Consider the following 142,842-nt stretch of genomic DNA (forward strand, 5'->3'; position numbering starts at 1 on the left):
GGCGCATCCCGGAGCCCACAGTACCCTGCCAGCTCCCTTCCCCCTGTCCTCACGGTTCACGAGCACGTTCCGTCTGCAGGAAGTTATCTGTACCTGTGTGTGCCGTGCATCCGTTCAGCCCCTGCTCGCTGAGTGTTTGCTAGGTTCCAGGGAGCACGCAAGGGGCAGGAGCCTCAGCCATGGGTCACACTTGCCCCTGGAGTCACCGCATCCAGAGGAAGGAGGGGCCAAATAGATCAGCGCCCCCCATCCCTTCATCGTGCTCCTGGAGGGTCGGGGGGGCGGGGCGGCAGGTGCCCTGGGCTGGAGGCAGAGCTGGACTGGGCTCTTTCCTGGCACGTCCCTGATGCCCAGTGGGGAGGACACTCGCTGCTCATGGCTGTCAGAGGCTCCGACACCACGGCTCTGGGAGGGTGGGCGCTAACGCCAGAGAGCAGAGCTTCCAGAAGAATTTTAATTACTGTAAAAATAATGTGTGTGGAGAAGACTCTTGAGAGTCCCTTGGACAGCAAGGTGATTCAACCAGTCCCTCCTAAAGGAAATCAGTCCTGAATATTCACTGGAAGGACTGATACTGAAGCTGAAGCTCCAACACTTTGGCCACCTGATGCGAAGAATGGACTCCTTGGAAAAGACCCTGATGCTGGGAAAGACTGAAGGCAGGAGGAGAAGGGAACGACAGAGGATGAGATGGTTGGATGGCATCACCGACTCAATGGACATGAGTTTGAATAAACTCCGGGAGTTGGTGATGGACAGGGAGGCCTGGCGTGCTGCAATTCATGGGGTCGCAAAGAGTCGGACATGACTGAACTGAACTGAACTGAATCTGTGTGGATTACAGAATATTTTGAAAACGTAAAATGTTTAAAAAAATAGAAAAAGAAATAAAATCAAAGGCACAATAACAACCACTCTGGTCATTGTTTTCTCCTCAGACATATTTTTTCAGTGACTGTGTGTATGGTCCATTAAAACAGTATTCTTTTTTTACTTCAGGCATTATCCCATTACTTTCCTATACTCTTTGAGATTTAAAAAAAATTATTGGAGTGTAGTTGATTTACATGTTCTTTATGTTTTAGGTGTGATGTGACTCAGTTATACATATATCCCACTCTTTTTAGATTCTTTTCCATATAGGTCATTAAGAGATTGTTGTAAACAGGATTTTGTAATGACTGAATAGTATCCTGTGGCTTAGATTTGCTTTTCGGTTTAAAATTTCTTCTATTTACAAACAACGTTTAATGCCTGTCTTTGTCCGCAGAATATGTTTTTGTTTGTTGGTGGTGTTCAGTCACTAAGTCGTGTCTGACTCTTTTTGACCCCATGGACTGCAGCACAACAGGCTCCTCTGTCCTCCACTATCTCCCAGAGTTTGCTCAAATTCATGTTCATTGAGTCAGTGGTGCCATCTAACTATCTCACCCTCTGCCACCCCCTTCTTCTTTTGCCTTGAATCTTTCCCAGCATCAGGATCTTTTGCAATGAACTGACTCTTCAAATCAGGTGGCCAAAGTATTGGAGTTTGATCTCCTTGCAGTCCAAGGGACTCTCAAGAGTCTTCTCCAGCACCACAATTTGAAATCATCATTTCTTCAGCCCTCAGCCTTCTTTATGGTCTGACTCTCACATCCATACATGACTACTGGAAAAACCATAGCTTTGACTCTACTGACCTTTGTTGACTAAGTGGTGTCTCTGCTTTTAAATACACTGTCTAGTATTCCATTCAAGAAAAAATCGTCTTTTAATTTCATGGCTGCAGTCAGTGTATGAAGTGGTTTGGGAATGTTTTTATTGGCATTTTTTAAAAGTTGTTTCCTTGGGATAGATTTCTAAAAGTGGACCTGTTGGGCCAAAGTATATCTGTTTAGTTCAGTTCAGTTGCTCAGTCATGCCCGACTCTTTGCGACCCCATGGACTGCAGCGTGATAGCAGGATTCCCTGTCCATCACCAACTCCCAGAGCTTGCTCAGACTCATGTCTATCGAGTGGGTGATGCCATCCAACCATCTCATCCTCTGTCATCCCCTTCTCCTCCCGCCTTCAATCTTTCCCAGCATCAGGCTCTTTTCTAATGAGTCAGCTCTTCGCATCAGGTGGCCAAAGTATTGGAGTTTCAGATTCACCATCAGTCCTTCCCATGAAAATTCGGGACTAACTCCCTTTAGGATGGACTGGTTGGACCTCCTTGCAGTCCAAGGGACTCTCAAGAGTCTTCTCCAACACCACAGTTCAAAAACATTGATTCTTCGGTGTACATAAACATTTTTAAAGGTCTTTGGGCCAATATCATCAAATTATTTGCAGATAATAATTAAATTATTATGGGAACTTTGTTCCTGGAAGCCCTTAGTGCTGTGGGCGCAGGCCCTGACTAAGTCAAGCAAATGCTGCCCTGTTGTCTTATCTGTGTTTCTTTTAAACTAACTAAGCTAATTTTTATTACTCATGTTTATTTCCCTTTTTTGGGTCAATTCTGTTTCTTGTTCTAATTTTCTGTCTTCATCTTAGCAGCTATTTCCATAGCTTTTTTTTTTGTTTAGTGAATATTCGCCTTCCTTTATTATATGAGTTGGAAACATTTACTCAAGACTCATTTAATTTTTGAATGTTTTATTTTACAGATGTATTTATATGTTGAATCTATTCTTTTTTTCCTTTATTTCTAGGAAGAAATTGAACTTTTGATGTAAGATGACACTACTGCAATATTTTAGATTTTAAGTGCTAATGCGTGCTAGGTTGCTTCATTCGTGTCTGACTCTGTGTGATCCCGTGGACTGTAGCTTGTCAGGCTCCTCTGTCCATGGGATTCTCCAGGCAAGAATACTGGAGTGGGCTGCCATTTCCTTCTCCAGGGGATCTTCCTGACCCAGGGATCAATACAAGTCATCATGGTATTTAATGTATGGAACCAAGTTCTGCCCCATTTGAGTTTAAAATGATGGGCTCAAAAAAAGGCATCTCAGAATAAAACGGAAGACCTATTACATGAACATTTCGTTCTTTTTTTGGTTTGATCTCCACACAGTTAGAAAGACTTTCTGTTCATCTGGTCCCACAAGCAGACAAGAGCAGTTCTTCAGGATTCTTTCTTTTGGGTTTTCCCCCAAATATGTTCATTCAAATGTCATTTCTGTTGGAGGTTGGTGGCAGCCTGACTTCGGAAGGATCAGGAAGAGCTTGAACGCTCCTGGTTGTAAGGAAAGACAATAATAATAAAGCCTTTGTTGTGGGGAGGCGGGGGAGCGTGGGTTTGCTCAGGGTTTGCTCAGGGTTAAGGACGGGGCGTTTGCTGCGGAGGTGTCCACCCTGACTCAGGGGCCTGGGGATCTGACCGGGCCTTGCGGGGGAAGCTGAAAAACCGTTCTGTGGTCCTGCCAGGGCTCAGAGCTGGAACTCGCTCTGTGAGGGGCCCGGGGCATCCAGAACTGGCAGTGAGTTGCCTCTGAGTCTGACAAACTGAACGTGGCAGGGTTCTGCTTATCCGAGGCCCCCAGTTGCCCAGCCCAGGAAGCCGAGATTTGGCTGCGTCCCTACCGCAAAACAAAGGCTCTGAGAGGGCCAAGTTGGGGCTGGAGGCGGCTCAGAGGAAGGCGCTTTTTGGTGGCTTTGCGACTCTTTCCCTAAATAACACGGCCGTGAATCACGACCTCTCGGAGGGTGCTGGTGGTGACTCAAACCAAGTGAACCAGTGAGCCCTGACTCTGCTCCGCGGGCAGGACCGGACTCGACCTGGAATCCAGGGCATAGCTGACAGCAGCAGGCCAGGAATTTCGCTTGTTTTCTGTGCTGGGGCAAGAGCTGAACCCTGCCATACGCTGCAGGCGCTGCCCGCTGCGGGCCCTGCGTGCTCAGGGACACTTCCGGCCCCCGTGTCGGAAAAGTACTGCCTGAGTCAGCCCTCGCCGGGTGTCACGGGGCCTCCCCCGCCAGGCCCGGAACCCCATGCCCTGGTCTCTCCTCTTCGCCTCCAATTGTTCTCTGGCTTCCCTGGGAGGCCCAGTGACGAGCCACCGGGGCTGGAGTGAGTCACAGGAAGGCAGAACATCGGGGTCAAAGGGGCCAACGCAAGCCTTGCCCTCCTCCCCATCCCCGCCCCTCCATGCCCGGCTCTGGACACGGAGTCGTGGACACAGGGAGGCCAGGGGGCCGGCACTGGTCATGGTCCGGCCGGCCCGGGGACCGAGTCTTCCGGTTACCACTTTAGCGTTGCTCTCACGCTAAGGGTGCTCGGATCTTGGATATAGCTTTCTGAGCTTAAGCCCGAACACACTTCTCTGTTCAGCTGGTGTCGCAGAGCGCCTCCCCCGGGGCAGGTTGTGGGTCCTCCTCGTGGTCCCTGGGCCTGCCCCTGCCGCCTCTCCCCTCGGGCCCTCGGTGACCGCCAGGCACTCTCTGGCTCCAGAGCCCCTGGGCGGTTACCAGATGTGGTCCTCCTTGACTTACAGCCCTCCCCCACTCCACTTTTCCAGTCTCTAAGGACTTCTCTTGTGGCCTTGCTGGGAGACTGCATGCTAACTGCCCATGAACCACACACATGTTAGAACTGAAATGACTGCATGCTAACTTCCTGTGAACTACACACATGTTAGAATGGAAGTGATGGGAGAAGGGAGCTCACGTGTGTCCCTCTGAGTTCGAGCTCTGTAGAAATGGGCAACTCGGCAGAAATAGTGCCTCAGCCCAGAATTGGCTTGTTCGTTCCTTGGTTTTTCTTTTTTCTCCTTGCATTTTGATGGACAGCCAGCGTGGGCCACGGTCAAAGGTGTACCCCGCCCTCGGAACGGAGCTCGCTCGTCTGTAGGGGACTTGCTGTATGAACAAACAAATCTTTAGCATCAGTAACCAAGTCTTCGTTGTACATTGTTCTGCAGTCCCCAAGCCTGTTCAGATTTCCTGTGAAATGACAGGTTTTGGTTATTCCCTGGTGTTCCATTACACCGTGTACCACTATCAACAAACAGATCTTTTGAAGACTTTTATCTAGTTAAAATACTAAGCCAGCCTTTAAAAAAATAAAGCAGTCAGAGCTGGGAGAAGAGCGCCAGCCAGAGGGTCCGCTGGGTGCCCACCGAGGCTCAAGGTTGAGTCCCGTCCCGCCCCCTCCTCCCACCCAGGGCTGCACTCAGCTTCCTGGCTCTTCGCTTGCATTTTCCCTCTGATCTTTCTCAGCAGTCAGCTGCTAGGGGAGCTGGAGCAGGTGTTGATCGCTGCATGAGGGGGGGTCCAGCTGGGAGGCCAGGGGAGGGGGCAGCCAGGGCTCTGCCTGCGGCCTGGGGTGGCCGGGTTGCGTGCGGCTGGGACCCAGGGTGGCATGTGACACGTGACTCCATTTATCTGCAGCGTGGCACGCCAATCTTATCTGTGGTGTAGCCTGACGACAAGCGTCCCTGGAATAAATATTTGTCTCCAGTGCGGTGTTCCAGCCTTCGGTCCCTGGCACGCATTTGCCTCCTCCCCGTCCATGCAGCCGAGTACCGAAGACTCCACGTGCATGGTCGGAGGCCTCTGGCTGGACGAGGGCCCGAGGCCTGACCCCTGTGCTCCTGCGGACCACAGACCCTGCACACCTGGGTGCCGGGGCTCTTTCACCATCACTGAGCTCCACGTTGCTGCAGAACCCCACCCCGGGGTGGCACAGGCCTGCTGGTGCAGAGCCAGGATGAACCTGGCCTTTCCTGGGCTCCTCCTCCTCTTAGGCACTCGCAGCCTATTTCCTCCTTTATCTTGTAAACGCCTAGATTTGTTTGCTCAAGAATCCCCTGTGCTTAATTGCTTGGTCCTGGCCAACTCTTTGTGGCCCCAGGGACTGTAGCCCACCAGGTTCCTCTGTCCATGGGATTCTCCAGGCAAGGATCCTGGAGTGGGTTGCCATTCCCTCCTCCAGAAGAATCCTCTGGGGGGCTTCATAAAATGCAGATTCTCAAGCCCCACCGGGAGCTGTGGCGTGTGCGCCTGGTGTGATGGTGCCGGGGGGAGTTGCAGTGTTTAACAAGGATCCCCAAGTGACACTGATGCAGGAGGGTCCTTGGGTCCCACCTTGGGCCCTTGTCTCCTAGGAGGTTGGAGCCCGGCTGTGTTTCTGTTAGTGGATGTGGGTGTGTGACATCCATAGCTCAGGGGACACCGCGTGGAGAGACTGCCCCCTGCCCATCCCCCACCACCCTGTCCCGGAGGCAGGGACCCTGGGTGCAGGCTCCGCAGCGGTCAGGGCCCCTGATGGACTCAGTGGCGGCTGCTCGGGCTGTCGGGGTGGTCCCTGGTTTGGGGAAGGTTCTGGATTCCTCTTTGGCCCTGGGCTGAGGTGCAGCAGCCTCCAGCCTGTTTCCTCGGGTGCGGCCAGGGTCTGCCGGCCAGGGCTCCGCATCTTGCTGGCTGTTCTGAAGGTGCCTGGTGCAGGATGGGAGCAGGGCGGGTCCACGTGTCGGTCCAAGCTGGGGCTTCCCTACACGGCCCGCTCTCTTCCAATACAAGTGATGGTTTCTACTCATGATGACTTTAAAGGGGAATCACGGTAACTTTCTGAACACAAGCAGCCTTCCCCGGACGCGAGTCAGGCAGTTAAGAGCCACTGAGTCATGGCCGCCCGCGGCGCGTCAACACTGGTATCGTGGGGTTGGAGCAGTTGGACTGGACCTTGAGATCAGCGCAGACACCCTCCTGCTGTTGGGGTGTGGGGCTCCGGGGCCCAGCGACGCTCCGGTGGCGCCCGTGACGCTGGCCGCGGGGGCAGGGGTGAGGGTCATGGCCCGGCTCCCACCACGGCCTCTGCGTCCCGGGCCCAGAGCTGGCCACCAGCCCTGGTGGCCTTGGGGAGGTCCCCCTGACGACGGGCTTGGGGGCCCCGTGATCTCAGGTGCGGCGAGACCGTCCCCGTGGGAGGACAGTTCTGATCGGGGGTTCCACTCTGTGTCAGCCGTGGTCCCTCTTTTCACCCCCCGGCAGCCCCACCCCACACACAGCACGTGTCTTCCTCTGATTTCAGCCTCCTCTGGGCATCGCCAGATGGATGGTGGTCCCTGAGATCACCCAGGGACGGTCTCATCCTTCCTGTCCCCCCAAGAAAGCCACACAAACCTTCATGGCTCCTCCATGCACGGCCGTTTCATGAAGAGAGGGCCTGCCTTGTTAAATAAATGAGATAATCAGCAGAGGTTCATTTATCTACTGTGTGGAATTTCATTTCCGGGGACTTATTTCCCTATAATTGGGGAGGGGGTAAAACGTTCAAAATGGTGTTTCCATGTCGGAGGAGAGTCACGAAGGGGAGGTGTGACGAGATTGTCCTTGAGTGCACACGTGTGTGTCCAGTATGCCTGTGTTAGAGTCCTTTTCCAAGCTGGCTTTGAGAACAACCCATTCCACTTTCTGTGGCTTCCCCCATTTTGACCACCTCTGTTTTCATTCCATGAATTCACATCTTCCATAGCATCTTTCTCTCCTTCTCATTTGAAGTTTCATGGCCTTGACCGATTTTGACCAACTTGGATACTATGTAGCATCCAGGTCTATCAGAATTCTGGTTAATCAGAAATAGTTCTAAGCAGTGCAATGAATTCTGATGAGCTTTATTACGAGAACAGAGGTGAGGGATGGTTTTAACAAGTGACGGCGGTGTTCTGCGGCTGGTCTCGCCGCATCTGACCATTCCATTTCAAGGAAGAGTCGCTTGTATCCATCTGTCTTTTTTAAACTGTATCTGTAGATTTTTGGCTACGCTGGGGCTCTGCTGCTGTGCTAAGGCTTTCTCTAGTAGCGGCGCGTGGACTTCCCATTGCCGTGGCTACTCTTGCCGTGGAGTGCAGGCTCTGGGCACGCGGGCTCAGTCGTCGTGGTACGTGGGCTTCATCGCCCCGAGGCACTTGGAATCTTCCCAGACCAGGGATCGAACCCACGTCCCCTGCATTGGCAGGTAGGTTCTTAACCACTGGACCACCAGGGAAGCCCTGCCTGTCTGTCTTTCTAGCATCACGTGGTGATGGAATGCCAGCTCACAGAGGGGCCGCCCAGTCTCCAAGGACAGGGCTGTCACCCCAGTCTCCGTGCAGTTCTCCAGACTCTGGACACTGGGCTCCCACGAGCACCGTGACTTGCGGGGAGGCCTCAGGGCAGGAGGCCTGTGAGGACGTGGCTGGGGTGGGCGGGAGCTAGAGCTTGGCTGGCCGGAGAGAAGATGGGGACAGGGATGGAGGGAAGGCACCAGGAGGAGCCTCGTGCTGGGAGCCCCGGGGCAAGGAAGGGACTAAGCCCAAATGGGGGTCCAGCGGACGGGACTGGACGCAAAGAAACAAGCACAGGGGCCCCGGCTGGCAGACAGGCTGGTTGCTTCCTGCCGCTCTCCTCTGGAGGGCCAGGGCGGGAGACTGTTGGTAGCAGCAGCTCCACCTGGCAGGTGGACCCGTCTCTCCGGGGAGGGCAGATCACCTGGGCGTTTGAGCTGCCCTTCCGTGCTCAGAGCCATTGAGCAGTCAGAGACAGTGCTCACGTCCGTTCACTGCCCTTCGTGACTTAGTCTGCATGAGCTGCCCATGTCCACCGGGTGCCCTGGGCCTGGAGGCCGGCCCAGCAGCAGCTGGGATCTTCCCATCACGTCTGGGCTTCTGCACGCAGACGGTCCGGTTTCTCAAGCTGCCCTGCTTCCCTGGCCCCTCTCGCAGAGCTAGGCATGGTCCCCCGGGTGAAGCTGCCTCTCTGGGCGGGGCCGTCCCTGCTCTCCCCTAGCGTGGGTGCGGGGTTTCCCCCTCCCCTCCCTGGACCAGTGGTTCTCAGGAAAAGATGACTATCAGTCATTCACACGCTAGTGTGAAGGAGCTGCCGCTAACATGCCCCCTGATTCATTCAGTCAATATTAACCAAGGGCTGCTGGGCCAGAGGTGGAGGGATGTGAAAGTCTTGGCCCTGACCTGCGACTTTCAGGACGAGAACAGCCGTGGAAGAGAAAAGTAAACAGAAGTCCAGGTGGTGAGTGCAGTGTTTCTTCCTGGGGCACTTTCAGGAGCCGGGTGCCTCTTAACGTGGACAAGGCTTGGTTGAGAAAGGCTTTCCGAGTCTCCAGGACGAGCGGGACGAGAGGCGGTGTGGACGTGCAGAAGGGCGGGCATGCAGCCCCACCTGACATCCCTGGCCTGGACGCGCTGGGAGTTTGCGTTGCCCGCAGGGTGGACCCCGGGCAGCTGGAGCCCGGCCCTCTGCCTGCCTGGTGGCCTGGAGCTGGGGGCTCTGGAGGGTTTGAGCAGGAAATCCATACAGTCCTCTCCGCTTTTCACAGGCTGAACCACAAGTCCACTGCTGGGGACTACACTAACGGCTGTTTTGCGTGGGCTGACCCCACGGGAAAAGGTCATGGGCGTCTCAGTCGGGAGGGGACAGCCTGGGCCCAGCCGGGGTGAAGGTCGCTGATCGGGATGGAGCGGGGGCAGGTGCGGGGACAGGGCCTCTGGCTGGACCGCAGAGCGGGTGGTGCGTCCAGCTCGGGTCAGGGGCTGGGCTCGGAGCGAGGCCAGGCGCCTGGCGGGGGCGGGGGGCAAGTTAGCAGGATGTTCAGGTGGGTCCAAAGGAGCGAGACAGCACTGGCGGGATTTTAAAGATGGAGAGTGATTTGAGGATGCAGGGTCCTGTGGCCACCAGTCCCTCTCAGATGGCAGCTTGGGGTGGCCTCCGGGGGTCGGCTGGGGTCCCAACATGGACTGGAAGGGACTGTCCTGCCGGCTGAGCTCGGAGGGACCAGCGAGGCCTCATTGTTTTCCAGGCGGCCGCCAGGCAGAGCTGTGATGGCCAGGCCTGCTCAGGGAGGCCGGGGCTCAGAGAAGTTGGGATGTCTGCTCAGGGCGGATCAGCACAGGAGAGGAGGACCCAGGATCCCAGAGGCACCGGCAGGCTCTCCCAGGTCACTCAGCACCTGCAGTGTGATTCAGGGACACACCCAGGGCCCTCACTGTGGCCCCAGAGGGTCACCCAGGGTCCTCACTGTGGCCCCAGAGGATCACCAGTGCCCACATTGTGACCCCGGGGGTCACCCAGGGTCCTCACTGTGGCCCAAGAGGATCACCCAGTGCCCACATTGTGACCCCAGGGATCACCCAGGGCCCTCACGGTGGCCCAAGAGGGTCACCCAGGGTCCTCAATGTGGCCCCAGGGGATCACCCAGTGTCCACATTGTGACCCCGGGGGTCACCCAGGCCCTCACTGTGGCCCAAGAGGATCACCCAGTGCCCACATTTGACCCCGGGGATCACCCAGGGTCTTCACTGTGGCCCCAGAGGGTCACCCAGTGCCCACATTTGACCCCAGGGGTCACTCAGGGTCTTCACGGTGGCCCCAGAGGGTCAGCCAGGGCCCTCACTGTGGCCGCAGAGGGTCACCCAGGGTCCTCACTGTGGCCTCAGGGGATCACCCAGTGCCCACATTGTGACCCCGGGGGTCACCCAGGCCCTCACTGTGGCCGCAGAGGGTCACCCAGGGTCCTCACTGTGGCCTCAGGGGATCACCCAGTGCCCACATTGTGACCCCGGGGGTCACCCAGGGCCCTCACTGTGGCCCCAGAGCGTCACCCAGGGTCCTCACTGTGGCCCCAGAGGGTCACCCAGTGTTCGCATTTGACCCTGGGGGTCACCCAGAGTCCTCACTGTGGCCCTGAGGGTCACCCAGGGCCCTCGCTGTGGCCCCAGAGGATCACCCAGTGCCCACAATTGACCCCGGGGATCACCCAGGGTCTTCACAGTGGCCCCAGAGGGTCACCCAGGGTCCTCACTGTGGCCCCAGAGGGTCACCCAGTGCCCACATTGTGACCCCGGGGGTCACCCAGGGCCCTCACTGTGGCCCCAGAGGGTCACCCAGTGTTCACATTTGACCCTGGGGGTCACCCAGAGTCCTCACTGTGGCCTTGAGGGTCACCCAGGGCCCTCGCTGTGGCCCCAGAGGATCACCCAGTGCCCACATTGTGACCCTGGGGGTCACTCAGCATCCTCACTGTGGCCCCAGAGGGTCTCACAGGGTCCTCCCTGTGGCCCTAGGGGTCACCCTGGGTCCTAACTGTGGCCCCAGAGGGTCACCCAGTGTCCACATTGTGATGGTGGGGGTTATCCAGGGTCCTCACTCAGAACCCAGGGGGTTACCCAGGGCCCTCACTCTGACCCCAGGACTCCCACCCTGGATGGTGTCTCCTTCCGGGGCTCATTGACCCTGCTCCTTGCTGCGGTCCCGCCCCCGAACACCTCAGCTTCCCACTGTCCCCCACCGCTCTCACCCCACGTTCTGACACCCCTCATCCACACAGCCCACCTGGCTTTGCCGTCCTCGTCGCAAGTGAGGCCTGAGGCTCCATTGTCACGGAAGCCCTCTCCTAGCTGTCATGGAGGCCCTCTCCTAGCTGTCACGGAGGCCCTCTCCTAGCTGTCACGAGGCCCTCTCTAGCTGTCACGGAGGCCCTCTCTAGTTGTCATGGAGGCCGTCTCCTAGCTGTCTCGAGGCCCTCTCCCAGCTGTCATGGAGTCCGTCTCCTAGCTGTCACGGAGGCCCTCTCTAGCTGTCACGAGGCCCTCTCCTAGCTGTCACGAGGCCCTCTCTAGCTGTCACGAGGCCCTCTCTAGCTGTCACGAGGCCCTCTCCTAGCTGTCACGAGGCCCTCTCTAGCTGTCACGAGGCCCTCTCTAGTTGTCATGGAGGCCCTCTCTAGCTGTCACGGAGGCCCTCTCTAGCTGTCACGGAGGCCCTCTCTAGTTGTCACGGAGGCCCTCTCTAGCTGGTTTGTGCACACTTGGGCGTGCGTCCTCAGGCCCACTTCCCAGGTGGGCGGGTCTCGTCCCTATCGCACACTTCACAGGTGAGAAGACTGAGGCTGAGTCAGGGCTGGAGCTGGGGACCAACGGGAGGCTGCAGGAGGCGGCCCCGCCCTCCCTGTCTGGGAAGCACAGCCTTCTGGGGATCCCTCTGGCTGCTCAGCCACGTGCCAGAGGATGAGGGGTGACCCTGGCGCGGCGAGAGCAAGGCCCTGGGGAGGGTGGGGAGGTGGCCACGGGCACCTGGGGGCTCCAGAGGCGCTCCTGGTGGGCACCCACCTCCTGGGACTCTCAGCCGCGGGCAGGCCCGTCCTGGGGTGGCCCCAGGCAGGCTGGCTCTGGACGGGTCGGGCCAGGATGGCTCTGGGGAGGTGCGGGATGGAGGCCGGAGGAGTGCCTGGGCTGCAGGCCAGGGCCCGTGCTGGTCCAGGGCAGGCTCCAGAGTGCAGATGACCCGGGAGCCTCCCACCGGCCAAGCAGAGCGGGCTTCCCGCCTCGGTTCACGTCTGGCTGCCCTGCTGGTGTCTGAGGTCCCCACACCCCAGAGGTGTCGGGGCCTGTGTCAGGCCATCATACAGCACAGCCAGGGGAGGAGGGCTCCCGGCAGGAGCTGGGCAGCTCTCTGAACACACACACGTGTACATAAACAGGTGTGCACACACTCGTATCTCACTGGGGTCTCACAAAGAAGGCTGGGCCTCCTGCTGGCTGGGGGTATGGGCCTGACTCTATCTGGACTCTGCTTCCCCAGAGGCTGGGGCTCCAGAGGACGTTGGGTTGGCCTCTCTCACTCCCCACCGTGGCCCGCCGCTCCTGGCAGAAGCCCCCGAGGAGTCGCCCCCTCCGCACAGACTGACTCAGAGCCCTGGGGCCCTCGGCCTGCCTGAGCCCCAGGTCTGGTTGGGACCCTCTTCATCCCATAGGACAGCTGGATGTGGTAGTGACCAAAGGCAGCCAAGCGACAGGGGGCTAGCTGACTGGGCGCAGTCAGCCGAGGTGTTCGTAAGTGTGCACGGGTCTGGGCACTCGGATCCACATCATGGCTCTGAAAATCACTGGAAATGCCTCTGGGCCCCGCTTCTCTCACATGGACGCTTCATCTGAGATACACATTTATAAATCACCTGGGTCTTGGGTGATTTAGAAGGGCAGCATCTCAGTTAGATTTAAGAGTTGCTGTTTCTGAAACCTCAGCTCCTGCAGTGAGCACCTGCAGGCGGGCCTGGGCTGCCTGAGCCTGCCGGCCATCTGCTTACAAGCCGCTCTTGCTCCCAGAGCCTGTCCTGGGGAACCCCCGTGGACCCAGGCCCCGGGTGCTTTCTCGGGGGCCCTTTCCCATCTCTCCAGGCGCCTGGCTGCTCCCCACCCCGTGATGCCCTCCCAGGTGGGCTGATGGGTCTCCTCTCTGCTGAGGGTCCCTCCAACCTGGGAGGGGCTGGGAGAGGTCACAGGTGGGTTTTTAACATGAGAACGGCTCCTTCACTGAAGCATCAGACAGGGAGGGAAGCTGGGCAGGCCTTCCCATCTGCGCTGCCTGAGACCTGGGGGAAGAGTTTCCCCTGGCCTGGCGGGTGGGTGGGTGTCTGTCGGGGGTGGCATGCTGCCCTGGGCGTCCTGTCTCGGGATGGCTTCCCGTCACTAACAGACAGGCTGAGGAGAGACAGCTGAAAGTCTCCTCCGGCTTCCCTGCCACTTGTCCACAGGCTGGGGTGTCGGGGGCGGGGCGGGCGGCTGTGATGGACCGGCTGGGCTCCAGGGACACCTGTCTGAAAGGTGAGCCCGTGGAATGGTGGGGCTTTCATCAAGGCCCCCGGCCCGCGGTGGGGCGCAGGGCTGGGGAGCAGGTTTCAAACCGTGCAGGCATGGATGGCAAGAAGCTGACCCTCCACCCCTGGGTCCGTCTGGGCCCTCACTTTCTTTGATATTCTGACCCAGGAGCCCTGCTTGGAAGCCAGTTACACAATGTCAAACAGTCAAGACAGTGACACAGGTATGAAGCATCTGAGATTTATCAGAAAAGGCTTTTATATCTTTGACTCCCTAAAGGGGCCTCCTGGACCCTCGGGCCACACTTTGAGAACCACTGTATTCATCAAAGCAAGTCCTGTGGCTGATTTCAAATTGCAGGGATAGGGAGAGAGACTGACCCCCTTCAGTGCTAGGAGCTCAAGGGGATGGGGCAGAAGGCAGGGACTCAGGGATGGGGGAAGCAGGGAGCCAGGAAGCCCACTCACCCACAGAATTCTTGCCCAAGGACCAGGTGTCATGTGAGAAATTGATCCTAAAAAGTATTACTCTGGGGACATCCCTGGTGGTCCAGCGGTTAAGACCCCGCCCTCCCAATGCAGGGGGCAGGGGTTCAGTCCCTGGTCGGGGCACTGAGACCCTGCATTTCGCACAGTGCAGCCTAAAAAACAAAGAAAATTGGCACTTTGACAATCACCTTTATTTTTTCATGAAAACTCTAAAGGACCTAATTTTAGTTTCTCTTTGTGTGTTTTAGTCCATTTCCCTCCCTTTTTGTACTAGTTTCTTAAGAAGAATTCTGCCTTCTGGTTTTCATCTTCCTCTTACCTTCCTTTTCAGAGGATGCTATCACTGGTTCTGGGGGACCTCACTCAAAGCAGGACTGATGTCACAGGTCCTCTGCTGTAACTTGGCCCTTGGCGGGTGACCCAGACTTGTCCCCAGGGACAGTCTGCCCAGGAAGGAGGCTCATCTCATCTTAAGGAAGCAGGGGACCAAACAGAGAAGGGGCTGTCTGACACGTCTGCCTGTGCAGCCTCACCTGGGAGCATCCAGCCCCTTGGACTCAAGGTATTGAGTCTATTTAGAAAAAACTGGAAGAAACATTTTTTTGATTACCTTCCCTGGGCTGGGTCTGGGATGAAAGTTACCCGAGTCTCAAATCTGGTTTTTCTCTGCATCCCTTATGAGTTCTGTGCAACCTTCATGCCTAAACAAACATCAAACATAGTGTTTAGTTTGTCTCATGGCCCCGATGTGAGTTCTGTGAAGAAGGGACAGGACCCCTTATTCCCAGTGCTGTCGAGGATGCTGGCCGACTGCTCTAGTCAGGAGCTGTGGCTCCCAGGCCTGGCTCTTCTGCTGGGATGTGCTGGCCTCCAGTGTTCCAGATGAGGGACAGTGTCCTTAGACCGCCTGGGCTAGTAGCATCGATTGCATGAGCTTTACTTGTAATGCACAATCTATATTTCTGCAAGTTATTGCTGAAAAGCACCCACGTTCCTGAGCTGAGTTTCCCTTCTTTTTTTTTTTTCTGTCTTCAGCCTGACTTGCGGACACTGGCGTCTTCCTCGGCCACCCAGGGCGTCCCCTCCAAGGCTGAGGTCAGAGGCACCATTCCCGCCAGGGTGCTGAGTGGAATGTCTCTCTTGGAGGAGAAAGTCAACGACTAGGAGTGAAATTCTGCAGAGCAGAATGAGGAAGAGGCTCGCGAAGTCCTGCAGTCGTGCAGGTGCCCCCAGGAGAGGACCCCCCCGTCCACGGCAGAGGGGCCATGTGCAGGCAACACAGCGGGTGAGGAAGGCACGGCCAAGTGTCCTGAGCCCTGGAGTCCTGCGTGAGCCTCTCGGGCTCGGGGAGCTCTGCTTTCCCTCTTCCTGCCCCCTTTCCTGTTTCTTTTCTTTCTTTCCTTCTCTCTTCCTCCCTCCCTCCTTCTTTCCTTTCTTTCCTTCGTTCATTCTTCCAAGAACAACTTTTTAGTTCTCTCTCTTTTCCCCCCATGAATGGTGTCCATCATATTTTAGAACCTGAATTCAGAAGCCCAGGCTCATGGCCCCGTGTTTGGTGTGACTCACAGTTCATCATGAAAATGGGCCCGCTGACCCCCGACAAGGGCATGGCTTTATAATCTCTGTACCGATACTTAGTAAAAGTCAAGCTCTTTTTGGACACGGGAGTTTCCCCTTGCACATAATATATATAGGTTAAACTTTGCATTAGTTATACCAATTTTGAACACAAGTACAAAAGTAATCATCTTGTTGGCTACTCAATCTACTTAATGATTTTTTAGAAAAGGGTTGTTTGATCAGGGTAAGGTTGTGGACGGGCTTCCGCAGTGGCTGAGTTGGTAAAGAATCTGCCTGCAGTACGGGAGACCCCAGTTCAATTCCTGGGTCGGGAAGATCCCCTGGAAGTACTGTATCTAGATTTTCTCAGAATCTTTTCCAAAACCACTTTGAGAACTCACGAGGCTGGGACGAAGGAATAAACCCCCAGAGTGGGCGCAGAAACGGGTGCAGGGGAGCCTCTGAAAAGCTGGGCTTTTGAGGCACCCCAAGCTCCAAGTCTACAGCTGCTGGAGCTGAACAGCCGGGGCGACGAAGCAGTGAGAGTTTTGGGGGACGGAGCTCAGTGGCCTGGCCGTGCGGCGCCTCCAGAAGGAGAATTCGCTCGTGGTGTGCTGGGTGGGGTGGGGCAGCCCGCTTCATCCTGGGGCGTCAGGCATGGGGACACCATGATCCGTCTTAGTTTAGGGGCGAGGACCCCGGTGCTCATTGGTGGAAGTGAGGCCAGGCTGGCGAGGCGTGTGAACGTCTACACGGAAGGAAGGAAAGCTGGACGGGGTACGGGGGAGGCCTCTCCAGGAGGAAGGGGCGAGCTTGTCTGTGCGGCCTCAAGGCTGGAGCTGCCCAGCAGGTGGGCTAGTAGCAAAGCGGGCTTGAGATCGGGGAGGACCTTCTCTCAGCAGGAGCTCTCCAAAATCAGCGGGGCGGCTTCTGATGGAGCCCGAGTCACACCCGTGGGGGTGCTCAGGGCCGGCGAGCCCACAACAAGGGCATCACGGACTGACAGAAGTCCAGGCAGGAGGTGGGGGCGGTGCAGCTGACCTCCGGGGTCCAAACCTGGGGTGGGGTACTGACCAGGCATTGGTCCAAGGCCACCAGTTGCTTATTTCTTGGGATTCCTTATGCTCTGGGGCCTCTGCGAATACAAAGAAAGATGCAACATGGCTTGATCTGCTGTTGTATCAGACATGACCACGTGGGACACAGTCCTGTGAGAAAACCGTGCTCCTGGAAGCTGAGGCAGGTGGGTGCTGAGCTGGACGCCAGGAAGGGGCAGCAGGGGTTTGGTCTGGGCTTCAGGAGGTTGGGCTTCATGTGAAGAGGGAGGAGGTGGAGACCTGCTCATAGGATGGGGACAGGAAGCCAGGCGAGGCCTTGGGTGAGCTGCAGGGCCCATCTACCTGGGCAGGGCTTTCTGTCACCTGCGCCCAGGGTGGGAAGGTGTCCTGGGGTGTAACGCTGGCCCCAGCAGCACTCAGTCGTGTCTGACTCTTTACAACCCCATGGACTGCAGCATGCCAGGCCTCCCTGTCCTCCACTATCTCCCGGAGTTTGCTCAAACTCATGTCTATTGAGTCAATAATGCCATCCAACCATCTCATCCTCTGACGCCCCCTTCTCCTCCTGCCTTCAATCTTTCCCAGCATCAGGGTCTTTTCCAATGAGTAGGCTCTTCGCATCAGGTGGCCAAAATGTTGGAGCTTCAGCATCAGTCCTTGCAATGAATATTCAGGACTGATTTCCTTTAGGATGAACTGGTTTGATCACCTTGTTGTCCAAGGGACCCTCAAGAGTCTTCTCCAACACCATAGTTCAAAAGCATCACTTTCTGTCCCCTCACCCCCCACAACCTCTATCCTGCTCTCTGCCTCTGGATCTGCCTATTCTGGGTGTGCAGTTAAATGGAATCATTAGGTCCATGCTCTTTTCTTTCACCCAGCATAATGCTTTTGAGGTTCATCTATGACTCAGCATCGGCTGTTTATTCTTCTTTATTCCTGAACGTGATCGGTTGTACAGAAGGGCCTCGTGGTACCCATCCATGCATCACGTGATGGGCACGTGGATTGTCTCCAACTTGGGGCATTGGTGGCACCAGATGCTGTGAGCATTCGTCTGCCAGTCTGTGTGGGTGTGTTTCCGTTTCCTTGGGCAGGTATGCAGGAACAATTCAGCTGGGCTCTGATGAGCATTAGAAGTGGGTGAAGAGGATGGGAGAGGATTGAAGGGGGCACAGAGCCTGCTGAGGGGGCCCCCCAGTGAGAGACACAGAGGAGCATGACGAAGCAAGGATGCTTCTTGACCAATGGGGTTTGGGTCCCAGGCTTGATTGAATACGGCCAAACCCCTGGTGACCTGGGGAGTGGAGCCAGGGAGCAAGTGCTTGGAGTCCGGGGACCAGAGACCTTGGAGCTTCCTGCAAAGGGTACAGAAGCATGAAGAAGTGGGCTGGGCTGGGGGCTGCTCAGGACGCTGTAACCACAAGCAAGGACTGAAGTTTGGACCGAAAAGGGGCAGAGAAGACCCCATGGGGCATGATGGCGGAGCTCAGAAAACATCACAATTGAATTAACGGTGACTCAGTGGTTCATCCCAACTAAAATTAGTTCTCATGCCTACAGCGGAAGCACTCTTTATTTCTTAAAAATTTTCTTTTACACATTCTGCTTGAAGACTGCTCAGAAATAACTATAAAATGGCAAAATATGAATAAACTGCTAAACTGAACAGAATCAAATTCACAAGGGGCCCCGATGCTGACAACACATAGACAGAAAATGACTGAAAGCCCTAAGTGAGCGCAGGCAACGTCTGTCGTGTCGCATGTGTGCGTTCCAACAGGCTAATAGACGCACTTAATCAAAATGGTGAAGCCATCTGTCCAGAGGCTTCTTGCTGAAGCTGTAATGAGTGGTCTCAGCTCTCCTGCAGCAAGAAGGGTCTTTGAGCTGAGTTCTTCTCAGCAGATTCGGAAACTGGATAGTGAGACCAAAGTATTTCTTTTGGTGACGTTTGAGAAGAGACGGGAATATCGCCGTGTTTTCTCCCGGTCTGCACTCAGACGCCTGCCGACAGGGCCACTGCCCCCCACGTGTTACTGTGCCTTCTTTCTGGCCGTGACTGCAGATAAATAACTGAGACTTTGCAAGGCCCATCTGAGCCTGTAGGCCTGTGGTTTGCATTAGAGGCCGTGTTATATTGAGGTCATTACATTTGGTGGTTATATTTAGGGAACATTCTTCTTTAAAAAATGTTTTTCAATTGTGGTAAGAACACTTAATACAAAAGTTGCTATCTTAACCATTTTATGTGTATGGTCCCGTAGGATTAAGAATGTTCAGAACACTGTGTGACAGATTCCAGAACCTGCTCATCTTGCAAACATTAAACAACTGTGCCCACCAAGACAGCACCTCCCCAGAACCCTCCCCCAGCCCTGGGCAGCCGTCCTTCTATTTGCTTTCTCTATGAATGTGACTGGAGGAGGGCATGGCAACCCACTGCAGTGTTCTAGCCTGGAGAATCCTTTGGACACAGGAGCCTGGTGGGTTACAGTCCGTGGGATCGCAAAGAGTCGGGCACGACTGGAGCGACACACACACACACACACACACGCACGAATGTGACTCTCCCAGTGGCTTCACGTACGCGGTCTCACGTGGCGTTCACCGCGTTGTCTGGCTTGCTGCCCTGAACACGGCGTCCTCAAGGTTCATCCGTGTTGGCGCAGGTGTCACAACTGCTTTCCTGTTTAAGGCTGAGTCATCCTCCAGCGTCTGGACCCATCACACTGCATTTATGCATTTATCCATCCATAGACACGTGGCTGGTTTCTACCTCCTGGTTATTATGAATAATGCTGCTATTGGAGGTGGAATTGCTAGACATACGGTAACTCTATGTTTAATTTTTGGAGGAAGAGAATATTATTTCTCTTAGAGTAGGTTTAAACTCATGTACTAACCTGTGTCATACCAGAGCCCCTCTGAGATCAAGCTTTCGTTCAGAAGTTTCTCTAAAGCTGGGGAAGAAGGGGACCAAACTCTCTACGACCCTTGCCTTCTAAAGGAGAATGAGACAAAGTGCTAAAGTGGAAAAAACACTGCTGTGAACTTTGGGAGATGTGCTTCCAGTCTTGACTTTCATCCTTTCTAGTTGCAGAACTCTGACTAAACGAATTTACCTTTTCACATCTCAGTGTCCTCATATGTAAAAAGGAAAGGATTGAAAGAAGGTATATTTAATACCCTGCTCAGCTCTAAATAAGTTATGAGGATAACTTCCAACTGAAATGAATGAATAAACCATATTAAACATTATTTAATATGTAATGCCTATTATTGCAAGATGTTCAGAACTATTAAAAAACCCCAAAACTACAAAATATGGAAGCAGCCTAAAAAGGTCCATTGACAGACGAATGGATAAAGAAGACGTAGTGCATATAAACAGTGGAATCTTATCTATAAAAAAGAATGAAATAATGCCATTTGCAATGACATGAATGAACGTAGAAATTATTTTCCAAACGAAGTAGGTCAGACAGAGAAAGACAAATATCATGGCTATCACATGTGCAGTCTTTAAAAGGTTATATGAATGAATTTATCCACAAAGATTCATTCCAGTAGAAAGGGCCTTTCCAGTAGGACCCATTCGATTACACGAATGCCTGCGACCTGATAGTAGGCATAGATATGCTTATTTGGGAGTTAAGGTTCCTTACTGTATTATTTCCAGATGATTTTCTTCTGATGTTTTTCACCTACTTCCTACTCTTTCCTTCTTCTAGGCATTTAGCCAGTGATCAATTTCTGCAAGCCTTGCTTTATATAAGCTACCCAACAAACTATGGAAAATTCTTAGAGATGAGAACACCAGACCACCTTACCTGCCTCCTGAGAAACCTGTATGCAGGTCAAGAAGCAGCAGTTACAACCAGACACGGAACAACGGACTGGTTCCAAACTGAAAAAGAGTACATCAAGGCTGTATATTGTCACCCTGCTTATTTAACTTATGTGCAGAATACATCACGCAAAATGCTGGGCTGGATGAAGCACAAGCTAGAATCAAGATTTCCAGGAGAAATATCAATAACCTCAGATAGGCAGATGACACCACCCTTATGGCAGAAAGCAAAGAGGAACTATAGAGCCTCTTGATGAAAGTGAAATAGGAGAGTGAAAAAGCTGACTTAAAACTCAACGTTCAAAAACTAAGACTATGGCATCTGGTCTTATCACATCATGGCAAATAGATGGAGAAACAATGGAAACAGTGAGAAACTTTATTTTCTTGGGCTCTGTGGATGGTGACTGCAGCCATGAAATGAAAAGACACTTGCTCCTTGGAAGAAAAGCTGTGACCAACCTCGACAGCATACAAAAAGCAGAGACACTACTTTGCCAACAAAGGTCTGTCTAGTCAAGGCTGTGGTTTTTCCAGTGGTCATGTATGGATGTGAGAGTTGGACCATAAAGGAGGCCAAGGGCTGAAGAATGGATGCTTTTGCGCTGTGGTGTTGGGGAAGACTATTGAGAGTCCCTTGGACTGCAAGGAGATCAAACCAGTCAATCCCAAAGGAAATCAGTCCTGAATGTTCATTGGAAAAACTGATGCTAAAGCTGAAGCTCCAATTCTTTGGTCATCTGATGCAAAGAATTGTCTCATTAGAAAAGACCCTGATGCTGGGAAAGATTGAGGGAAGGAGGAGAAGGGGGTGACAGAGGATGAGACGGTGGAATGGCATCACCGATTCTATGGATATGAGTTTCAGAAGACTCTGGGAGTTGGTGAAGGACGGAGAAACCTGGCGTGCTGCAGTACACGGGGCTGCAGAGAGTCGAAGACGACTGAGCGACTGAACAACAAAGGATGCGTGAACGGTTTGGCCACTCAGTCGTGTCGACTCTGCAACCCCGTGGACAGTAGCCCACCAGGCTCCTCTGTCATGGGATTCTCCAGGCAAGAATACTGGAGTGGTGTGCCGTGCCCTTCTCCAGGGAATCTTCTGACCCAGGGATGGAACCTGGGGCTCCTGCATTGCAGGCAGATTCCCCTTTACCATCTGAGCCACAGAGAAGGATGGATATTTCCTTTCAGGCTTTAGTTTTCGTATTATCTGCTCTGGGCGCAAGAGCACCTTCCTTAGCAGAAGAACGGCTCCGGGTCTGCTGGTGGGGGTCCAGGTGCTGTGGAGGAAGTGGTCCTCTTGCAGCCCCTCCAAGCATGCCTCTGTGGAGACCCCTGGATCTGCCAGCAAGCCAAGCCTCTGCCCAGGCTTGGAATCAGAAATGCCCCCCGCTGTTTTCCTAGGGGCAGGGACGAGTGTGCCCTGACTCAGCTCTTGTCTCGGTGGTCCAGCACGTGGTCGGTCATGGTCATCTGTGAGACCGAAAGTGTGCACCCGATTCCATCTCCCCCGAGGACCCCAGAGGTGCCCACATCCAGGAAAACTCCGGTGCTGCCTGTGTCTCCGAGAAGTGTAATTTTCCCACGGCTTCAACTTAATCACAGTGTAAATATCTTTGGCCAAAGAAGTCCGGCCACTTCGATGAATTCTGGCACTGCCACATTCTTTGTTAGGTAAACTGCCCCGTCACCAGCCTTGCCGGGCGCCCAGCACAAGATCAGCCCGACAGCAGAGAGCCCAGGAGCCTCCATTAAGAAAAAAGTTCAGATCTTTAGTTTTCCATTCATTAAACTTTATTGAGAAAAAATTCTTAAAACTTAGAAAAGTTGAAAACAGGCTCTTTACAATGAGAAACAGGCAAAGCAGAATAACAAACACAGGCGGGCTAACATCTTAGCTCTTGCTATGTTATACCTGCAGTGCCTCCCACTGAGTTCTGACACGACGTGGACCCGGGGCAGGAGAGGCCCCGATGTGATCTGGGGCCGAAAGCTGAGTCCCAGGAAACCGGTCACCAGCAAAGAGGGGGAACCTTTAGAAGCTACTCCTGTGGCATTCTCTGGGATTCTATTGTTCTAAGCCAAATCGGTACTTAAGGACTCTTTTCGGCCCCCAGCTTGGTGTTGGAAAATCCCATGAGCCATTTCCCTGTCCCGTTTGAGCAAATAACCTGCTTACCTTTTGTCAAAGGTGTTGATGCTCATTTTTTCTGGTCATTGTGGGAATATTAATCATCCTTCTGGTTTGGGGATGCTTGCAAGAACTCAGAGCTATTCTTTGTAACCGTTCTCTTATCTATGAACGTACCGTGGGTTTCCACCATCTCCAACCCAGGATGGCCTGGGAACATGTGATAAACGGGGGCTGGCTTGCATTGTGCGGGTCAAAGGTTGGAGAACTAGCCCATCAGGCCACACTTATGTCATATCTTGTTTCTGAAAAAGTCTGAACAAAAAAATCTGCACTAGACTAGCTATTTTGAACAGTTCTTGTATTTTTAATGGGTCTAAAATTATCTGTGTTTCTCCATTTTTCTAGAAATGGGTTTGCCTTTGACATGAATGCCCAACTAATGACTACAGAATTGAGCTCTGAGGGCGTTCTGTGGAATTAGACTAAAAAGATTAAGTTCCTGCATGATATCTGAATTCATATTATTTCTTATTAGAAATTAATTACAGTCGCTTTCTGTTTTTTGGGGAGGCTGGAGGCAGTAACTGAATATAAATAAGGAAAACAAAAATGAAATAAAGCAAAAACAAAGAGAAAAAAAGCAGATGATCATTTAATATGCAGACTGAATTTAAGCAAATTACTGTCTAGTCACAGATTTTCTGTATGGATAAATTTATGGGGAATATAATTAGCTGGCTGAACAGACACATAGCATCTTCATTTATTTCACAAACCCCAGACTGAATGTGAACCCACAATGTACTAACTTACTCTTAACATCCAAACAATTTGGAAGTAATTGACTCTTTGGATAATAAGGTCCTTTGGGGTTTCTCTGTTTCCCCAAAGATGTCTTAATAAACATCAATTAGCGATGCATAGGTCTACAGCTGTAGATGCAAATAGTCTTTATTAGTTCTTCTGTTTGTTGGAATTTTGGACAAATTGAGTTGACTGCACCCATGGAGTCAGCAAACACAGGTGTGCCCTCTCTTAACGGGACTTGCTGTATCTTTGTTATATAGGCCTTTCAAGTTGCAAAGTCTCAGCACAAATTTTACCCTCTCCAGCGAGGCTTTCTAGGTAACCCCAGCCCACCCTACTGACTTCCTTTCTGGATTTCTCACACGGTTTTGCCTCCACACTTTGGGGCGTTTTTGTTATTTTCATGTAGGTGCCTCATCCTGCCATCTGCCCCAAAGATTCTATGTACAAGTGATGCCGCAGCAAGATATAAGCCCCTTCTTGAGAGCTGTGCCCTTCCGGGCCTGGGGTCAGCACTGGGTTGTCTTAAAGCCTCAGGATGAGTTATTCTCATATATGTCGGCGTGCTCTTCCAAGACCAAAGCAGTCCTCTTTCCCGGTCAGTTAGGAACGGCGCCTGGGCGTCTCTGATCTGCTCTAGCGGCCCCGCCAGCCGGGGGTGTTTGCCGGCCGGGGGCCGTTGAGTCCTGGGCGGCAGGTTTGTAACGGCGTCACATTTGGAGTCCTGTCTTTCTACGCTCTCCTTCTCACACATGCCTCACGGCCACAAAATGGATGCCCCACCTCCTGCCTCACATCAACTTTCCTCAGAAGAAGGAGGAGAAAATGAGGGCGAGGAGGAGGAGGGAAGAAGAAGGGGAGGAAGACGCGGAAGAGGAGGAGAGAAGGGGCGAGGGGGAGAGAGGGGCAGGAAGGAGCCGTGAGGAAGAGAGGAGCCCACCCGGGTCAAGGGGCCGGAGCCTCTCAGAAGCCCCCGGCGCTCTCACCTCCCTCTCTGAGCGACAATGCCAGCCTCGTGGGAACTGGGAAATGCAGGTTTTAAAGGAAATTCTGCTGCCCTGAACAGAACTGGAGCTCTTTCAGCAAGGAAAGGGGCAGAATGAACGTGGCTAGCCTGTGAGTTCTCTCTTCACGAGGGGCTGGGAAGCACGCTGGAGACCGCCGTGCCGCGCTGTGGACCCAGAGACCCCTGGCCCCACTCAGGGAGCCGGGCGTCCCGCGGGCGTGCGCGCTGACGGCTGTCTGTGCCCCCGGCTCTTGGGCCGAGGCAGTCAGGAGACAGGGGTTCCAGCAGCGGTCCCGTGAGCTCGCGGGGCGGAGAACCGTGTTTGAAACGTGGAACAGCTCTGCAGTGGATGCGTCAGTGGGTCCCCCAGACAGGCCCCTCCCGGGACTGCTTACAGGGTTCACCCCAAGCCCCTCATTCTCCAGTGAGACCTGCTGCACCCCAGGTCCACCTTGCCACGCTCCTCAGTGGGGAGACCCCTCTCCTCTCAGTCGGATCAGATGGCAGCTTTCCGAGGTGCCAGCTGGAATGGGGGCAAGGACACGGCACTACTCCTGAGACAGTCACCCTGGTCAGCTGACCATTCCTTTCTTTAAACTGACGAGAAGGCCTTCTTCCCGACCGGGGCCCTGGCGGCTTCTGCATCCTGCCGGGAGCCTCAGGTTCAGAACATCCCCGCTGCCTTGGTTCAGGGTCCCTGACTGAGGACAGGACCCCGGACTGTCCCAGGCTGTCAGAGCCGCCTGCCGCAAGCCTCAGACAGCTCTTTGACCTTCTTGTTCTCAGTCACTTCCTGAGGGTTGAAGTCCTGTTTTCCTGGCTTGGAGAATTCCATGGATTGTATAGTTTACAGCATCTCAAAGAGTCGGACGCAACTGAGCGACTTTCACTTTCATTCCTCCAGACCTGAAGCCTTCTGGGTGATGGAAAATGATGTGTTTCCTTGGCAGCCTATTCCTCCAGACCCTGAAGCCTTTGGGTGGTTGAAGACGCGGGGTCCCTGGACGGCTGAGGAATAGGGCCTCAGCGAGGCTGGCTGTGAGGGGACCCCTGAGGGCCATTGTCCTGTTTACTCATGGTCCCCAGAGAGAAAAGCCATGATCCCAGGGCCCCCATGTCCACTCCCTGCTCCAAGCCTTCCCTGGTGTCCCCCTGGGGGCTGCCCCTCTCAGATCACCTGCAGAGCTGGCGGGGAGTCACCGGCTCTCCTCCTGCTTGCCGAGTGCGTGGCTCTTCACTCACTCATTTATTTTTAAAAAACTTGTATCAGGTTGTCAGTCACTTGCTGGACCTTGGCGAGCCTGGTCAGCTTGGGTTCTGGGGGGGAGATGGAGAAGCAGTTATGAAACATGCCGAGGTCTTGGAGGAGATGCTGCGCCAGGTGGTCATGGAAGGTGGACCCCGACCGAGCTGGGGGCCCAGACGCACTTCTCTGAGCAGGAGAGCTCGAGCTGACCCCGCAGACGTGGCGAAGGCGAATGGGGGTGTGACGGGCATCATCCATCCCTCTTCTCACGACTGTCCCGTTGGGGGAACCTCTCCTCTTCCCCGGGGGGCTGCTCAGCTAAAGCTGCCCCGTGTGACCTCCTCTCTGGTTTCTGAACGCCCGGCTCACAGAGCCTCTGGGGCGCGTTTCCAGGGGAGCTGGGCCCCCTCCCATCGGAGAGGGAGAAGCCTGAGCTCTAACCCGGTTCCTCCACCCGTCAGCCCACTGTTTCACCTATGCTGGGGGCTGTTTTATAAGAGAAATTTTCTCCTGGAAATTCACCTTGAAATGACCGGAATGACTTCCCCTGGTGTGGGGAGGGGATTCTGGGTGAGGATGAGGTCTTGGGACGGGGGTGGGGAGGTGGGTAGGACTTGGCCCTCAGCAGCGTGAGGTTTCCGTGAGCCACCTGCCAGCTCCTGGCGGAGGACAGCGACCGGGGAGAGACACCCAGACCTCTGGGGACAGAGAACACGGCTCTGGGGCCTGGGGACCAAGGGGGCACAGGCAGCTCAGGGATATGACCGTCCCTGGAGGGGACGCTGATCCTCCTAAGGCAGAGGCCCTGGGGCATCATCGCCCGGGGTCATCAGGGAGGAGCCTGCTGCTCAGGCAGGGGGAGGGGGCGGCCACAGTCTGCACTGTGCTCCCCGCACACAGCCCTGGAGGCAGAGCAGGGTGGCCGTGGGGCTGCTATTGCACGGTGAGGCACATGTGTGACCTCCGCTCACATCGGGGGAAGGCGGGCTGGACTCTGTGCAGTGAGGAGCCGGGCACAAGGCGATGACAGGGCTCCTTCTGTCACCGGTGACCTGTGCTGGGTCCTTTCTTAGGTCCACTCTCTCTCTGCTGTCTGCCCGACATCTATGTATCATCATCTGCATCTGTGTATCCATGCATCCATTTATCCACCCATCTATTCACCCACACATCCATCCACCCATCCATCCATCCCTCCATCCACCATCTATTTATCCACTCATTTATCCACCCACCCATCCATCCATCCTTCCATCCCTCCATTAATCTACTTACCCGTCCATCCACCCACCATTTTCCCGCCCAGTCCTGTCTCCTCTAGTCTCTAGCCTCACACCCTCTCCTCTGTACCCGACATAACAAATATTTACATTTACCTTGAAGGAACCTGGTCATTTCAGCCATCTCCTTTCCAGAAGGTGGATGTCTCATATTTGCTGAAAGCTTCTTGGAGAGATTTCTTGCTGTCGCGGTTGTGAGTTGGGTTTAACTTATCGAAGAGTGAGAGTGCTGACTTGACCCCCTGGGTGCATGCAGGAGGCTGGGGGTGAAGTGTCTTCTGAGCGCTCGAGCTGCTGAGCTGGGAAAGTCCGTATCGTGCGGTCTCCACTGAAACAGCGGGCTTGCTCTCCCTGTTTCAGGGAAAAGGCCAGCAGGACCATCTCCTTGGCTCTGAAACCGCTCTGTGACTTGCCCCCTTTCTTCCCTCTATGCCCGGCACCTTCCTTGCCTCCTGGATTTCTGTCCTGTGGGGCCCTTGCTGTGACCTCCGTGAAGAAGAAAAGAGACTAGGAGAGGGGCTGCGGAGTCCGAGGGGCTGTGAAGGACGAAGGCCCTTGTGGGCTTGGGCAGTGTCCCTAAATGTCCACCCTGACCAGCGCCAAGGTCACCTACCAAGGCTTGTGCCCCCGCCATGGGCCCTCCTGACTCAGAACGTGTGTGCAAGGATCTCCAGGCGGCTCCCGCGTGCCACCTGCCCAGAGACTGAGGCCTCGTGTGGAGCTTGGCTGAAATGCTGGTACACAGCATCCTAAGGGTGCCCTTGGGCAGTCGAGCCCTCCCCCAAGCACTCGTGTGTGTGTGTGTGTGTGTGTGTGTGTGTGCGCGTGTGCACGCGCGTGCATGCACGCACACGCACGCACGCACACATATATTTAATGCAGACAATCTTTAAAAACCAGAGCCAGATACGCAGGAAATCTGTCTCACTGCCCAGCCGTGTGCTCCATCCATCACACATCTTGTTCATCAAATCGTCTGAATCCTTCCTGGCGAGTCTGTAAACCGGAGCTCCCGGGGAGGCAGCCCCTCTGTCCTCCCTGGCCACAGCTGCTCCTGTTTGCTGAGCACTCACTGTGCTCGGACTCTGCATTCCTCGGATTCATCCCTGGACGCCGTGCTGTTGAGTCTTGTTTTACACAACGGCAAAGCAAGGCATGGAGACTCTTGGAGTCCTGGCAGAAGGCACTGCGTGTCTGGTACCAGAGCTGGGCCTCAAAGCAGGGGCGACCCTCCTGCTTTCCTGAGGGCTCTTGGAGGGTGGGGCCTGGGAGGTTTCCAGCCTGGACGTGGGATGGAGTGTGCAGCCTCTAGAAAGGACCAAGGAAGGGTCAGCGCTCATGCCTCTGTTCCCTGAGGCCTCATCTACATCACAGTTTATAACAAGTTGAACTGGTCACCATTTAAAGGATTTACTAGGGTAGAGGTGGCTCAGATGGCAAAGAATCCGCCTGCAGTGCACGAGACCCAGGTTCGATTCCTGGGTCAGGAAGATGCCCTGGAGAAGGGGATGGCACCCCACTCCAGTACTCTTGCCTGGAGAATCCCATGGATGGAGGAGCCTGGCGGGCTACAGTCCATGGGGTCAGGAAGAGTTGGTCATGCCAGCGACTGACACCCACACACACACACACACACACGGTTGATTTACAGCGTGTTAGTCTCCGGTGTGCAGCAAGGTGACTCACACACACATCTACATGTCTCTTCTTTTATAGATTCTTTTCCATTAAATGTTATTATGTGAAAGTGTTAGTCGCTCGTTGGGTCTGGCTGTTTGCGACCCCATGGGCTGTGGCCCACCAGGCTCCTCTGTCCATGGGAACCTCCAGGCAAGAATACTGAAGGGTTGCAGTCATTCCCTTCTCCAGGGAATCTTCCTGACCCAGGGTTCAAACCCAGGTCTCCTGCTCTGCAGGCAGGTTCCTTACCGTCTGAGCCCCCAGGGAAGCCCCTTGCGCACAGACCTACTGTGCTGTACACCATGCCTTGTTCATCCACTTTACATAAAGGGAGGCATGTCTGTTAATCCCAGACTCCTGATTTATGCCCCACTTTCCCCTTTGGTAACCACAAGCTTGTTTTCTATGTCTGTGAGCCTGTTTCTGTTTTATAAACAAGATAGATTTTTAGATGCCACATATAAGTTACACCATACGACATTTGTCTCTCTCTGACTTCCTTCACTTAGTAGGACACGCTCTCGGCCCACCCATGTTGCTGCAAATGGCATTGTTTACTCTCTTTATGGCTGAGTACTATTCCGTTTATAAACGCACCACCTCTTCTCTGTCCACTCCCCTGTTGTTGGACAGTTGGTTGCTCCCACATCTTGGCTACTGTAAACAGTGCTGCTGTGAACACTGGGGAGCATACGCCTTTTTGAATCAGTTTTCTCTGGATCTGTGCCCGGGAGTGGGATTGCTGGATCACGGGGCCACCGTCTTTTCTCCTTGATTTTACTGTTTAAGACACAGTTCCTAGGGGGCAGCACAAGTATCAGCCTTCCCTTTCACTCTCTGAAAGGGAGTCAAACAATATAAAGTGAGATCCTCCAATCAGAGCCGACTCTGTGGTCCAGGCAGCACTCACACACACACACGCACACACATACACGCACACACATACACGCACACACATACACACATACACACGCACACATACACACGCACACACACGCACACGCACACACACACATGCACATACGCACACACACACACACGCACACACACGCACACACACACACTATACGATATGCACACACTTTCCTTTTGACGTTTTGCTCGCCACCCTCCGAATGGCCCGACAGCCTCATCACCTGCACTCGATCAGGACCGTCTCAGGGGAGGAGGGAACGTGCCATCCTCCTCCCCTTGGGCCCCCAAGGACCACCTGTCCCTTCCCTGGGGCTTCATCCGTGTGGCCACGAAGAGGAGGCAGCCCAGCGGATGGAAGTGACCCCCAGGCCCCACTGCAGCTCCCGAGGCTGAGCTTGTTACAAGGGCGTGGCATGTTTGCTGGGGGCAGACGCTCAGTCCTGGTGCCACTTTGCTGCCGAGACGGCCCCCAGAGAAGAGGGGGCGCAGGGACGGGGACCCGGCTGCGGGCATGGAGCTGGGGCTTCCCGGCCTCAGGTGGAGTTCCAGAGAAAGGTCCATGAGGGCAGGGGACATGGGCTTGAGAGGGGCCTGCCTGGAAAGAGGCTGGGAATTTGGTGTCTTTATAGAAAGTGAAAATGAAGTCGCTCAGTCGTGTCTGGCTCTTTGCTCCCCCATGGACTGTAGTCCGCCAGGCTCCTCCATCCATGGGATTTTCCAGGCAAGAAGACTGGAGTGGGTTGTCATTTCCTTCTCTAGGGGATCTTCCTGACCCAGGGATCGAACCTGGGTCTCTTGCATTATAGGCAGACGCTTTCCGTCTGAGCCACCAGGGAGGTCTCTTTAGAGATGTAAACGTCAAGAAAACGTGTTCTAAACCCGCTTTGTCTCTTCAGCAGAGAGTTGATGACGAAGCACGGAGCACACAGCCTCTGTGCACCGGACTCAGCGCCCCGTTGAGTGTTTCTGTGTCCCCGCCCCTCCACCCCTCGCCCCTCTGCCCCCGGAGGGGGCCGCACCCCTCCTCCATGCAGCGACCTTGCGCAGGTGAGGCTGCGTCCTCATTGCCACCAGAGTCCTGGTGAGCCTGCTCCCCACACGGTTCGGGTTTTAGAAGTTTCTGTCTGGCCAGGCTGGGCTGGACCCAGAAGCCTCCTTCAAGGCCACGGGGCTGAGGGCTGGGGTGTGGGCAAGAAGTGGATTGATTTTCCTTGATTAATTCTGACTCATGATCTTTTCTCAGAAAGGCACCTTAATTTTAAACTTGGCATGGCCCGAAGCCCGAGGCTTTAAGAGCCTTTCTGGTGAGAAGCCTCAAGCCACGTCTTCCAAAAGCAAATGGCTAGAGGGGGGTTCCACCCTCCCTCCCACCCTGCTTTCTCCCTTCAGCTTCTCTTTGTAAATGCGGGAAATTCTGTCCTTCTGCTCATTTGTAAGGAGTTTCTCTCCCACAGAAGACAGCGATGCTAAGGACTGACCAGTCAGTGAAGCATCCCCGAGACCCTGGGCTTTGGGAACGTGGACCACGGCTCCTTGATCCCTGGGTCCCCGGGGCTGGCTCAGCACTGCCCACAGGGAGGTGGCTGAAGGTGAAAGTCGCTCGGTGGTGTCTGACTCTATGCACCCCCATGGACTGTAGCCCGCCAGGCTCCTCTGTCCATGGGATTCTCCAGGCAGGAATACCAGAGTGGGTTGCCAACCCCATCTCCAGGGGATCTTTCCTACCCAGGGATCGAACCCAGGTCTCCTGCATTGCAGGCAGAGTCTGTACAGCCTGAGCCATCGGGGACTCATCACAGGGAGTGGCGGTCAGACTAGGGGGAGCAGCAGGCAGGAGAGATGAAGCCTTGCAGGTGCTGAGGGAGGTCCCTTGTGAGTTATGACGCTCAGGTTGGCTGTGGTCAGGTTCGTGAGGCAGTCAGTCCCCACGGATGGACACAGTCCTTGCGGGAGGGCGTCAGGGCCCCCTCTACTCCCTGACCCCAGGGCAGTCAGCTCAGCCTGCAGACCTCTGAGCTGAGTTCAGCCCTGGGATCTGGGGTACCACCTCACCGCAGTGAAGGCTGCCTGATGCCAGGGCAGCCTCAGACCATGCCAGAGCCTTCCCCTTCTCCCTCCGGACGCAGGCTCACGGTTTCACTTCTGGACACCACAAATGTTTTTAAACACTAAAATCCAAGTGCCCAGATGGAGTGAAGCGTCCCTCCCTTATCAAAGGAGGCCCAGCGCCGACAGCCTCTTCATGGTCAGAGTTGTTTTCTGATGTTTGTGACCCATTAGTCCGCAGGCTCAGTCAGGCTGTGAGGCGTCTGTTTGAGAAGTCCGGTCAGGCTGAGGGAGTTGGGCTTCTGGAAAGAGCACTGGGCGGGGAGTATACAGTCGAGTCTTGGCTGCAGCTTTTCTTGTTTTGTTTGGGTTTGTTCTGAGCAGCGTGGCCTGGTTTGTAAAACCTGCCTCGTCCCAGCAGCAGCGGACAGCAGGCTGGAAAGATCAATGTTTGGATCTCTTGAAGGATCAGTTCTGATTGCTGCTGTTCAGTTGCTCAGTTGTGTCCGACTCTTTGTGACCCCATGGACTGCAGCATGCCAGGTTTCACTGTCCTTCACCATCTCCCAGAGTTTGTTCCAACTCATGTCCATTGAGTTGGTGATGCCATCCAGCCATCTCATCCTCTGTCGTCCCCTTCTCCTCCTGCCTTCAATCTTTCCCAGCATCAGGATCTTTTCCATTGAGTGGGCTCTTTGCTTCAGGTGGACAAAGTACTGGAGTTTCAGCTTTAGCATCATTCCTTCCAAAGAAATCCCAGGGCTGATCTCCTTCAGAATGGACTGGTTGGATCTCCTTGCAGTCCAAAGGACTCTCAAGAGTCTTCTCCAACACCACAGTTCAAAAGCATCAATTGTTCGGCTCTCAGCCTTCTTTATGGTCCAACTCTCACATCCATACGTGACCACAGGAAAAACCATAGTTTGACTATACGGACCTTTGTTAGCAAAGTGACACAGTTAACAAAATCCGGTTAAGATGGCTGAGAACCACAGGCCTGTCCAGGGCGTTTGGACTCTCAGGGGCATGGCCTGAACTGACGGTGACACCAGACACCCTCCCCCACCTCCCAGCACAGCCTGGGCTCCAGGAGAAGGAGGGCAGGAGCCAGGAGCAGAATCTGAGCACAGGGCGGGTGCAAAACGAGGCGCAGAGTGGGCGCTGACGACCCGCCGCCTGCCCGCTCCGCTGACGACCCGTCTGCCCGCTCCGCTGACGACCTGCCTGCCTGGCTCCGCTGATGACCCGCCTGCCCGCTCCGCTGACGACCCGCCTCCTGCTCCACTCCAGTCTCTTCCCCTTTCACCCTGTGGCTGGAAACCCTGCTTGACGAGGGCTTCCGCGGCCCGCGTCTGAGGCCCATCAGAACTCCGCTTCGTGTCACGGGGCTCACTCTCTGCTCCAGGCGCTTATGGCGTGCTGGAGCTTTGCTTGACCCCGGGAAGGTCATGGGCACCAGGAGGGCCCGGCTGTCCGGAAGTGGGTCTGGTGGCGACAGGTGGGTGAACAGAGGCCCACGGGACCACGGGGCTCCGAGGAGAGCCTCGGCCACATGCCCCCACCCCTGCACACTCGGGGCGCCGGCAGCCCAGGGGCCTGGGAGACCCCGAGGCCTGCTGTCTGTGGGGTCTTGAGCCTGAGGCCGGGTCTGTGTGCCTCCTGGTGTGGGGTGTAGAGCAGGGGTGGGACGGCCAGGAGAGCTGGTTCAGATGGTGAAGGCCTCACTGATGGGCCTGGTCTCTCCCGTCGAAGAGCCAGAGAGGAGGGCACCCTGGACTCGGCTCCCTGGACGTCTTTGCCCACAAGAGGACTTCAGTGTTCCCACAGCGCCAGGCTTCTGGTCCCAGGGGAGGAGGTGCTGGTCAAGGCTTGTGAGCAGATGGAGCCTGAGCAAGACCCAGCCAGTGGGCGAGGTCAGACTGGAAGGACGTGGGGAGCCCTCGAGCTGGAGAGGGGACGGGCCCACGGAGGTCAGCTTGCCACAATCTGACCTCTGAGAAGCCTCTGTACAGCAGCTTTTGTGAGGAAATATAAACGCCTTTTCCAAGTGTGGTCTTGGGTGTGAGTTCTTAGAGCTGAAAGAGGCCTTTGGGAGTGACCCCCAGGCAGGGTAGGAGCGGGGAGGCCCTTCTGTGTCACTGGCTCCATACCCACACCCCGCTGAGTTTTCACTAAACCCCCGAGGAGGGAGGCAGGGCTCCCACTGAAGCTCTGGGGGGCTCTGCACCCCCAGATCCCTCCCTTCAGGTCTGTGGGGTTTCTTCCTCCCTGGCTGCTAACAATTACCTGTTACATATTTAATCACAGGAACAACTTCCCTCACCGTGGACGTGTGGGCTTCTTCACTCTCGAGTTTGTATCGTTAAAAGACCTCTCTAGGTTTTCGATTGATTGGATAGGTCTAATAGTTCATGAGCCTCCCTGAACCAGGAGAGACATTATTTGTGACTATCAATAATTATTTTCTTATTAATGTAATTAAAGATCTCATTCTTTGCTATCTCGGAGCCTAGGAGAGATAAATCTTCCAATTATCTTCACTTTCGAGCTCTTTTTTTTTTCTCTTCAAAATATCTCTAATTATCACTCTTGCTACAAGTATAATCAGCTTGCATAAATTGGATCTATTCTTAGCTGTGGTTCAGCCAGGCCCGCATCCTGCTTCTAGCACTTTGCATGCTATGGTGATAAATTCTAAGCTCACACATCCATTCGACGCACAGCCCCAAATGAAAGGACCAAGCTAAAATCACATATTTACACAGAATTTGACTCAGAAGAGTCTAAACACACGGCAGAACAAAGATGGATTATTCTGCTGTACAACGGGGCCGCTGTCCCCTGTCCATCGACTCCAGGAGTCACGCTGATGACCGATGCGGCTGCAGCTCCTTCTACTGATGTCTGATCCGATGGCTCGTGCCAGCCAAGTCCACTCCTCACCTGGGCTCTGTTTGCAGGGTCTCGGGAGCTGCAGGGGAGCCGCACCCTCCCCATTTACTCACAGAGTCTCTCAGGAACACGTTGCCAACGTCCAGCCCACTGCTGAGTCAGGTTGACTCCGAGTCCAGCAGGACTCACGGAAGGACACAGGGGCTACAGGGCAGGGAGGCGGGAGGGGACTGAGGAGTCTGGGGCCTCTGGACAGGCCTGGAAGGAGGGGGAGGCTGCCCAGAGAGGAGGCCCACCTTTCGGGAAACCCGAAGAGTTCCTCTGCTCTTGCCCACCTCTACTCTTGCCCAACATGCCCAGACCCGTCCCAGCACTCCCGACTCTGGTCCACTGTCTGAGGCATCGCAAACAACCCCCCGAGCACTACTCAAGGCTGCTCCCAGGACTCCTGGTCTGTAGACACCAGAGCCCAGCGGAGATGCCCTGGACGCATCTCCAGTGTCCACAAGGCTGCTGTTGACGTCACTGCGGCCAGGGCTAGTCAGGACAGGGAGACCAGCCTCTCTAACAAAACCGCGACGTCTCAGCTGTACGGCACCCACTGTGCCCGGCCTCTGAGGCTGTTAACCCAGGTCCCCTCCTCCTCAGCATCTGGTCGGGACGTCGCCTGCCCACTTTACGCGCCAGGCCTGGCGGAGCGTGCTCCCTTGATGGTGGGGCTTGGCCCTGTGCCCTGGGACTTGGAGCCGCTCTCTGGACCCGCTGGCCCGAGAGGCCTCGGGGAGCGACGTCAGTGCCGGTCACGTCTCAGAGAGGCCTCTGGAGCCGGCAGGCCTGGGCCACCGTGGGTGACTGTTCTTAAACGAGGCCCCGCACAGGTTGGGGTGCTCGGTCGGCCACCTGCTAGGTCTGCCCGCCCTCAAGCCCGTTGTTTTGTAACGACTCAGCTGTCCCCACCCGGACACGCTCTTAAATTCGGGTCCTGCCCAATGTGTGACGGTGGGGTCTTTGCCTGGAAGCCCACCTGAGCTCTGTCTGGCCTTGGACCCCCGACTCATCCTGCATTGAGTCAGGAGCCGGGTTACCATGGCGACCATGTCTGCCCGCCTCCTGGGTGCTTGCTGCCGTCACCTCCCTCCCAGGGAAGGCGCAGCCGGTCTTCGGGGGGCCCTGCTGTGACCGGGGGGCTGCGGCTGGAGCCGGGCGGGGGCGCGCGGCACCCTGAGGGGGTCCCAGGGCTGTGTCTCGAGGCACAGGCCCCACAGCCGGTGTCGTGGCCTCCCAGTTCTCTGGGCTGCGAGCTTGAGATTCAGGCGCCCGCAGGCTCAGCCCCTCCTGTGGCCGGGAGGGAGGGTCGGGTCCAGCCTCTCCCTGCCGGGCTCAATCCTCCCATGGCCCCCTCCCTGCCCATCCGCTCTGGGTCCCACTTTGCCCTTTGTGCTGGGCCCACACGACGGCTCCCCTCAGCTGATGACACCTGCAACTGCTCTGTTTTGGGGGGGCGGGGTCACAGCCTGAGATGCTGGGTGTTAGGACTTACACAGACTTGGGGAGACACACTTCACCCCAGAGCAGACCCCAGCGCCGAGCACAGGGCCTGATGTTTCGAGGCACGTTGGCAGGGCGAGCCCGCATCGATCCGGGTCCTGGGGTCCGGCCTAGGAAACAGAGGCAGGTGCCCCCTCTCCTGCTGGGCTAGTGCCCTCTGCTCGGGGCCTCACTTGTCCCGTTTGCTGATAGTCGTCACTCCTCGGGAGGACCACCTCCCCAGGCAGCCATTCCTCGTGCCAGCCCTGCCCTGGCCGTGCTACCCGTCTCCCCGTCGGGTGCCGGACCCGCGTGGCTCACCCGCACCTTGGCCTGCTGGCACGGGCGCCCCTCTGCTCGGGCCCCCCTCTCCTGCCTCGCGCCCCGTCCTGGGCTCCCTGGCACAGCCGGCCTCTCCTCCCTGGGTTTACTTCTGCGACCATTCCCGGGACTTCTGTCTGTCATTCTGTCCCTGACTCGTGTCTCTCTGTCTCTCTTCCTCACTCTTGCCCAGACCCCAGGGAGTGCCCCTTCCAGAAGCTGCCATGCCCCTTGCAATGCCCCTCACTGCCTCCCGCCCAGGAGTCTGCAGTAACAGCTGCAAAGCCTCTGGTCAACACGGGGCTCACCCCCGACTGCCGCCCGGGTCCGCACACACCGAGCTGCGCCCTGTCCTGCTTGGGCTCTCCCTCCAGCCTTCTGCCTTCAGGTCACCCGCCTTCCCCGGCGCCCCACAGACCTCGGGGTCTGCCCACCGCACCCCCGCTGCCCACCTGCTCTCAGAGCCTCCAGGCTGGCGTTTCTTCCAGCCCGTCCCATGGGTCTAGTGCTCCCCTCCCCAGCAGGTCTCACGGACCTGCTGATTGAGGCCTTGGGGGGCTATGAGCTCCTGAGGGCAAGAACGGGTCCTGCGGGCTTTGTGTCCCAAACTTACCCCATCCCCTGGGCAGGGTGAGATCCCAAGAGTGTCTGGAATGACCCCCAGACGTTCTCCACTGGGACCGGACACCGGCTTCTGCAGCTGACGGAGGAAGGCCCACCTGGCATGCCGTCGGGCCCCACGGAGGCTCCTGTGGGGGGCCGGGAAGCAGCGGTGGGCAGGTCAGGGTGGCTTCTGCAACAGGGAGCTCGGCCGAGCCCCTCCAGGAGATGCGGGGGGCATCCCGGGCAGGCAGCCCCTGCTGTGGTGCCCAGACCTGGCCCGGTGACTCTTCTCTGCCTCCGTTTCTGCACACGCACAGGGGTGGGGGGTGATAAGGCCAGGGGCTGCCTCCTGGGGCTGCAAGGACCAGTGAGATGGGAGCGGGTGGGCCCCCAGGACAGGCCGGCCCATGGGACCCCCGCACCCCTCCTCTCAGAGCCGCTCCAAGGACAGGGCTGGGAGGGCAGGTGGGTCCAGGCGTTCCCCTCACACCAGGACAGGGAAACACCTCCTCGTGTTTGCCAACAGGGCTGGTGTGGCTGCCTTGTTTTTGTTGTTTAATAATCTATTTTATTTTACGAAAACAGTTCAATAGTTTTATTTTTTCAGTCCAAGCTGAATACAGTTTTTAAAAAGAAAACAAAGTCTACAGAAGTTTAAAAATTATCTTGCCTCTCTTTTTAACATGTTTTATTTTATCCTGGCATAGAGTTGATGTACAAGGCTGTGTTAGTTTCAGGGGCACAGCAAAGCGGTTCAGTTATACACATACATGTATCTGTTTCCTCAGATTCTTTTCCCATCTAGGTTGTTTACAGAATAATAAGCAGAGTTCCCTGTGCTTTGCAGAGTGAGTGCTAAGTCGCTTCAGTTGTGTCGGATTCTGCAACACCACAGGCTGTAGCCCGCCAGGCTCCTCTGTCCATGGGCTTCCCTAGGCAGGAATACTGGAGTGGGTTACTGTGCCCTCCTCCAAGGGATCTTCCCGAGCCAGGAACCGAACCTGCGTCTCTTGTGTCTCTGGCATCGGAAGCCGAGTTCTTTACCATAGCGCCACCTGGGAAGCCCTAAAATCTACTGCATTGGCTAGGAATCGAACCCAGGTCCGCTGCTTGGAAGGCAGCCATGTTCACCACTATACCACCCGGTAAAAGCCTGGGGAAGAAACTGTCTTCTGCTTGTTTAGATCTCAGCTTTCAGACACAACACGACCAGAGAGCCAACCCATCCCACAGGGACTCTTGTCAAAGAGCCTGATGAAATTTACCTCCAGGTGAAGGATTTTTCTCTCTTTGGCCTTGAGATAAATGAGTAAGTTTTGTTTTTGTTTCAAGGTGAAAGTCACGCTCCTGGGCCAGCGTCCTTTTTCGCCTTGGCCGCCAGGAAGCCCAGGGCCCAGCCGCAGCCTTCCTCACATCTGTTCAAGGTGGGCCTGCTTCTGTCTGGTTCCAGGGTCTGCCTTCCGCAGGCGGGGTTGTCCTCCAGGGGTTGGGGATGTGGAGAAGAGTCCTCGGGGCTAGGCTGATGGAGCCCCTCTCCCTCGACCCTCTCGTCTGCTTTAAGCCTCCACTCTAGCAGTCTAATCTCGATCCTACACGAGTTTCTTCTGACTGTCCTTAGACTGCACAGCGCTGGACAAGCCTTCGTAAATACGAAACCGGCTCAGAATGTTCTGGCTTCACCATGCAGCATCGAAAAAGATCGGTGGGATCCAGAGCTTAGGCATTTAAATCCTGCGCAAATAATTGCAGTGAACGCATGAATCAGAGAAGCGCACTTTAAGCTGGGCCGCCTGCTTCTTTCGGCATTGCCTTTTATTTGAAACATAGGCAAACAGAGAGGACTTACGTCTATTTGCTTTTTCTGTTGAATATTTTAATGGTCTGCTCTGCCTGAGAAGACCTGATCCTGAGCTGAGGTTGATGGAAACCACAAGTGGACTTGTCGCAACAAGCCAGAGAAAGTTACTTTTGATGTGTTTTATTGAGATATCTGTGGTACTTTCCAATTATTTTCTGCCAAGAAAGGTAGTTCCTCACGAAACACGACTTCTTTTGAAAACCACAAGTATGGCTTTGTCAGACCTCAGGCCCCACTTCAGTCTCCGGCGGGGCGAGTTCTGGAGAGGGAGGGTCAGGTGGAACTGGGCTTCGGGTGAGCAGACACACCGTCTGTCCAGGGAAGGGGGAGGCCCGTGGAAGGTGCTGATCCCCGGGCGTTTGCAGCACCACCAGCCCCGCTGGGGGCTGGCCCCCCAAGCCTGGGGCAGCTTCTGGCTCGGGGGAGATGCCAAGAGCAGGATGCCGCCTCCGTCCACGCAGCGCCCTGGCCCTGGCTCCTGGCGTGTGGGGTGGGGCCCGTGTAGACGCCTGCTCCAGGGGGAAGCGGGGTCCTCTCCTGTGCTTTTCAAAAGGTGGCTGAAGAAAGAGTCCACAGACACGGAGACAACAGGCGGGAGGTGTTCTCGGATCAGGTGGAAACCACATGAAAGGCACCTTGGAGGAGGAGCCGGGTTTGGACTTGACTCGGCGGCGGGAAGGGGCTGAGCCGCGAGGGCCGGATGAGGGCAGCCAGGAGGGGCTGAGAGTGGGGGCGGATTGTTGGGGGGGCTCCTGGTGGGGAGGGGCTGCTCCGTGGACAGAGCAGGGGTTTTGCTGAAAGGATCTGGCACTAAATGCTGAGCGGGGAAAAGAGAGGCAGGCCAGAGGTGCGAGAATCCTCTCCGGGGGCCCCCAGGGGGCCACACTGGGACCCCTCCCCCGGCCGCCTGAGCCCTGTCACCCACGGCTCTTGACAAAGAGGATGAAAGCAGCCAGCGCGAGGAAAAGTCCCTTTTTATAAGCTGACACTTTATTAAAGGACAGCAGGCATCAGGAGCGTGCAGGTGTCAGAGTCCCCCGGGCAAGCTCACCCCCACCCGGGGGCCCGCTCACTGGTCCAGGCAGCAGCCGGAGGGGCTGAGTCCAAGGGTGGTGGGTCGGGTCACGCGCTTGACCCAGCAGCGTGACTGCGGGCACCCCGTCTGCCGAGATGAAGTCTGCTTCTCCTTCCTGGGCACTCGGTCTGGTCTGGAAGTCAGGGTGGACGGAGGAGCCCCCTGCCCCTGTGCCTGCAGCGTCTCCTGGGCCCCCACGCCGCCCTGGGTCTCTCTGAGCTCAGCCTGGCAGGTGTGGGGTCAACCCCGACATCCCCTTTCCTTGTCTCTCCTTGGAGCTGTAGACAGGGTCACCCCTCTCCAGTCTGTCCTTCTGTGTCCCCGCACCAGGGCTGACCCCGGCCGCTCACTGGGATGGCGAACGGCCCAGGCCGTTGAGCTGCAGTGGACGCCTTGAACTCCGGCAGGCCCCCCAGGTCCCTGTAGGCTGAGTCGGAGCAGGGGACGCTGCGGTTGTCCCTGGGCGGACCCGCGTGGATGCTGTTGTGTGTCGTCTGCGATAGCTGTGCTTCCTGAGGTTGTGACCCGCCCTGGCTCCTGGACCACGTGATGCTGTGGGTCCCCTGAGTACCCGCCCCTCGGGTGCCTGGGACCTGCTGGTGTCCTCCTGGGCTCCTCACCTCTCTTATGGCAGGGCAGCAGGGTTTCTCTCAGTGGGAATGATGTGTGGAGGGAACCACGTGGCCAAGTGTCACAGCTGAAGGACTCGCCTCGTCGGACCTGACGGCTGCAGAGAGGGGCTCCGGGCAGCCCCCCAGCTGTGGTCGAAGCCTCTTCCCTTTGCTCTTTCTCTCCCTGACGGGTGGGGTGGAGCGGGTGCACGCTGGCCTCTGGGGCCTGCCTCTCTTCCTCCTTGGTCTCTGGGTCTCCAGGCCCCGTCGATTCTGAGGGCCCAGGGCACCTTGCTCCCTAGGTCTGCGCGGGATCACCCCCGTGACCACTTCCCCGAGTTCCCCTTTCATCAGTGCCTTTGTCGCTGCATCCCGCATCCCTCTGTGAGTTCTGGACAAGCCCCTAGAGCTCGCTGTCAAAACCCTTGCTGTCAAAGCTGTTGCAGCAGGATGAAGGGCCTCTCTCTGCTCTCACACATTCATTCATTAAGATGCCTTTTTGCCTAAATCACGCCGTGCCTTGCCAAGCGGCGCCCTCGCCTGGTGTCCAGGTCTCTGCCGCTAAGAGGGGCTCCCTGTGGCTGCACGCAGGCCTGGGGGGGCTCCTACCTGTCTCAGGCCTGGACCCCGGGCTGGGATTACTGCCCCCTGATGCCCCCTGCCAGTGTGTCCACGCAGGCCTCTCTCAGAAGGGGCCAGGCCAGCCGGCCTGAGCTGTGTGCGTGGACGGGTGTGTGACGTGCGTGCCCGGGGCCTGGTCTGGAACTCACTGATGAACGCGGGTGCGTGCCATGTGAGGTCAGGGTGAGGCTTGCGGGGGCGGGCAGCCGAGTCTGAGAGTTGAAGGAGGAAGCGGGGTCAGGTCTGAACCTGCACCTGACGGGGTGCGGGCGCGTGGGCTGCAGGCTGTGTGCCGAGTGCAGGAACCTGCCGGGCAGGTGCCGGGGGCTCGCACCGTTCCTGGCCTGGCAGGCGCCGGGGGTGCGCACCGTCGCTGGCCGGGCAGGCGCCGGGGGCGCGCACCGTCGTTGGGGCGGCCCCTCTGCGCTGCCGCCTTCCCGGAGTCCCCCAGGCGGCCTTGCCTCCTTACCCAAGTGCATCCGGGCCCACGGAGGGCGGAGGGAGCCCCAGGGGGTCAGCCTGCGGCCCACGGCCCCCCACCCCCCGAGCACATCCACGTCCCACCTGTCCGCTCCTTGGCGCCCTCGTTCTGGAAGCTCCCTGACGCCTTCTCCCCGTGGGGATCAGCCCTGGCTGGGACAGAAGGGCCGTGAAGGGCAGGGTGGGTGGATGATGGCCCGCTGTCCAGGGCTTGGGGTGTTCCATAGCAGGCTGGGGCCCAGCCTCAGACGCCCCACGCGGCCCGCTGATGCTGGCCTGTCTCTGGCTCGGGCCCACGGCTCAGATTTCCGCGTCCATCGCCACGCTCTCCTTTTCTGCCCGACTTGTGAAGGGTCTGACTCGTCTCTGCTTTGCGAGCCCCATGAGAGCTGGTGACACTGAGCTGAGGGCATGCTCAGTCCCGGGCCCCTCCCGGGAGACCTCGGCCTTCCAGAACTCTCTGTCTCATTCCAACGGCCACATTCAGGCCTGAAGGAATAACTGCTCCTCTTATCATGTAAACCACTCTTTGTTTCTTTGCACTACGGATTTTCAATGCAAAAGTAGAAGACGAGGGGAGAAAGCCAGCTCAACATTCAGAACTCGGAGGACGTTACCACTTCAACATGGAGTACACCTTCCTCAGTCCCCAGGCAGAATACTTCATCCAAGCCCTTCTGGCCAAGTGATGGTGTGAATGGGATGGTAGTCTGCCCTGAGTGGTGTAACCCCCCCACCACGGCTGCGTGCCTCGGCTGAGGGCGCCGGGCACTTGGGAGCTTTCTGAGACGCTGGTCGTGTGGCTGTAAGTGAGGAAACGGCGCCGTCAGACTCCAGACTCCTGCACCCGGTTCCCGCCGTGGAAGACAAAGCTTAACGTGGCAGCAGGAGCTGACACCAGGTCTCACCCGCCCTGCGTGTTCCCCTGGTGTATGTGTGTGCGCATGCGTGTGGTCCCGTGCAGCCTCGTCAGGGGTGTGGGGTCTGTGTCCACGGCACGGTCAAGGCAGCCCAGTCCCGGGACCCATCTGCGTCCCCCCACGCCCCGCCCTCGCTTCACAGCTGTTTCCCTATCGCTCCTCTTGCCTTCTGAGATCAGGAAGAGTCCCCACGGCACCTGTGGGGCCAGGCTTCCACCCACCAGGTGGTCTCGTCTATCACTGGCCCCTCCCACCTCCCCTCTAGCCGCTCTGGTCACCTGTTGGCCAGGGAGGGACGAGGTGGCCGGTTCCCATCGGGGCCACTGAGGACGGGCCTGTCCTGAACGTTCGTGCCAGGGCTCCGGGTGAGCCACACGCACACACTTTTAAGGAGCAGAAGATGCCACCTGAATCCCCAAGTGGGTGACGAGCACTGGCTGACCCAGGCGGCACCATGGTTCTTTGGGTTCTGAAGGTTTGAGCATCCACTTTGCTGCTTCCTAGTGGTGTAACCTTAGATCCGCGAGCAACACGTGTCCAGACTCGACTTCCTCCTCTGGGAAATGGGTTGATGAGGATGCATGCTCTGCAGGCTCCTCATCAGCCGTGAATCAGCTCGCTGGTGACCTGCCCTCAGCATGGCAGCTGGCCGCTGTTGCTGCCCCGGGGGAGGGTGGCCTTTCCCCTCCCTCCTGTCCGGCTTTGCTTCCGGAGGCGGGACAGCCCCTCCCGCCCGGCAGAGCCTCCCTGCTGACCTCCTGGTAGATCCCTGCACCTAGAAAACATGTTCTTACTCATCTTATAGGTGCTCTTATCAAAAAGCACCACCCCTTCAACTTTGCCTTCATAAGGAGGATTATTTCCTCTTTCTTCCTAAAGCAAAAACACCTCCTGCCAAGGTAGGGACATTTTTATGGTCCATTTGAACCCAAATGTGTCATGTAGGTTCATAAGAGGCACAGCCGGCGCCAAATCCTGAGGACCCACATGCACACACGGAGGGCCCTTCCCAGCCTCAGCCACGCGGGAGGAGACGGGCTACCCGGAGATGCCCCCAGGGGAGGTCTCATCCGGCTGCCCAGACTCAGCTGGCCCTGGCTGGAGCTCGGGGCTGGGGGAGGGAAGCGGGGCGCACGCCACCCCCGAGTGGCTCTCCCAGCGCCGTTCTGGAGTTGAAGTCTTCTAGCTTGAAAATGAGCCACAGGACCCTGACTAGAGTCCAGGGCTCACCCAGGGATCGTCCAAGGCATCGACTGTGATGCTCCTCTGGAAGAAGATCCCCCCAAACAAAAATGTCCCTCCAAACAGGACTTTTTGTTCCAAGGGAGAACTTGTTTCGGAGCCAGAGGTCAGGGCGTCTGCTTGTACTTTTCAGTTTTAGGATCTTTTTACAGTAATTTTGGCAGAATGTGATGCGACGTTTTCAGTGCAATAGCGTGAGAAGAGAGGGAAGTACAGACTTTGTCCCCAGTTCACAGCTGGTGCTGCTGAAGCGGGGACAGAGCGGCTCCCAGGCCGGGGCAGGGGTCGGGAGAGGCGGGTGAGGCTGGGGGCGAGTCTGTGATGTAAGCGTGGACCGTGTGCGCCTCTACACTGTGAGCTCAGCACGGTGACTTGCGGGTGACGCTGAGCCCGTGCGCCTCTCTATCAACTGCCTGCTGGGGGGCTGGCGGGATGGCCCCTCGGTAACGCATGTCCACAGCAGGGCCCCTCGTCTCACGGGCCCGAGAAGTCATTTCCTGAGGCCCAGGGAGATGCACTGTGCACCCCCCTCCCCAACACCTGTGGTCTCAGGTGGGGCTGGCTGAGGAGCTGGGTCTCCTTCCTGCGGCTGGCCGCCCTCAATTCTCACAGTTGCTGTTTTCTGGAAATGAGACGCAAACGTCATTTTCGAATGCTTCAAGGCGAGAAGTACCGAGCGCGTGCCCGGAGCCACAGCAGCCCAAACACCACGTGTGCTGCCCTCGGGCTCCGGGCAGGGCTGCGCTGCTCCCGGGGCCTGGCCAGTGCCCGGCAGTGTCGGGGAGTCAGACGCCGCCCCGAGCGCAGCCCGCGGAGGAAGCCTGCGCTGGTGAGGCTGTCCTGATGCTTCCCGGGGTCCTGGGGCCCCGCTGGGCCCACAGCCCCAGGAAGCCCGTCCTCCCATGGCTGGTGGGGGGCAAGTGACTTCCCCAGAACATGGGTGGGACGTCTGCTCTGGGTTTTGGGTCCCTTGTCCCCATGTAAGGGACGGTCCCCACACCTAGCGAGACAACAGTCAGGGTGGGAGGAAGGCGGTCGGGGGCGGGGTCAGCTCAGGGGGGAGACGGGAGGAGGCTCGCTGTAACCGCGTCCATTCTCCGCACAGCTCCGCGGGGCCCTGTCTGACTCTGGGAAGCGGGGGTCTGCTTCCCCGGATGACGCCCGAGGACACTGAGGCTTCAGTAGGAAACTCTTCTGCCCTTGGTGAGGAGTGGGGGACCTGCAGGTGCTCCAGGGGCGGCCGGGCCCCCGCCGTGGCCACGAGCATCCTTCATCCCTGGCGGAGGCGGCTCTGCCTCCCTCCCGGGGTCAGTTACACGTGTTCCGAGTGAGATACAACCCTGTCATCTGGGTCCCCCATGGAGGTCTCAAGAATGTCACAACTGCGGCTCGTGTTTGGGGAGCAGCCTCCACAGCCAGAACGTTCCCCTGCTCGGCGCCCAGCCCGTGATGAAAAGCGGCCCGCAGCCGGGGCAGGTCAGCCCCCGGCAGCCCAGTGCGCGTGGAGTTGGGGAAGGTTGGCTTCCCAGGGCCCCCGCATTGCTGGGCAGACCTGGTCACCCGTTCCTCAGGGGTCCCGCCCCCGCTCCACCCACACTGACTCTTCTGCCCACTGTGCCCTCGCCCCTCTACACGAGAGGAGGCGGGGCCCCTTGGATGATCAGCCTCTTGCAGTGCCTCTGCCATGCCGGAGTGCCAGCTGTCTGTCCCTTACCCTTCAGGGGCGCGGGACATGGCTGACCAGCTCCCTCAGCCTCCCCACTTCTGCCTCACTCTCTGATGCCCCCGTTTTGCTGGCTTGGCCTCTTTCTCCAGCTCTGCCGTTCAGGAGACACAGGAGACGCATCCCTGGGTTGGGAAGATCCCCTGGAGGAGGGCATGGCACTCTACTCCAGTATTCTTGCCTGGAGAATCCCATGGACAGAGGAGCCTGGTGGGCTACAGTCCATGGGGTCACAAAGAGTCAGACACGACTGAGTGACTGAGAACACACTCAATTCTCAAACATTTTCCGATAGGACTCCTTTACATGCTGAAAAAGTATTGAGGACCACAAAGAGTTTGTGCTTATTACAGAGGAAATGAAAAATGAATTGATTATTTATGAATGAATTTTAGAGAATTTATTAATTCATTTATAAGTAGCAATAAGAAACCCACTACATAGAAACATGTTGTGATTGAAATAACTACATTTTCCAAAATGCAAAGGTTTTAATGAGAAGGCTGGTGTTGATTTATGTTTCTACAAATGTCTGGCTTGAAACAAGATTGCTGGATTCTCACATTTGCTTCTGTATGTAGCTTTTTAACAGAAAAACAGCTTTCATAGGGTATTATTTACATACTATACAATTTGCGATGTAAATGGAACGATGCAGTATTTTTAGTATATTCACAGAGATGTGCAACCGCCATCATGCTTAACTCCATCACTCCCTAAAGGCAGTCCATCTCTGCTGGTGGCCGCTTCTCCTTTCCTTCCAACGTCCTAGCCATAGGCAACCACAGGTACACTGTCTGTATGGATTTCCCTATTTTGGATTTTTCATATAAATGGAATTTTATAAAAGGTGATCTTCTGTGGCTGGATTCTCTCACTTAGCGTCATATTTTCCGGGTTCAAGCTGCTGTTCATTCCTTTTTATAGCTGATAATGTTTCATTGTATAGATAGGTCACATTTTGTTTATTCCTTTGTCCGTTGATAGACATTCAGCTTTTCCTGATTTTCTGGCAATGATCAATAAAGGCGCTACGAGCACTCATGTACAAGTGTTTGTGTGGCCATGTTTTCACGTATCTCAGCTGATACACCTAGGAGGGGAATCGAAAGGTCATAGGGCAGCTCTGTTTGATGTCGAGGTGCTGCTGAACTGCTTTCTGAAGTGGCTGCACGCTTTCTTTTGCCCAGCGTGCATGAGGGCCGCAAGCTCTTCCATCCTCATCAACTCGTCAGCTCTCGCTGTCGTCCGCTTCTTTGACTATGGCCGTCCTCGTGGGTGTGAAGTCAGACCTCTCTGGACATCCTGAGCGTGTCCCTGGTGGCTAGCAAGGATGCTGAAAGCACAGTTAGCACAGCCTTTGCATGTGCTTACTGGCCATTCTAATGTCTTCTCTGCAGAAACATCTGTTCTGTGGATTCTTCACTCATTTTCAGTGGGTTGTCCTTTTACCACCGTACCATAAGAGATTCTGGGTATCAGTCGCTTACCGGTTAGTCAACTTGCAAATATTTGCTCTCATTCTGTGATTGTCTTTTTCACTTTCTTGGTGCTGTCCTTTGAAACATTTTAATGAAATCTAAATTGTCTACTTTTCCCTTTGTTGCTTGTGTTTTTTGGTGTCATATCTAAGAATGCGTGTCCCAGTTTAAGGCCATGAAGATTTACTCCAATATTTTCTTCTAACAGTTTTATTGTGTTCGTTTTGCAGCTATGTTATGATCCACTGTGAGTTACTATCTGTGTGTGGTGTGAGGTTGGGGTCCAAGTTCAGTCTTTTGCGTGTGGCTATTCAGTGGCCACAGCACAATTTGTGGAAAGGACCGTTCTTCTTCCATTGAATTGTCCTGGAATCCTTGTTGAAAATCAATTGATCACAGGTGTGAGGGTGTATTTCTGAATTCTCAGTTCAATTTCATTGATTTATATGTCTGTCCTTATGCCATTACCATACTCTCTTGGTCACACAGTTTTATAATAAGTTTTTAGTCGGGAAGTGTGTTTTCGGGCTTTATTCTTTTTCGAGATGGTTTAGACTCTAATGGGTCCCTTTCATTAGGATCAGTGTGTAGAAGAAGCAGCTGGAATCCTTATGGGAATTGTGCTCAATCTGTAAATCATCATGGGGAGTATTGTCATCTTCACAGAGTTAAGTCAATCCATGATCATAGGTGATATTCTGTTTATTTAAGTTTTTAATTTCTTTTAACAATATTTTGTAGTTTGGGGGGTACATGTTTTGTATGTCTCTTCTTATTTTTTTTTCCCTAAGCATTTTATTCATTTAATGTGATTTAAAATGGAATTGCTCTCAATTTCATTTTCAGATTGTTCTGTATAGAAATACAATAGATTTTTGTGTGTTGATTTTATATCCTACAACTTTGCTGAACTTGTTCATTGGCTCTAATACTCTTTGTTTTAGATCGAGGTTATCTAATATGCTGGCATACAGTTTTTCACACAGGGTCACGAAGAGTCGGACATGACTGAAATGACTTGGCATGCACGGTGGAAAGTTGGGTTGTCAGATTGAGATTTTTCTTCTTTTTAAATATAAGTGGCTATATTTCTAAATTGTTTCGTAGTAACTGATCTAGGGCTCACAGTATATGTCTTAACTGAAAATGTACTTCAGGTTTATATTAAAAATTCGTTGAAATATTGAAGTGTTACTCCCATGTAACTCCCTTTTGTGCTGTTATTAGCTAAATATGTTACAAACCCAACAATGCATTAATATAATTATTTTGTATGGTTAGATATCTTTTAAAGAAGCTTGGAGAAGAAAGGAGTGCAAGTATTTTTGATGTTTGTTATATTAATCTTCTTATTTACCGTTTCTCATTCTCAATTTATTGCTGCAGATTCAAGTTACCATCTGGTGTTTTTTGCTCCAGTACAGCTTTACTACCACTCATCTCTTTTGTGTTGTTATTGTCAAATATATGCTGCCATAGGCCCCCCTAACTCATTATACACACATTATTTTATATAATTGCATTTTAAATTGGCTAAGAGAAGAAAGGGAAGATGTATGTAATGATAGCATCTGTTATAACTACAGGCAGGCAGACACGACTGGGCGGCTGGACTGACTGACCGACAGGTGTACCTTGGAGACGTTGCCGGTTTGGCTCCGAACCACTGCAATAAAGTGACTCTCCCAATAAAGCAGATCGCTGGACTGTCTGGTTTACCAGCGCGCGTGAAAGCGATGATTACACGATACTGTGCTCTACTAAGTCTGCGATAGCATTATGCCTGAAGAAACACAGTGTCCATACTTTAGTTAAAATCCTTTATTTCTAAAAAATGCTGTTCGTCATCTCAGCCTTAAGTGAGTAGGCATCTCTGTGCTGCTGGACAGCCCGGCCACGTGACACTGTTGACTGACTAGGACGGTGGTTGCTGAAGGCTGGGGTGGTTGTGGCAATTTCTCAAAATAAGACAGCCATGATTTGCTGCATTGACTCTTCCTTTCTTAAAGTATTTTTTGTAGCATGCAATGATTTTTGATAGTATTTTTACCCTCAGTACACCTATTTTTCAAAATTGGAGTCCATCTTCTCAAACCCTGCCACAGCTTTATCTACTAAGTTTATGTAATATTCTAAACCCTCTGCTGTCATTTCAAAAATCTTCACAGCATCTTCACAGGGGCAGAGTCCGTCTTAAGAAACCACCTTCTTTGCTCACCCATAAGAAGCAACTCTTCTGCATCTGTTAAAATTTTATCACGAGGTTGCTGCAACGCAGTTACATCTCCAGGCTCCACTTCTAATTCCAGCTCCAGTGCTGTTTCCACCTCATCTGCAGTGAGTTCCTTCACTGAAGTCCTAAACTACGCAAGTCATCCGTGAGGGCTGGAATCAACGTCTTCCAAACTCCAGTTAGTGTTGGTATGTTGACCTCTTCCTATGAATCACAGATGTTCATAAAAAATGTTCACGATGACATTTAGAATGGTGAATCCTTTCCAGAAAGTTTTCAACTTGCCCCCAATCCATTGGTAGACTATCTATGGTGACTATAGTTTTATGAAATATATTTCTTAAGTAATACGGCTTAGGGTTGAAATTGTTCCTTAATCCACGGGCTGCAGAATGGATGTGTTGGCAGGTGTGAAGACAACATGAATCTCTTGGTGTATACATCTCTACCAGAGCTCCTGGGTGATCAGGGGCACCTGGTAATGTTTTGAAAGGAATCTTTTCCCTCAGGTAGTAGTATTCAACAGTGGGCTTGAAATGTTCAGCAAATCATGTTGTAAACAGGTGTGGCGTCATCCAGGCTTTGCTGCATGCACTGGCATATTAGATTTAGTGTGATCCTAAGGGTCCTAGAACTTGCACATGGTAAGTGGGCACTGGCTTCAACTTAAAGTCGCCAGCTGCATTAGTTCCTAATAAGAGAGTCAGCCTGTCCTTTGAAGCTTTGAAGCCAGACACTGACTTCTCCTCTCTGTCTATGAAAGTCTTAGATGGCATCTTTTCCCAGCATCAGGCTGTTTCACTTACACTGAAAATCTGTTGTTCCATGCATCCACCTTCTCTAACGATCTTAGCTGGATCTCCTGGGTGAGCTCTACATCAGCACTTGCGGCTTCCTCTTGCACTTTTGTTACGGAGATGGCTTCTTTCCTTAAACCTCCTTAAACCTCTGCCCGCTTCAGACTTTTCCTCTGCAACTTCCTCATGTCTCAGCCTCACGGAACTGAAGTGAGTTGGGGCCTTGCCTGGATCAGGCTTTGGCTTAAGCCAGTGTTCTGGCTGATTCGTCTTCTATCCAGAACACTAATTTTTCCCCCATATTAGCAACAAGGCTGCTTTGCTTTCTCACCGTTCATGTGTTCACTGAAGTAGCACTTTTAATTTCCTTCTAGAACTTTTCCTTTGCACCCACAACGTGGCCATTTGGCCCAAGAGGCCCAGCTTTCAGATGGCCAGTCTCCCGCAATCCTTCCTCGCTAAGCATCCTCATTTCTAACGTTTGATTTAAAGTGAGAGATGTACAGTTCTTGCCCTATTTGAACTCTTAGAGGCTGTCGTTATTAGCTGGCCTCGCGTCAGTATCATGTCTTGGGAAGCAGCGAAGCCTGAGGAGAGGGAGAGGGGAACGGCTGGCTGGTGGAGCCGTCAGAACACCTGCCGCACTTACTAAGTTCTCTGTCTGGTATTGGTGCCGTTTTTGTTTCCTCAAAACAGTGGCAGTAGTAACAGCAGTGGTCACTGATCACTGCAACAGATATAAGAATAAGGTATAAAAGGTTGAACTATTGCAGGAATTACCAAAATGTGACAAAGAGGCACAAAATGAGCCGAGGCCATTGGAAAAATGGAGCCAATATACCTGCCCGATGCAGGGCTGCCACAGACCTTCCATCTGCGAAAACCCAGTATCTGTGGAGTGCAACAGAGCGGACACAGCACACGAGGCATGCCTGTTGCTGCTTTACCAGCCTTTGCTTTTTCCCTTGTGAATTCTAACTGCCATCTAGTTTCACCTGCTTTCGGTCTGAAGCCCTTCCTTTTGCATTTTTTTGGTATGCTGGGTGTTCTAGCAGCAAAGCTAGTACCCCTGTGTTCTCACTTATCTAGAAACGTCCACTGTACCTGAATTTTTCTAAGACAGCTTTGCTGAGTGTAGGAGACCTGCTCGATGGCTCTTCCTTCAGCACTTTGGCTGTCATCCACATCCTCCTGGCCTCAGTTGTTTCTGATAAGAAGTTACCTGTACATCTTATTGGAGTTCCTTTGTGTGTAATGAATTGTCTTCCTCTTGCTGACTTCAAGATCTTTATCTTTCAGCATTTTGAGTATGATGGTTCTGTGGATCTCACTGAGATTGTTGAGTTTCTCTGTTGTTGAGTTTCTTAGCTGTGCAAAGAAACATTTTTGTATATCAAGTTTGGGAATTTTTTTAGGCACTATTTTTTGGAATAGGTTTTCTGTTTCTTTCATTCCCCTGCTTCCTGCATTCCCATTGTGCATATATTGTGAAAGTCACTCAGTTGAGTCTGACTCTTTGTGACCCCTTGGACTATACAGTCCATGGAATTCTCCAGGCCAGAATACTGGAGTGGGTAGCCTTTCCCTTCTCCAGGAGATCTTCCCAACCCAGGGATCAAACCCAGGTCTCCTGCATTGCAGGTGGATTCTCACATTGCAAATTCCCGCATTTGCAGCTGAGCCCCAAGGGAAACCCACGCATATACTGGTATGCCTTATGTATCCTATGGAGCAGGGAATGGCAACCCACTCCAGTATTCTTACCTGGAAAATTCCAGGGTCAGAGGAGCTTGATGGGCTACAGTCCATGGGATTGCGAAGAGTCAGACGTGCCTGAGCGACTAACACACACGCGTCTTGTGTCTCTCTAAGGCTCCGTTCATTTTCCTCCTTTTCTCTTTAGACTCCAAAAGAACTATCAGTCTACCTTCAAGTTCACTGATTCTTTCTCTTGTCAGCTCAAATCTACCATTGAACCTCTCCAGTAAAATCTTCACCCTGGTCATTATGCTCTTCAATTTCAGAATTTCCACTTGCTTCTTTTTAAAAAATAATTTCCATTTTTAATTGATATTCTCTGAAGACACATTGTCATGACACTTTTCTTTATTTCTTTAAGCACAGTTTCCTTCAGCTCTTTGAACACGCTTGTAAAAGCTGTTTTGAAGCCTTTGTTAAGTCTGACATGTGAGCCCTTTCAAAAGCAGTTTCTGTTGCCTGATTTTTTTTTCCTGTATATGGGTCACGCTTTCCTGTTCCTTTGCGTGTCTCATAATTTTTTTGTTGAAAATTTGACGTCTTAGATAATATATTGTAGCAACTCTAGCTACTGATTCATCCATCTGCAGGGCTTATTATTGTTTGCTTGTTGTTTTGTTTGGTGACTGGGCTGGACGCTTTCAGTCAGGTCTGTTACGCTCACAAGTGCCGCCTCTGATGTCATCCCCCTGCGGGCACCGTCCTGGCGCGTGTCCAGCCGCTCTGGAGTGACAGTGGTTTCAGCAGGACTCTCTCTGACGCCTCTCCGTTACGTTGTCTTCCCCCGTTGGTGTCACACTCCACGGCTGGCCTCCAAGAACGCTGGCTCATCGCGCTATTGTTCTTGACAAGGCCCCTGGGCATAAATTGCTCCACGGTCAGATTCAATTAAACTCAGGCCCCTTTGTGAGGCTCGTCTCTGGGGCCTGCCTTTGAGTCTTGCTCCAACCCTAGGAAGGCTTGTCTTGGCTGTCTCTGTCACTGGTTCTCTCTGATGAAGTTCTAGCTGGTTTGCATTCTTGGAGCTACCAGCTCCCTGTTAATTTCTCACTACCACCATCGAGGCTGTTTCTGACAGCACCCTTAGGGTGAACTTCCTCACTCTCTGTTTCACACGAATCAGTTTCCTCTGGGAGAGCTCAGAGCTGTCTGCTCTTCAGGCCGGTCTCCTCTCCTGTCTCTGGGCCTAGGGGAGGGGGCAGTGCCCGCTTCTCTCAAGGAAAGCCCCTGCTTTGTGAGCGAGGCATTGCGTGGGGGCGCTGCCTCTGCTCTTCTCGGCTTCTCCTTCCTGTGTGTGGAATCCCTGCCCCATAAATGTGCAGGGTGAGGGTGGTCAGGAGCCCACCGTCTCGCTGTGCTGCCCCTGAGCCAGGGGTTCTGAACTATGAGTGGGGTCTCCATGGAAGAAAAGGTCTCCGGCCCTCTAAACTGCTCTCATCTGGAATACAGCTTCTGTAACAGAGTCAGGAGAAACGGGAAATGCTGGTGGCCTGTCCCTCCCAGGGGAGAACCATAACCCCAGACTGATGGCCGGAAGGGGAGGGCGCCCTGTGACACACACACACACACACATATTTAACTATATATATATATATATATATATATATATATGACTGGCGCGTGGTAAAAATCCACTTGACATGCCGGAGACGCAGAAGACGTGAGTTCAATCCTTGTGTTGGGAAGATCCCCTGGGGTAGGAAATGGCAACCCACTGCAGTATTCTCACCCGGGAAGTCCAGTGGGTAGAAGAACCCGTGGGCTCCGGTTCACAGGGTCGACTAACACTCCGTGTGTATATATACACACATGTGCGTGTATGTGACGAGCTAAACGCTGTCCTTCCTGCAGCCAGGGGTGCAGATGACTAAGACATATTTCTTGGGAACAGTGTTTAGGAATGGAATGAGAAGGTGGTAAGCTGTCTACAGCTGGAGTATTTTACATGGAGTCCAGCAGGTTTTCTGTTTGGAGTGGTGTCCTGGCTGAGAGGCTGGACTGGGGAAGTCTTTAAGGCCCTTTAGGTTGATGAGATTTCATGATTCTAAATACAAACCTGAAGTCCTTCTGAGCCAGACATTTGAGCAGATGACTTTACACTTGTACAGCGTGGGGCTCTCTTTGGGTTTGACCACAAAAGCCATTCTTCTTGGGTTGCTGCCCCTCTTGGGTGATCGGCATGGTGTTTTTCTAATGGCAGGGTCACACTGATATTTCAAAAGTCCACATGTATGAGGTTATTGAAAATCTTCCCATTTGAAGCGGGGGCTGATGTGCTGTGAAGCTGAGTTTGCCTGACCCATGAGAGGCTCTGAGTTGCTACCAGCTACACAAATCCTCCGTCTCAGTGCAGCTAACACACCCTTCAGCCGCAGTTTTCATACCGACCTGCGGCCTCCACCGCCAGCGATTCGCCTCTGTATTGAGGAGAACCTGGAACCAGGGAAGGGGGACGGCTGCTGCTTGGTGTGGCTGGTGCTCAGGAGCGGCCCCCTCGTCCAGGACTAACACTTTATACCTTACTCACGTCTTTGTATCCATGCTGCCCAAGGACTTTTTTTGTTTACATAGCTGCTACTGCTAAGACGAATTCTTTGTGTCCAAAAAGACTTTCTGTCTTGCTTCTAATACAATGAACAACAACAACAAAAATTACATTTGAACTTGCAAATGTATTTTTAGATCCCTCATCTCCGACTTCACATCAAAACAGACTGTAGATCATCATCTCGCTTGTCCTTGTAAGCCTGGTCTAATGATACAGGAAAGAAAGAATGAGGCGCGACACACGGACCCGTCTCCACATGCCCGTGGCCCTGGATCTTTGTTCTCTCCCCACTGCAGCCGGAAAGAGCAAGGAGCAAATTCAGGGTTCTGCTTGTGGTTCTATCATGAAGCTTGCTGCTTCTGATGAGGTGTCTCACCTCGATGAAAAGTGGGAATATACAAGGTTCTGACTGTCGACCACGGTTCAACCAGCGTGGTGCGTAGACCCCAAACACATGATCTGCTGGGGACACTAATGAGACAAGAGCAGCTTGCCCTGCGATGAAGAAGTGTGTCTTGGATCCTAATGAATGATTCAGCTAATTAGTCACCAGCCGCCCACGCTAATGCGGCGAAGGTGTGATGTGGGTTTGGACCGGGAGGGTGTATGGTCTCTTTATAGATGTTAGAATGCCAACCTGCGGGGTCTCGGGCTGGACCCGGAACAGAAAGAGAACATCGGGGGAAAACACGTGGAACCGCACGGATGTCAGCACCTGGTCCTGACCCTGCTACTGCGGGTCACGCTGGGGCTGCTGGGTGAGGGTCCGGGGAACTTCCTGAATTATCTGTGCAGCTTTTCCTACAAATCTCAAATTATCCTCAAAGAAAGAATTTATCTAAGAAAATGTAAAGGCTTTGAAATTCTCTTAGGCGATGCAGCTAATGAAATACCTTTTTTCTTCCAGCCGTACTTCATGGTTCGCAGGATCTTCCCTGACCAGGGATTGAATCCTGGTCACTGCGGTGAAAGCCCAGGATTCTAACCACGAAGCCACCAGGGAACGCCTGAAATGTCTCCTATCAGTGAACTCTGATGGCTACAGAAGGCTCACCTGTTCTTGGGGATACAGGCGTCATCTAGAAAGAGAGGGTGGAACCACGGGGCTGTCTTTGAAGTCCTGTCCGTCAGAAGCTCTGTGATTGAAGGTGCACCTCAGAGCCATGTCTGGGGGGCAAAGTCCTCTAATGTTATCCTCTTCTGCGGCAATCCAGCTACTTCTCTTTATGCATGCTAAGTCTCTTCAGTCGTGTCCGACTGTTTGTGACCCCATGGACTGTAGCCCGCCAGGCTCCTTTGTGGGTGTGATTCTCCAGGCAGGAGTACTGCAGTGGGTTGCCCTGCCTTCCTCCAGGGGATCTTCCCGACCCAGGGACTGATTCTGGCTCTCTTATGTCTCCTGCATTGGCAGGCGGGTTCTTTACCACTAGCGCCACCTGAGAAGTTTAAGTGGAGATGAAAATAAGATGCTGCAAACCTCTCAAGAGCAGGGAAGAGTGTAAATTAATCCTCTGAATTGCTAATTGGGGATTTGGTTGGCTAGGTTGAAGGTTAGGAGATGAAAGCCTGGGTTTTGCTCTTCTCCAAAGGAAGGGAAGGGTTCTCTTTCTGGGGACCCTGGTGTCCCTGCCTGTGTAAGATGCAGACGCTGAAAGGGAAGATGAGAAAGCACTTTGGTTCAGCCCTCCAGAGCTATGTCTTGTCCTCTAGAGCAGTTCCAAGCACAGCCCCCTTGCCTTCCATCCAGAAGGAGCGGCTTGTATGTGGGTGTTGTCAGGTTCCAGCCGCTGCTGTTAACCTGGATGTCGTGAGAGGTTGGGTGTGTGTGTCCCCGGATGCTAGCACCTGCAGAGGAGCCTGGCCAGCCTGGCTGGGAGAAGCGTGGTGGCTGTCGGCTGATTCAGGTGGGCGGGAAAAAGACCCTCTCCTTCCAGCGTCATCGGCAGTGCCTGCCAAGGGCCCGGAAAGTTCCTTCTTGCTTCACACTTCCGTGGATAAAGGGATTAGGCCCTGCTGAAGCATCCTTAAGAAACAGCGTCTATTAAGTTATCATTTGTCACACGCGTCCGATGTGAATAGATTCGTTCCCTTCCAGCACGTGGATGAGCCAGGAAGGTTCTCTGAGGAGGAGCAGGAAGAGAGAGAAACAGAGAGAAGCGGAGGGCGTGGCGCTCCTGGAACAGGAAGTGGCGGTGCGGGAGGCACATTCACCTCGCAGGGACCGTCTGGGGGGCGGGGCTCAGGCGGCAGCACGGTGCTGCAGCACGCCCGGCCTTCCCTGCTGCCAGGAGCTCCCGCCGGCGCAGACCTTTGAGATGTGATTTTGAAGGGTCTCATGTGGGGTGAGGGCAAGTCTCCAGCCACGTGTGCTCCCAGAAATGTGAAGTAGGCAGTCGTGAATCAAGGCAGGAAGGTGCCTTTAATACCTTATGGGTCTTGCTGATCGGGTTAATATCTGGACTGTGATCTGTGGCAGGGTTGAATCTAAGACCCAGTCCTTCTGAACACTAGTTGGCTCAAAGTGAAAGTGTTGGTTGCTCAGTCGTGTCCAACTCCTTGTGACCCCACGGACTGTAGCCCACCAGGCTCCTTTGTCCATGGGATTCTCCAGGGAAGAAGACTGGAGTGGGTTGCCATCCCTCCTCCAGGGGATCTTCCCCACCCAGGAATCGATTATCATCTGAGCCACCAGGGAAGACCCTAGTCTGCTGAAGAGACAGCAAATTGGTCAAGAATGGTTCCGAGTACACTTGTGCTCAGTTGCTCAGTCGTGTCCGACTTTTTGTGACCCCATGACTGTAGCCCGCCAGGCTCCTCTGTCCGTGGGATTTTCCAGGCAAGAATACTGGAGTGGGTTGCCATTTCCTTCTCCAGGGGATCTTCCCAACCCAGGGTTTGAACCCATGTCTACTGCTTAGCAAGTGGATTCTTTTTACCACTGGGCCACCCTGGTAAAAAGAGTCATTTATCTTTTGAGCCCCTGCCAGATCCCCCCTCTCCCTTTCTGTATCACGTTCCAATACTTTTCTACAAAATCCCATAAAGCTGTCCCTGAACCTCACTGCCTCAGACAGCACCTGCAAGCCAACCTCTTCCTTCCCTCTTACAACACAACCACCTTAGGTCTCTGACATTAAAAACCTCACCTCCTTGCCAGCAGATTTGTTCATTCACTTGGGTTGTTGTGTTCAGGGTGTTATAGGCTGTCCCTCCTGGGATTAGCAGGGAGTATTTCAACTTTGTAAAGCATTTCACATCTTCTCTCTTAGTGGAGTTTCATAACACACCCCAGCAACTTGTCCAAATGCTGGCAGCAAAGCTTGAGATGGAATTCAGGGCTCCTGAGCCCCAGGGCCTGCTTCTTTCTCCACACCACGTGATTTTCTATATATAGAAAAACCCACACATTTGTGTCCCTCAGGTTTCAGTGAGTGACCTTGCCTTGTGCTCTGGGAGGTGTTTGGAGGCAGTCAGAGCAGTCTGGAAAAGCTTGAGGTCCTTGAAATAATAGTCTGAAGTCAGCTGGCCATTCTCCATGGAGCACTGGGGGCTCATTTCTGCCTCTTATCTTCCCAAAGACGAAGACCTCCAAACAACCTTTCCCAGCCCTTCTCTGTAAGGCCTGGATCTTACATTGGTTACAAGCCGTTTCGGGATTCGTGCTTCATTTCCTCAAGGAGAACCAAGGTCCTGGAGGGCGAGCAGCCTCTTTTCCCCTCGCTTGGCTCAGTGACACATAGTAAATGCTCAGCAAACTTCGCTGGGCCAGATGCACGCTCGCTGGGTGAGGAAGCTGCGCTCTCTAAAACACACCAGAGGTGGCAACGAGGTCCTGGGCTGACTTTTTCACAAACATAGGAATTTCCCTCAAGGTGGATCTTTTGCAGGACCTCTCGGGTGGCCCGTATGCTGACCCCATGTTGCAGCCAGCGGGCAAAATCTCAGGACACTCTTGGAACGCCTCTTTTGGCAACGATTTGGGCATGTCTTTGGATTAGCGCGATGTTGGCAAAACTTCACTTTGAAGGTATACTAGGAGTTCGGAAATGGCTAGGTCATTTGAGGCCAACACTTATGAGAAAGGTTAATAATCTGGATAATGCTATTTTTGAATATGTAAACAAATACAAAAGTTAAATGACGATAAAGCCACTCACTAGATTTTTCATCATGCTTCATATTATTTCTTGAAGAAAAAAGGTGCAGTCAGATACGTCTTACTGTAAACCAAGCACCATGTCTCACCAAACATCTAAATGTCGATTTGAATATGCCTCCAATTCCTTGAGGTCAAGGATGTCATCTTCACCTCTGTCCCTCCTTAAGACACAGCGCTTGGCACGTGGTCAGTGCTCAATAAGAGACTTTTCAATGAATGAAGGCGCAAATGACCTTGGCTGCATTAGACAAAATCAGCATAATTATTTCATAGCAGTGTGCATATGTGTGCATTTATTCTTAGAGCCTAGTGTGCACTGTCACAAAAGGAGGCTGAGAAGAATCACTTTTTAATGACTCACCATCACTCTGGGGCCGGTCCTCAGGAAGGACCTACCTGGGCAGCTCTGCCTGGCAATCTCTCACACAGGTGCAGCCTGCCGTTGGCTGGGGTGCAGCCTCACCTGAGAGCCAGGCTGGGGCTGGAGGACCCACCGCCCAGGGGGCTCCATCACCCGGCTGGCAATTCAAGGCTCCTTCGTGCGTGGCCGCCTCCACGGGGCTGCCCGTGACTGATTTCCCTGGGAGACGTAGGTAGGAGCCACCACACAAAGCCTCTGAAGACCCCACTCTGAAGGTCTCCCCTGTCACCTACACCACACTTTTGGTCGCGCAGGGCTGGTCTTCATTCAAGTGGGCAGAGACTGCCCAGGGGCAAAATCCTGGGTTGTGGATGGGGCCATCCTGGAGGCTGCCTCTTCCTCTCTTGTTTCACTCTACATGTTCTGCAGCCCCCACAGTTCACCAAGGACTAGGTTTTTTGGTACTGGGATGCAATGGTGAAAAAGGCAGGTGCTGTCCCCAGGGGTGCTCGCTGTCTTGGAGGAAGAGCCATGAGTAGCATGGTCTGACCCCAGTGTGTTAAACTGGAGGGGGAGGATGCAGACAGACCCAGAGGAGACCCCGCTAAGCTGACCCTGGGGCTGCTCCAAGGGACTCACATGAGTATTTGGGAAGAGACAGAAGGGAAGATGCCTTGAGAGAGGGGATGTTCTGGGGCAAAGGCACGGAGGCACGTCTGAATGCCATGTATTCAGGGGGGCTGCAGGGGTCTGACACGATCACATGCCAGGAGGCATGCGCAAGGGGCTGACCTCCAGGCCAGATCACGTGGGGAAAGGTCAGCTGGGGTCAGACCCCATCAGAGAAGGCAGGACTGGATCTGTGCTTTGGGAAGATCGTTCAGTAGGAGATAGAAGGTGGATTCAGGAGAGACCAGACAGAGGGGGTGGGTCTGGAGCAAGACCCTGGGACAGAGTCCCTGAGGGCTTAACCCAGAGCCCCAGGGGTGTCTGGGCACCCGGGAGGGCTGGGGAGCTTGGGAGGCGCCGGTACATGGACCGCCCGTGGGTGGGCTGGGGAGCTTGGGAGGTGCAGGCGCGTGGACCGCCCGTGGGTTGGGAAGGACCGGATGCTCCAGCAAGTGTGTAGGCGATTAAGCCGGTGCCCAGCACTCCGGTTCAGGTTTGGGGAACTGCATAGATCTCCATGGGAGTGCAGACCGTGCTGGCTGGTGGCGAACGACACAATTCAAAACCCACACACGCTTTCTCATCTGTAGAGGGAGGGGATAGTGTTTTCTATTTTCCCCCAAACATTTTGTTTCTATTTTTAGATAACTGTTTTTCTGTCTGAGAAGTGAGTAATTTGAATAAAGATATTTACACTCGGAGGTTTTCTTAGTACTTCCAAACAGAGACATATGTGTAAATGCTAAACAGTAGCTTCACATCAAACCTTCCTGCCTTTCTAACATTCTGTACTGGGGGAACCCACCATGGTGTTGGCTTTCCCATTCTACCTTAAACAGAAGGACTTCCTGGGCTCTGAACCAAATGTAAGCGTGTTACCTAGGTCACGGAAAGGGTGGCCAGGTTGAAGAAAATAAAAATATGGGCTACCCAGTGAAATTTGTATTTCGGACAAATAATATTTTTTAGTGCGTAAGTATGCCCTCACAATATCTGGGAAGTGCTGAAATTTTCTCTCTTCCTAATCTGGAATTCAAATTTGAATTGGGCAAATTTGAAAACTTTACTTGACAGCCTTAGACTTGGGACATTTCTTCCGGCGACTACTGGGCATCCTTGTGACAAGCAATCACTTAAGGCCTCTAAGCAACATAGTGAAACGCGGCTGGCGCGGCGCTTGACACGCAACAAGTTCCTGAGTAACTGTGAGGCGTTTGGAGAAGTGGTTTCCCATATTGAGGACAATTCAGCCGCTGCTGTGACACGAACTCAACTCCATCCTTCATGACCAACAACAGAAGTCCTGCTGACACGCCCTCTGTCACACCGACGCCTCGCGACGGCCTGCGGCTCCCGGCAGCTTCAAGATCCGCGGTCATTTTCGCTCCCTCAGACACACACCTGAATAAACAGGGGAGACTTGTGCTTCGTCTTGAAGGTCAAGGGCCTGGGGCTCTGTTTGGGCAGAGCCAGGCCCTGGCGGGCGGGGCTCTCTGGCGTGGATCCTCAAGGGTCAATCAGGTCACAGGGTCTTTAACGTGAGCGCAAGACGTCTCAAGGGAGGTGAGGACGTGGAGACCACACGGAGCCTTGGGGACTGAAACTGGTTTCCTGAGTTGCCCTCTGACGCTGAAGCTGCGGGGCTCCCCTGTGAGGGGAGCTGCCCGAGGCTGGAGCCCGGACCCCGAGCAGAGCTGCTGTGCCCCGTGCGTGTCTGCAATTGTGAACACAGCCTGGGTCCCCCTCATCCCCTCGCCCCCCTTGAGGCCCCCAAGGCGCCCCCACCAGCTCCCCAGAGGGACTGCAGGTAGGGGCCGCCTCAGAGGAGTGAATCAGGAAGTCTGACCACTTGACCTTGGTCCTACGTCCCTAGTCAACTGGAACAAACGTGTTCAAAAAGCAAAAAATGACAGACCCGTAACTGAGACCAAAATCCTCTGTGACAACATTGACTCGTATTTCCCATGGGTTAGATCCTTGCTCTTCAAAGTGTGGGCCCCGGACCACCGGCAGAGGCCTTACGTGAGAGCTCCTTAGATGTGCAGGCTCTCGGACCCCACCTCTTGTGTACTGAGTCAGACTTACATTTTGATGAGATCCTCCTGGGCACGGAGGAGTTTGAGAAGCCCTGGTTTGGGTCACTGTGTTTGATGGTAGGAAGAAGAGAGCTCAGGGCACCTCCACTCTGACCCCTCGGCTGTGGCTGCCCAGGATGCCCTGTCTGTTAGAGCCCTGAGCCCAAGCGCAGTGCCCATGGGACACACAGAGGGGCTCTTCTCCATGTGGGAAATGTCACCTACCAATTAAAGAATCTGCCTGCAATGCAGGAGTCTGGGGTTCCATCCCTGTGGTCAGGAAGATCCCCCGGGGAAGGGAATGGCAACTCACTCCAGTATTTTTGCGTGGAGAATTCCATCGACAGAGTCCACAGGGTCACAAAGAATCAGACATGACTAAGGACCTAATGTTTTCAATTATGGCCAAAGTCGATCAGGCCAACCAGCCCAGGCAGAGCTCAGGCTCTCATTTTATAAAGAAGAAAATACTGAACGAGCAGGGGAAGTAAACAGCCAAAGGTCAGACAGCTGTCCAGGGGCAGATGGATGGAAGGTCAGAACCCAGGTTTTCTGACTCCCATCCCAGTTTTCTTGACACTCCACCTAGAAAAAAGGAAGTCTCAAGAATGCAGCGTCTCCCTGGTGCTGTCGAAGGGTCTTCAGTCGTGCTCTGAACAAAGAACAGAGGCTCCATGGTGAGCCACGGGAGAGAATAAACATCACACTTTAGCTCCAAGGCCCCTGCTTGGGCCACTGTGGATCCAGCAAACCTCCTCACCTGAGTGTGAAATGGCAAAGCCAGAGGCGTGCACGTTATGTGTGTAACAGCCTTGTTCTCGAAAAGTGCACGGAAAAGTCATCTTGTTTTAGAGACATTCCAAGTGTCAACTGTGCTGCATAAAGCAGAGATGCAATCATAAAGTGGATTAATTGCCTATAACTTTCTGCGTAAGAACGACTTTGTAGGTTTGGATTTCCTGCCACCGAGAGTAAGTCAGGACGGCAAAGGGAAGGCAAAAAGGAATCTGGGGTGGGAATAAATGCCGCCGGGGCACTTCGGGGACTCCCCGAAGCTCTTTGTGACGCCCAGCGTTCTCCTCAGATCCCACCTGGCTGCTGCAGACACGGGGGGAGTGTGCCTTCCTGAGCCCAGCCCAGAGCTGTGCCTCTGGATCCATCTGACTCCTAGGAAGACTCGGAATTCTGCTTCTGCAAGTCCTATGCACTATCCACCTCACCACAAAGCCACCGTCAAAATCCTGCTTTTGAGCTGGTTGGACGAGCACTGGTATTCCGAAGGCCACTCACGGTTGCAGATGCTTGTCCGCAAAGCTCATCCCTCGCTGCTCAGGGGACACTTGTCCAAACACCGAGGATGCCGCTAAGGAAGCGGCCATGTTGGTCTCCGGCCCTGGGCTGTCTGAGCTTCTCCCCCATTTCAGGGTCTTCTCGAATTCCTTCCTCACACCCCCAGCCACATCTGTCAGCCCAAGAGATTGCTGCTTCTTGCCGCCTTTGTGAGATTTAAAAAGCTTCCCATTCTTCCTTTGAGACAGAGGAGGAAGGCCCATCTTGGCGTTTCTTTGCAGAATGAAGGAGCGGCCCCTTTCAAAGCTCTCGGAAAGCTTTCAATAGAGGGTTTAAGGCTGGACAGAGGAGTACATGTGATTCTGGGCTTAAGATGTTGTCCTCGGCATTAGACCCCAAGAAACCCAGCGGATGTTCCCATTGTGTCCTGGAAATTAAATGCGTCAGCCTTTGCCCCTGAAAAATATTTGCTTAATGGAACAGAGTTACCAGTTGGGCCGACCCGGCTGGGAACTGACCTGCCCAGCCTTTCCTGAGGACTTGATTCTGTTGACAAGAGAGAGCACCGTGTTGAGTGGCATCCTGTGTCACGTTGCTGATCCACAGGCGACTGTCCTAACCTCCCCTGGGGCAGGCTGAAACGCAGATGAAGGCGGACTCCCGGGCTCCCATCTCTTAGGTTACCTGTGGGCACTGCTGCTCCGGCTCAGCGGTCCGCAGGCAGTGCTCGGCCTCACGCGAGTGTCAGGCCTCCGCTCATGGATAAACCAGCCTACACCGTGTACTGGCAGTCGGCACGACCCGTGCATGCAGCGCTCGGACGCTGTGTGAGGTGCTAGTGCCAGGGTCTCCCGTCTGTGTTTGGGGCAAAGAAACACACATTAAGTAACTGGCAAGGTCACAAGCAGCTGCTGACAAGGTGTGGATGACAAACCGTTTGGCTCAGCTTTGCACATGAGGTATATCGTCTAAATCGGGGCTTGGGAAGCATCATCATTGGTGAAGGGCCAGATAGTAAATATTTTAGGCTCTCCTGGTGAAATAGTCTCAGTCACAGCTAGTCACCTTTGCACTCCTCCTGCAAAAGCAGCCATGTGTTAAGTGACTCAGTCATGTCTGACTCTTTGTGACCCCATGGACTGTAGCCTGACAGGCTCCTCTGTCTCCAGGCAAGAATACTGGAGTGGGTTGCCACTCCCTTCTCCAGGGGATCTTCTCAACCCCGGGAAGGCACCCGGGTCTCCTGCACTGCAGGCAGATTCTTTACCATCTGAGCCACCAGGGAAGCCCAAAGGCAGCCATAGAAGCTGGCAAATGAGAGCCCATGGCTGTTCCAATAAAACTTTGTTTAAAAAGTAGGCAGCAGGCTGGATTTGGCCCAGGCAGCATTGATATATTTAGCAACTAAAAATCCAGGGAGCCCAACGGAATTTGGATTTCAGATAAATAGTGAATGCATTTTGTTCCGAATATTGTATGCGGTCCACTTAGCCCGGGCATTCTGCGGTTTGTCTGGTGGGGACCCTGAATCTTGTAGGTCGTGGATTTGAATCAGTGGATATTTTGACTAAGTCAACTGCGACTTCTGGCCTTCAGTCACACCCTTTCAAACCTGGGGAAGATGAAAGAGATTTTTCAGATGGGAAAATTGGGTCCCAAATGGGAAGAGACTTCCCCAAGCCCCACAGCTGGTTGGGACAGTGGCCCAGCGCAGGACCCCGATGCTCGCAGCCCAGAGACCCTGTGCCCGGACAGAGGAGCCCTGAGGTCAGACCGGTCAGGTGTTGGGCCTCTGCTCAGCCTGCTAGGAGACATCCGGTGTCCTGACCTCCACGGACAAAGGCCTTCAAAAGCGGGGCTTTGGGGCAGCTCTCCGTGAGCCGGCACGTTTGTCCCTTCCTGTTCTCAAGGATAAAAGTAGGTGACTTCTTGGTGAGGGCACAAATGCTCACCCTCTGTCATTTGGTGGCATCATTCCCAGACAGTTTCAGACAGCGGGAATCAGGCCCAGTGTCATTGACCTCATATTTTTAACCTCAGATATATGTATACAAGCTTATACTTATATAGTCAGTGTACACATGTATTCAGGGTAAAGTGAAAGTCGCTCAGTTGTGTCTGACTCTTTGCAACCCCATGGACTGTCCATGGAATTCTCCAGGCCAGAATACTGGAGTGGGTAGCCTTTCCCTTCTCCAGGGGATCTTCCCAACCCAGGAATCGAACTGGGGTCTCCCGCATTGCAGGTGGATTCTTTACCAACTGAGCTATGGGGGAAGCCGATTCAGGGCAAAAAGTATTTATTTAAAGTCTCAATGCGCCTCTATCCTCGGTGCTGGCAGGACACAGGGCATCCACTGGGGCTGGAGGGGCCTCGTCGCCTCCTTCAGGATGGACACATGAGCTGGACAGATATCGGATGGAGAGAGACACGAGTCTTGATGAAGAGGCCTGAGCTCTAATCCCAGCAGCAACGCCGACCAGCCACTGAGCTTCTGCAGGGCTTCTCCTTCCTAATCTGTAGAACCGGGAGGAGGGCACGCTTCTCGCACCGCAGGCCACGTGTGCACATGGCTCCGAGCCTCCGACTGGCACATGGCCTTTCACACATGCGTCTCCTTCCTCGTCCCTGAGTGTGCCCGGCAGTGCCCACCCCACCCACGCATGGGCACTTACTCAAGGAGCTGGGTGAGGGAGGTCCCCTCTGACCCGCCCTGGGGCTCTGTGACGCTCAGGTGGCAGGACTAGCGGGCCCGCGGGGCAGAGGGACGTGGAAGCTGGCTGAGGAGTGCAGGGGGGCTCGCACTGCTATGCACAGACTGTCTACATCTTACCTTCTCTATGATGAGGGAAACACTCCGAAACATTCAATACTTAGGGCAAAATCATGGGTAGTTAATACTTGAAAAAAGCTCTCTGATCTTTCCTCTCCTCTTAAATATTTCTAACCAGGTCTCTGGATCTCCAGCGAGGACCTCTGAAATGCCTGGCTGGAGCGCCGTTTTCCGTATTTGGTGCCCGGGGAGGGCTGTCGGCATTTTGGGGTCCTCACTTTCCATCACTGTTCACAAACAATTTCCAGGGCTTTGTCTGCTCGGGTGATAGGAACACTGGGGAATGCAAAATATTTGGACCTTGTTTGATTTTCTACTTTTTGCCAAGTCTTCCTCCCCCCTCCCCACCACATTCTTCAAAGGATAAAGGGCACATTAACAAGCTCTTCACTGATGGTGACAATTAGGGGGAATCTGTGAACTCAGATCTGCCAATTGCCTTCATTACTCGGGAACTGACAGTTTGCTTTTCAGTCTTCTTTCAAAACAGCGCTTAACGTAAAGCCGGCCCGTCCTGCCGGCCGGAGGGATTTTCTGAATCGCAGATTTGTCTTTTAAGCAGCGAGCCGAGACAAGGTGGATGCTCTTAGAGAAGGAAGACAGGTCCCCCAACAGCTCGGACTTTGGGGTCGCTTGTTTCCAGCAGCCAAATCCAGGCATATGCGCCTCCTTGCAGCAACTTGTGCTGAACGCAGGGATTAACCACGAAACGAGGGAACCGAAGCCAAGGCCTGGGAACAGGCCGACTCGCCAGGGGTGTACCTCTCTGTGTATTGATAACTGGGTGAGCAGGCAGGTGGTTGGAATCCGAGAAACACCCTTGAGACTACCGACCCACCCTGCAGTGGCCCCAGGCATGGCTCAGCGGGGGTTGTCGGGGGCGGGGGCTGGGAGCTTCTCTGCCCCAGATTTTGAAGAAGGGAGCCAACAGGCCGCCTGAGCTGACCTGCCCACCCTCTGCATCCCTCTCTCTTTGGCTCTGGGACTCGACTGGCTGCCCTGCATTGTGGCATCTATTTTACTGTCTATGTATCAATAATTGGCTCAAAGTTTCATGTTAATTGGGTGGGATCTTCCTTGCAGAGTGATTAGGTTCTGAGCAGCCTGAGACTTAGGTACAGTTAATTCCCCTCTGAGACCCCCCCCACCCCCCATCATTGACAACACCAGATCAAAAAACATCTAATTAGCACCCACGTCTGCCTTCCTGGGAAGTCGTCGCTCACTTTCCCTGGAGGAAACCAATTCCTGAACTTGCCGTCCCTGGGGAATGTTTCTCCTCCTCAAAGCACGTGACTAGGGAGATGTGGTGTCCAAGACGCCTGCTTCCTTTCTAAAGTCAGAGGGAACGTGGTCAGGAGGGGCGTCGTCTCCTCAGCCCCGCCACCCACACTCGCAGCTCCAAGGACACCCGCTCAGTCCTACTGGTGTTGGGGCGCGTGTGTTAGTGGGCATGATTTGCTCAGGAAAGTGGTCAATGCTCATGCATGGGGCGGAGTTCTTGGTACTTCAGACAAAGATACACGGCCGGGTTGGGGGTGTGTATGTGTATTATACGCTGATTCAGAACATGGTGTGTGTGCTCACGTGTGTGTCTTACTGCTGACACAGAACTCTATGTACACGTGTGTGTGTGTGTGTGGGTTCATATCTCTGTTTTATAGCTGAGGACAGCAGAAAGCTAACCGCTCGCTGCTGCTTACCTGAAAGGTTAGCTAATGGCTAGCACCCAGCACTTACCCCAGTCCCAGGAAACATGCCCCTGGGGTCTAAGCACACACAGCCCTGTGGTGGCTTCTTCCTGTGAGTGCGGAGGAGGGAGCTGGGGTGTGGATCAGAGAGCCTGTGTTGGGCTGTGGGCTCGGGGAAGCCCCGGGTGGCCTGCTGGGGACCCGCCTGCAGAGTCTCCTCAGGGTGCAGCAGGACCCCCTTGCATCTCGTTATCCCGGGCCCCCTCCACTGGGGGTGGGGCTCGGGTGGCCCTCCAGCTGTGGTCGTCCCCAGGGTGCGTCTTCTGAAGCTACATCCTCCTGGAGCAGCAGGTAACCTGGAGCCCCTTCCCCAGGGAGTCACCTGCTGCGGCGGGAGGGCTGGTCCCCCATCACCCACTCACGTCCTGGTCACAGGTCCTGTCTCTTTAGGGGACTTTGAATCCATCTGTGATGACTCGTCTGAACGTTGCACGGCCTCACTTTCTGAAGGCGCTTTATTCCCAACTTCCAGCCTCATTGACCTCATAAGCGACTTTTATTATTATTCCCTGATCCATGCTCGTTATTGTCAGCACATAGAGAAAAAAGTAGATAGAAGAAAATCCTTAAGTCTAGCATCTAGAGAAAACCATAATTAAATAACATTTTAAGTTGTGTGAAATTGAACATAAGACTTCCACAAGCCACTGTTCCTTTTCCAAATCCTGTCTCTCCTCCTTCTTGTCAAGCAGAAGAAGCACGTGCTCTGCACTCAGAATGTCTTCAACACACATGTTACATGTACGATCCCCACTCCTGTGTTAAATCAAAGGACCGACATCCCAGAGTAGTGGCAGATTTTCATTGCTTTTAATTTTTTAATTACCCTACTCAATCTTCTTTGTGGCTCCTGGGATAAAACTAAATTTCTCAACTTGGGAATCAAATTGCTTCCCGGCAAATCATTTATCTTTTGAGCCAGTTACACCCCACTCGCTATATACTGAGTTTTGCTTACTAATGTAGCAATTCCTGCCTCCTTGAATAGGCAGATACTTTAGATTTGTGGAACAGAAAGCTGTTTCACACTAGGGTTTGCTTTCCGCTGAAACTTAGGCATTTGCTTTAACTTCTCAAGGTCCGAGCCGTCTCGGAGGCTTCACAGAGATAACACACAGCCCCTGGCAAACACCAGGTTGGGGCAACCATCCTCAGGATTGCCACCTCCTTGCTGAACTACGTAATGACTCTGCGTGTTCTCTCCGGCTTTGAGAAGTGAAACGAAAATGTCCAGGTTACTCCATTAATAGCTAACAATGGCAAAACGCATTTTCTGTTGGGCAAATATAAAGGGAGGTGGCTCAGATGGTAAAGAATCCACCTGCAATGCAGGAGACCCGGGTTCAATCCCTGGGTCAGAAAGATCCCCTGGAAAATGGAATGGCAACACACTCCAGTATTCTTGCCCAGAGAATTCCATGAACAGAGGAGTCTGGCGGGCTACCGTCCATGGGGTCGCAAAGAGTCAGACAATGACTGAGCGACTAACACTTTCAGTTTCAAATATAAAGAGGAGGACTTCCCTTTGATAAAGAAAATGGATTTCTTCTGATGGTTTTTGAGCAATGGATACAGGCAGTGCTTGGAAAAGCAAGAACCATTGTAAACTGACAGCCTTAAAGAAAAGTACCTGGGAAACCATTTCAGCAGGAGAGGCACAGACCAGCGTCCGCAAGATGGAGCGAGCGTCCTCCGCAGATGCCCACCCCCGTTCTCCAGAGACGCACATTTGTCAGTGGGAAGGTGCCGTTTCTTGGAACAAATTCATGATGAAATCAAATGGTTTCTTAACTTGGCAATTCGTTGGCATGAACAACTAATGTGTAGGCGGTGGTAGACATTAAAAGCCAGAAATATGCGCCTGCCTTGGTCCACACACCTGCCCAGTGCATCCGCAGGAGCACGAGGGAGCCTAACCCCGACCCCCTGTGCTGGGATCTTCTGCAGGTGGGTGGTGTGTACACTTGATTCAGACGAGCTGACCTGGGGGGGCACCTGCACTTTCCTTCACGTCACCTTGAAAAGAGTGTCATTGGCACTCTCCAGAAGACGGTGTTCTAGAACTTCCCAGCAGGCCTCCTGGGGCCCCGTTCACCACGGCACCTGACCAGCTCCCTGAACATCCCAGGAGGATGGCAGCGTCTCTTCCACTTCCAGAACAATCGACAGCAAGAGAGCCATGCGAAGGAGGTTCCGCGAAAGAGGGAAGAAATGGAGGGCAAGAGCCACTCCCGTCTCAGAACAGCCCCTTGGATATCCTTTCCTCCATGGAGTTGAAGAAGATGCAGGCGCCGTCTCAGAGAACGAGCTGATCTCCTCCCTTACATCAGCAGCAGCCCCAGGGCTTCACACGGCCTTTCTAACTAGATGATCATCTGTCTGGCGGATGTGGAGGCGTTTACTCTCAGTTCATTGAGTAGCTGTTTTTGTCCTTACTGATGGCTCTCAGCTCCAAAGGGCAGCCTTTATATGAAGGCCTGGCAGCCTCCTGTCCCCAGCTTTTTGCCCGCACAGCTGGATTCCACCGCCGACCCCTGGTAATTTCCTCCAGCCTCAGACTCCAGCTCCGGCTGGGCAGAGAGCGGGAAGCAGCTGGAACCCAGCTCCCTGCCCCTCTGGGCTCTCTCCGCCGCTGGCTCCTGCCCTGGGGACCATCCTCTGCTGCCTCACCCGTCTCACTGAACGAGTTCCCCTCTGCTCCCGGGGCACATCGGTCACTGGAGCTGGGTGTCCGGCCTCCGCCCTGGGGAGGGGCGCCCAGGTCCTACTGTTTCGCTGACGTGGAAGTTCTGCTTCGTGCCTGCGGGGCCGGACTGTGTCCCTCCCAGAACATGTCCGAGTCTAGACTCCGTATCTGTGAACGCGACCTTGTTTGGAAATAAGGTTGTTGCAGGTGTAACTGAGGTGAGGTCATGCTGGAGAAGGGTGGGCCCGAACCCAGCAGGACCGGAGTCCTTGTAAGAAGAGAGAGGGGTGGGGAGCGGGCAGACGAGGGGAACAGACGTATGAGGAGGACCTCACGTGACCCTGAAGGTGGAGACTGGGGTGACGTGTCCACAAGCCAAGGGAAGCCAAGGCTGCCACACACACCCCCGCTGGAAGACACAGGGGCCCCAGAGCCCCTGGCAGGAGTGCTGCCCTGCTAACCCCTGGGTTATTCATGCTTCTGAGCTGTGGTGTCGGAGAAGGCTCTTGAGAGTCCCTTGGACTGCAAGGAGATCCAACCAGTCCATCCTAAAGGAAATCAGTCCTGAATATTCACTGGAAGGACTGAGGCTGAAACTGAAACTCCAATACTTTGGCCACCTGATGCGAAGAGCTGACTCACTGGAAAAGACCCTGATGCTGGGAAAGATTGAAAGCGGGAAGAGAAAGGGATGACAGAGGGTGAGATGGTTGGATGGCATCACTGACTTGATGGACATGAGTTTGAGTAAACTCTGGGAGTTGGTGAAGGACAGGGAGGCCTGGTGTGCTGCAGTCCATGGGGTCGGAAAGAGTGGGACACAACTGAGTGACTGAACTGAACTGGACCCCTGGATTTGGGGCTCCCGGCTTGCAGACCAGGAGAGATGGCTGGGGCGAGGGGCAGCGGGGAGGGGCCATGTCCTGTCCCTGCACAGGGAAAGCAGGGAGGGTGGCCCTGCTCTCAGAACACCCCTGGGTTCCCCATACCCTTGACGTAGTCTGGTCACTCTGTCCGTGAGTGCACTCAGACTCTGCGTCCCTTTGGGGTGAGGCTGGTGACACCCGCCCCCAGAGAAGCTCACCTAGCTGCTCGGGTGGGGAAACCCTGTCTCAGCTTGACAGCGTCTCGACAAGAGGGGTTTGGGAAAACTATGAAGCAGTCGTCTCCCTCTCGCTGTCAGCGGTCTGCATGGCTCCGGGACTTCACGTGCACATAGGGACTGCGGCTTTCCCTCCGAGAACGGCGCGGGGGCCCCAGGAAGCCAAGCAAAGGCCCCCCGGCCCAGCCCCTCGTGCGCCAAGATTGACAGGCCGCAGGGACCCCAGGCTCAGTCTCCAGGCGTCTCTCACATCTTGGGGATGCACACAGCCCCTCGAGTTCTTCGGCAGCAAGGTGCAAACACTTCCTTAAGGTCAAACCGTCAGACTGGCATCCTCAGCCATCTCTCCCGGTTTGCGGGCCAGAAGAGGAGGGCATTTTCACAAGGGTGATTTTTCTTTTTACTTATTATGGCTGTTTGTTTTGAGGGTAGGGAGAGTGTGGTTCTGTTTTTTTTTTAATTACATAAATAAACCACGTTCCTTACTGAGGAAAAAAAAGAAAAAGCACATAAATAGTAAGAACTTCCCTTGGTTTATCTTTAGGCGAGGGAACTTGGAAATAAAGCGGGCCCACATCAGGGGAGCGCTCTTTTCCACCCCAAGAAGCCGGCTTCTCGGATTCCGTGTGGTTTTCTCGGTCACTCCTAGAGGGCAGGAAAGGACCCTGCGTGGACAGGGCAAGGATGCTGACGCTCAGGTTAAACCGTCGCGCTTGTAAAGTGGTTTGAAGATGAAAAGGCCCGTAGAAGTTATTACGGTCTCGCGGTTAATAATGGATGAACCGGGCGGCCAAATGGAACATCGATCGCGGCACGTGGGGCCGGGGGCCTTTTGGAGCGAACGTCCTGGCCTGTCCTCAGCTAGCCTTGCCGGGTCCCTCCGCCCTGCCCCGCGCGGGTGGCGGGGCGGGCTCCGGGGAGGCAGGGACGCGGGGACTCTTTCTGCAGAGGGCCTTCAAGGTCAAGGCAGGTCTTTGGGCTGCGGGTTGGACAGACGCCCCCCTGGCTGGGGGCCCGGGGCAGACGCCCCCCTGGCTGGGGGCCCGGGGCAGACGCCCCCCTGGCTGGGGGCCTGGGGCAGCCTGTCTGTGTCTGAGTGTCCGACCAGACCCAGGGGAAAGTCGGGGTAACAGCTGCTGCAGGGCAAGTCCCCCCACCCCAACAAGGCTCCCCCATTTCCCCTCCAAAGTCTCCCAGAAGAGTCTTCTCAGATCGTGTCCAAGGAGAGCCCCCTCTTGACTTGCTGTGCCCAGGAGGTTGCCCTTGTTGGTGGATCCAGGGCCACGGGGGGGCCGTGGGGGTTTCAGGGGAGCTCTGGGTCCCTCTGCACCCCTGCTGCTCGTGGCCCACAGACGTGGAGCCCACATCCTCGTAAGTGGCAGCACGGGGCACTCGGGCCCCCTGTCCCTCGGGAGGGGTCTCAGCCAAGAGGAGCCAGGCCAGGCTCAGCCAGGGGGATGCGCGCTGCCCTTGGGCCCTTTTGCAGGTTTAGCTCCTCGAGTCCGGTTGGAAGAAGGGCTTGTTCCTTCTTGGCTCCTCCGGCATGGTCCGTGTGAGGCAGCATCTGGGCTGCGCTGTCATGGAGGGGTACTAGGTGCCTGGGCCAGGGGGCCTGGGAGAAGCAGCACAACTCCTGCTGTGGATTCAAAATGCATATTTGCATCTTTTTTCTTTTTTCAGATTTGCATCTTACAGGCTCTGATAAGTCCTGCAGAGAGCAACCTGTTTAAACTGCATTTGCTACAGCGTTTTCCTATGTTTCAAGGAGTATTATCAATGGGGCACAGAAGAAGCGGTTCTCCTGACCTTGGTCAGGATACTAGGTGGCGCGGGGACAGCGCAGAGTTTGGAATCACACAGACCTCTGTTCGAATCTTGCTTCTTCCGAGCAGTTTGAGCCAAAGAGTGATGGCTGCAGTCTCGGGTTTTCCGTCTATCAGTGACCTCCACCTCCTGGCCTTGCTGAGAATGAAGTGAGATCGCATGTGAAATGCTTAGCACAGCGCTTTGGGCACAGTGAATGCCTCGCTGACGGCATCTGTTATTCTCAACACTCTTTTTACTCTGCGGTTCCCAGGGCCAGGGTTAAATCTGAAAGTCCAGGTCTGAACATGAGGGCCACTGTCCTCCCGCCTGCCCCCACAGGGGGATGTGTGGGTGTCATGGTGCTCTGGGGTTCACCCCGTCCTCTCCTTGTCCAGGTACTTGGCTCTGGTTCAGCCAATGAAGTCAGAATTATTAAGGAACAGCAAGCACTTTCCCCCTCTGAGTATTAACGGTTTGGAGAAAATGGTTGAACTGTTCTTGCATTTACTAATTAGATGGGACGTGTTCATTTGTATTTCAAGGGAACTCCAAGTGCTCGCTCCGTAATTAAGGTGATAGCGTTTCGAGGGAGCCAGAGCCGGAGACCTGCAGGTGTGACGGGCACTTCCTTGCCAAGGTGCGCGGACAGGCAGGGCTCCGCGCGCTGCTCTCTGTGGCAGCCCGTAATTAGCCCCTGATTTATTTCCCCTTGTTCTCATTTCCAGCCTAATAGATCTTACCGGTTATTAGTTTCAGCCACACGTCCAGCCAGCTGGGGTTGGGCATGCCATTTGCTTTCTCATTCATGATGATGCCGGAGCATTGAGGTCTTAAATCCGATTGATGACGTTCAGGGGTGAGTGTTTTCCGACTCTCGAGGCCTGATCATTCACTGGTACTGTGGTGACTGCTGACCCATGCTGTTGATGAGGATACCACCAGCTAGCCGTTGTACGGAACTTGGCCCTGAAATCCCGGGGGCTTGACACCGTGGAAATGTACTCTTAACAATTTATAGTTGACAATTAGAGATTGCGTCTAACCCGGGTGCACTATGGGATGATTTTATTGTTATTTATTTAAGACGGGATGATTTTATATGTGTGTACAGTGCAAATACTCACTACGATTGAGTGAATTAACAGATGCACCATGTCATTCAGTTACCATCTTCTTTTTTTTCCCTTTTGTGGGGACAACCATCACCGTCTCAACAGATTTCAAGCACATAATACGTCACTGTTGGCTTCAGCCTTACTGTTGCGCTAAGATCTCTGGAGCTGACTCATCTCGCCTGACTTGAACCGGCCACCCCTAGACCAACATCTCCCCACAGTGGGAGTTCAGGATCCGGCAATCCCTTCCTCTTGCGGCTGCTGGATCACCAGTCAGAAGACAGGGGAGGGATCTTGTGGAGGAGCCAGACCGCTTCCTGTCCCCCTGGGTGGGAGCACCACACTCCCTCCGCCCACCCTCAGTGCCGAGAACCAGCCCTCAGCCCCCCGGGGCACAGGAGGGTCTGGACACCAAGGACCACCGCCAAGCATTCGCTCCACAGCAAGGACACTCTCAGTGTGAGGAGCGTGGTGTGCGGTGGGCAGCTGCCCTGACCCCACTGACGCTGTGATCCCAGAGCCCCTCGAGAGGCATACATTCTTACCTGGATCTCAGACTCATCTTAGGACTCCCCCTTCTTCCTCACTGCCCCCAGAACATGCTGGTCCTGGCTGTTTGGGTTGTGGGTTTTGTTTTTTACTATTCAGGTTTCATTCTGGAGCCGAATGAAATGTTTCTTCCTTAGAAGGCCCTCCCCGCAGGGCCCTGCTTCCCTGCACCTCCACCCACCCTGATTTCCAAATCCTGCTCTGTTTAATCATTCCCCATCACTATTCAGTCCATGGGGTCGCAAAGCGTCGGACTCGACTGGGCGACTGAACTAACTGACTGATCACTATTCAAAACTCTCATCTGCTTTTTAATTTTTTGATGAACCATCGCCTTTCTCCTTAAGTCAGGTTTGACTGCCTTAGTCTCTTGTGAAATCTCCGAAAAGTGCTTTGTACATATTCAGCATGTGATAAATAAAATGGTTTCACTGTAAGAAAGTTAGAAAACTGAAGTTAAAGCGATCAAATAAGAGGAAAAAAAGTCAGTCTGTAATTCATGTCTAAGAAACACTCTTGTAACACTTTTCCGTGCCTCCTTTGGATTATGCATGCGTATGAATTTTATTTGTAGACGAGATCATGTTGCAGTCTTATTTTGCGATTTAATTTTATCACATTTTTTGTATTGTCAAATGTTCTACACCATCTTAATGCCTTCTTGGTATTTCATTGCCTGAGTGGGATGACTCACACCCAGCTTCCTATTGCAGATACTGTACTAAGAGGTCTCTCACCATCCACCATTATTAACAAGGCTGCAGGGAATACCTCTGTCATTGTGTTGTTCGGCTGCTCAGTCATGTCCAACTCTTTGAGACCCCAACTGCAGCATGTCGGGCTCCCCTGTCCTTCACTATCTCCCAGAGTTTGCTTAAACTCACGTCCACTGAGTCAGTGATGCCATCCAACCATCTCATCCTCTGTTACCCTTCTCCTCCCGCTTCAGTCTTTCCCAGCATCAGGGTCTTTTCCAATGAGTCAGCTCTTCACATCAGGTGGCCAAAATACTGGAGCTTCAGCTTCAGGATAAGTCTTTCCAATGAATATTCAGGACTGATTTCCTTTAGGAGTGACTGGTTTGATCTCCTTACAGTCCAAGGGACTTTCAAGAGTCTTCTCTAGCACAATTCAAAGGCATCAATTTTTTGGCTCTCAGCCTTCTTTATGGTCCAACTGTCACATCCGAACATAACTACTGGAAACTGGGAGTGTTTCTTTAGGATCGATGTTTACATTCTTGGAGGTGAAGTACTGTGCATTGTATGTGAATATTTTATGTATTTTTTGCGTATTGTTGGATGGTGAATAATAGTTTTTTTGCTCATGTTGGCTGTTTATGAGGGCTCCTATTTGTCTCCTTCTTTCCCAACGGTGGGATTTTATATTTTTAAAACTTCCTGGCAACGTGATACGCAAACATTTCTCTGTGTGGTCAGACCCCTGTCACCGGGTTGGTTTGCTTTGCTTTGCTTCATGATTGCTTTGCTCCTCCTGTGCACTCGGATGTTAGGACAACACAGGAAAACACCTCCAGCGTTCGTGCAGGATGACTCAGGCATCACGGGCTGCTGGTCACAGGGAGGCCAGGCGTCTGCTTCGGGCATGGGGGGCCGGGTGCTGAGTGCAGAGGCAGCCCTGGCAAGGCCCTGGTCCACCGCCTCCGTCTCCCGGCCTGTAGAGGGGACCAGGGCGCCTCCGTCTCCCAACCCGCAGAGGGGAGCACGGTGCCGTGATGATGTGCAGACCCACGTCTCCCAGAGCAATGAACCCTCCTGATGACACGGAAGTGGTGCCCAGGGCTCTGAGCTCAGGGCCTCCTGGGTGCCTGCCACAGGCGTGTGCTTGTGTGGTGTGGGGCCCAGCCTGGCAGTGTGCTGGTGGTGCCCTCCACGCATGTGGTGCCAGGGAGGAGGGTCCCGGGGGCTGGAGTGGGAGACTTGCCGCGGGGAGGGGAAGAGAAGGCGCGCTTTGAGGAGGACGGCTCTGCGGGCTGCGTCCATAGGCACTAACCCCAGGGAGCAGAGTGTGGAGGGGCTGGGAGGTGAGGGGTCTGGGGGGCTGTGACGGGCTGGGAAGACGCCTGCCTGGACGCTGCTGCCCTGCGCCTCTGGGCCGGGGCTGGAGCGGGTCTCAGACCCCTGCCCTCAGTTCAGGGGCCATCACCATGGACGTTCCTGTCCTCCCCCTCCCCTTCTAGCTTTTGGACTGGTTTTCTCCCGGCTCCTCCTGGCACCGTCCCCACACACGTCCAGTGCTTGGGCCTGCCGGCCTGGCCTCTGGAGCCCCCAAGGCCCAGTCAGCTGCAGGGCCTCGGGCAGAGGCCCCTCCCCGTGAAGACACACCCGCCGCTGCATGTCCTGTGGAGGGAGGTTCAGGCTCTCTCCCCTGAAGGACAGACCACTCCAGTGCCCTGCGGATGAAACACTTTGAACAGGATGCTTCTGAACGATTTTTTAAAATAAGATTAAAACCTGGGCCGAGACTTGACGGGAAAGCTCTGCTGTGTTTAAGAAGCTGGGATGACCCAGGCTCCCCTGCACTTCAGCCCGTCATCAGGGTCAGGGTCAAGGTCAAGGTCAAGGTTGGCCCAGACGCAGCCTCTCTCAGGCTCCTTAGTTCTCGGGGAGCACTTTCCCACTGGCCTCCCAGGAGCAGAGGGGGACACAGAGGCGGGTCAGGGACCCTGTGGAACCCCGGGCCTCTGGCCCCACACGCCGCCTGCCCTCTCTTTGCCGCACCCTGGGAGGTTCTGTCTCTTGCTCTGACCGCTGGGCTCCAGGGACGTCCAGGGGACAGAGGACACCATCTGTCCAGGAGGGCACACCCCTCCCGGCCTGTGAGGCCCGCAGGGTCCAGGGTCACCTGTGCTGCAGGCATGGGGTGCGTTGCTTTGCTCCCAGGAACGGGCTGCCCCAGCCCCCCCACCTCCACGAGGGTCCCCCGGGGCCCCCGCATCTCTGCCTTTGGGGCTGCCTGACCTTGGGCTCTCACCCCCAGGCCCAGGAGGCCCCTTCTGGCCTCTCAGTGGAGTCCTACCAGGGTGCCAGCGTGGCAGGGTCAGGAGACCCGGACAGGCCGCCTGCTGATGCCCGGCGAGCTCCTGACCCTCGAGACCAGTGCTTCTGCCCCTGGAGGCCACGAGGACCCAGGCAGAACCACAGCTGGAGACGAGGCCCCTGGTCGGCCTCTCTTGGGAGGCTGGGGGCCGGACGGGTCTGTTCAGTGAGTGAATGAGCTAGTGACTGAAGGCGGGGCAGGCCCAGGTCTCCCTCGACCCCCAGTGCAAGGGCCATTCTGGCGGCAGAGGCAGCAGAGGAGCCTCTCACTGCATGGGCACACCCGCCCCTCCTCCAGGGGCCAAGGCTGGGCTCCCTGGAGTTTCCCAGGCCGCTCTCCCCCGCCTCCAGGCCTCACAGTCCCGGGAAGTCCCGGGCGAGCCAGGCCCTTTGAAGTGGAGCCCCCGCCAGGCCCACGGGGCTCCCCACCTCTGCCTCAAAGGCCGAAGACAGCCACTCGGGGTGGTGGGCCTGTGGGGCTGGTGGGAGCGGGCGGAGGAGGTGAGGGGTCCGAGCCCCACGCTCGCCCGTCGGAGGGAGACGGGGGGGAGCCGGCCAGACGGCAGCCCCGCCGCCCCTCGTCTCTGCACCCTCACGTCCCACTGCGCGCCGGAGGGCGCACTCACCTCGGGGTGTTTCCTGAGCACCCACTGTGTGCAGGCAGAAGGGTTTGAGCCAGCCGGGGCCTCTCCCCGCGCATGGACTCTTCGCCTTGCTCCAGCTGGGCCCCCGCCCGCCCCGTGTGTCTCCCCAGCACCCCCGACTCTCCGGCTGCCTGAGGTCCGCCCGCGCTGCGCTCAGGTGGGTAAGCTTGAGACTCCGCTGGTTTCACTGCTGCAGGAGGCGTAACATGGAGTCCCGGGGGTCCCTGGGGAGGCCAGGCGTGTGCAGCCTCTAGCCCCCCCAACCTGGCTTCCAGTTCCGGGGGCGCGTCATAGTCACTGTGCCTGGATGCGGGGGCGAGGGTTTGTGCGGATAGTCCCTCAGGACAGAAGGGCATGTGGGCCCTTGCTGGCGCATTTGCAGGATGACGGCCGCCCCAGGCTCCGGAGGCGGTGGGCCCGCGCCGCTCCTCGTCCGCTGCGCTCTGCTCGCGTCAGAGACCAGACCCGAGCAGGGACACAGCCCGGCTCACCCAGCAGCCTAGCGCCGCACACCGGAAGAGCCAGCCTCTCTCTTTCCTGAACCTTCTGCAGCACTGCTTTTAAAACTGCGGGCTAAGAACCATTAGTGGGTTTTGAAATCAATCTAGAAGGTCATGACCAGCATTTCTATAAAAAGTGAAATCAAAAAAGAAAGAAGACGGAGAGTGGCAGAGGACGCCTCCTCGAGGAAGGCAAACGTGGCTCGGGGAAGCGCATCTTCCCGCAGGCGCATGCGCATGCGCACCTCCTGGTGTCAGTCCCCAGCCCTGGGCGGCCCCTGGTGCTCCAGCGCAGGGGCTGGCTGTGAACGCTGGCTTTTAAAAGCTGAGCCCGCCTTGACAGGAGCTGACGGACTAGTTACCCCACTGATTCGGAGCCTTGTTTCCTGCTGAGAAGGCGGTCATGTGCTTCCTTCTTTCGGTCCACAAGTTTTTCTGCCGTGCAGGTTAGGAAGCTTACTTCCCTGTTTCAAACAAAAATATAGGGAGTTTTTCTCTCTTTATTGCAAATCCTTCAGCAAGCCTCCAGAATATCGATCCCCACTTGGGTGCTAGTGTTTTGCTTTGTTTTTTAAATAATAGGCATAGCTGTGTTTTCTCATTTTCTGAGGATGGATCAGCACAGGTGTGCGTGTGCAGCTCCCCTCATCCCAGCTCATCGCTGAAGACCAGATTCTGCTCTCCCGTCGGCGAGGGTCCCATCTGGGCGACCCCAGCGCACCTCACTTTTCTCCTCCCTTGTCAATCCTTCACATGGGAGCGGGTGGCAAGATCTTCCCTGGGGATCTTTTATTTCACACTGGTCAAGTCTTAGAATCATTTTCATTTCCAGATTAAAAAAAAAAAAAATTCAGTGTTTCCAAACACACTGCTTTCTGATCTTGAGGATTTGGTACCTGTTTCTTCCTTGATGATTTGTGCAGCTCAAGGGTTCAGGTGGGCACCCAACTTTGGAAACGTACCTGAAACCTGGCCCTCCACACAGGACCCTGCGTGCACCTCTCCCTGAGTGAGCAGTGGCCAGCGGGGAGTGACGTCTCTGTGTTGTCCTGTAGGGAACCCTTGGAGGGGGTGATCTGCAGAGGAAAGTGTGCCCGTCACCACCCATGTGGGTAGCAGGGCCACAACTGGAGGGTCGGAGGTCTCGCCCACACCCCTTTCCAGGGCAGAAGTTTAGGGGTTCAGCCTTTCCTGTGGGGCCTGAGGTGGTGGCCCCAGGTCGTCCTGCTGTCCTGTGGGGTGGGACCCCCCCACGGCGGAACCAGGGCCCTTTAGCATAGACACCTCCTTCAGACACGGCGGCCACAGGCCCAGCAGGGCTTCTGCTTGGGCAGGGGCAGCCAGCGGACTAGAGGCAGCCTTTGCGCTGCTGATGCACTGACCACGTGCTCCCCAACCCTTTTCCCTCCCAGCAGCCCGTCCTCTCGTCTCAAATGTGGCCGGAGAGGCTGTAGCTGCGTCCGCCCTGGACTGGAGACTGGCTCCCTCTGCCCAGCTCCTGCCTGGGGCAGATGCTGCAGGGCCTCTCCTGCCTTCTCTGGGAGCAGCCGTTTCTTGGAAGGATCAGCATGAGCGACACGATGGGCCCCGTTTCCTGTGTCGCCCGCAGCCTGCACTCTGAGTAGCCTGTCCCCTCGGGAATGCAGCGCTTACCACCTTCAGCTTTCCCACAAGCATCGTGAGTCCTGTCTGCACATCACAGGTTGTTGCTCTTCAGTCCCTCAGTGTGTCTGACCCTTTGCGACCCTATGGACGGCAGCACGCCAGGCCTCCCTGTCCTCCACTATCTGCACATCAGGCTCACATCCTAAATCCGCCAGAGCCTGAAGTGAAGTGAAATGAAAGTCGCTCAATCATGTCTGACTCTTTGTGACCCCATGGACCATACAGTCCATGGAATTCTCCAGGCCAGAATACTGGAGCGGGTAGCCTTTCCCTTCTCCCAGGGATCTTCCCAACCCAGGGATCGAACCCAGGTCTCCTGTACTGCAGGCGGGTTCTTTACCAGCTGAGCCACAAGGGAAGCCCAAGAATACTGGAGTGGGTAGCCTATCCCTGCTGCAGGGGATCTTTCTGACCCAGGAATCAAACCGGGGTCTCCTGCATTGCAGGCAGATTCTTTACCAACTGAGCTACGGAGGAAGCTGTCCTAAACCTGATAACTCTGGAGGCGTGGTAACTTGTATCCACTCATCACCCCCGCCCAGGCTCTGCCTCCACTGTTGCCGTCCTCCTGCAGGCAGACCTGCTTGTCAATCACAAGTGAATATTGACTGTTAGGCCTCTCTTCTGCAGGTGGCCCGAAGCACTCACCCAGGAGATGCTCCTTAACCGTGGCCCCTCACTTTCCCCCGTGTGCTGGGGACGCTGCTGACCCAGGGTCTGAGGCCCTCAGAAGCCTGGTCACTTGGTGCAGGGCTGGGTGTGGGAGCACAGCCCAGAAACTCAATTTTACAAGAAATATTGCAGATTTTCACAGCCTATGAAGCAGTGATTTCTGGATCTAAGTCCCCGCATGAGCCAACATCATTTACAGCTCAGTTTGGGAGGCCTGGATTAAAGAGGGGACTTCAGCTAGCACATTTTACAGGTGGGTAAATGGAGGCACGGGGCTTCCGAGTGAGCCTGCAAGTGCCCACCCAGCTTGTCAGCCTCAGGACAGGGACCTTCACCCTGCAGGGCAGAGGGCGCAGCTTACCATCTCATTGTATACAGCCTCTGGGCTGGCAGAAAATCCAACCTGGGCAGGATGCCTAGGTGGGCCGGGCTGGGGGGTCCCTGGGCTCCCCACTTCCTCTCTGGACAGGCAGCCTTGCTTCTCACCCCTTGGGGTCCCCGCACAGCAGGGAGGGGCTATCGAGGGAGGCACAGCATTGCCCGTTGTTCGGTCTCCTTCCTGAGCTCAGAAGGCGGGAGGAGGGGAAACCAAGTGACCACAGATGAAAATGTCAGCGTTTCAAATATGACTCCAGTCATAGTAGGAGCCCTGTGGTGTTTTGAAGCGTTGAGAGGGTCTGCCTCTGGGGTGTGGTGGGCTGGACTTGGCAGTGTTCCCCCACGCAGGCCACAAGGTCTCACAGGAGACGGTGGGAGGCAAGGGTCCAGGTGCTGGCCTCTCAGAACAGACTTCCTGGGTTTGTGCAGGAGAGACTGGAAGGAAGAGATGCTCCACTCTCTGCCCAGGAGAGGTGAAGACGGGACAGAGAACCAGGTTCCCCTGGGGGCTCTGGGGGGAGCCCTGGCTGTAGGGGTGTCTCGGGGCACCTGCAGGAGCTGCACCCCAATGCTGGAGGCCGAGCACTGAAATTCAAGAAACTGATCCTGCCCAGCTGGGAGCCAGGGCTGCCCAGAGACCTTCCACTTAAGAAAGTGATGACCTGCCTTTGTGTTGTGGGGGGCACGAGGCTTGGGCAGAGGCCCCCAGATTCCGCTCTAACTGGCCCCTCACCTGCCAAAGCCCGGTTCTGATGTCCGTGACTCCATGGACAGCCCTGCCCGCCTGAAAGCTGAGCTTCCCAGCCTTCCTGTCCAAACGCTCTGAGTCTGTTTCCATCAAAGTTGACACTTGGGTTTAGCACCATGCACGAGCCAGATGAAGGAGGCAAAAGGCGGGGAGGTGATGGATGTCTTTCTCTCTGTGAAATCACTGTGAAGCACATTAAAAAAAATTAGGGATGTTGAAAACCAACCAAAGCTCACCAAACCAGCCACCATGCGTGTCAGCAAAACCAAGGCATGCAGCCTACATTCTTGCTGGGAAATGAAAAGTTCTCCCTCCACAGCTCAGGTGATCACTAACCAGAGTTTTGTTGTTGTCGTTGTTCTGTTTTGCTCCGTTTCAACGTCTGATTCCTTGCATTTTGCTGACTTCCTACCAAAATACTTATTTCCATTTGGTACGGGGACAGCTCCACTGGAAAGCGGTTCTGTTTTCAACGTCTGATTCTTTGCATTTTGCTGACTTCCTACCAAAAGTTTTAGAAGAGGAGGACAGAGGATGAGATGGTTGGATGGCATCACCGACTCGATGGACATGAGTTTGAGTAAACTCCAGGAGTTGGTGATGGACAGGGCGGCCTGGTATGCTGCAGTTTATGGGGTCGCAGAGAGTCGGACACCACTGAGCGACTGAACTGAACTACTGAAATCTTTATTTCCATTTTGTATGTGGATAGCTGCGTGGGAAAGCAGTCGGGTGAGTACAGGGCCTGTCTCCCAGGAAGTGTGCTCTGTGGAATCCGCACTTGGCATAGCCCAGAGGGCATGTGCCCTCATGTCCACAGAAACCGGCTTCTCTTCCTAAGGAGTCTCACCAGCCCTCTGGGTTTCCAAGAGGCCTGGGCAGCAAGGCTCCGGTCCTGCCCGAGGCCTCCGAACCTCCAACAGCTGGTACTTAAAGTGCCGGCATCACTTGATGACTAATTAGGGTGCAGCCACCTCGGAAAGGCGGACTTGTGTCCCAGATGCGTGGTGCCCTCTGCGTGGGCGCTTAGCAGTCTGGGGAGGCCTGCCTGTTCTCTCGATTCTTCTCAGGGCCCAGGTGACCGAGTCCTGTTGGTGCCTGGTGAGCTGGGGGCTTTGGCTCTTGGGACCAAAGGGCTGGTCGGGGTGGGGAGGGAAACAGGGTGATCCTTCTGGAAGTGATGACTTTTACTTAAAGTCTGTGCCCAATACAAACCAACTTCCTGGGATTCTGGCACACGACAGAGCTCCCAGCTCTTCACAATGACACCAGGCTCACGCGCATCTAATTACTCCTGTTTCGACGCTTGCCATCAATCAGTTTTTACACGAACCCAATGACCCTTTTCAGAGACTTAACATTTCAAGACTTTTCTACATGATCCACTCTTAATTGAGAAAATAAAGGGGTTGCTAAGTGGAAGCAGGTAGGGTGTATTTTAAGCAATCAGCAACTTGTTTCTTTCATACGAATTCAAGTCAATCTTGGCAAAAGGTGAAAGGGGAACATCAGCAACTCCAGCTAGTGATGTTTTTCTTTCCTTATTAAATCGGCTAAAAATGGTCTTTGTTCTTCTAAGACAGGCTCTGAAGGGTCTATTAGGGCGTCCGCGGCGTGGTATCCCTCACCTGCACTCTCAGGGAAGGCAGAGATAATTAGACGCTGTAATTGTATCACATCTTAGGGTAGGAAGAGGCCTTGCAGAGCTTGTGGAATTTGGTTCAGGCTTTTTGAAATCAGAGATGTGAAAGCGGGGGTCCCACGAGGGGCAGAGGCCAGAGCTGGAGCCAGATCTGAGAGACCCCCTCTGCCCACTGGCTTCTCTCGAGGCAGGTTCCAGGGCCCGGTCTGGGGGGAGGGCAGGCTTGGAATTTCCCAGCTGGAATCTCCCAATCCCACACAGAGCCCCCCCCACCCCCAACCCGTTGCCCCTCCTCGGTTCCTCCTTTTTATTAATGAAACGACGTGATTGCAGCTGCCGCTGTCGGCAGAGCACCGACAGGATCCAGGCGCTCTGTCTTGACCCTCATCTCCTGCAGTCCCTCCTTCAGCCCTGCGAGCTGCGACGTCATGCCCATTTTACAGACGAGCAGACTGAGGCAGGCGGAGGCCTGATGCGTTGGCCGAGCGGGTCAAGAGTGAGCTGGCTTCCCTTGGAGGGCGGGTCTGGGTCTGACGGACTCCAGGCTGCTGCCCACAGCTTCCTCCTGTCCAGACTACCCTCCTCCTGCCCCCCAGGCCCCCCGCTCCCTGCAGCTTGGGTTCCCTGGGCCACCGCAGCAGAGAGGGCTCTCCAGTCCCTGAGTGTTAGCCCGTCCGGTGACCACACTGCTTCCCTCGAGGCCGTCCAGGGTGCTGGCCCTGCTCAGGTTTATATTCGAGAATCTCAGACCCTGGGGGTGCGGTGAGGATTCTGGAAGCCTAGGCCCTGCACACAGCCACACCCTGCCTGGCGCGTCCCACCCTGCTCATGCGGCCGGCCTCGTCCTGTGGGCACTTGGGGTGCATCCGAGATGCCGTTCTCTGAATCTTGTGTGCGACCCAGTGCCCCTCGGTCAGCTGTCGGGGCAAGTCGCGGTGCTGTGTGGGTGTGCACACATCAAGTGTGTGTGCTGGTGTGCTGTGTGTGTGCAGGTCTGCGCGTGGCTGTGTGTACCCATGCGTGTCCGTGTACACGTGTGTCCGTGTATGCTTGTGTGTTCCTGTGTACACGTGTGCATGTGCATCTGTGTGTGTTTGGGGTCCCCAGGGGTGGACTGGGGCCAGGCAAGCATTCTGGGCAGAGGTGGGCACTTTCTACGGGCCCTTGAGTGTGACGGTGGGCCTGGTCCCCTCCCATCCCCCACCACCCATGGAAGCATCCCGAGGGCTGGAAAGAGAAGGCTGCCCCTCCCGGCCGCTGCGGGGAAGCTGGGCTGACTGCCCTCAGCAGGCGGGGTTGGGACCTGCCTGGAAGAGAGGCATGGCCGTGGAGGTCGGTCTCCCAGGCCAGACCACCAGCACGCCTGGGGCCCTGGGCAGGAAACGAGGCTCATCTCCCACTGGCTTTCCCAGCAGTGCGATGTTGCCTCCTGCTTCTGTCCCTTCCGGGCCCTCCCCACCCCACCAGGCTCCTCTGCGGGCGTCCTGACGCCCCTCCAGGTGCACTTGTCTTCCAGGCTGTAGTTCCTTCGGCTGCTCCCCTCTGCATCTCCCTGACCTCAGTGCCCGTGGCTCTGGGCACCTCTGCTGTCTGGGCCTGACTTCCCCGTGGCCCTGGGCACCTGCGCTGTGCGGGCTGGGCTTCCCCATGGCCCCGGGCACCTCCACTGTCCAGGTCCGGCTTCCTGTGGCCCCGGGCACCTCCGCTGTCCAGGTCTGGCTTCCCCGTGGCCCCGGGCGCCTCCGCTCTGCGGGCTGGGCTTCCCCATGGCCCCGGGCACCTCCGCTGTGCGGGCTGGGCTTCCCCATGGCCCCGGGCACCTCCACTGTCCAGGTCCGGCTTCCTGTGGCCCCGGGCGCCTCCGCTGTCCAGGTCTGGCCTCACCTCCGCTGTGCGGGCTGGGCTTCTCCATGGCCCCGGGCGCCTCTGCTGTGCGGGCCGGGCTTCCCTGTGCTGCTCCTTCCCAGTCTTGCCATCTCCATGCAGCCTCCCTGCTGCCCAGTCTCAGGTGCCCTCACCCTGCCCTGGCCTGGGCCCGTGGACGCCTGCCTCCTCCCCATGAGAGGACAGTACTGTGGCATCAGCAGGGCCGCCCGCTCCTGCTCGCGGGCCTGTTGCCCTGGACACGGCGGGGGGGGGGGGCAGCGGGAGCCGCAGCAGCTCTGAATCCTGAGTCACCATCTCCCAAACGTACTTGGGTTGCAGCATTTTCCGGGGCCGGGCGGTGACCTCAGCCCTTTGGCACCGTCCGGAGAAGGGCCGCACCTTCTGCCTGCGGGTCCAAGCGGCAGTGCTGGCCTGGGGCGGGGACACGCGGGCGCCCTGTGGGCTGCAGCGCCAGCCCCGCGCTTGTGCGCAGGTCCCTGTGGGCTGGAGGCAGCTCGGCGGTTTGTAACGGTTTCTGCAGAGGCGGCTCGGGGTCCGTGGAAGAGAGAGCGTTACGTATGTAGCACCGGCAAAGTCCTGCTGCGGAAAGCCTCCCTGGTCCCTCCTTGTAGAATTCAAGTCTCAAAGTCCCCACAAAGGCGACCCAGTTTCAGGGCTGACATCCTGTGCTATTTTCCCCACTCAAAGATGGATTACTTCTTTGCCCCTCGGAATTGACGATAATAGGGTTTTGCCGTACATATTCATAGTTCTCTGGGCAAGCCGCTCGGCCATGTGGGTTTGGTAGAGCCACGGTTCTCAGACTTTAATGTATATGACGATCACCAGGGAATCCTGTTACAATGAAAAGGAGGATTCTGTGGGTCCCGGGTGGGGTCTGAGGGTCCACGTTTCTGGCAAACGTCTGGGCGATGCTTGTACCTCAATCCAGGGACCCCATGTGGACAGTGAGGCCCCAGAGTTCTGTCATTTTAAGCTTTGGGTAATTTTTCTTCTCAATTGTTTTAGTATGCTCCTTCTCTCCAAAACATGAGACATGAACCCACTGGCACTGCAGAACGGGTGCATGCCAGGCCAGTTTCCACTGGACTCTAAACTCTGCTCACGGGTCCCTGGCATCTCTCAGAGGCTGGGGCTGGCTCCCCAGGGGTGACTGAGAAATAAGTGCTTCCTGATTTGATCAGTTTCTGGATCCCATAATTTTAATTATAGCACCTCTCTCACCTCTAAGCCAGTCAGCCTCAGTCTTGGTTGTACCTTAGAGTTCCCCGAGTAGCTTTTCAAATATCTTAATGTCTGGGACCCAGCAGAATATCTGCTGAAAGTAGAGGTAGGGTTCTGCTTTCTTTTTTTCAAATTTCCACCCCCCCACCCCCCACCCACTCCCATCACCTCCGCTTGGAAACTGCAGCCAAGATTAAAATCCACAATGGAGACAAGACTTGACTTGCTGGGAGAGAAAGAATTTTAAAATTTGAAGGCTGCAAAAAAGTCTTAGAACCTGTCTAGTTTCACCCTTTCATTTTACGGGCAGAGGAACTTGCCAAAAGCTGCATAGTTTGTGGCGAGTCTAGAACTCGAGGCACCAGCGCCCTGCTCCGTGTTCTTTCTCTAACACCTGATTTCATACTTGTTGAAAGGGAAGCCAAACACCGCAAGGCAACACAGCCCAGGGCACAGAAAGCTCCCTGGCAAACCTGAAAAGGAAGGGAAGACACTTTGAAAATATTAAAGGTGATTACCAGATGTCAAATGAATGTCATGGAAATCGCTTCAAGTTTTTCAACACGATGGGACTAATTGAATTTATTTAAGTGTCTTTGTCAGCTTGAGGGATTCTCGAGACTGCTCCTTGTCATTTTATCCCACTTTTAATCACCTGCAAGCCAACTTGAACTGGAAATAACTGTAAAATTTGTTATACTTCCACTGATCAGGATTCAAGACATTTGATTCTTAACAGTTTGTGTAGGATCAAAGATATGGCTGTCCTCCAAAAGGTTGGGGTGTTTACATCAAAGTTGAGGTTGATTCCTTTCAACCTGCTCCTCTCTTAGTGCTCAGCTTTAAGTTCTTGTTGAAGACTTTTAAGCAGGGCCGTGCGTGTGCACGCGTGCATGTGTGGGTGTGAACACCAGCTATCGCCCAGACCCCTGCCTCCAGCTTCTCGGAGGTGATCTCTGAGCTCTCCCAGCTCTTGCCAAGTGAACGTGGTAAGCAGCCCTACAAGTGTCCTCTTGACAACCGGGCCAGGGACCTTTCCGATGGCGCTGATTCTTCCAGTCACAGTCGTGTTGTCATGGAAAAGGTGTTTGACAGAGCACATGCTGACCACCTGGCCTCCGGCGTGAAAAACGCTGAGACCCAGTCTGTCTTCTCATCAGGAAGAAGCAGCGTTTGGTGCGCGGCTGTCTCTCCCGTGCAGCGCCCGGCCTCAGCATGCGCTGGTTCCGGTGTTTCGCGGCCTCCTCCTTTTTCCTTTTTTCTCTTCCTCACCCCGTCCCCTCTCTGGGTGAGTTTCGGAAGGGGCCTGTCCCCAGGCGACGGTAAAGGAACCACTTTTGCTCGTTTCAGGTGCTGGCAGCTCGGAGAGGTTTGTTACGCTGGGAGCTTAAGACAACAAACGCATGCGGAGCCTGGGTGCTGTCTAAAAGCGCGGACACAAGAATTTCTAATTGAGATAATATCCTTGTGTCTACTGAGAGCAATAGACACTTGCCTTCTTAAAAAAAGCATCTAAAGCTAATAGAATAGCAGTCATAAATACTTTCCTGTCTGACTCACTTAAGCTAGAGTTGTAACTTAACATTACCATGTGCCTTTATATTATTGAAGTTTAAAGGCATTCCTTTCAAAGCCCGATGTTTGGCTCACGATGAAAGAGAATCAAACAGCTTACTCTAAGTTACATTCAGTAATTACATAAGTAACCCTTTAAATACTAGATATGCAAATAATGCACTATTCTTTCTGTAATTACTTTGTGTACACGGTTTGATAGAATCCCAAGACAGTAATACGTGTTTGTGGGGAAGATCAGCAAATACGATTTCTCTGTGAACGGGAGACGTGAACTAGGAACTGAGAGATTTGCAGTTGCTCTGAGTGATGGCCTGGGAGCACTCGGTAGGAAGCTGCCCGGACGATCTGGGTGGGGGTCCTAGGTAAAGTGGAAGGCTTGCTTAGAGCCGGACAGGGCTCCGTTTGCTCTGGGCTCTCTGAGATTCCCCGATTTTGTGGGTTTCCAGTCTTGAAAGAACCAATCCCCTCAAGAGGTTTTTGGCGCTTCTGTCTGGTTGGGCTGGAGATACCTCCGTAGGTGTTTCAGAGGCTTCATGCTTCCCTCAACTTAATCCAGGAGAAGGAGGCGACCTGGGCACATGCCCCACTTCCACACCCCCCAACCTTTGAAGGAGGAAATGGAGGGATTTGGACTTAGATCAGTGGCTTTCAGCCCTCCTCCCAAGAATATGCTTTTAAAAACAAGTTCTTTTCAGTGTGATTCCTGTCCCTTGTAAGTTCACCAGACTCAGAGGCTGGAAGCTGCGTCCCGTCCCCTCTCCCCGCCCCGCATCCCAGATAGAGCCCCTGTTGACAGCAGTGTAAGCTTCCCTCCGGACGCATGCCCGCTGCAAAGGCATACGAGGCTCTCAGGGTACCCACCCCACTTGCCCACAGGACGCGTCCCCACTGCAAAAGCAGATGAGACTCTCACGGCACCTGCCCCGCTTGCAGTGCCACCACGGACACTCTGTCCTTCACTCTGGGCGTGGTCTCCCTTCTCACCCACACGCTCCGTCAGAGGGGCATGTTGGCTCTCATTCTCACCCAAGCCGAGATAATCTACCGTCCGTCCCGCCGGCCACAGAAGTCAGCTTGTGGATGGCATGAGGGCTCATTCACTCACAAAGATACTTTGTACCTGCCAGCCCCCTGCAGAGAGTGTCCGGGGACGTGGGGCAGTCCAGTGAAGGCTCTGGCTCTTCAGGAAGTGATGTTCCAAGGAGGGAGGGGATGGAGCAGACAGTAAGTCAGTGCCCATTAAAAATGAGGGTAGTAGCATCTGTATGTCGGATGGATGGGGTGCTGCCCAGTGAAGGCTGCATGCTCACTCAGTCACGTCTGACTCTGTGTGACCCCGCAGACTGTAACCCGCCAGGCTTCTCTGTCCATGGGATTCTCCACACAAGGATACTGGGGTGGGGTGCCATTCCCAGGGAAGGTTCAGTTCAGTTCAGTCCCTCAGTCGTGTCCAACTCTTTGCGACCCCATGAATCACAGCACGCCAGGCCTCCCTGTCCATCACCAACTCCCGGAGTTCACTCAGACTCATGTCCATCGAGTCAGTGATGCCATCCAGCCATCTCATCCTCTGTCGTCCCCTTCTCCTCTTGCCCCCAATCCCTCCCAGCATCAGGGTCTTTTCCAATGAGTCAACTCTTCTCATGAGGTGGCCAAAGTACTGGAGTTTCAGCTTTAGCATCATTCCTTCCAAAGAAATCCCAGGGCTGATCTCCTTCAGAATGGACTGGTTTGATGTCCCTGCAGTCCAAGGGGCTCTCAAGAGTCTTCTCCAACACCACAGTGCAAAAGCATCAATTCTTCGGCGCTCAGCCTTCTTCACAGTCTAACTCTCACATCCATATATGACCACAGGAAAAACCATAGCCTTGACTAAACAGACCTTTGTTGACAAAGTAATGTCTCTGCTTTTTAATACGCTGTCTAGGTTGGTCATAACTTTCCTTCCAAGGAGTAAGGGTCTTTTAATTTCATGGGAAGGTTAGAGGTTGTCTATTTCAAAGGAGGAACTAGGCCTCCTCACCCCACGGCGGGCTGTGCCTTCTGTGAAAACATGACTAAGTCACCACCTTCCTGCCGGGCCCGGGGCCTTCAAGTCTGTCTTGTTCCCTGGCAGTCCTTTTTTCCCCCAGAGCTCACCTTTCCTCTGGGAGATGGCTCAGACCTGAGAAAAAGAGAACAGCATCCCACTGAATTCCGTGGGGGCCCTGAGGCTGCTCCAGGGTGGTCTCCGGGCAAGTGGCCAGCCCTCCTCTGCCCTCAGGACAGAGCTCCCTTTGGGTGGGTGCCCCGTGGCTTCCCCTCTCCTCTCCTCATCAGGCTGGCTGTTTGTGTGTCCTGTTTTCCAGGGACTGACCAGCAATGCCTGGTCAGCATGAACTCGGGAAAGAGGGTGTGGTGTGGGCTCGGGGGGCCTCATTCACCCCCATTTTAGAAGGCGGAAGCCCAGCACATCCCTGGGACACACATCTGCTTTGAGATGCAGTGGGGAGAGTGGTCCTCGCTCCTCAAGTCAGAGCCGGGTGACCTTGGGTGAGTCGCTGGGATGCTCCGACCCCGGTTTACGCGTGGGTGTCCTGCTCCCCAAATCCAGTGGATGGACGGGGCTGACTCAGTTCCTAGCCCGAGCCCCTTCCAAGCGCACACCACGTGGCCGCCAAGAGGAAGTCATGCTGGGCCGTGATGCTCAAACACTCAGCACTAAAAATTATGCCAGGAATTCCGTCCCTCTGGTCCTCGCATCATGAAAAATGTGGCCTTGGTGCCCGTGTGAATAGCGGGGCGGGAGGCCGCAGGCCGGAGCTCCGCGCCCGTCAACACCGGCGGGGCCGCAGCGCGGCGTGCTTGCCGCATGCCTGGCCTCTGTGTCGGCGCAGCGTTTCACGGGCAGTGAACCGGAGCCGCGGGCCCAGCCCACTGAGGTGGGAGAGGGGCCATCTGCCCGGCCTTTGTTAGCGGCTGGCCTTTCAGGTCCTGGGGACTCCACCCACACCTCCCCGCAGACAAAACAACCTCCACGACAGGGCGGCTTCAGGAGATGAGGGCCTCTGACCAAGATCTGCAAGCACACGGCGTTTGGTTTGCCATTTCAACGAGCGGGCCCCGTGGGTGCGCCCGCGTTTGGGGGACCTGAGAAGGTGACCGAGTCGCTGCCCCAAGGACAGGGCAACAGCACTGTGACCGCAGCTTCTGGTGGAAGTAGACTCCCGTGGCGCTACTCGTGGGCGTAAAACCCACAGTCTAAGCGAACTCCAGCCTATGGGTCCTCTCGAGTCCGTGCCACGTGTCAGTCCAGTGCACTTTTTTTTTAAATTAATTATTTTAATTGTAGGCTAATTACTTTACAATGGGCTTCCCTAGTGGCTCAGCTGGTAAAGAATCTGCCTGCAATACGGGAGACCTGGGTTCGATCCCTGGGCTGGGAAGATCCCCTGGAGAAGTGAAAGGCTACCCACTCCAGTATTCTGGCCTGGAGAATTCATGGATTGGAGAGTCTCTGGGGTCAGAAAGAGTCAGACATGACTGAGCGACTTTCATTTAATTTCATTTACTTTTCCTTATTGTAGTGATTTTTGCCATACATTGACATGAATCAGCCATGGGTATACATGTGTCCCCCATCCTGTCCCCCCCCACCTCCCTCCCCATCCCATCCTTCACGGTCATCCCAGTGCACCAGCCCTGAGTGCCCTGTCTCATGCATTGAACCTCCAGTAGAGTTTTCTGTGATGACAGAAATGCCCTGTATCTCTCCAGAATGGTAGCCATTGGCCATACGACTGTTCAAATGTGGCTGGTATGACTAAAAAACTCAAATTCTAAATTGTATTTCGTTTAAATGAGGTTTTTTTTTGACTGTGCCATGTGGCACAGGATCTTCATTCACCAACCAGGGATTGAAGCCCGGCCCATGGTGGTGAAAGCACGGAGTTCTAACCACTGGGCAGCCAGGAGAGTCCCTCACTTACATGAATTTAAACAGGAGTTTAAATAGTCACAGGCGGTTAGTGCCGCCTGTTTGGGGCAGCGTACCTCTGGAACACTTAGTCACTTGGCCAGGTTGCAGGTCTAGATGCCCGGGCAGTGGACACAGCAAGCAAGCGTCCCCCACCTAAAATAGCCCTGCTGCTGACCTGTCTGTAGTCTCCTGGTTAGAGAGATGCTGGTCCCTCTCACAGCCTCCCAGGAGAGGCAAACGGAGAGGGATAAGGCCCGCGAAGGTGTCAGCTAACTCACATAGTGGTGACTCTGCTGTCAGAGGTATGTCCCTTAAGGCAGCCCCCAGGAAGACAGCAGGGGAGGACTCGGGCTCCTCGGGCAGGGCCAGAGGTTGGAGTTGAGATCCGAATTCCTTGCCAGGAAGCAAGAGCAGTGAAGACAGGGCCAAGAGGCTCCGGTCCCCGACTTGAGAAAGGAGTTGGCTGCAGAAAGGAGGCCAGGCGCAGGAAGGGAAATGGGCCTGTTTAGCTGTGGATCAGCCGCAGTCTCCCAGCACCACCGAGGCTGCTCAGCGTCCACAAGCAGCAGGGGATTCCAGCCCCAGAGGCTGGCAGAGGTGGCAGAGAGGGCAGGAAATGCCTTTCCCTTTAAATTCAGGTCATACCTCGTTCCTGTAGAAGTAAACGGCAACCCACTCCAGGAGTCTTGCCTGGACAATCCCACAGACAGAGAAGCCTGGTGGGCTACAGTCCATGGGGTCGCAAAGCCGGACGTGACTGAGCAACACACACACACACACACACACACCTAGTTCACCCGCCTGTTCTATTCTCCAGTATTAGAGACACAAATCCTCGGTCGTCTCTAAGTCTGTCTGCCCTTTCCTGAAACACAAGCTGTTCTCTTGTTCAGCCTCCCTGGGAGGTGGGGTCGTGGACCTCTCCACGCAGGACGTCAGTGGAATTCCCGAGGCTGCTCTTGTGTGGAAGAACCGCCCTGACTTGGATTCTCGTAATCTCTCGCGTCTCTGAAGACAAGGAGACCTAAGGTGGAGCAGACCCGTGTGCTTCCTACAGCAGTTTCTTCCCATGGAGGCTCCTGGCCCCAGGGGCTTCCTCCTGCCCTGAGCCGCGTCAGCCTTCCATCAGCTCTGCTTCCCTTCCTGGGCACCAGGCTCCATCCTAAGCTCCTTTACAGTGTGAAACCTGCCAACTCCAAAATCTAGGAGGAAAGGCAACCAGAGGACAGGACAGGGCCCCGCAGGGCCATCCCAGGTGGCGGAGGAGGGAGGCGCTTGGCATCAGCCCAATGGCACTCAAAGCGTACTGCCCACTCAGTGGCCTGTGCTCACGCGGGAAGTGACCAGGATCTCATGGAGTAAACATGCCTGTGACACGTTCCTACCTGGCCTGACCCTTGGGGATATGGTGCTCTAGGCTTTGTGAAAATTGAAGTTATTCCGTCCCCTGGAGATCCCGGGAGAAAGGCCCCAGTGTTTCTTCCTGGTTGGGAGTTTTATGAGACACCCTGACAGCTGTCGTCATCTCTTACAGTCAATGCTTGATTCCAGCCAGGATGCAGGTCCAGGCAATGGGGTTGTGGCTGCTCCCAAGGAATGTAGAGGTCAGGGCGGGTGAGCCCAGCCATCAAGGGCTGCGGAGTGTTCTGGTACCTGGTCTGTTTCATCTGAGGTCCCCGTGGCCCAGAGAGGAGACAGTGGGCTGAAGCTGGGAGTCCTTCCTTCAGTCCTAATATTGATGCTAACTCGCTCTGCGACTTGGGCAAGACACGCCATTTTCTGAAGCCATCTGTTGAGCGGGCGGACACCCGTAGATGTATAGAACACCAAACCATTCACTAGGGGCTTCCCTGGTGGCTCACATGGTAAAGAATCTGCCTGCCATGCGGTAGACCTGGGTTCGATTCCTGGGTTGGAAGATCCCCTGGAGAAGGGACTGACTACCCATTCGTGCCTGGAGAATTGCACGGAGCTAGTTTTGTGATGTTGGAACACGCTGATGGAGAGAAGAGATACGTTCCAGTTGGCCCTTCGCAGTTCTTCTGTGGCTGGTGATTTGAGGCCCCTTTGAGCAGGGTTTGGGTCATTTGCAACTGCTCGAGTGTGACACGGGATCCTGGACAGCGGAGCAGAACTGCCTCAGACATTCTCACCTGTCCACTCACCGAGACGGAAACCCCATCCTTGTGATGTTTGTCAGGGAGCTCCAGTGAGTTCAAAGCTGAATGGTATGCCCACCAAAAACATCGTCCTTATTATGCTGGCGCTGAGGTTCTAAATCAGTTAGCGTATGCTAGCTGTTCCTTCTTTAGAACGGTTTTGGTCTATGACTGCGAAGGTTCTTCTATCCCTGCATTCGAAACTATTGATCATCTGCCACCGACGCTGAGTGAAAACAGCGTGTGTTGTCCCCGGAGGGGTCTACAGAAGGGAAGCAGAGTCCTCACACGGTTCAACACCGAACCAGGGGTCTCCTGAGCAGGCTTGTTGGGAGAGACAGTGAGCAGACACCCAGGAGACCTTAACTCTACATGCACCTGTGAATCCAAGCCCAGGATTTGTGGTGCATTTTGTTTGCATTTATTTTAAATGTATTTATTTTTAAATGAAGGATAATTGCTTTACAGTGTTGCCTTGGTTTCTACCAAACACCAGCATGAACCAGCTGTTTTAAAAGAATATCTAAGATACGTATGTCTGAGGTTGTGTTTCTGAAATCTAAGCCTGAAAACCCAGGGAGTAATCGAAAGCCAGAATCACTTTGGTTTTCTAAAATCACCAGGTCGAAGCCGAAGTCAAATATCTGTGACCTATAGGAGTTGCTCTCAGTGTGAGTTCATGGTCTTAGGTTAGTGAATATTTGAAAGAAGTTAGGGAAAGTGGTCAAAGAGTGTGGGTGAAGATCCTGGTTATGTTCTGTCCCTGAGGTCGGAGTAACCACGGGCCCCTCTGGCCTTTGTAACCCCCACGGTGGAAGGTCTCCTGGGGGTTGTTTCTACCTCTCACTGACCCGAGTGCGGGTCTTTTCTATACCTAAACTTTGTCACTACAGGTTGACTATTTCTCTGCACTATCCTTCTGTGAAGATGGGGAACAGCCAGGCCATACTTACCTACACTCGCCCTTTATATATTTTGTGACTATACATTTACTCTGTAATGAATTTTATTTTCTTGGGCTCCAAAATCACTGTGGATGGGGACTGCAGCCACGAAATTATAAGACGCTTGCTCCTTGGACAGAAAGCTATGACAAAACTAGACAGTGTGTTAAAAAGCAGAGATATCACTTTGCTGACAAAGGTCAGTCGAGTCAAAGCTATGGTTTTTCCAGTGGTCATGTATGGATATGAGGGTTGGATTATAAAGAAAGCTGAGCACCGAAGAATTGATGCTTTCGAACTGTGGTGTTAGAGAAGACTCTTGAGAGTCCCTTGGACTGCAAGGAGATCCAACCAGTCCATTCTGAAGGAGATCAGTCCTGAATATTCATTGGAAGGACTGATGCTGAAGCTCCAATACTTTGGCCACCGGATGCGAAGAGCTGGCTCATTAGAAGAGACTGTGAAGCTGAGAAAGATTGAAGGCAGGAGGAGAAGGAGACGACAAAGGATGAGATGGTTGGATGGCATCACCAACTCAATGGACATGAGTTTGAGTAAGCTCTGAGAGTTGGTGAAGGACAGGGAAGCCTGGTGTGCTGCAGTCCATGGGGTCACAAAGAGTTGGACACGACATAGTGAGTAAACAACAACAACAATATATTTACTTCTTGAGCTGGCTTTTCTGCCAAGAAAAAGTTCCAGACCTCTGGAGCAAGGCTTTGCCTGCCTGCGAGTCCTGCTTGTGGGGGCTGTTTTCTAGACCCTCATCACTACTCCAAGGACCAAGACTGACGATGGTGGGAAGACTGCTCTTCTCCTGGTGCAGTCCAGGCTCCAGCAAAAACCGCCCATTACTTTGTTTTTGGTTTCTGGAAAAACAGACCTCTGCCATACCCTTTGCTCAGCTTCTGAGCTTCTCTCTAATTCTCCAGTTCATTTTTCTGGTCGCTTTTTCTGCCTTGTGGTCTCTGTTCAGCTTCGTGTCTATGGGTTATTTAGAGCCCTTCTGTTTGATTGTGAGACGGTAGAACTAGTGGTTAAGACCTGCTCACCAAAGGGACCACAGAACCATTAAGACACTAGAACCCAGTCCCAGAAGAGAGTGGCCCTTCTCTCCTGTGTCTCAGCCTCCCCAGCTGAGGTTCCTGGACGGGCAGCCCTGCTGGAATGTCTCCTGAAGTTGAAGAATCGATTCACCAGGTCATGAAGCAGCAGATCCCCCAGCCAGGCAGCTCTGAGAGTCAGGAACCTCTGCTTCCCTGAACCTTCCTCCCGTCCTTGCTGGTCCCACTTATAGCCTCCCACTCACAAGAGAAGACCAGCAGGAGGGCAGCGGCGCAGGCCCCTCCCCAGGTGAGCCGAGGCTGGCAACTTGTGTGATTTCTCACAGCGAATGCCAGGAGACAAATGAGTTCTGTGTTTATCTGCGACAGGTGTTAAGTGAAAGGAAGCATGAAATTCTCCACGAGGGTCTGAAACATACCTGCACCATCTCAACCGTTGAAAGCGTCTTTCATTAAAGCCTTATCTATCCACCTATTATCTATCTATCCATCAATCTACCCCCCTATTTCTCACCTGTCCACCCATCTCTGTCTATCCCACTGTCTGTCCATCTCCCCATCCACCCATCATCTAGCTACCCATTTCTCTACTGTCTCTATCTATTCCACGATTTATCTACCCTTCCCTCTCTTACTATCCATTTATCCTATCTGTCTATCCATCTATCCATCATATCTGTCTATCCATCCATCCGTCCATTTATCATCTAGGTCCATGTATCTATCTAGATATGTCTGGATGTATTTCTTTCTTTCTCTCTCTCTCTATATATGTACATACGTTTATATTGGGGGAGTGGGGAGGGTGGAGTTAAAATGGAGCTCACTGCCAGCAAAACGGAAGGGCAGAAGACCTTGGGGATGAGCCCCGGCCCCCTTGCATCACTTCCCTTCTCACCTGCTGAATTCGGTTGCCCTGTCTCCTAGCATCAGAGTTGCTATAGAAACGTTATTGGCTATAAGACAAAAGCGGCTGATAGCAAAGAACCCCTAGAACGGTGGCCTGTTAGCGCTGGGGGAACAGCAGCTCAGTCCCTGTTTTATGAGACCTGGGCCCCGTGGTCCTGCTCGCTGGGTCAGGAGCTTTGCTGACACATCTGGACAGGAGCCCACAGCGTCCGCTCCCCATACCTGCGTCTGTTGCGCTCTAGCAGGTTGCTTCTCCTCCTCCAGGAGAATTCACATTTTAACAGTAAGGGCCTACTGTGTAGCACGGGGAACAATGCTCAGTATGCTGTAAGAAACCGTAATGGAAAAGAATATGAAAAAGAATTCAGTGAGATATACATATAACTGCATCACTTGGTTGTACAGCAGAAACTAACAGAGCATTGTAAATCAACTGTACTTCAATTAAAAAAATTCACATTTTAATTTGCATCTATTAGGATAAGGGGATGGAACTTCTAGGAGTGGCTCGGTCCCTCAGGGAGAAGGACGCTCTGGCCTGGGAACCCAGCCAGAAGTAGCAATTTGGAGACAGTCCTCACTCATGGGGTGAGGTGGTGTTCAGAAAAAGCTTTTCATTTCAGCTTTGGGGACAGCAGGGAGCGTCGGGGCTTAGTTCTCCAGGCATGGGATGGCCTGATCCAATCCCTCACCCAGGTTAAGAAAGAGGGTTTCTGTTCCGTGGAATGATAGTTTTTCTCGAAGCAGTCAGCTGGCCTGTGTCCCGAATCAGAACGCGCTGCTCTTGAAGCCACCACGGAAGCCGCAGGGAGTAAACTGCGTTCTCTGTGCCGGGCCCTCCTCTTACGCAGTGCGGATTTTCAAGAAGCCTTCAAACCTCCACGCAAAGGCAGCGCCTGCGGGCTCCAGAGGACCGCGAGCTTGTCTTCAGGCAGAAATAAAGTAACTGCTTCAGTTCCACCCCGAAGTCTAGCCACTGAGGCATCTGCGCCGTTTCTGGCATTTATTGGAGATGAGAGGAACGTTTTATACATTTTAATTTTCATGTCATATTCCAGGCTGTCATTATCTGTGACTGACACAGGGATCTATTTCACCCGGGGCAAAAATAGAGCCGGCAGGTTCCATGATGGCGGTTCTCACATCGCCTCTCGGAGCGTCTTCCTCCCTGGAAGCAGAATGGGTTTTGAGTAAAAGGCCGGGGATGCTCGTGTCTGTCTGCAGCACATGCTGGAGGTGCAGAATGTTTGGAAAGGCTTAATCGGTTGTTGCAGGAGCTCCGAATGCCAGGAGTGCCACGCTCAGCAGAGAGCCTGCTGTTGACACTGGCCCCAAGTCCGTGTCACTTCTGTGTGAGGTTCTTTATGTGGACCCTGATTTCCGTACCCACCCGCCCAGCACAGGGCAGGCTGACCCTGGGGGCAGCACGCGCTATTCTTACCCTTCACGGCCCAGACACCCGGGTACATCCTCACCGGCCCAGGTTCCCCTCCTCGGCAGTTCTCACCCCGCCCCCTTCCTCCAGCTGTACATGGGCACGGTGACCTCAGCTGCCCCTGGAACAGGTACCCACCTGTGCCACCTCGGAAGGCTGAGGCCTCCTACCCACAGGTGCACTGTGCTGGTTTCACCTGAATTCCATCATCAGTTAGGTTCCTCGAGATTTTTCTATCTTTGTAGTAAAGGCCCCAACGTGCATCCATCAGCGTCAGGCATGAGTGAGCCTGCAGCTGGCCCTCCATCTCCCATCACTGAGCATGCTTCGGCTCCACCGTCTCCCACCTCCTCTCCCTCCTCCAGTAAGTCACTCTTCCTGCCTGTTCCCTTGATGCCAGCCCCTGTGTGCCAGCTGTTGTGCTGGACTGCTGTGCTTTTCAAGGTACTGTCCTGGAAGATTAAAAATGCTTTCTTTATTTTTTCCGTTTTTTATGCATTATTTACAAGAAAAGTATTACAAGCCTATTACAGTTCAGGACAAGACAGCCGACTGTGTTAGTTGGGAACCTGGGCTAACCTTGTTGGACTTAACAAACATGCTCTCAGAATGGAACTCGTTCATGTGTAGGGGACTTCCTGTACTTGTTTATGTTCAATGCGGCAGCATTGAAGTGACCACTCAGATTGATAAGGCTCCCTGTTGGTTCCCCAGGGAAGAGGGAGGTCACATGGTGGAGCAGCTGACATGGTCGGGGCCACACTGCAGGCACACAGTCCTCTGGGATGTCTTAAACAGGTCTAGGGGGTCGATTCCCAAAAAACTAAAATCATTGCATCCAGTCCCATCACTTCATGGCAAATAGATGGGGAAACAATGGAAACAGTGGCAGACTTTATTTTCTTGGGCTCCAAAATCACTGCAGATGGTGACTGCAGCCACGAAATGAAAAGACGCTTGCTCCTTGGAAGAAAAGCTATGACCAACCTACACAGCATATTAAAAAGCAGAGGCATTACTTTGCCAACAAAGGTCCATCTAGTCAAAGCTATGGTTTTTCCAGTAGTCATGTATGGATGTGACAGTTGGACTACAAAGAAAGCTGAGTGTAAAAAAATTGATGCTTTTGAACTGTGGTGTTGGAGAAGACTGTTGAGAGTCCCTTGGACTGCAAGGAGATCCAACCTGTCCATCCTAAAGGAGATCAGTCCTGAATATTCATTGGAAGGACAGATGCTGAAGCTGAAGCTACAATATTTTGGCCACTTGATGGGAAGAACTGACTCATTGGGAAAGACCCTGATTTGGGGAAAGATTGAAGGCAGGAGGAGAAGGGGACGACAGAAGGATGAGATGGTTGGGTGGCATCACCAACTTGAAGGACATGAGTTTGAATAAGCTATGGGAGTTGGTGATGGACAGGGAGGCCTGGTGTGCTGCAGTCCATGGTGTCGGAAAGAGTCAGACACAACTGAGCAACTGAATAACAACAGGGGAACTTCTACATTTGAAGCCTGGTTAGCATGTGTGTGTGCATGCATGTGGACACGTGTGCCCACAGTGAACATGACAGAGAGTCAAAAGCAATCCATACGTGTCTCCTTCCTGCTCTAACATATAGGCACGTACCCTTCCCAGCCTGTTCCTCTCCCCTGGCTCCTCAAGATCCAGCTGCTCACCTGCTCACTTGGGCTCGGTCACCCTCCATGGGATCCCACTGGCCCATTTGAGGACCCCTTCTGGGGTCCATGCAAGCATCACCAGCCTTCCTGCATGCCTCCTCCACCCTCCATCCACCCCGTAGGATTGGGCAGCCCCCTCTGGCTTCTCTCCCAGCTCTAGGTACCATCCTAACACCAGCACCTAGGAATCAGCTATCGATTTGTCTGACCCCCCCACTGGACCTGTGGTTCTCTACTGGGGCAACTCAGCCTTTCAGGAGACCTCTGGAATGCCTGGAGACATACTTGGTTGTCACACCTGGCCACTGGGCCACCGGCATGAAGTGAGGGGAGTCAGGGATGCTCTCAAACCTTGTATGATACGCATGACAGTCCTGCCCCTGCCCCACAAAGAGGGAGTCCCCCCAAGATGGCAAGGAGACCCCCAAGATGTCAGGAGGGCTGAAGCTCAGAAAGCCTGCTGCCCTGGACGGGTCCCCTGACCTGCAGTTGAGGCACTCCATGAATGTCTGTTGACTGTTGCTGGATAAAGACTCCATGGGAAATAGATGGGGAAACAGGGGAAACAGTGTCAGACTTTATTTTTCTGGGCTCCAAAATCACTACAGATGGTGACTGCAGCCATGAAATTAAAAGACGCTTACTCCTTGGAAGGAAAGTTATGACCAACCTAGATAGCATATTCAAAAGCAGAGACATTACTTTGCCAACAAAGGTCTGTCTAGTCAAGGCTATGGTTTTTCCAGTAGTCATGTATGGATGTGACAGTTGGACTACAAAGAAAGCTGAGTGTAAAAAAATTGATGCTTTTGAACTGTGCTGTTGGAGAAGACTCTTGAGAGTCCCTTGGACTGCAAGGAGATCCAACCAGTCCATTCTGAAGGAGATCAGCCCTGGGATTTCTTTGGAAGGAATGATGCTAAAGCTGAAACTCCAGTACTTTGGCCACCTCATGTGAAGAGTTGACTCATTGGAAAAGACTCTGATGCTGGGAGGGATTGACGGCAGGAGGAGAAGGGGAGGCCAGAGGATGAGATGGCTGGATGGCATCACTGACTCGATGGATGTGAGTCTGAGTGAACTCCGGGAGTTGGTGATGGACAGGGAGGCCTGGCGTGCTGTGATTCATAGGGTCGCAAAGAGTTGGACGAGACTGAACTGAACTGATCACTAATTTACCAGTTCAGCTTGATGGTGCAGGAGAATAGTAAGTGCATCAGATCTTTATTTCGTGGGTTAGACACGACTGAGAGACTGATCTGGTCTGATCTGAACCTAGACAATGGAGGTGTGTGAGCGGAAGGCAGTCGCAGCCCCCGTCACGTCACTTTGTGGCCTGACTGTCACAGCGTCACCGTCACGTTGAAAAGGCTCCTCTGGGTCGGGTGAGCGTGTCCGGTGTTTAGACCTGACTCTTTGGCCGAAGCCTGGACCTTTTCCAGTTGCTTGTTAGCTGAAGCTGTACTTTATTTCATTTAATTTCCCCCCCTGAATAGATCAGTAGAACTGCCCAGAATTACAGGCAAGCCAGTCTGTTCTTCAGACAGGTAATAACTGGCCTTGATGTAGGGATCATTCAATAAAGATCATTTTTATTACAACTTTCATCAAATTATTCTATTATTGGTCATTCAAAGTGTATTGAGTCAAAAAGAAGAAAACATTTAAATCAATACCATGAAGTCTTCTGGTGGTGGATGGGAAGGCCCAAGAGTGCCTACTGCAGACAGGAGCCGCTTGAATAAGGCAAGGTTCTTTCTAAACCCACAGAGCAGTTACAGCATAGAAGACAGTACAAGGTACATTTAGCTCTGAGGATGCCAAGCAGGAATGGAGAGATCCTTGCAGACACCAGAAATATGTACATAACCTGGTCAATCTTCTTGATTCCCTGGAGGATCTTAAGGATTTCTAACCATCATTTTCCATCTGCATGACTCGTGGGGAATGTCACCATTTCTCAGAAATAAAATTTGCAAAGTACATTATATTCAGCATGCTTAATAGGTACTCACAGTTTCACTTTTTGGGTTTTACTGAAATGGAATCAATTAATTAAAAATCCTGACTCATTCCAAAAAGGATTCGAGGCAGCTGAAATGAAGCGTGTGTGATGTAAAGTCAGTGATGAGATTAAGACGGTTGTGAGACGAAGGTAAAAGGAAGTCAGTAGTCACATCAACACACAAAAATGTACAGAAAAGTCTTGTGTGGCTGCTAAAGGTGGTTCAGATCTCAGGGGTCATTGTTTCTTGTTACAAAGCAGAGAGGAAGTGGCCAAATACACAGTCACAGTGTTCAAAAGTTAAAGCACAGACATCCCGTGAAAACAGTCATTAGTATCAGAAGGCCTTATGTCAGCCATCTCCAGAAAGGACGAAAATAAGGCAATCCCAAAGGAAATCAACCTGAATATTCATTGGAAGGACTGATGCTGAAGTTGAAGCTGAAGTTCCTATACTTTGGAGACTGGATGTGAAGAACTGACTCATTGGAAAAGATCCTGATGCCGGGAAAGACTGAAGGCAGGAGGAGAAGGGGTCGACAGAGGATGAGATGGTTGGATGGCATGAATTTGAGCAAACTCCAGGAGATAGTGGAGGACAGGGAGGCCTGGCATGCTGCAGTTGGACACGACTGAACAACAAGCTGTGCTAAGTTAAGAAAAGAACAGCTTCCATGAACCTAATTATCAGATACATTAAATCAATTTTAACTTAAGTGTGGCTTTCCTATTGCAGAATTCACAAAATTGCTAGCTTGTCAATAACTTCCAAATCTAACAGGACAGTGGCAGTCATTAAAGATCCCAGAAAAGCCATTCAAGTTAACACCTGCACAGCCCCCCAGGTGGCCAAACATCTGCGATATAGCAGCTCACCTTCACTTCTACGCCTGGTGCAGACAAAATAGAAGTGGCATTTTCATCTGTAAACATTTGGTGACTAAGTTCAACAAAACATGTCTTCCTCACCCCGCTGTAAGGGGGCTGAGACTCTCGATGTCTAAGCTGCAGGTCACAGAGCTCTCGTTGACCCGCGAGGAGTTGCATGTGAAGACACAGGGCTCTCTTATGGCGGGGGCTGCTACTTGGGGGCCCCGGACTGTGACCCTGAGGGAGGAGGCACAGGTGCTGTGTTTCCAGGGCATGTGTCCAGGACGGCCACCACTGGCTGCAGGTGGACACTGAGCCCTTGTGTGTCCGTCTGCCCATCTGGACACGTGCTGTCAGGGTCAGATGCCCACAAGAGCTCTAAGAGTCGTTACCACAGTATCTAATGAAATTAATTTCACCCACTGCCTTTTCCTTTTGTCAGTGTGTCTACTAACAAAAGTAGAACATTTTGAAGTTCAGGTATGGCTCACACTCATTTCTGACCACACTGGTCCAGAGCTAAAATCTGGCTCCCAACTGGCTATTCCACTCAGGACATAAGAATTGCTGGCCCATGGCTGTAATAACTGGCATACCGATACCGAGATTTTTGCAAAGAAGACACATGTCACCCCAAACCTCCGGTCCTGAGATGGAGAACATTATTAACAGAATTCTGATAATCCCTCTTCTCCTGCGTGCCTTTCAGTGCGTGTTTAAATAAGTGGGATAAAATGGCATATATATTTGCATCTTTAAAAACCTTAAGTTGTATCAGGAATTCTGTCCCCCCAGCGCTACAGGTTTAAGAGCAATACTGGTCGTGGCAGTCTAGCACCCCACCATTAAAAACATAATTTATTCAAGTGTATTTCTGTTGTTTGACATTTATTGTAAATTGTGTGCTTTTACGAGTAATATCACAATAAACATCCTTCTGCACAGACGTTTGTGTAGCTCAATTTTTTCTTTAGTATAGACCCCTAATTACTGCATCAAGGGGGTTAAAATGACACTTTAAAGCCTCATGATGTATATTGTCAAACAGCTTAGCAGATTTTTTTCTATCAGCAATATCTGAGCCTCAATTTAATTACATTTATCCCAGTGCTGAATACCACAATTTTAAAATAGCTTCTTTTGGATTAGAAAAATGGCATGTCATCAATGTTTCATTTTCATTTCTCTGATTGTTGCTGAAGTTGAGTTTTTTAGTATTTATTATATATTTTCCATTTTGGGAGGAATTTACCTTTTCTTATCCCTTTATTTTTCCGGTGGGATATTGTATAATTTTTATTGATATAAAAAGCCTTTCTATGTTAAAGGATTATCTGTTGTTATATATAAATGTTTCCCCAATTTGTCTTTTTAAAATTTAGTCCTATATTTGTCGTGTCTATATATCATTAATTTCCTTGTTTGAAAAGCCTGTGGGTCCTCTACTCTGAATTTCCTTTCACAGATTTCATACAGGGCTGGTTAAATACTCATGTATGTTTTTCTATCTTGTTAAAACTTTTACTTTTTCCATTTAAATCTCACTTTCACTTGGTCTGGAGTTAATGTCGGGTGTGATAGAAGGCTGAGCTGCCAGAGGTTTAGTCACTGTCTCTCCCAGTGGAAAAGCCTTGATTATCAAACAGAAACTGTTTGTCAGTTTCTGTGGTGTGAGTCCTCCCATCTGGCCAACGTCAGGCCATCACTGGGAAGGGAAGGGAAGGGGTGTGTGCAATCGGCCCTGGTTCCAGCGCACCACTGATAGGCAAGAATTTCCCCCAATAGTGAATCTTCCCAATATATTTATTCAGTAGGCATTCTCTCCCCCTCTATTACAGAATGCCTTCTGGTATATTTCCTGGAGTGATTTAGTTCCATTTATTTTGTGCCTTGAACAATCAGTAGCTCAGTTAATAGCTATGAATGACCAGTCGGTTGACCTATCTTTGTATCCGATACGGCGAGTACTTTGTTCCACTTATGTGGAGTAAAGAGACTTGGGTGGAGTTAACACCCCGCCCCTCACTCACCACACTGGCTTCTGAGATGTCTTTGTCACCATCGCTTGTTCTTTGTGGTGATGGTTAGAGTCATTTTCTGAAGTTTCAAAGCAAGTCTTCCTGAAATTATGCTAAATCTATAATCATTTGGTTTGGCACCTTTACAAAACTCAGCTTTAGATATCAGTGTTCGCCTCTTCCTACAGTTTTGTGAATCCTCTTCACTTTGCAAATGTCTAATATCGTTCCCCCGCCTCCAGTGGGAACAGTAAGGATCAAAAGGAGGGAGCAGGAAAGAAGGTGTGAAGGGAATGCGATGGGCGGTGCAGAGAAAATCAAGTCCTGTTTTGCAGAGCTGGAGCTGCAGGAAGGGGGAGACGCCTGCCCTGCAGGGTGCTCACTGCGGGAGTCTGTCCTGAGACCCTGGGGGAGGGCCCCTGGCAGTGTGCTCGCTGAGGATTCAGGAAGGAGGATGTCTTGGTCACGACCAGTTGGAACTGCTGTCTTTTTCTATGGCCTCCTCCTCTTCATCACACATCCCCTTGTGTTGGGTCAGGGTGGCGCCATAGACTTTTAGGGGTCCCCTGAGGCAAAGCTGGGCTGGGTTCCTAGGATAGATGCTGTGTTTCGCCACCGCCCTGGTGGAGGGTACTGTAGGGTGACTCCTGGCCGTCCAGCTGTAGAAATGGCTTCTGAGATTGCTTCCACCCGTGGTGCCAACGTGCAGAGCATCCTGGGACAGCATGGTGCCCCGAGGGGCAGAGGCCCTGAGATGGTGCCCTGTACCCCAAACACCTGCAGCAGGACAGCTGGGTGGTGGTGAGAAGCCAGGTTTAGACTGCGTGGAGCCAGACGCTAGTTTACAGAAATGTCTTCCAGCCATCAGATGTGTAAGCCTGGGATAAGCGTGGAGCATGCATGTTTCTTTTGAGGCGTGACCAAAACCTGACTTCCTTCATGATAAGAATATGCTTTCCAATGCACCATTGATGAACTTAAATGCAGTATACATCCTTTTGACTGCCTTGCTGTAAACTTCATGCAGTATTATATTAAAACGTTTACAGGGCTTGTGTGGAACCGCGTATTTTTGGTATTCCAACTTACCATATCTCATTGTAGTATATCCGACGCATCTCATTGACTTATTCCGCCTGTTCCCAATAAAATGTCATAAACAACGGCCACCAACACAGTGGAACGGTGTAAAGACATAAGTGTTCCAATGGCGAAAATCATAAACACGCTCATAAATAAGTCAGTAAGAAATTTAATTACTCAATTAAACAGCTCAATGGAGCATAGCAGCACTTTTAAAGTGCATTAGGATTGCTCTTGTGTGTGATTTAATTCCCTATAAATTTTGTATCTTTTTCATATTGACCATAACAAAATAGAATTTAATGGGAAGGGATGATCCCAGTGGAAGATACAAACACAAACTGAAAGAGAGGAGACTGTCAGCGTTTCAGAATGTCCAAACCTCTCATTCCATCCCCAGGTAAATACAGACTCTGAGGGGACTTCCCTGGCGGTCCAGCAGGAATCTGCCTGCCAATGCAGGGGGCACGGGTGTGACCCCTGGTGAGGCAGCTGAGATCCCATGTGCCACAGAGAAGTTAAGCCCAACTAGTGAGCCCACCTAGCCAAAAATAAAAAAAAACTAAAATTAAAAAAAATAAAGATTCGGCAGTCACAGCGATGAAACATCTCGCCATCCAAAAATAAAGACAATAAAAAATCACAACAGAAGAGCTAGAAAAAGAATCTTCCTAAACAAGAAACAAAAAGGCGGAAGATGAAAGCAACGTAAAGAAAGACAATCTGTACAAACACAGGGCGCTGCCACGCCCGTGCTTCAAGAGGCGACCCCAAGGTGTGCGGCAAGAGCTTTCAATTTCGCGGTGTCTGTCGTATTTGTTAACATCTAAAAACTTGCAATTGATTGTGACTCTTTTCTCATTCTAAATAAAGACCTACATTCATACTGAACTTTGTATTTAGAGTTTGCGTTATTTTCTAAAGGACACCACAAACTCCATAAGCCTTAGCCGCCTTGAAGCTGGGGTCTTCCCCAGTCAGGAGGGTGTAAAGGTTTAGGAGCCTGGACTTGTTTGCTAAGGATGATCTTTGCCAGTGAACAGAGCCCCTGAGACCAGCTCTGGTGAGGTTCTGCCTACCCTCCCCGCCACCCCCACCATCCTGCCCTCTCCAGCCCTCGTGGCTTCTCCATCTTCTCGGTCTGCTCAGGTAACCTGGTTATCCTCTGGGAAGCTGGAGAGAACGAGGCTGGGAACATGCTAGACAGATGGTCCTAAGGCCTTAAAACCTTTCTGTCTTCTGCCTTGATATCCCTCTCTGTCTTTTGTTACTTCTTTTCTTCTATTACCACCTCGAATTGCCCTCCAGTCTACTTGCAGTGGGCTCCCCTGGTGGCTCAGACTGTAAAGAATCTGTCTGCAATGCAGGAGACCCAGGTTTGATCCCTAGATCAGGAAGATCTCCTGGAGAAGAGAATGGCTACCTACTCTAGTATTCTTGGGCTTCCCTGGTGGCTCAGCTGGTAAAGAATCTGGCTGCAATGTGGGAGACCTGAGTTTGATCCCTGGGTTGGGAAGATCCCCTGGAGGAGGGCATGGCAACCCACTCCAGTATTCTTGCCTGGAGAATCCCCATGGACAGAGGAGCCTGGTGGGCTACAGTCCACAGGGTCGCAAAGAGCTGGACTCGCCTGAGTGACTAACATTACTTGCAATACCTCACGCAGTCCAGACCTAAGCAGCTGAAGTGCCAGACAGTTCCCAACCCTGGCAGTAAGACTAGCTGGGGCAGAGAGAGGATGGCTCCTGGGCTCTTGAGGACCGCGCCCCCTCCTCCCGGGTGTCCCAGCAAGGGGCTGAGAATGGAGTCTGACTCTTTTCCTTGAGCATCCGAGTCCTTAGGTCATCCTCACACGCCAGTGCCCAGGACCTCAGCCCTCCCTCCGTCTACACACTCTCTGTTGGTGCTTTTGTTCCCTTTCGAGCTCCACTCCGAGGAAGCCCGACTTGTGTCGGGGTGCTGGCTGGGATGCTGGGGTGAGCCCTGAGCCCTGCACCAAGCAACCGTGGCCCACTGCCCGGGCTGCAGCAGGAGCCCCACCCAGACTGTCCCTGGGGCCACCTCTCCTTCAGGTGGCCCGACAGACGACCCCACACGGATGACGGAGAGAGCCCGTGGACCGCCACCAAGACTGCATTCCAAATAGCAGCCTCACATGAGGTCCAGCTCACAAGGCAACGTGGAGGAACCTCAAAAGCGTCGTCAGGCTCCGGGAAAGACGTCAGGCCCTTACGCCATGTGTTATGATTCCATGGATAAGAAGTGCCCAGAACAGGCGGATCCACAGAGGCAGACAGAGACGAGCGGCGGTGGGGGCAGCGGGGGAAAAGGGGGGCGATGCTCACGGTGCCAGGATTTCTATTCGAGGGATGACTGCGTCCTCAGTTTGCTCGTGGTGATGGCCGCACAGCTGTGAGTATTCTAAAACCACTGGATTGGACGCTTTAAATGCAGAAAATGTGTGGTATGTGGAATACGTCTCAATAGAGCTGTTTAAAAAAAAATCAAATCAGCCTTGGCTCAAATGAGACTTAGAGTGGAGTGACAATACCAGCAGAAAAAGACCCCTGGGCACCCAGGGCTCAGCCTTCAACGGGCGGGAGCAGCCAGAGCAGAGGGTCGCGAGCGGTCCCCTCCCTCAGCAAAGCCAGTGCTCCAGGGCCGGTCAGTGACCTCGGGTCCCAGAGGAGACCCCTCTCTTTCACTGTTACCCGTGCTGCGTTGCCAGCCCCTCCAGCCTGCCTGGACACCCTTCCTAAAGAAGGAGCCCACCTGTGAAGGGCTGGGTGCTCCAGCCAGGAGGGAGATGGCCCAGGCCTCCGAGGCTGAATAAGGTGAGGCTTCTAGGACACACACGGGCTCTGGGCCCTGGGACACAGCATCCTGTCTGGCCCCTGCATGCAGCCAGCTTGGCTAGGAGTCAGGAGGACAGAGGAGAGGCTAGAGGGGGACCCACGCTCCCCATCCCCGCTCGACCACATGGCCTCAACAAGGTCGCCGGGGCCCAGGCCCTCCCTCCTCTGATTCTCCATCCAGGGTGCAGGGGCCCTGGTTTCCCGATGCGTCTGAACCCTGAGGGCTCTCGGCCCTGCTGCCCAGAAGGCTGTCCTCTGGGAGGGGCTGGACAAACCAGGGAGAGACCAGGGCCAGATGCCGGCTGTCACCGTTGTGGTGGGGACCAGGCGGCATGTTATCTCCAGCCCCACCTCTGGGCTGTCCTGTCACTGAGGGACCCCAGGGGCAGGCATGGGGGGAACCGGGGCATGCAGTCCACGCGGCTTCCTGTCCCAGGGGCTTGGTGGATGCCAGTCCACAGGAGACACGGGGGCGGGGCAGGGGCAGATAAACAGACGAGAGGGGTGTGTCTGCTGACTTTTGCTGAAGATGGGAGCCGGCGGGGATGCAGGGGCTGAGGCCAGGCCCCTCTCCGTGGACCGTGGGCCGTGGTTCTGCAGGGCTGAGTCTGCAGGTGCGGCCTCGAGCAGGGCCGACTGTCCCTCCTGCGTCATCACGAACGGTTGAGCAAATAAAGTTGCCAGGCCCTTGTAAGCCGGGCCTTGAAAAGACCTCCAAAAACAAGCAGCTTTCACTCCCACGGGCCTTTGAAATCATCACCGCTTTGTGCAAACACCCTTTGAAGCCACTGCTGTACCTGGCTTGTCTGTGAATTAGCTGTTGTTTTGGTTTCTCCGGTGCTCTGACCGGGAAGGCTCCCTTGACAAAGCAGGAGCTGCTTTCAACGCTCACGCTTTAAACGGGCGCGGCGCAAACCAAACGCCCAAGCGCGGCGCTGGCTCCCTCCGCGCCGGGACTCCATTGTTGTCTCCGAAACGCGGCGACTTCTCCTTTGAAACGCCTCACACGTCCAAACGGCAAGAAAAACAAACTCTGCTCACCAGAAGGCCTGGGTCCAGGCCCGGTTGTCCCACGAAGCGCTCATGAGTTAATTACCAGTACCTTTCAAAGGGCCCTTTTGTCATCCTGAGTTGCAACCGGGACCGATTTAGGGCAAAATGGAGAATTCAGTTTTCTGATGAGTCACCCTCCTGGTCTCTCCTGCGTGCGGTTTTCTAAGTGAGGCCTGGTTTTTCTTCTCTTTTTTGGGGGAGGGCCACCCCAAAGACAGAGAGGTTTACAGGGGCCTCGGCCAGGCCAGGTACGGTTGGACTTGGCTGCCTCCCCCAGCTGTCTGTCTTGATGGCGTGGGGGCTGGAGGAGCCCATGTGTGCCCATGTACTGCTCGAGTCTGGAGCGGGAGGAAGCCGTGAAGCCACGTCCTGAAGGGTTCCTGGGCGCTTGCAGTTGGAGGGACAAGGGGTGCAGGCTCCCGTGGGGCGACAGCTGGAAGTGCAGGTAAGGTGCACAGCGGGGGTGCAGGTAAGGTGTTTGGAGAAACGGGACTGGAGCGTGAGGGGCTTTGACAGACACTGACTCTTGAGCAGAGGTATTTATTTTGTACTCTGTGACTTAGCGGAACCCTGCGGAAGGGGATCCCTGCCATTTAATTATTTATATTGCTTCTCCCTGGTGGCTCAGATGGTAAAGAATCTGCCTGTAATGCAGGAGACCCAGGTTCAGTCCCAGAGCTGGGAAGTTCCCCTGGAGAAGGAAATGGCACCCCACTCCAGTATTCTTGCCTGGAGAATCCCATGGACAGAGGAATCTGGTGGTCTACGGTCCATGGGGTCGAAAAGAGTCGGAGGCGCTGAGCAACTAACCCTAACCACTCCTACTGTTGTTGCCTAAGACTCCACCCCCGAGGCCAGCAAGCCTGTGGGTGTCCCTGGCGTGGCCAGCGCCCCTCCAGATGCTCGGGGACATCCTGGGATAGAGCGGGACAGTGTCCCTCAGAGCATCAGCGTTTTACTGAGCCCAGACCCACAGTTCAGTTACCCAAGACTGGATGACAGGAGCATGGACGGACTGGGTGGGCGCAGGCCATTGGGACGCTGTGGGGAGGGGCTGCTGGTCTCAGTGGCAGCGTGGGGCTTTGGCCCCTGACCCTAGGGACAGAGGTGACCTGTCCCAGGCCGAGGAGTCGTAAGGAGGCCCATGGATGGGGAGGTGAGGCTGCAGGGAAGTAGGTCAAAGTTCTCTGTCCTCTGGAGACCTCGAGGCCCCGCCATGGCCTGTGGACATGGCCTCCACCAAACCTTCTCAAAGGAAACTATTCACAGCCAGGTGAAGACAGCTGTTGGTAGATTTCAAAGTGAACTATCCGCCATCTCCTCCTCCAAAGGTGTTGGCGCTGTAACAGGACAGAAGCCTCAGGATGGAGTGCTGAGCCCCGAGATAGGGTTTCTGGGACCCCATGCTGGCCGGGGAGGCGGCTTGGGCATCGGCCGGAGGGATTTCCTTGGTGCCAAAAGTTGCCTCATGCGGGCTGTTGCCTCCTTGTCTACCACCGAGACCAACCCTGAAGGGAAAACAAACCGAATATTTGTTCTAGAAGTTGTCTCTGGCAAAAGTCCACGTGCCCTTATGACTAGCATCCGTGAGCTATGGTGTCGCCATCACCCTCCCTGGCCGGCTGTCATGGCGTTAGAAGCACGTGCTGAGCTGTCTTCCCAAGATGAGCCAGTTAACTTCCAGCTTGGAGGGAAATTTGGGAGCAGCCTCTGGTCCCAGCCCCACTTTGCAGACAAGGAAACTGAGGCCAGAGGAGGACTAGAGGCCTTGCGGCCTTGGATGTGGCAGAAAAGGGACCAGGGTCTTTGGATCCCTCATCCAATTCTCTTTCTATGATAGCAGTTTTAATTCAGGGGCATTTTCTGTTTCTATTGGGAGGAATGTACAACTTCTTCATCCTGAGAGCCACTCTGGATTTTTCACTGAGAGAAATATAAGGGAAAATCAGGACGTTTCAGAGCTCAGGAGACCCCAGGAATGATGTGGGCTCTGTGTCTTCAACCAGTACAGCCATGCCCTCACTCTGCTGGTGGGTGAACCTGGGCATGGAGAACGTCAGTGTGGCAAGGGTCTGTGGGCTGGTTGTCAGAAGAACTGAGCTGGAAATGGAGCCCCCTCCATCACCCATTGCTGCACAGCCTCCCGCCGGCTCCACACCACCTTCAGGAAACCGAGGGCATCTGCCATCGGGATGGGCCACGGGGGAGGCTGGGGCGCTGCGTCTCGCTTTGCTGTGTATTCTCTGGGCTTGTCTCTCCCCAGTGAGTAGGAAGAAAGGCAAGATGCCGGTGCCTCCGAACATCACTTAATAGACGCCTGAGAGGCTCTGGTCTTAGCACAAAGCCGGGCTCCTCGGCAGACAACCACAAAAAAGAGGTGGCAGGCACCGCGCTGCCCTTAATTCTGGAGCAAACACAACGGTATTTTTTTAAGGATAATGTTGGGGTAGAGAATGAGACTGCTAATTTCTTTTGGGAGACACGGGAGGAAAAGAAGAATAGAGAAGAATTTATTTTGGCAACAGTTCTTGATCTTCTTTTTACAAAGAAAGTTAAAGCCATAATTCCCCCAGGTGCAAATGCTGTCGCCTGAAAAAAACCTTCCTTAAAATATATTGAGTCAGAGAGAAAGATAAGCAAAGAGGAAATGGACCTGTGGCTGGATCTAATGGCTTTTGGGTTTTATCTTTTTAATGAGATCTGAAAATAGGATGGTTTTAAGGAAACATTTCAATTTCAAAAATCTAAATATTGTGTGACTGTGGAAGACGTGGGCAGTAAGTCATCTTTCTGAGAGTGAAGTTGACACAGGACCAGTCTTTTCATTTTAGTGCAGGGAAGGAGTCCTGGGGTGGGGGAATCCTGAGGGGTGGGCAGAGGGCTGGGCTCTGGTCTCAGTTGCTTCTTCCTGTTCTAGGTCGGAGGGCATCCTATCCTAAATTACCTTAGGCTACCTACAGATGAGAACTGGACTATAAAGAAAGCTGAGCGCTGAAGAATTGATGCTTTTGAACTGTGGTGCTAGAGAAGACTCTTGAGAGTCCCTTGGACTACAAGGAGATCCAACCAGTCCGTCCTAAAGGAGATCGGTCCTGAGTGTTCATTGGAAGGACTGATGCTGAAGCTGAAACTCCAATACTTTGGCCACCTGATGCGAAGAGCTGACTCATTTGAAAAGACCCTGATGCTGGGCAAGATTGAAGGCAGGAGGAGAAGGGACGACAGAGGATGAGATGGTTGGATGGCATCAGCGACTTGATGGACATGAGTTTGAGTGAACTCTGGGAGCTGGTGATGGACAGGGAGGCCCGGTGTGCTGAGGTCCGTGGGGTCGCAAAGAGTTGGACATGACTGAGTGACTTAACAGAACCTATGTGCTAGCTGGTAAACAGTGATGCTGAGGAGTGTTCCCTGGTGACGTGGAGGATTCTGCCTGAGGTGTCCTGCCTCTGAGAATGATGCTGGACTCAGGCGCTCACAACCCCGTCCTTCCTGTGGGCCCGCCACCCTTCGCCCCCATCACCTGTGAGCTGGAAGATGGAGTGGAGCTTCTTTGTCAGGGTACCACTTCTTCTGCAATAAACTTGACCTGCTTCAGATGTAGCAAGTGGTGGCCTTGGCTAATTGATGAGAAACCCTGGTTCCAGCTTCAGCCGAGTCCACACGCACCTGCCTTGGCTGTGTTCCCTGCCCTCATCCAGGAGGGTTGCCCGCAAGGTGGGCTTTTCCCAAAGGCATTGTGGAACTGGCCCCAGTCTTCAAATTCCACACAGAATTTTGAATAGAAGGAAACGCTGACCTGCATCATTCTAGCAAGCATACCGCTCCCCCAACTCTTCTTATCCCTCTGGCATAAAGAACTTGGGTCTCCCCAAGGCCTCTGCTACACCCTTGACCCGAGTTTGAAGACTCAGTAGGCTGGTCGGTGCGCCACTGGCCCCCTCCCCTCTTCCAAGCCCCCCGCACTTTCACATGTGCCTGAAGATGGGCTCCAGCGGCCTCAGCACTTGTCACAGGATGAGACGGGTCAGCCCAGGTCATGGCCACTTGGATCGCATTTTTGGTTATTCAGCAACCAAGAAATGAGGCGTCCAGAGCTGGCACCCCCTCTGCCAAATGCATTTTGGAGAATTTCAGAGAATTTTAATTTCAGATGCTGAGCTAGGACTTCCAGCTAAAGAACAGCCATGTCTTATTTTAGACAAATAAACCAGAACCGATAATGATGAGAACTCAGGGAGATGGACGTCTAGGGGTGAGCTTTCTGTTCCGGCTGCTTTCTACAGCAGATGGAGAGTGTCTTTATCCACCGTTAGAAAATGCTGAGCCCACTGAGTAGAAATGTTTGTGCTGTAAGTTTAGAAGCCAGATGACCAGCTCCTGACACCAGCATGGACAGTCACAAGAAGTCAGGGCGGCTGTGGGTTCAGGGCATCATCGGTGGGGGGCCCTCTCCAGGCTCAGGCTCTCTGCCTCGGGAGATGGCCCCATCACGACGCCGGCCAGAACCACAGTGGCTAAGGCCTGTGCTTCCTCCTTCCTAAATCCTTCCCTCACCCGCTGTGCTTGGAGTGTTGCTCCAGCTGATTCACACACCTCTTCCCTTCCACCACCTCCCCTATCCACCAGACAGCTGCCGGCGGGACCTTCCCCCTGAAACCGGAGAATGCCACTCACTTCCTTTGAGGTGTTTCGGGGGTAACGCCAGCTCTGAACTTGGAGGACTAGGGCCCCAAGCCCCCTCCTGTCTGCACACCGCTCACCCTCTCTCTAGGACCTGCTTTTTCAAGTGGTCCTGTATTCCAAGTGTCACGTGTGGATGTGGGAAGTGGACCGGGAAGAAGGCTGAGCGCTGAAGAATTGGTGCTTTTGAACTGTGGTGCTGGAGAAGACTCTTGAGAGTCCCTTGGACTGCAAGGAGATCCAACCAGTCCATCCTAAAGGAGATCAGTCCTGGGTGTTCATTGGAAGGACTGATGTTGAAGCTGAAACTCCAGTACTTTGGCCACCTGATGAGAAGAACCAACTCACTGGAAAAGACCCTGATGCTGGGAAAGATTGAGGGCAGGAGAAGAAGGGGGCGACAGAGGACAGTTGGATAGCATCACTGACTCAATGGACAGAAATCTGAGCAAATTTGGGGAGATAGTGGAGGACAAAGGAGCCTGGCAAGCTGCAGTCCAGTGGATAATGAAGAGTCGGGCACGGCTTAGCGACTGAACAGCAGAAGGCCCTGCTTTACCTCTGACCCCCATGGAGCATTTCTGCTCTTCTTATGCTCAGCTCAGTGACCCTGTGACCCCCCAGGTGGACCTCCATGCCGCACATCAGGTTGCCTTTGTTAGGAAACCTCTTCCACTCACTCACACACCTCCCAGGTCTCTCTGTGGACCACAGGCTTCTGGAAGGAGAGACCTTGTCCGTCATCAGCATCTTGGAGCTGAGTACCTCATCTGTATCGAGCACAGTGACGGGTACTGGCTGCAGAGCGGTGAACTGGGAGGCAAGTGGCCACGTTCCCTGATTCCCGCACAGGACTGAGTTGCTCTGGTCATGGAAACAGGAGCAGAAGATCCGTGTGAATTTCTGGCCGGGGACATGAAAGCCGGTGAACATCCCCTGCCATTCTCTTCTGTCCCAGTGAGTGTGGGTCCACAGAGTGCTGGAGCCGTGCTGCCACGTGGATCCCAGCCTAGGAGAGAAAGGAGCCCCAAAACAGTGCGACAGGACACGTGTCCCCGATTGTCCTAGTCAGAGGACAGATGAGAAGCAAGAACAGGACAGAACAAGAGAATTTCAGGCAAGTCTGCAGAGGACTGAGCTGGGTGACAGAGAGAAGCCAAGGGGCTTCCTCAGCTGGTGTGGCTGGAGGTGCGGAACACCCTTGGTGGGGTGCGGGCGGAATGCTCTGAATGGTGAGAGGAAGCTTTGGTGCTAAAATCCGGGGCAGGAACCCGACAGCTGGGGAAGAGCTCACGCAAATGCCAAAGGGAAGGACAGAGGCAGAGCACTGAAAATCAGAAGATGCCCAGTGTAACCGGATCGCTGGGGAGAGGGGAGCACAGGGTGGGTGGAATTGGAGAGGAAGTGAAGGCTGAGCCACAGGGGATTTTGTCTCTGGTCTAAGGACTTCGGGCCTCATTCCGTCCTTTTGTGGCAAGCAAGGTGTTAGTTCCCTGACCAGGGATCGCACTCGCGCCCCCTACAGTGGAAGCGTGGAGTGCTGATCACTGGACTGCCTGAGAACTGCCTTCAGGAGGCTTAGCCTCACTGATCTCTGCCTTCAGGAGGCTTAGCCTCACTGATCTCTGCCTTCAGGAGGCTTAGCCTCACTGATCTCTGCCTTCAGGTGGCTTAGCCTCACTGATCTCATTGTTTGATATTTATCGTTGTGTGTCTAATTTTGTATTGTTTTGGTTTGTTTTTTAACTCCTACACAGAAGCTTCCCTGATACTTCACTTGGTACAGAATCCACCTGCAATGCAGGAGACCCCGGTTTGACTCTTGGGTCTGGAAGATCCACTGGAGAAGGGATAAACTACCCACTCCAGTATTCTCAGACTTCTCTTTGGCTCAGCGGATAAAGAATCCGCCTGCAATGCCAGAGACCTGGGTTCAGTCCCTGGGTTGGGAAGATCCCCTGCAGAAGGGAAAGGCTACCCACTCCAGTATTCTGGCCTGGAGAGTCCCATGGACTATATAGTCCATGGGGTCACAAAAAGTTGTATATGACTGAGTGACTTTTACTCACTCCATCCCTTTGACTCTCTGAGGCTCAGTCTAGCTCACAGTACCTAGGTGATGCCCACATTGTTGGGGGTCCTCAGCTGCCTTGACTCTCAGGTGTGTTTTTATTTGGGGCCATGGCCTTGAGGAGACTGTCAGGGTCTGGGGGGTGCCTGGGGTGGCAGAGCACATGGGGCAGGATGCCATGTGGAACAGTCGCTGAAACCATCCAAGAAAGTGATAAGTAACTGTTGGGCAAACGGAGGTAAGTGACCAGGTGGCCAGCATGCCAGGTCTGGCAGAAGGAGCTGCATCTTTGGAAAAAGATGCTGGACAAACACAAGAGCAAGAACAGGCACTGGGGCAGCAGGCGGCTCCAGGAGGGGCCCTTCCTCGGACCGCAGGGCTCAGAAGCTGTGTGGCTTGGCACGCCTGGCCCCCTTCTGTGTTCATAGGAATGGGCGTCCTCCAGCAGAGTGACCCAAGCAGCTGGGCTGTGGCTCCCTTCCTGGGGAGGCAGCGTCGCTGCTGGAGCCACGCTGGACCCTCCCTGGTGTGGCGGGGGCTGGGGTCCCAGCCTGAGGCTGCAGTCTGCTTCCCACCGAGCTTTGCAGGAAGCTGGGCCCTTCCTACGAGGAGCATGCAGGGACCAGTCCTGCATGAATAACTCTTTCAGTTAAATAACAGCTCCTCGATAGAGTTATAACCCCCCATGTGCTACTTACAAGTATATAAAGTTAAGTGACGGAAAAGGATTCAAAAGTTGGGTTGTGTACATGTATACAGAAAAGAAATCGCTGAAAAACCATACACTGCAGACTTCAAAGGAAAAACACTGAAGGGCTAAGACGATAATTTTATATTATAATGGGTACCATTCACAACACAGATACAGAGTTGTACTGAACTTTCAGCATTGAATTGAAGCTTTGTCTTTAAATAGATAAATTAATGTTAGCAATTCATGAGATGCTGACAGAGACAAAATGTAATAGGAAACCTATCATTAATATTTCTACCTGTGTTTGACGGATGAAGCAAATTTTAAAGAAAGATATAGAGAGATTTAACAAAGAAATTAAGAATGATTTAATATAGAAATTAATACCCTAGAGAAAATGTAACTTTTTGAAAGGACTGTGGAAAATTGGCTAAAATGCAGCAAGTATTATGCCATAAATAAAATCTCAAGGTGGACGAGCAGGGTCTATGCAGGCTCTGTCCCAGGACCGCAACATGTGGACACAGAAAGACAAGAAGAAAGGAGAGGAGAGGAAAGAGGAGAGGCAGCAGGAAAGATTAAAATACATAGAATCATGAAAAAAGGATGGCAGGAAGAGGGGAGAAGTGAAAAAAAAAAGGGGAAAGAAAGAGAAAGAGTGAGGGAGGAAAAAAGGAAAGAAAGAAAGGATAGAGGAAATGATGCTAAGTGCAAGACAAGAAAAAAGGAAAACTGCACTCACCCGCTATATCCTTGGACGAGTACAGTTAAGCCTTGAGCAGTACAGGTCTGAGCTGCACAGGTCACCTTACACTCAGGTTTTTCAGTATGTGCGTACAGGATGACACCGTCTGCAGTTGGCTGAGTCTGAGGCTGCAGAACCGTGGATTCAGAGGCCATGGAGCATCTGTTGATTTTCATGTTCTTGAGGCTCCAGAACAATCTCCCACAGATTCCAAGTGATGCTTGTAATGTGGCCTTTAGTTAAATCTATAAAATGGGAGGAAATGTGAGGAGTGAGGATTAGATATTAATAATATGATACATTCAGTATTATTTAATTCATTTCTTGGCGTATTATAATTGCTCAAAAATTAACTGCAAAAAATAGCACACACTGAATTCTATAAAGAAATTTTGCTTATATAAGTAGATGTGAGAATCTTAAGTAAAATATTAGTAAACATTAATTCAGCACTACGTTGACTAACACACAAAGCCCAAGCGATAGTGTATTCTTAGTGCAGTGTCAGTTGGTTCTGTTTTAGGCTAAATGTAAATTAATTCAGGTATTTCAAAAATATGTTGAAAATGCATTGATTAAGAATATCTATTTTGATTAAAATAGAAAGAAATCCCTCTTTGAAAATTAGGAATGTATCTCTGCCATCTGAAACAGATCTGTCTGAAAGCAACATCTGACACCATAATTTATAGAGAGATAGTCTCATTAGTAATAATAATGCAAATAATACTAATACATAATGACAATGCAATAATAACCATATAATAACACAAATATGACTACTGTAATAGCTATTATTAACAATTATTATTAAGGTTAAGATGAAGCAGTACAATAAGAAAATGAATCAAAACTATAAATATTGGAAAGTAAATGAGTTGAACCACCACCCCAAAATTAATATGTTGAAACCCTAACAGCCACACTGCAGGATGTGATCTTATTTGAAAATACGGTCTTTGCAAATTATCAAGTTAATATGAAATCATAGGGTGGACTCTAGTCTAGGACTGACATCCTTCTCCAAAGGGTAAATTCGGATACGGGGAGAGACGTGTGCAGAGGGAGGAGGCCACGTAAAGATGAAGGCAGACATGGGGGGGATGCCTCTGCGATCCAAGAAGCACACAGAACCCCAGGAGGCAGGCGGGAGCGTGGCACAGTGGCTCCCTCGCAGCCTCCCTCGCACAAGCCCGGCTTGCATGGTGACCTGGGACTTCCAGACTCACAAGCGTGAGACCACACACTGCTGCTGTTTCTGCCACCCGTCTGTGGCACTTTGTCCTGTGCTAGCAAACTAGTCCAGAAGCAGGAAACACACTCCTGTTACTTATAAATGTACCAAATATTTCCTAAAAGTGCAAAATTATTGGCCAAAATCCTATCACAATGAATGAATGAGATGAGGGAGTTTGTTAGATATAAGATAAATGTACCAATATGAGAGCTTACACAGGATAAAAAGAGAGATCTCTCTCTCTTTTACAGGATAAAAAGGACAAATTTGAAAATATAACAGGAAAAAGATCTGACTTCCAGTGATGAAAAATATGACATAAAAGCAAATCACCTGCTTGGTCTTCACTGATGTGTCTGAGGAATGCATGGGATGGAGTGTTTTGCAACAATTAGGATGACAGACATATAAACAGCAACAAACATAGATCTTAAAATATAATTCTAGTGAAATTAATGGGAAAATGAGTAAGACCTGTGGTAACATTTTATACATTTAGAACAGAGAGAGAGAGAAACAAAGTGCTCTTAAAGGAATACATGTGAAGAAAAGGGTGCAGGTTAGAACACTAGACTGGTTATTTCTTTCAGAGATTAAGTAAACTGAGAGCTGGGTCCTGTTAAGACCCAGTGATAATAACACATCATGAACTGAACAAGAACCTGACCTGCCTCCTGAGAAATCTGTATGCAGGTCAAGAAGCAACAGTTAGAACTAGACATGGAACAACAGACTGGTTCCAAATCGAGGAAGGAGTACGTCAAGGCTGTATATTGTCACCCAGCTTGTTTAACTTATATGCAGAGTACATCATGTGGAATGCTGGGCTGGATGAAGCACAAGCTGGAATCAAGATTTCCGGGAGAAATGTCAATAACCTCAGATATGCAGATGACACCACCCTTATGGCAGAAAGTGAAGAGGAACTAAAAAGCCTCTTGATGAAAGTGAAAGAAGAGAGTGAAAAAGTCAGCTTAAAGCTCAACATTCAGAAAACTAAGATCATGGCATCATGTCCCACCACTTCATGACAAACGGGAAAACAATGAAACTGTGAGTTTATTTTCTTGGGCTCCAAAACCACTGCAGATGGTAACTGCAGTCATGAAGTTAAAAGATGCTTGCTCCTTGGAAGAAAAGCTATGACAAAACTAGACAGCATATTAAAAAGCAGAGGCATTACTTTTCCAACAAAGTTCCATCTAGTCAAAGCTGTGGTTTTTCCAGTGGTCATGTATGGATGTGAGAGTTGGACTTAAAGAAAGCTGAGCGCCAAGAATTAATGCTTTTGAACTGTGGTGCTGGAGAAGACTCTTGAGAGTCCCTTGGACAGCAAGGAGATCCAACCAGTCCATCCTAAAGGAGATCAGTCCTGGGTGTTCACTGGAAGGACTGATGTTGAAGCTGAAGCTCTAATACTTTGGCCACCTGATGTGAAGAACTGACTCATTAGAAAATACCCTGATGCTGGGAAAGATTGAAGGCAGGAGAAGAGGGGGACGACAGAGGATGAGATGGTTGGATGGCATCACTGACTCAATGGACATGAGTTTGAGCAAGCTCTGTGAGCTGGTGATGGACAGGGAGGCCTGGTGTGCTGCAGTCCATGGGGTCTCAAAGAGTCAGACACGACTGAGCGACTGAACTGAACTGAAGTGATGAACTGAAGGGTGTGATTAACTCAATTTTTGCTTCTGAGGTAAAAACAACAACCACACATTTAATTTTAAATGTCTGCAGTTCAGTCAAATCCTAACCATGTATACATTTTGATGTCACTGTTGAATCTTGAAAAAATATTTCATCGGCAACAAATGATTTATGAAAATAGGGTAGATCAAAGACTGCGTGGTGATAATGGTGGCCTTGACCGATGTGGGAGAGAGAATACAGCTGTCCCTCCCTGCACCCCGCCCCCCAGAACCGCAAGAGGCCCAACTCCCCAAACACAATCGAATATGTTATCTTATCTGGCACGTGTGATTAAGGGTCTTGAGATAAGGAGCTGATCCTGGATTATCTGGGTGGGTCCAATGTAACCACAAGAGTCTTTAAAAGAGGGAAGCAGGAGGGTCAGAGAGAAAGGAGGTGCTGGAGAGAGGGGGAGAGGGGTTTAAAGATGCTGAACTTTGGACTTTGAAGATGGAGGAAGAGACCGAAACTCATGGGATACAGACAGTCTTGGAAACTGGCCAGTGCCAAGATCCTCTGGAAGAAATGCAGGCCCATGTTCTCCTTGATGTTAGGACTTCTGATTCCCAGAACTATGAGACAATACATTTCTTGTGTTGGTTTCTTCATTTTAGAAGAGAATTAAAGATTTGAAAAAACTGGGTGTTGAAGAAAGTGTGGAGCAGAAGATATTCTCACGCACCATGGGCGAGAGTGCCACTGGATGCAATCTTTTGAGAAAATGGCTTGGTGAGATGTGTCAGAATGTAAACCTCGCCTGGCAATCCCACTTCTGAGAGTTTACCTATGCGAGATTACCAGAAAAGTGTTTACCAAATTGTATGGTCAAAGTTTTCCATTTATTGTCTGTAATATAGCCCCACATTGGAAACAGTTAAAAAGTCTAACAATAAAAAAATGTTAATGATTTAGTACATATTTGGGCTGGAATAGCAGTTCTGAAAAGAATGCTATATTCATTGGTATTGACCAAAAGATCTATCATATATACTTTAGTAAATAAAAGATTATAGTTGGAGACAACTGAGTGACTGAACTGAACTGAATACGTTTGTATAAAATTCTAATTCACATAAAATTGTCCAGAAAAATATCTGCCAGCATGCTCTTAGAGGTTTTCTGTAGTGAGGTAATTTTGGATGATTTTGGTCTTCTTCCTCTTATTTTTCTGTATGTTTGAGTCCTTCCTTTTTCTCTTATTTTCCTTCTGTCTTTCTTTCATTCTTTGCAATGAGCATATATAATTTTTATGGTTCCTGAAAACAATAGAGATATTTTTATTTTGGAAGAATAAAACACAAACAAAACCGCCAAAGGTCAATGAAACATGTCTGACAAATTTTGAACCTTCATGTTTAAGGACATTATGAGTCATTCATAGTCAAAAGACATAAAAAGACAATTCCCCCAAAAAGAAATACATGGTCAATAAAGGTCTGAAAAAAAAAAAAAAAAACCCTTAAACCTTATGAGCAATCAAATAAGTGCAGTAAGACAATGAGTTTCCATTCTCTTCTAACATATTGGTAAGGGAAATAGTATTTCCTTTTCATTGGTTTATAATCCTGGATGTTTCTAAAAGTCAAATCTATTATCAAGAGATGATTTAATGTCAACACAGCTGCCCTTTAATCTTGAACTTTTCAAATTAGCACTACCGATATTATTACAACTATGAGCTGTTTCCTAACTAAGGCATGAGGCACCTCTCCTGAGCTTGGATGAGCAGCCTTGATCAGCAGCCACACGGACCGATGCTAGGGAAGGGCTCAGGCAATCTGCCACTTCAAAGGCCGAGATCTTGTCCACCATTTGGATGGAATCCCATGGAACGCTTTCTCGAGACTATTTTAATTTGATTAATTTCTCCAATTTATAAAGCTGGAAAGTTTTTTTTTTTTTTAGCACAATTGCATTATCTCATGGAGGCTTTATGGATTTGAATCACCAATATGCATTAAAATAGCCACAATTAAAGCAAACTAAATGTCTTTGTTGGTAGGGTCTCTGCTCTACAGCCTTTAAAAATGCTATCTATACACTTTATCTTTAGCAGTGGGACAGAATGTTCTGTTCATTCAAATACATCCATTCATCAAAGCAAAGATGAAACTCAACTTCAAAAAGTGACCTTGCATTTGGAAGTTGGATTCTTAGCCAGCAGGAAATAGAGACTATTACTGGAGTGCTCAGATGGGGGTGGTTAATAGGACGTCACTGGAAGAGATTTGTAAAAAGACAGTGATTTCAGGGACATCCATGTTCATCCTTGTGTCCTGAAACAAATTCCTCTCCTTTTTGCTCTCTGAGTCCTCAATTTCTCCAACTAAGCACTCTTTCCCACAATGTGACCGAGGCATAATATACATTTTCCAAAGTGGGGACAGAATGACTTATACTCACTGTTGGGTGGCAGTGACTGACCCCAGGCCTTTTCCGGAATGGAAGGGCATGGTGCAGAAGGTCATCACTGCAGGAGGAAAGATCAAAGAGAAGCCAGAAAAGGTGGCAGACCAGGGCTGTGGTTTATTCCGTCAGGCAGTAGCCCATATTACACAGTTATTGGCAGTTTGTATGAACATGTCACCAGCAGTGGTCGTCATTGTCCATTTGTCTATTTCAATGCACACAGGTTTTGACATCTACCTTCGGCTTTGAAAATACAAGACTAATGGCTCGTGTATTTCAGTCTCTAAGTCACATCCGACTCTTTGCAGCCTCATGGACTGCAGCATGCCGTGCTCCTCTATCCTCCACTGTCTTCCGGAGTTTGTCTTGTGTACAGAAGTTCCATTAACAGAAAGCCAATAAATCCAAGTGAGTTATTAGCCAAGTTTCTTCATTTTTCTTGTATCCTGCTCTAAATAAGAGACAAATGTCAAGTATTGAAAGGCAAATGAGCAAACTATTCAATATAGGAATTCTACAAGTTACCTTCCATAGCACCTAAATCTTCCTTTTTCAACCTCTGATCCTAGACAGTTAGCTGCCTCCTCATACTGTGAGATCAGATATGGTGGTGTCTTTTTCAAATTTTATTTACTTTTAATTGAAGGATAATTGCTTTACAATGTTGAGTAGGTTCCTGCCATACATCGACATAAATCAGGTGGAGATTTACATATGCCCCCTCCCTCCTGAGCCTCCCTCCCATGTCCTACCCCCTCCCACCCCTCTAGGTTGTCACAGGGCACTGGTTTGAGCTCCGTGGGTCATACCGAAGGTGTGACAGTGGTGTGACAGTGGAGGACAAATTCTCACTGGCCACGGATTTCCCGCTCGGCCCTGTGTGTGTTTCCATGCTCCTCTCGCTGTCTGCCCACCTCCTTCCCCACCCACCGCGCCTACAAGTCTGTTCTCTATCGTCTGCATGTCCCTCGCTGCCCTGCAAATAGGTTCATCAGGACCGTCTTTCTAGATTCCATATATGTGTGTTAATATATGATATTTGCTTTTCTGACTTACTTCTCTCTGTACAATAGGCTTTAGGTTCATCCACTTCATTAGCACTGACTCAAATGTGTTCCTTTTTATGGCTGAGTCATATCCCATTGTTTATATCCCATTGTTTATATATATCACAGCTTCTTTATCCATTCATTGTTGATGGACATCTAGGTTGCTTCTATATCCTGGCTATTGTAAATAGTGCTGCAATGAACATTGGGGTACACGTAACTTTTTCAATTATGGTTTTCTTAGGGTATATGCCCAGTAGTGGGATTGTGGGTTATATGGTAGTTTTATTCCTAGTTTTTAAAGGAATCGCCACACACTGTCTTAGCTGTGGTATTGTCTTAAATTCCAGTTGCACTCACCAGATCGTTTTACCAAGAGACAGAGATGCAAACATTTTAGAAAACATTCAACAGGGCTTCCATCTCAAACTCCTCTCTAAATTCTTTCTGGCAAGAGCTCATGTCATGAGCTGAAAATATATTTTAATTCTCAGAAAAATTAAAGTTGGCTTAAAGCTCAACATTCAGAAAATGAAGATCATGGCATCCGGTCCCATCACTTCATGGGAAGTAGATGGGGAAACAGTGGAAACAGTGTCAGACTTTATTTTTTTGGGCTCCAAAATCACTGCAGATGGTGACTGCAGCCAAGAAATTAAAAGACGCTTACTCCTTGGAAGGAAAGTTATGACCAACCTAGATAGCATATTCAAAAGCAGAGACATTACTTTGCCAACAAAGGTCCATCTAGTCAAGGCTATGGTTTTTCCTGTGGTCATGTATGGATGTGAGAGTTGGACTGTGAAGAAGGTTGAGCATCGAAGAATTGATGCTTTTGAAGTGTGGTGTTGGAGAAGACTCTTGAGAGTCCCTTGGACTGCAAGGAGATCCAACCAGTCCATTCTGAAGGAGATCAGTCCTGGGATTTCTTTGGAGAGAATGATGCTAAAGCTGAAACTCCAGTACTTTGGCCACCTCATGCGAAAAGTTGACTCATTGGAAAAGACTCTGATGCTGGGAGGGATTAGGGGCAGGAGGAGAAGGGGACGACAGAGGATGAGATGGCTAGATGGCATCACTGACTCGATTGACATCTCAGTGAACTCCGGGAGTTGGTGATGGACAGGGAGGCCTGGCGTGCTGCGATTCATGGGGTCACGAAGAGTCAGACACGACTGAGCGACTGAACTGAACTGAACTTACATAAGGTTCCATTACAGGCATACTAGAAAAATATAACTCAATAAACCCTAAGCTTCAGCAAACCAATAGGCCTCTTAGCTATGTTTTGTTAAGATTTGGATGTGACACTGAAAAATAGAAGGAAATGAAAATAAAATACAAAATGGTAATGGTCCTATCAGTTCAGTTTAGTCGCTCAGTCGTGTCCGACTCTTTGTGACCCCATGAATCACAGCATGCCAGGGTTCCCTGTCCATCACTAGCTCCCGGAGTCCACCCAAACCCATGTCCATTGAGTCAGTGATGCCATCCAGCCATCTCATCCTCTGTTGTCCCCTTCTCCTCCTGCCCCCAATCCCTCCCAGCATCAGGGTGTTTTCCAATGAGTCAGTTCTTTGCATCAGGTGGCCAAAGTGTTGGAGCTTGAGCTTCAGCTTCAGCATCAGTCCTTCCAATGAATATTCAGGACTGATCTCCTTTAGGATGGACTGGTTGGATCTCCTTGCAGTCCAAGGTACTCTCAAGAGTCTTCTCCAACACCACACTTCAAAAGCATCAATTCTTCGGCTCTCAGCTTTCTTCACAGTCCAACTCTCACATCCATACATGACCACTGGAAAAATCATACCCTTGACTAGACGGACCTTTGTTGGCAAAGTAATATTTCTGCTTTTTAATATGCTATCTAGGTTGGTCATAACTTTCCTTCCAAGGAGTAAGCGTCTTTTAATTTCATGGCTGCAATCACCATCTGCAGTGATTTTGGAGCCCCAAAAAATAGATTTGAATTTAAAAAAATTACACTGAGTATGGCAGAAACCAACACAATATTATAAAGCAATTATCCTTCAATTAAAGAAAATTTCTACATTTATTCCTTTGTTTGCCTTTCCTACTGTTCTGTCCCCCTTGCAGTTCATCTTTAATGTACATTAATCTTCTTCATCTACCTCTGTTTAACTTTGCATATCTCTTCTTTCTTTCCTTCCTTTCCTCTCAACATATTTGTTAGTTAGTTTTCCCCACTTGGCACCCTGCTTCAGTTTTGTTTTCCAGCTTGTGCTCTAGTTAGTTTTGTTCTTAACTGGTAAATATAATTTTTTATTTCCTTTGTTCACTGGGTCAATCTCCTGTACTATATTTTAGTTGGACTGTTTTCACTTTGCTCATGGGTGTATATGTTTATGAGTATATTCCATTATTTTAAATATTATTTGCCTGATTCTGTAACTGCCATTTGTCTGGGGTTCACCCTTGGACATTTGTTTTAATCTCACGTAATGCCACAACAAACCACTTGTGGAATCTTCGTTCCTGACCAGAGATCAAGCCTTGAGCCTTTGGAATGGAAGCACTGACTCCAAGACCCTAGACTAGCAGAGAGCTAACCCTGGGGAGGACCAAACAGTGAGAACTCACACAAAGGGAACCACGTGAATACAAGACCCTGCATCACCCAGCCGCCAGCAGCACCTGTGCAGGACGCCTCGCCTAGCAACACACACACAAATACAAACCCATCCTCAGTGGGCAGCAGCCAGCTCGCTCAGCCCTGCCCATCAGAGGAAACCAAGCAGCAAGCAAGCACTCAGCACAAATCTCACCCTACACGAAGCTGACACGGACCACGGGGCCAGCCTTAGGAGGGCAGAAACCAAGAGGAAGAAAGAATGCAAGCTTGAAGGCTGGGGAAAGGAGACCTCAAACCCAATAAGTTGAAAAAAATAACGGAAGGACAGAGAAATACTACACAAATGAAGGTACAAACTAGGAACACAGACGTTCAAACAAATGAGGAGGAAATAGGCGAACCACCAGAGAAAGAACTCGGAATAATGATCGCAAAGATGGTCAAAAGCCTTGAAAACAAAATAGAGAAAATGCAAGAATCAATTAAGAACAAAGACATTTAAAAAATTACACTGAGGATGAAAAGCTTCTAACAAAATAAACAGTCACTTTCCAAGCTTTTAAGATGGAGTAAGATGCTAAGCAGGCTTGCCAGGTGACGCTAGTGGTAAAGAAGCCACCTGCCAATGCAGGAGATGCAAGACACGCGGGTTCGATCCCTGGATCAGGAAGACCCCCTGGGGGTAGGAAACGGCAGCCCACTCCAGTATTCTTGCCTGGAGAATCCCATGGACAGAGGAGCCTGGCGGGCTACAGTCCATGGGGTTGCAGAGTCGAACATGACTGAATCAACTTAGCATGCATATATGCAAGATGCTAGGCAACAGCTAATAAGGTTGGTGAGGGTCCGATTCTGGAGGGTGGACCCAGCTGACCTAGATACTGTCAGAGGCGGCCAGAACATTAAAGGCTCATCTAGATGAACCTGGATTCTAATCCATAGGACACCCGGAGGCCGGTCTTAACAGCACCTGCTCGGGACCTTGTAGCTCCTTTCTAGCTCCAGCTGCTGGCAATTCTTCCTGACGTGAACCAGAATCTGTCCCCCGAATTCCCATGCCCTGGTGCTAGCTCTGACCTGGGTGGTGATGGACAGACACCGGCCCCTCCCCTGCACTGGGATTGCCCCCCACCTTGCATCTCTTCTTACTCACCTGTTCCTCCTGCTGAAACACCCTTACTCGCTCCTTCCACTCTACCTGGCGTGGCTGTCAGATGCCTGACCTCTGGGAGCCATCAGCCTCAGATGTGGTGCCCAGACCTGGAGTTTAGTGCACACGCATCTACGGAGCTCAGAGAAGAGCCGTACCACTGCCGTCACTGCCCTCGTCCAAGACCAGCTCTCAGAGCATCAGCAATGGTCTGGGTTTCTTCGAGTCCACTGCACGGCAGTGCTTTTTCCCGGAGATGCAGCAAACGCACGGAAGGCTCCCGCTTCTTCAGGAAAATGTCACCGCCTGGAAGGGGAGGCAGTGCTTTTATCCATTTTATGTCTGATGAGACCTTTCATTTCTGAGCCACACAGTTATTTTCACTGCGTGGAGGGGAAAGGGCATAGATCGTGAAACTACTCTATGGAAGAAAGTCAAGGAGTTGTCATCTCAGATTTGAATTTAATCTGGGCTCAGGTGGCTTGAGGTTCTATTATGGATGTGAGCAGGTGTTGGTAGACACAGGCCCTTTCCATTAAAAACAGACTGAAATCTTGATCAAGAGTCTGTCGTACAGAGTGAAGGAAGTCAGAAAGAGAAAAAGAAATATTGTATATTATGGGGTATGTATGGCGTCTAGAAAAATGATACAGATGAACCTGTTTGCAGGGTAGGAGTAGAGATGCAGACAGAGAAAAGACCGAATGTGGGGAGGGGAGGGCGCGCCGAACTGGGAGCTTGGGACTGACATATGTACACGACCGTGTGTAAAATAAATAGCCAGCGAGAAGCTGCTGTGTAATGCAGGGAGCTCAGTTCTGTGCTCTGTGAAGGCTTAGAGGGGTGTGAGGGCGGTCCAGGAAAGAGGGGGTGTGTATGTATACATTTAGCTAATCTGCATCCTTACACTGCAGAGGCATAAGCTGACACATTGTATAACTCAACGCTTAACACAACATTGTAAAGCAACAATCCTTCAAAAGAAAGAGTTACTGTGAAAGTGCTTCAGGTGGACAGTGTGCTTTTAAGCGGGGGAGTGGCGGTGGGCTCGACAGGGCAGAGCTGACATGAAACACACAGATATGGAGGCAGGAAGGCTGGGTGGGGACATTCAGAGGGTCTTCACTCATCCCACCTTTTGTTACTCGGCCCTGTGGGGTGACTCACAGGCTGTCTTCTCTCTGAGGTGCCGTGTGGCATCACCAGGGACCATGAGACAGTGGCTTAGAGATGAAAGCAGAGAAGCAGCAAGATTCAGAATAATAGCTTTACGCAGACTGGAAATTAGAAATGCAGGCCAGTGAGTTCCCCCAACCCACCAAGCTCCCAATTTCCCACAAGAGCTCCTCAAGCCTCATACTGTTGGGAGAACCTTACATTGGCCACTGGCTCACATGGTCTGCATGTGACGGCCACTGGACTCCAGGCAGAGGGGCCTCTGGCTCATGGGAAGAGCAGGCCCCGAGGAAGGGCTTGGGGCAGGTGGGTTTTGGAAGGAGCATGCAGGAAACACGAGTTACGGAGCGGGATCTCTGAGACAGGGGAGGACCTCAGGGCCGGGCCAGATGGCTCCCTGAGCTCTGGAGGAAGCCTGAGTTAGGGTGGCCAGCAGGGTCCATGGCAGCTCGGCCTGAGCTTAGAAGGGAGGGGCTAAGGGCCTGGGCGTTCCAGCACCTGCTTCAGAAGAAAGTGGTGAGGAACACCGCAAGTCAGACATCCCAAGTCAGTGACCAAGGCTCTTGACTCAGCTTCACCTCCAGACTCAGCCCTGGGGGGCGGGGGTGGGGCAATGGCCTGAACTGTCTCCTTGGCCAGCTGGGTCCCTGCAGGGACGAGCCCACGGAGGGGACCCTGCAGCCCAGGGAAACGGGGGGCCGTGGTCTGTGCCCCCCGTTCCTGGTGGACCCCCCAGAGGTCAGCAGCACCCGCTTCCTGTCTGTCTGCAGTACCGTGCTGGGCCCCTCCTCTCAGCCACTCTGCTGGGCTCCTCCTGTGAACCCCGAGATTCTCGCCACCCCAGCCTCTGCCCAGGCAGAGGCTGCTTCCTGCAGCTGCAGCCTCACCATCCGCCTCTCCCCTCTCCAGCCCTCCTGTCCTGTCTAATCCTCGTAATCGCTTTCCGCGTTGACGTTTCTCTGAAAATCTGGAGTGGGTCTTCCTTTCCTAAGTAGATCCTGCTCAGTCATCTAGAAAAAGTGAAAGAGGGGGTGTGAGCTGCAGTGAGGACAGGAGAGAGGTGGGGGTGCACGGGCCCCCGGGGACCTGGGAACGGCTGATGCGTGCGCCCAGGTCGGGGGGATGGGGAGGGTCAGGAGTGAGCAGCGTTGGTGGGGATGTCAAGGCAGGTTCCTGGAGGTGTCAAGAGGGACCACAGACCAGGAGGCCTGGGAGAGAGAACTTTCCTTCCATCAGCTTCTTGTGAGTCAGACAATCCCATCTTGTCTTGGTCCGGAGAACTTGAACACGTGTGGAAAGGATCCCTCGTTGAAACTGAAGACTTGACAGAATCCGGTGGACGGGTGCAGATGCTGGGCGTGGGGCCTGGAGAAGAAAAGTTTCCGGGGGGAGGGTGCTCTGGGAACACCGCATCCCAGGACTGAAACCAGGCCCCAGGATGGAGGACCCACTGGTCTGGAGTGCAGGCCAGTGGATGGCGCTCAGTGGGCCATGCCCACTCCTCTGGCCTGTGCACCCATGTCGTCCACGCACGGCCAGCCCCTGCTGTGCACTGTCCGGCTCGTGGACCTGGGACATCAGGGCCCAGAGGTGAGGCGCTGTGAGATCGGAGCAGTCTGAGACGGTACTTGATTCTCACTGTGCACCCCTGGATTCCACGCACCCCTGCTTCCATGATGCAGTCAGAACAACCTCCAGACACAGCTGGATGTTTCCATGTTGAAGAGCTGGAGCGAAGGCCGTCCCGGGATGAGCCGGCCCCGAGTCTGGTTTCTTACTCGCCCTTAAGGTCCATCGCCTGGGTGCCTCCTGAGGGAGCTTGCGTTCCTTAGTGAGTGGGGCGGGGGTGCTGGGGGGTTAAGGAGGGGCTGAAACCAGGTCTGTTTCTCTCCTGACTTAGGGGGCATCTCTCAGGAGCCCACGATCACTCAGCCTTGGCACAGGTAGCCACACTTCTTGTCGCAGAGGGTATGGACTTTAGAAAAAAACATTCAAAGGCGTCCGCGAGGTGGGGGTCCCCTCTTCCGTCCCACCTCAGTTTTAGCCTTGAGTGCGAGGCCTCCCGTGGTTTCGGTGTGTCTGCCTGGCTTTATCCATCAGCCAAGGCGTGTGGCGGTCCTGGGGACCTTGGCAGTTTTCTTCACTGGCCTTCACCCCTCCACAGTCTAGTTGCTCCGAGCTTTTTTTATCAGAGAAGACAAACACGCTGGTGAGCCTGCCTCCACAGGCTCCGCTGCAGGCCTTGGATACCATGGCAACCGAACGCGCCGGGTCAGCTTCAGGTACGCCCCGCGGGGGACGCAGAGCGGATTCAGGTCTGAATCCCCGTGGTCTCAGCCCGCCTCCATCTCGAGCCGCTCTTCCCGCCAAGGTGGGCTGTGTGATCGCAGGGTCAGGGGGTCAGATGGAAGAAGAAGCTGTAAGAGAAGCATTTCCCCCGAACCCTTTCGCCTTCCGCCACTGAGGTGGTCTCTGAAGACTCCCTGAAGATCCCTGGAGTTCTGCACAGTTCAACATGCACACGCGGGCCTGAGGATTTCCTGATTTGGTGCCTAGCAATGTGTTTAGGAAAACACTGTCTGGGATGAGGCAGGCTGAACCCGAGCAGCTTTACTGGCTAGACTTTACCCATCCTAAAAGAGCCACTGTGGAGAAAACCCCCAGCTGGGCCCAGGCAGCGGGGGCATAGACAACAGATAGGCGACTCAAGATACAAGCGCTTGTCACCAGGCAACCACGCTTCTTACAAACTGCTGTTTGCTGGCGATGCCGACGACAACAAGGAAGTCTTCTCGTCCACCTCACCTCCCGGGCTGGAAGGGGTCGTCGAGATCACGGCCTTTTTATAACTTCTGAGCAGAGGGGTTTCCCTTACATGAAACTGGAAGGTTCCTGTGGCATCCCCTAACTGGGGAGTAAATAGTAATCTCGTCTAACATGCAAAGGGCTGCGTGCAGCCCTCTGCTTCTCTGTAGCTCCCTGAAGGTTTGGGGGGTAGCTCCCCGGCCCACAGGGACCTTTGGAGGAGAAGCTACAACGAATCCACTCCTGAGTGTGGGCAGTTAAGCTCCCTGGGGAACCGAGTACCCTCACTGGGCCGGAGGAAGCCAAGACCTGGATGACAGCCAGTCCCTCCTTGGAGAACGCACAGCCCGCTCTGGGCGCCTGTCGTTCCTCTGATGTCTCTCTGTCCCTCTGAGTCCCTTGCTCTGTCCTGCCTTCCTTGTGCCACACAGAGGCACCCACAGGGCCCCCGCCTGGGCAGAGGTGCTCCTCCTCCTAGTGATGGGCTGTTTGTACACGGGTCCCCTCCGCTCCCCTCCCCTCTGTTCCCGCCCCCTCCTGTCTCCACCCCCATCCCACTGGAGTGGGCACGGCAGGCACAGGGGTCACCCCCCACCCCAGCGGGAAGAACAAAGGCAGAAATAAAGGACGTGACCTTCTCAAGGCCACAGAGAAACGGGGGAAGCGCGATTCTGAGGCCGGAGGTCCCTAGGTCTGAATGCAGGCTCGTGGCTAGTGCCCCAGATCCATGCCCCACCGCCCACATGCTGGCAATGCCGAGGTCCACGCCACCCACACCTGGAGAAACAGGAGGGGCCCCTGCTGGGCGAGTGGCCCCTGATGGGCAAGCGGCCTCTGCAGCCCCCCTCCCCCCCGGAAGGAGGACCCTCTGTGGGATGGAAGCAAGTACATGGCAATGGCTCTGCCGAACTTCCTGCTCTTCAGTTGGCTACTTGGCGGCATGTGGTTTTAAAAATGCCTGGTTCTTGGAAAGCCTGATTTCTGTTTAAATACGCCAGGGCTGTGAGTGTCCACTCTGCTCACTCCACCCCCACACCTTGTGTTCTTGGCGGGGCTGAGAATCCTGCCTGAACTGCTTTTGCCCCTCCGTCAGAAAGCAGTTGGGCATATGCGTGGCGGGTCTATTCCTGAGTTCTCTCTTCAGTCCCATTGATCTATGTCTGTCTCTACTCCAACGCCACACTCTTGTAGAGCTTATGTTATAGCCATGTAATAAGGCTTGAAATCAGTAGACTGATTCTTTCCACTTGAGTCTCCTTTTTAAAAAATGTCTTAGCTGTTTCAGTTCATTTACATATCTATGTAAATTTTAGAATAATCTTGCTGTATCTACAAAAAGTCTTGCTAGGATTTTGATAAAAAAGTTAGTCGCTCAGTCTTGTCTGACTCTTTGTGACCCCATGGACTGTAGCCCTCCAGGCTCCTCTGTCCATGGGATTCTCCAGGCAAGAATACTAGAATGGGTAGCCTTTCCCTTCTCCAGGGGATCTTCACAACCCAGGGATAGAACCTAGGTCTCCTGCATTGCAGGTAGATTCTTTACCATCTGAGACACTAGGGAAGCCCAGGATTTTGATAGGAATTGTTTAAAACCTTATATCAACTTGCAGAAAGTTGATGTCTTCACTACATTGAGTCTGCCAATCCATGAACATGATATGCCTTTCAGCATACAAGGCCTGTGCGTGTATTGTTAGATTTCCTCCTAAGAATTCCAGTTTTTGAGCAATGGTAGGTGGTATTGTATTTCTAATACTGTGCCCATGTATTCATTGCTAGAAATACCATCAATTTTGAATGTTTATCTTACATGTTGTGAACTTGCTGATTACACTCATTAGCTCTAGGAGCTGTTTGAGATCCCTTGGATTTCCTATATATATAATCATATCATCTCTAAGTAGCGACAGTCTTATTTCTTCCTTTGCAATCCATATGCCTTTAAAACATTTTAAAAATTGAAGTAAAATGTCATAACATTAAATTTACCATCTTAACTGGTTTTCAGTTCTGTGATATTACATACATTTATAATGTTGTGAAAAGACCCTGATGCTGGGAAAGATTGAAGGCGAGAGGAGAAGGGGATGACAGAGGATGAGATGGTTGGATGGCATCACCGACTCAATAGACATGGGTTTGGGTAAACTCCGGGAGTTAGTGATGGATAGGAAGGCCTGGTGTGCTGCAGTCCATGGGGTTGCAAAGAGTCGGACACTACTGAGTGACTGAACTGAACTGATAATGTTGTGAGCCGTCATCACCATTCATCATCATAACATTTAGTCTTGTAAAACTGAGACCCATACCCATTAGAAACACTCCCCCACGTCCCCTCCCCAGGTCCTGAGAGCCACATGACTTTCTGTCTCTAGGAGTTTGACTGTCTGAACGCCTACTTCACGTAAGCACAGAAATGCCATGTTTGTCCTTTTCTGATCGACCCGTTTCAACAGCGTCACGCCCTCGAGGCCACACTGCTTGGCATGAGCTCCTCCAACAGGGTTCAGTCCGAACCCCTGGCACCTGAACAGGTGACTTTGTTTGGGAACAGGGTTTTGTGGATGTAACTGAGATGTAGAGGAAGTGGAGATGTACAGCAGTTGAGTGGACCCTAACCCAGCTTGACTGCTCTCCTTATAAGAAGAGGTGAGACAGAGATGCATAGAGAGAAGACGCCCAAGCAATAAACGAGGCAGAGACCGGAGGATGCTGCTGCAGATCCAGCAGCTCCAGGGCTCCTCGGGGCCCGCCGGAAGCTGGGGGACAGAGCATGGCATAGCTGACCCCGTGACTTCTGACTCGTAGCTTCCAGACTATGAGAAAGTGAAGTTCTGTCGTTCTAAACTGTTCAGCTGGTGGTGCTTTGTTACAGCCATCCCGGGGAAGCTAACACAACACCAAGGTGTTCCTGGGGGTGGGCCTCCTGGGAGAACGTGGCTGGGCCCATCCCAGCTGGACCAGCTGGCTTCAGGCTGGACCACTGAGGGCAAGGGCCTCCTTGAGGGTTTCATCACTGCAGGAGCCTCAAGGTCACCCTTGAGGCTGGGCAGTCCAGACAGCAAAGTGTCAAGAAATGATCCATGGCTTTTGTGTCACTGCGTTTGGAGTTTTGAGTGTGGCTTGTTACAGTGCAGTTGACAACTGACATGTGGATGGGTACAGGCTTGCTAAAATGAACTGTGTCCCTCCCTGTGGTTGGTAAGTGGTTGGCGGTCTTGGAATCCATCTGCAGGGGAGGCTGTTACCAACCAGCGTTCTTGGCATCCTTAATCAATAGGAATCGATCAGTGATCAGATGGGAAATTCGGGCGAGGTTTTACTGGGGTCCCGCTGCAGCAGTGGGGAACGAGAACAAGCAGCAGATCCACCTACTTGCTCTCCTGGGGGTGGCGAGCTGGTTCCTTAAATGGGGTGAGGGTAGAGATGTATCCCAGCTTCCCAGGTGATCCACCTGCTTGCTCGCCTCGGGGTGGCGAGCTGGTTCCTTAAATGGGGTGAAGGTAGAGGTGTATCCCAGCTTCCCAGGTGACGCTAGTGGAAAAGAACCTTCCTGCCAGTGCAGGAGACACTAGAGATGTGGGCTCGGTCCCTGGGTCTGGAAGACCCCCTGGAGGAGGGCATGGCAACCCGCTCCAGTATTCTTGCCTGGAGAATCAATCCCCTGGACAGAGGAACCTGGTGGGCTACAGCCCACGGGGTCGCAAAGACACAACTGAAGCGACTTTAGCACGCACACACGCAGGGGTGTGTCCAGGGTCAGGCCAGACGGGTGGCTTAGGGAGTCTCCCCACGCCTTGCGGGTGCTCTGTGCAGGGAGTACCGTGCTTCTGCGCCCAGCTCTTCAGAGGTGACAGTGCGCTCTCTCAGCTCTCTGTCTCATTGTCCGTAATTTGCCCCAACTGTGCGAGCAGTTTCGCCCTTGCAGTTTCTTTCTATCTTGTTTCTGGGAGACGCTTAGCCAGGCACAGCACTTCAGCACAGGGCCCCAGGCCCCAGTCTTTCCTGAGGCCACTGCTCTGTGAAGAGCCTGTGGCCATGTAGACTCGGATTCGGTTCAGCCTTCAGGATTTAAATCCAAACACTGATCATGCGAGTCGTTCCTGAGCCGCCTGAGTCGCTCCGAGCCCAGAGAAGGGGGCGGAACCCTGGGCCAGACGGCTGTGGTCCTGGACCAAGAACCTCCCTGTAGGCGCTCGGGGTGAAAATACCTGCATCTGAAGCCTTCCGTGAAAGTGAGCGTATTCTCAGGACTTCAGAGTCCAGACGTGGGCGGCCTCTCCAATCCCAGCGTTTCCTGCTGGGCAGGGCAGGTTCCACTCAACAGAGCCTTTCAGTGGTGACCACGGTCGCACAGTCTCAGGGGCTCCCGGGTCCAGAAATCTGGAGGTGGTGGGACCCCAGGCGAAGCAAGCTGCATTTCTGCAAATCCTCCTTCAAGAGAATCCAGTTTAGATGCTCTGCTTTCCCTCCAGTCTCTTCTGCTCATTAATTATTTTTTGCAATAAAAGGTCTGTTTTTTATCCATTCCTCTGCTGATGGACATTCAGGTTGCTTCCGTGGCCTGGCTATTGTGAATAGCACTGCAATGAACCTTGAAGTACATGTGTCCTTTTGAATTATGGTTTTCTCTGCGTATATGCCCAGGAGGGGGATTGCTGGGGTATATTAATGCATATATGTGGAATCTAGAAAAATAGCATGGTTTAGTCGCTAAGTAGTGTCCAACTCTTGCGACCCCATAGACTGTAGCCTGCCTGGTTTCTCTGTCCACGGGATTCTCCAGGCAAGAATACTGGAGTGGATTGCCATTCCCTTCTCCAGGGGATCCTCAACACCCAGGAATTGAACCCAGGTCTCCTGCACTGCAGGCGGATTCTTTACTGCCTGAGCCACCGACAGCAGCATAGACGATCTGATTTGCAGAGACACAGATGTAGAGAACAAAGTACGGATCCCGAGGGGGTTAGGAAGGTGGATGAATTGGGAGGCTGGGATTGACTGACACACACCATTATGTCTAAAGTAGGTAACTGATAAGAACCTACTGTACGGCATGGGGACTCTGCTCAGCACTCCGTGGTGACCGAGATGGGAGGAAATCCAAAGAAGAGGGCGGTACAACAGATGCTAACACAACATCGTGAAGCAATTATACTCCAATTTTTTAAAAATCCATTGTTTTTAATCATTAGCGATCTGCTCAAATTAATTTGGATTTTCCGCTAATTTGTATTTCTGAAACGCGGCTGTGGCAGCGTGGCTGTCATCCCTGGATTGCCGTATGAGCAAGCCTCACCAGGTGTGGGACCTTGCAGACGGCTGAGGGCTCCTGGGTTCTGATGGACCGAGTCCTGGGCCGGCTTTGCTGGTGCTGGCTGTTCACACTGCCTAAGCCCATCTGCCTGGCCTCGGGGCCCTCCGCCTCAGCAAACGTCTATACCTCAACCTCCCCAGGACTTTCAGACTTTTCTGTAAAAACAAAGCAAAAGGTCTGTTTCTAGGGACCTCCTCCGGCCCAAACAGCGCAGGGGCAGACCTGCTCCCTACAAGAAGCAAAGGGAGGCAGGAACCAACAGGCCATGCAACCCAGGCCAGCCCCGGACTCACTGGCAGGATGTTTGGATTAAAAAGCTAAACAGTAAGGGTGTCGGACAGGGTTCCATAAATGACATAGCACTTATTTCTTGATGTTTTTGTAACACATTTCCAAAAAAATCTCAATATGGAAAATTAATTCATGCTATAGACTAGGTCGAGAACATGCCATTAAACAGCCCAAGGGTACACAGTGATGGATTCACAAACCATGCATTCAGGTCAGTGCAATCTCTCCTTATCTAATCCTTCCTCTCATGTCAGTGGGGCCTTGACCACCCTTTCTAATTTGTGTTGGTGGAATTAGGTTTCCTTGAGAGCAAAAAAAGTACTTAATTTGTCACCAAAGTTTGATTCCTTTTTTCTCCCCCTGCTCTGAACATAAATCCCATCAATTAGGTTGATAATGGAAGCAAATTTCATCGTGACATGAAGTCTCCCCCAACATTTGGGGCTGGACAGTGGCCTCTTTGCCTAATTGCATTAATAAAAATTTTTAGCAACATAGTTTTGGGGATCAATGCCCCCGCTCCTGCCAATCAGAGACTTTTCTCCTTGCTGAAAAGGGGCTAGACTTTCTAGTTTCTTTGTGACGGACTACGGAAAGGCTGAGGTGCCCCCCAGAAGATTAAATCTTTAATTTCACATTATTTCCAGCCATGTCTATAGAACAAAGTGGGCTTTACCTGTTGAATATGGGGCTTACGCGACTTGAAGGACCCTTGAGACATTAAGAGACGCCGTGAACGGTCTCTGAGATTTAAGCTGTGGGGAATTCTAAAGGGATTACCGCTGCATTTTCCATAAAACGAGAAATAAAAACAGACTTAAGCACTGCATGATCATAAACGCATTCCTGCCGTGATGGAGAGTCCCGTTCGCACTGCCAGTCAGAGGCCCAGGCGGGGAGGGGCTGTCAAAGGCACCCACACTTGTAAGGATTTGGACAAGTCGAGCTCATAATGAAGTTAGGGCTGAATGCTTTGCAAAAATTGGCTGTTGAAAAAAAAAAGATACTCTTCCGTCTTCTGGGTCCAGAGGTGAGAACGCATACATTATGTTGCCATCATTAGGATATCTTTTGTACAGATGCTAACCTGCCCTGGCCAGGACTGGAGAACCCTCTCTCTGAATAAAGGAACAACAAAACTCTCTGGGAAGATTTTCATGACTGATTAGCTATGTGGGATGGAGAAAAAAAAAAAAAGTGATGTCTCCCAAAGACCCAAAGAAAACGAGAACCCCAATTAAAACCCCGCCATCCTCACTAATCAGCTTAAAGACTCAACTAAAACAAAAATGCTGTTAAAAATGTAGCAGCTTTCTGGAGCGTGCATTGATTACCCAGCCACACACGTTCTATATAAACTCCGCGTCTCTTTATGTTGGGGCACATCCGGCTTTGTAAGTGGACGGCTGAAAGAGTGAAAGAAAATTAGAATAAATTGCAGACAAAATATGATGGACCTGGAATAACGTCGATGTGAAAACCGAACTTTTATTTTTAAGTATAAGCAAGATAGCAGTTTTCTATTAATAGATTTAGGGGAGTTTGTGGACTATCGAGGAAGAGAAGACTACCTCCAGGGACATTTGCCTTATTTAATAAATGAATTCCATTAACTCACCCTTGCTGGCCACACATTTTTAATAGAAAATTAAAGGTTTATAAAATGTTGCTTCTTACCCTACTATAGAAAAGTCTTCACAGCATAGTAGGGATCAGTAGGATGCCTGGATTCTTCTACCCTTTGCTGCTGTTCAGTCGCTCAGTCATGTCTGACTCTTTGTGACCCCAGGGACTGGAGCACGACAGGCTTCCCTGTCCTTCACCATCTCCCAGAGTTTGCTCAGATTCATGTCCCTCCCATCTGTGATGCTATCGAGCCATCTCATTCTCTGTCATCCCCTTCTCCTCCTGCCTTCAATCATTCGCAGCATCAGGGTCTTTTCCAATGAATCTAACCCTTAGATTCTGCAAATCGAAGTGCAATTTAAATACAGACCGAATATAATAACATACACAGAAAGTTTAAGAGCTGGATGGTTTTCTGAGCAGAACCATCCAGAATTTCACAATACCAGGACTAACTTGCCGAAGACAACAGAGCTGGGTAGTGGAAGGCCTCACACAGGACCCCAGTGCCCAGCTGCCCTGTGTGACCTCAGCCCCTGAGCCGTGGCTCCAGTCCCATCATTTCCAGTCTGAGGTCACTGCACATCACGCCTGTCACTGCACACCTTCCTTCCCAAAGCGAGTAAGAGGGAGCGAGAGGAAGTCAGGTTTGCCTGGTCAGGTGGGAGGTGTGGTGTCTTCCCACCTCTGCCAGGGCTCAGCTTTACCTGGAAAGACCCCTTTTCTGGAATGATCTTGACCGACACCTGCCTGGGGAAGGGTAAGCACTGCTGGCATATCCAGCTCAAGTCTCCCGTGTGGCCTGACACCCCCGGTCTGGGGCCATCAGGGTCCCCCACGCCACATGGCCTGGGCCTAGGGAGCCGGACTCGGGGGCCTGCAGAGGGGCTGCAGGGTTTTGGGGATCTGGGGCCACCGGGGTCCCCATGCAGAAGGTTTTGGGGAGCAGGCACACCATCTTTGGATGAAACTGTGGCCCAGACACTTCCCCTGGATTCCGGTCCCAGGCCCCCACTGCTAGAAGACCACTTAGCATGGTCTTTCCCAGTTGGGGGTGAGCACATCCCCGGCGGGAATGATGGATCCTCCATCCCAACCTCCTAGGTCCTTGTCACACTCTATTCTACCCTCCAGGGGTGGGTATGGCCCCAGGGGTCAGCCCCGCCCTGGCTTCCCCCCTACATCTCCGTGGCTGGTTGCTCCACTTCTCAGCATCCCTGGGAATGTGACCCCACTTCCAAACTCCACTGTGAGGCGTCCAGCTCAGTTATTGCAAAGCTCTCATCCCACCCTCCTTTGTGTCTCCCTTCCGGTGGCCCTGGATCCTGGTGCCCCAGCCTTGGAGGCAGCTCAGAACATTGGTGATGAAGACCACGCTTATCCTGGTCACCTGCTTTTCTCCAGAACAAAGAGAGCTTGTTAGTCTTTGGAACACACGTGTTGATGACAGAGATCACGGTCTCTCACCATCTGGTCACCCCTGGGGCAGGCACAATTTATCAAGAACCTCTTGGAACGTAACACCCCAACTTGACAGGACCCAGCAGGAATTCCTGATGAGCCAAGGATTAAGCAAGGCTGCTTCTCCCCACGTCCTCACTGAAGCCCCCGTCTTCTCCTACAGCCCCCAGGCCAGGTGGCTCGTGCACAGCTGACTTTCTTAACTCGATTTTGTGGTGGGTGCTTCCTGTTCACTTACAATCCTCAGAGCTCACTGTCAGATTTAGAAAATGTCCATCTGAATCGGGTGACTCAAAAAGAGATATTGCGTGTTTTTTTTCCCCCCGTGCCATTACTTGAAGCCCATGATGTTTGCCTCGTGTTTATCCTGGTGGATTTTCCCTACTGCACCACAGTCACTCATCTAGACGCAAAGGGGCACAAAACAGAGGCGTGAGCTGCTGTGAAGGCACGCCACTGGCGGAGAGCGCGCTGCACGCCACTCTGCACAGTTTTAATGACGCGTTGGTTTTAGTTCAATTTCTAGGTCGGTTCTTAAGGAAGCGGGGGTTTTCATGCTGTTTCCAACGTTCATGCCTTGGAAAACGTCACTGCACCAGCCCATACAGCTGACCAGGTTTTGCATTCCGGTTCCTGTCTCACTGCTGGCGTTCTGTGTAAGGTCACCAGAGGTCCTCATGACAGTTCCGCGGGCCTGGGTATTTCTTACATCAGTAAATGCAGCCTGAAGGTGTCCGGTGTTACTGTCTCCTTTCAACAGTTTTCCTTTTTTAAAAATTATTTATTTATTTTTGGCTGCACTGAGTCTTCGATGCCGCATGCGGGCTCTTCTCTAGGTGCGGTGAGCAGGGGCTCCCCTCTGGCTGAGGTCCGCGGGCTTCCCGCTGAAGGGGCTCCCCTGTTGCAGAGCACGGGCTCCAGGCACGTGGCTTCAGTCTCTGCAGCTCACGGGCTCCGTAGCTGTGGCTTCCAGGCTCTAGAGCACAGGCTCAGTAGTGCCATCAGCATGTTTGACTGAGACTTCTTCTTTGCTTTGTCCACGGTGGGGGAGGAAGACTCTACTTCTCCCCAAGAGCAGCAGGCAGTCTCATC

Source organism: Bos mutus, chromosome 4 (genome assembly GCF_027580195.1).
Source record: "Bos mutus isolate GX-2022 chromosome 4, NWIPB_WYAK_1.1, whole genome shotgun sequence".
NCBI classification, from domain to species: domain Eukaryota; kingdom Metazoa; phylum Chordata; class Mammalia; order Artiodactyla; family Bovidae; genus Bos; species Bos mutus.